Raw genomic sequence first — 144,179 nt, 5'->3', positions numbered from 1 at the left:
CTATCATCGTTAGACGAAAATACCGTTGCGTGCAAGGCACGTGGGGTACTTAAACGGAAACCACTAACGACTAACGATGATAGGGACTAACTGGGCAAGGAAATGATAACTTAGGCACGGCAAGAGCTAGTTTTTGAAAAGAGGGATTGGACGTGTCTTTTGAGACTTGCTCAAGGGACGATTCATGTAATTTAGTACATTAAATTTTATATATTAGACTAATTTACGTAAATGGTCAATGTCGTATAGAGAAGTAGGCAACTTTGGTACAAATTTTTTTTGTTACGGTGCTGGTCCTATAGCTTATGTTTATTATAACATTTGTTCTTATCATTAACAATTTTAGAAATTTAATGATAATTAGAAAGAGATTTGTACCCTATTTTATAATTTAGTAAATATTTATGTTATTAATTTTACTATATGATATTAATATCTAAAACCCTACCCCCATTCAACTTTTTTACTCGTTCATCCCTAACGTATTATCCTCCCACCTCAGTTATTCACTTCCTTTCTCGTATTGCCACCACTGATGACCACCATTTGAAATGGTTTCCCCACCACCCAATGTGACTCCTCGATATTTTGAGGTTTAGGGGAGAGGACTCGCATTTGGCAATAAGACTAACCAACCCCATTTTTGGATCGGGTCATGCACCCTTCTCTCGGCCGTCCTTAAATGTAGCTCTAAAGATCTGAACATGGGTTAATGGCTTACTTACCATATCTTCCAAATGACTTACCAGGCGAGATATCTAAAGATGGTTAATGATGGCCATTTGAAATTAGATAAATTGATAGAATTTCATACATGTAGAAGAAGTTGAAACTTGTAGGGTTTATCAAATGAAATCTAATTAGAACAACAAGAACACACTTTTGAAGTAAGGAAGAAGAAGCAACAAAAATGACATTGTGGGATTTTTCATGATTATTGTAACACCCTACTCCCAATGGTGTTTTTCCATTCTTTAGTGGGTTCTTCATAGTCCACAGTAAAGTAGAAGGATGGGGCGAATTAGGAAGTCATTAATCGTATTTGTTGAAAACTGAAAATCGAAGATTTTCTGTTGGGACGCGTAGCGCTCTTTAGAGAGGCACGTCGCGCTTTTGGCCCAATGGGGGATGAATGTTTTAGTTGGGTTTTGAAGGTATTTAAGGTCCATTAACCTCGATGGGATCATTCTCAACCTCTAACACCCTTAGATTATCCCTTGAGAAACCCTAGCCCCCTTTCTCTTATTCTTGGTGATTTTGGAGTTGTGATGCATTATTCTTCCAAATTTGGTGTTCTTGAGTAGTACAAACAAGAAATCTTAACCTTGGGAGCTTGGCTTTTGAAGTGTTCAACCTTCTTTCATCTTCTATACTTTGGTTAGTCATAAAGATCCTTGCTTTATGTTGTTTTCTCTTTGGATCTATGAGTTATTTGAGTAAATACTCCTTTTATCAAGTTTTGGTCCTTTAGTGACCTGTTCTTTGGAGTTTGAAGCAACTCCATAGGTGTTTCATGATGAAAGTATATGAATCTAGCATTGGGTTGGGGGTTTTGGTGCATGTTCGGGATTTTCAAGCCCCATGCAAGTTGATAAGTGCATTTAGGGACATTTTATGATTTAAGGTTTTAGATTTTAGTTGTTCGGAGACTTGAAATGGATAAAGTTGAAAACTTTATCCATTAAGAAACTTGTGGGGATCCAAATCTGAAAGTTAGAGGCTTGTACTTAATGGATTAATTTGTTTTTAAGAATATGAGTTTGGCCACGACATGATGCGCCTTTTGGGGTCGCGACATGCTTTTTCTGAAGACTGGTCCGCTTACAAAGGAAGAAAACAAATCTAGTAGCAAGAATCCTTGGTGCTGCTAGATCATCTCAACAAAAACGCCAACGTTTATTACAAGACATTCACAACTCTCCTTCTGGATTAGAAGGATTTCCATTAAAGTCAATGAAAAATGAAATATTTTAAGATGCTCAAGACCTATTTGATGATCCATATAAATATTAAAATATTTTAAATTTTATTTTGGTGTATACCTTCAATGTAGGGTATTTCGTTTTAATGTTTTTCAAGATTGTTAGTTTTCATAAGTGTAGGTAAATGTATGTGTAAACATTGGGTGCGTAAACTCTTTTATCTAAATTTATTATCAATATCAGATTGCAGGTTTGATATCATTATTAGTCACATAAAATCAAGAAAGATAGTTCAAATTTTGATATGACAAAAGTAGCCAAATTGTCAAAAGATTTTATCAAATGTGTCGGCAATAAATGAAGACTTGACAACCATTATCAAAAGAAAAGAAGAAAAGTCTGAAGACTTGACAACCTATGTGGGCCGATTACAAAGGAAGAAAACAAAAAACGATATTGAAGATATCAAGAAATTTATCCTATATAACAAGATAAAGATTTCATATTTGAACATTCAAAAATTCTTATTCTCTTAAATGTTTAGTTTATGTCTAAAAAATCTCCTAGAGTTTCTCTTTCTACCTCATGTTGTTCAAAAACTCTAGATTTCCAGATCATCCTTATTCCAAATGTATGTAATGATTGTACGTCGAGTTTAATCGAAAGTGATACTATCTAAAGTACATTTTTCCATTCTTGTTATGTCATTATTTTCTTGAATTTATTTATCCTTTAACATATTAATTGAAGTTTTTATAGTAAACTTATTGTTATAATCTTGTTGACGCATTTATGGGGTGTGTGTGTGTGTGTATATATATATATATATATATATATATATATATATATATATATATAGAGAGAGAGAGAGAGAGAGAGAGAGAGAGAGAAGAGAGTTAGGTTCAAATGTTTCTACTATTTATTATGTGTTGTATGATTGATTTTGAACCAATCATTTTAGTTATTTTAAGACAGTAATTAATGCATATTAAATTGTAAATGTTTAATTAATGTTCATTATATCTTTAACATGTAATATGCATTAATTATTTTCTTAAAATAACTAAAATGATTGGCCCAGAATCAATCCTACATGCACATAATAGATAGTTAGAACACAATAACCTAACCATATATATATATATATATATATATATATATATATATATATATATATATATATATATGGGATGGTTCAAATGAAGACAGTAAATAAAGTGAGGACGTGAAGATACTACTTTTATATTATTATTCTATAAAGAATTTTACATATATGCTCTATTGTTGTAATTTTAATGTGAATATTCGGCGTATGATTATTCATATATTTATTGGTAGTAAGTTATAATGTTAATATTAAAATATTATTGTTCATATATTCATTACCGAATAAAGACATAAGATAGTATATTCATTACTGTCCTATATGACATTCATTGTCTCTCTTTCGTCAAAAGGGGACCTATGTGGCCCTAGGACAAGCCTATAATCTTTCTTTTTGGTACCGTAAGAAAGAAATGTTTATGATAGTGCATAGTCACATGAATCTTCTCAGAAATCATTGAACTTGTTTTTGCTGATAAGATGATCTTATAATCCAATGTTCTATTTGAAGTTTAGTGGCTATATATGTATTTTGAATTTTGATTACTTTTTTGTGATAGTAAAAAATTTCTTAGTATTATGTTGTTTAAAATCCCCAACCAAATGTTATTCTTGGAGTTCAACAATTTCGTAACAAATTCAATCTTTTGAACGAATTATGTTTCTATAAAATGCAGCTTCATTACCTGTAGGTTATGGCCCAAACACATGAATCAGATCAGCTTTGGCTCAAATTAGTTTCGTCACTTCATTATTTAAGTCTATGCGTGTAATTTATGTTTAGAAAGAATGTGAAAACAATGTTTCTCATCTTTATCTTTTGTTTCGTCCTTGACTTGTTATCTTCTACTAACAATTTAGGTTCATCTTACAAAGTACAAACAAATATCTTATTTCTGGGTTCTTATACTAAAATGCTAGACATGTTTGTTTTTATGCTACTGGCTTTATCATATGTTCTTGTGTATTAGTTTGAGAGTATCCTTTTGATGAACACCTCCCCAGAATCCCATCCTTCCCTATTATGACACTCGCACCACTTTCTTCAAAAACCAATGGCTGATTTCTCAATGAAAATTCATGTCCTTTTCCAGCTAAATTCTTTACATGTACACACTTTAGGATGTGTAGAATATTAGTGCTAATGGACAGAAAACAACAAACTTACTCAATGAACTTTCATAAAGTTATCTTCTTAGTTATTTCCATGTACTATACAAACTGGAAAATAGACAGAACATTAGTGTTAGTGGACAGAAAACAATGAAGTCACTGATCCAATATCTTGAACAAAATAACAAGTTAGAAACACAGAACTCAAATCTCATGAGGAAGAAGAATCCACCAAGTATAAAAGGAAAGAAAACACTCCATACTACAGAGATAAAAGATCTCTAAAGGAAGTTGATGAGTTCCTGGAATAAAGAGGCTGCTCTATTAAATTTTATATATCTGTATCTATCTATACTACACTATAAAATAGGCAAAATTCTTGCACCTAATTACTTTGAAACTCGCCTGACTTTTCAAATAAAAAAATCATGACCTTTGAAGTTTTTATAATACATAAATTGGTTAATCAATATGAGATTTATAAAAAAAAAACTTTATGCCTAAAATTTAGCCTTTTATAATTTACAATCACTTAATCATAACAAGAGTTAAAATTAACAATAAATCAAGAATTATATTTAATGTTATTCAGGAATAAGCTGAAAGTAGATGTCATTATGTACTTTGATTTGAACATAATTTTATCATATATATTGTTCAAATTAAATAATTACAATTTGAGTATCAATATAGTGTAAAAATTATTATTTTATAGTTAATATCAATTACAATTCTTGAATGATGCACAGATTATAAGGATCTTTCCTGGTTTAAATATTTCCTATTCTATTTTAGTTATTTATTTAGATATAATTCTAGAGGATTTATAGGGATATGGTTTTATTCTACTGTAAATAGTTGTCAGTTAGCTTGTAAACTCTATAAATTATGTTGTATTCTCCATGGTTATCAATAACAATAAGAAATAAAATTGTTCTTCAAAATTTATATCGTAGCAGAGCCAATGAGAAAACTAACTCTTCTTCTACCCAAATTTCAACAACCAACTCTTCTTCTACCCAAACCTCAATCTTTTCCAGTTAACCTAAATGCCTCCATCCAAAATTCCAAATCATAATAATCAAACTGAATGGTAGGAATTTTTTGGAATGGGCTCAATCACTGAAACTAGCCATAGATAGGAGAGGGAAACTAGGCTTTCTTACTGGGGAAAAAACAAAACTTAAGGAATCTAATCCTCTTCTTCAAAAGTGGAGATCAGAAAACTCCTTGATCACTTCCAGCTGGTTCCTCAATTTAATGGAGGAATCTATTAGGAAGCCATACATTTTTATGTTTGCAGAAGAAATGTGGGTTGTAGTTCGTGGGACCTATTCGGATTTGGAGAATCATTCAAAACTTACGATCTTAAAACCAAGTTGTGGTACTCAAAGCATGGAGAAACTGATATCACCACATATTACAATAATATATTGGCCATTTCACGAGAAGTTGATCTCTGTTACAATGAAGAATGGCAAAATCCTAAAAATTTAGCACGGTTTAAGAAAAGAGAAGAAACTGATCAACTTTTTATTTTGTTATCCGGTGTGAATGTAGTTTTTGATGAAGTTAAAGGGTGTGTTTCAGGCAGATTCCCTCTCCCTTCTCTCCATAAGGAATTCTCTGAAATAAGACAAGGACGGAAATGAGTCATGACTTCGCAACCTGCACAACTTGAAGTCTCGGCTTTAGCTACCCAAGGTATCGATGTTGCCTCTGACAGGAAGAAAAAAAAACTTGGTGTGATCATTGTAAACAACATTGGTACACTAAGGAAACCTATTGGATACTTCATGAAAAGCCTTCTAATTGGCAGCCAAGCTGGAAGAAAAAGCAACCAAGATGGAAGGCTCTAAACACTGTGTCTGGGACCACTACACAACAATAATTCTACCTCTGTACAATCTAAATCTTCATTTACAAAAAGAACAAATCCAACATCTTTTTGACCTCTTTAAATCTCCACAATTTTCAAATATTTTTGTCACTCCTGCTCCGTATGTTCATCAAGGTAATCAAGCTTTGTTTGCTTTTCTATCCTCCACTATTTCTGATCCATGGGTAATAGATTCGGATGCCACAGATCATATTAAACTTTATTGTGATAATAAGGTTGCTATTAGCATTGCTACTAATCCTGTCCAACATGATCAAATGAAACATGTTGAAATTGATCAACATTTCATCAAAGAAAAGATTGAGTCTCGTGCAGTTTGTATACCGTTTGTGCCAACTTCTCAACATACTACAAATATATTTACAAAAATATATTTACAAAGGGTTTATTAAAACCAAGTTTGGACATGTGTGTTAGCAAGTTGGGTCTGAAGCACATCTTCAATCCAACTTGAGGGGGATTCTTGAATGATGCACATACCACTGTTTTGAAAATCTGACCGACCAGCCAACCGGGAACCGACCAGGTTTTGGTTCGATAGACTTTAAAAACCGTTTGGTAGTCGGGCCGTTAAAAACCACTAGTAACAGGCAATGAAAGCCCCTTTCGCGTACCGGTGCGACGGAGGGATGTAATACTCATACGTGAATATAAACCACCAACTCCGCAACTACCACTAGGCCACATATTTCTTTTTGCTGCAAAACCCTTCCGGGTATCGGCACGACGGGGGAATGAAATATTCATATGTGAATATAAAGGTAAATATATTATCACATATTTCAAATATGCCGCTTAAGCACTCCGGTGTAGTATACATTGGGATGACGGAACAAATAATATTAATATATGAATAAGTATATTCATATATGAATAGTCTGTGTCTATTCACATGTGAGAATACAGTTACATTTATTCCGATTATCAACAGGCAACCCTATCGGGTTTATTCTATAAAATGGCCTTATATTTTGCTTTATTCTGTTTTAGACCTTGTTTTTTTAAAAACAAAAGTAAACCTAATTTTTACTTATTCCTTTTTATTTCATTAATGGAGTCGGTTACCAACATGTAGCCCTATACTCGTGTTGTAACACCCATAATCCAGAAGACCCGGAAAGGAAAGAAAACCCTAAGTCAAAGGGGTCGACTCGTCGAGTCTAAGGAGGAACTCAACGAGTCAGAGTGGGTTCCGTGTCGCGGATTAAGTGACCAACTCGGCGAGTCGGCAAGTGGACTCAGCGAGTCTGGTCTGGGTTTGGTAACCCTAATTCCGGGACTTGGTGCCTGATTTAGGATGCTAGAAGTCTTTGTGATTCTTGCATGTGTAGGTATGGTAGGACCCGGACCGAGGGTTCGAGTTCGGGGTAAGATAATAGTATGCTTCCGGGCCGGGGGTCCGATGTCGGGGTATTCCCGATAAAGATTCTTATGTAGTGCGTTAGATTATACTTGTTGTCTTCGTGATACTTGTATGTGCCTGGTAAGGAGGTGAGTGTGGGCGAGGTCCCGTATCTCATCACTAGCTGAGTATGGATGAGGTTCCATATCTCGATATTAGCAGAGCAGGGGCGAGGCCCGTGATAGGAAGGATGTGAGTGTGGGCGAGGGCCCATATCTCACTACTAGTATGAGTGTGGATGAGGCTCTACTACTTCAGTAGCAGACCAGGGGCGGGGCCCAAGTTAGGCGAGGCCTTAGAGCAGGGTATGGTTAGGAAATGTTTATGTATGTATGTGTATAGCGGGCGAGGCCCGGGGTCAGGCGGGGCCTAAAGGAAATAGATCTGTATACCGGGCGGGGATCGATGCCAGGTGGGATCTGATTCCAGGCAGGGCCTGATGACGGACGAGGTCCGATGGCGGGCGAGGCCCAATGCAGTGGGCGGGGGCCCAATATGTGGTTATGTGCTCATAATTATGTATGGAATGTATGGCTCAGTAGATATGTATGGTATATGGTAGGTTGGGGAACTCATTAAGCTTCGTGCTTACGGTTTTCAATTTTGGTTTCAGGTATTTCCGATAGCGGAATGAAGAGCTCGGGATGATCGCATGGCACACACCAAGAAGTTTAGCCTGGGATGTTTACTCTGATAAAATGAATAAGTGTTTGGAAAAGATACTCTGATTTGTCATATAACCCCTTTTTGTATGTTTGAATGACTTAACGCTATGGATTAGTAATGTTTTTAAAATAATTTTTTGGTCATGATTTTTGGGATGTTACACGTGTAAATCACGTGCGTCCTAAAAGAATTGTCAATTCTAAAACCCTAGGGATAAACAACACTTACATTATCATAATAAATTAGGATAGCCATAGTAATAGGCAATGAAAGCTCAATATGGAGGTTCTGAATGCAACATGTTTTGAAAACCACATTAGCAACACCTTGGTATTCGACATCCGAAGTGTGTCAGGATAGTCAACCTACTTGATGTCAATTTATGCTAAACCACATTAGCAACACCATGGTATTCAACCTCGACGCGTATTGGGACAACGTACCCGGTCGCCATTAGTTTATGCTGTAAGACGTGTGGAATGAGTACTATAGAGTATAAGATCATAATTAAGAAGACATTGAACACAATGTAGTAAACACTTTAAAGCTACCATTTGGGATTCAAGAGGTGCATACATGTGGAACGAACTACATATGAGACATCAGATTGGGTGAATGTGAGGTATTGAAGTGCTCCGACAAAGTTGCATATGAAGTGGGTTGGAGTAAGGGTTCTCATTATTGGTATTAATTTTTCCTTTTTATCGATGAGAGTGAGAGTAGGTTTTAAGATGACATTCCAGTACTTCCATAGCATATTTCTTTTAACATAAAACGATCCACTTGTATGACAGAAAAGAGTGACATCAAGAAGATAGCTAAGAGGTCCAAGATCCTTCATGTGCAAGTGTATCCATGATTTTGGTACGAAAGGTGATTCGCCGATGCTTCAGATACACATTCAGTACGGGATATAAGGTTATCGTAACCGACTCCATTAATGAAATAATAATTAATAGGTTTAAAGTAGAGTTTATTTTGAGAAAAAATAGTTCTAAAATGGAAAAATGAAATACATAGAGCATTTTATTGAATAAACCCAATTTACCTGGCTACTGACTCCAATAATGAAATCACAACGAATATGTAAAAGTTAGATTTACTTTGATATCGAAGTTTTAGGTCTAAAATAGAAAAAAATGAAAAAAAAACACATGGTCTTCTATGGAATAAATACTCTTTTACAATTTCAATCTTAGGATTGTTTGATAGTTGTTGATTGATTTTTTTTAAACGACAAACACACACACACACACACACACTATCTACACTACTCCTAAACTACTTATTTCGTCTCCACGAGAGAAAAAGAGACTTGAACCCTCAACATTTGGTTGAGGGACACCTTTCTGCAAACACCTAATACCACTAGGCTACAAATCCTTTGGTAGTTGTTTGATTGATTCAATCTAATTGAGTTATAATGGTTAATTGAGTTAAATCAAACTTCTTACCAAACCTAATAAGAGACATATCAATTTTAATTGTAAGACCATATAAGAGGCTTTTAATTGTGATATCAAACGGTGTTGTCAATTGTGAGACCCAACCTATACCTAATAAGAGACATATCCAAGAGCCCTTGTGGACATCATTTGTAATTTTATGTTTGGGTGCAATCTTGAACGTGGATACAAACCTTGGGGTCTAACTTAAACTTTATGCAATTTATCGTCTTTGTCCTGTGGATAAATACGCGCCTTTCTTTGGTCGTCGTCGAAGAACTCAAGGGGTGTTTGGTTTGGCTTTTCACGGGGCAAAAGTCCTTTTTGGAAAAGTCACAAAAAGTCAGGTTTTCCTGACTTTTCCAAAAAGTTCATTTTTACTTGTATCCAAATCCAAAAGTAAAATGCATTTGCCAAACATCTTTTGCTCTCTATCTTTTCCTAAAAAGACTTTTGACTTCTAAAAAGCTAAGCCAAACACCCTCTCAATGTCCGCAACTGCAGCACACTCGAGTTGAAATTTTGAGGTAATTTTCATGCAATTTAGATGTTATCGGCACTGAATAGTAATACTCGGTTTTTTTTATTAATATTGTTAATACTATATTTGATAATTTAGTGATTTACATGCTTGAACAAAGTGTATTTAAATGGCTTCTTTCATTTGAGAAACTTTTGTTTTAAAGATTGAATTATATGATATGCATTGCTCTTGCTACTGAAACCTAGAGTTTGGATCTGCGACTAGAGATTGTTAGATATATTTCACAAATGTCCAATCCCATCCGCAGACCTGACACATTTATATATGGAGTTGCGGTGCACCTGGGTAGCTCTTTAAATAGTGAAGGGTAATAGCAGGGAAAATACGAGAGCAAGATGAACCAGAAATATATATATATATATATATATATATATATATATATATATATATATATATATATATATATATATATATATATATATATATATATATATATATATATATATATATATATATAAAAGCAATATTTTATCCTCACAAGGGGTAATTATACAAGTGTTGAAGTTGTACAACCATGGATTTTACAGAGTACTACACATGGGTTTTGATGGAAGAACTGTATCCGGTTTGATCATCATGGTACTTATCCCACAACATAACTCCTCCATATTTTGCAGATCCTTTGATTGCTGGAAGCACTTTGGAAGTTAGGTCACCAACAGAGATATACCCGCTTCCTGCAGCGGTAGGTGATGCAGGCAGCCCCAAGAAAATCTTGGTTGCTGGGATCTCAGAAGTCCACTGTTTCCAAGAATCTTCAAAACTGGTCATACCTCCCGAGTACTGACAAGGAGGGTTATTATAGAACTGAACCCAAACATAGTCAAAAAGACCTGTTTTAAGGGCAGTTCCAATATATGCATCTGGGAAAGGACACTGAGGAGCTGCTGTCAAATATACCTTTTTGCCTTGACTGCTGTATCCAGAAAGATACCTGGCAAGGTCATCCCAGTGTTGGGTGGTTCCTCCTTCGATATCAAAGTCGATTCCATCTAAAACAGCTTCACCAAGAGGACGTGTGGATGATTTCCCACCTAAGAAGTTATTCCAGAGGTAAGTGGCGACTTGTTTGGCATCTGCAGCAGAGGTGAGGTAGTAGCTCCCAGCTGCTCCTCCAATAGTCAGCATCACTTTGATTCCTTTCGCTTGACATGATTTGATTTCAGAGCTTAAATTGGTGCAGCCATTGCTGTATGGATCGCAGTGACCTGCAAGATTAATCATGGGGGTTTGACCGTTTCCGAAAGTTGGAAGAAACGCAAGGTTGACGAAATCATAGTTCCCTGTCGAGCACGTCTCAGCCAACGTGCCCTCACCCCCGTTTTGACCCCAGTAGATAGCAATGCCACCAGCATTGATACCCGCTGCTAGTAACAACATCATTGAAGAGAGTAATCCTAACTTGTATGTCATTTTTAGCCTTGGGTATGAATGATTGTAAGTTTAGGTAATTGTAGAAGAAGGTAATTCATGATGTTCTTGAGTGTTTGAGAAGTCTGGTTTATATAGTGAAGGGATTGGCCTATATATTGGCATAATACTAATTTTTAGGAAAGCAAGCACCTTGTAGGGCACTGCGTGGAATCCTCTTTCAGCAGACACTTGATTGGTAGAAATCGGTGGAAAATTTCTGTCTTGTAGTAAGGTTTGTCATGTGTTTTGTCTGTATCTTGTTATCTGCTTCATAAATGTTAGGTCCACAAAAAACACTTTGATGTGGTTTCTTATTCAAGTGTTTCAAACTGATTTATCTCCATGCAATTGTCATTTGCATGTGTTCATACTAAATCATTTTGTTAAATTACTTTGCTCTAGAATGCTATGCTGTCCTATATGACATTCATTGTCTCTCTTTCGTCAAAAGGGGACCTATGTGGCCCTAGGACAAGCCTATAATCTTTCTTTTTGGTACCGTAAGAAAGAAATGTTTATGATAGTGCATAGTCACATGAATCTTCTCAGAAATCATTGAACTTGTTTTTGCTGATAAGATGATCTTATAATCCAATGTTCTATTTGAAGTTTAGTGGCTATATATGTATTTTGAATTTTGATTACTTTTTTGTGATAGTAAAAAATTTCTTAGTATTATGTTGTTTAAAATCCCCAACCAAATGTTATTCTTGGAGTTCAACAATTTCGTAACAAATTCAATCTTTTGAACGAATTATGTTTCTATAAAATGCAGCTTCATTACCTGTAGGTTATGGCCCAAACACATGAATCAGATCAGCTTTGGCTCAAATTAGTTTCGTCACTTCATTATTTAAGTCTATGCGTGTAATTTATGTTTAGAAAGAATGTGAAAACAATGTTTCTCATCTTTATCTTTTGTTTCGTCCTTGACTTGTTATCTTCTACTAACAATTTAGGTTCATCTTACAAAGTACAAACAAATATCTTATTTCTGGGTTCTTATACTAAAATGCTAGACATGTTTGTTTTTATGCTACTGGCTTTATCATATGTTCTTGTGTATTAGTTTGAGAGTATCCTTTTGATGAACACCTCCCCAGAATCCCATCCTTCCCTATTATGACACTCGCACCACTTTCTTCAAAAACCAATGGCTGATTTCTCAATGAAAATTCATGTCCTTTTCCAGCTAAATTCTTTACATGTACACACTTTAGGATGTGTAGAATATTAGTGCTAATGGACAGAAAACAACAAACTTACTCAATGAACTTTCATAAAGTTATCTTCTTAGTTATTTCCATGTACTATACAAACTGGAAAATAGACAGAACATTAGTGTTAGTGGACAGAAAACAATGAAGTCACTGATCCAATATCTTGAACAAAATAACAAGTTAGAAACACAGAACTCAAATCTCATGAGGAAGAAGAATCCACCAAGTATAAAAGGAAAGAAAACACTCCATACTACAGAGATAAAAGATCTCTAAAGGAAGTTGATGAGTTCCTGGAATAAAGAGGCTGCTCTATTAAATTTTATATATCTGTATCTATCTATACTACACTATAAAATAGGCAAAATTCTTGCACCTAATTACTTTGAAACTCGCCTGACTTTTCAAATAAAAAAATCATGACCTTTGAAGTTTTTATAATACATAAATTGGTTAATCAATATGAGATTTATAAAAAAAAAACTTTATGCCTAAAATTTAGCCTTTTATAATTTACAATCACTTAATCATAACAAGAGTTAAAATTAACAATAAATCAAGAATTATATTTAATGTTATTCAGGAATAAGCTGAAAGTAGATGTCATTATGTACTTTGATTTGAACATAATTTTATCATATATATTGTTCAAATTAAATAATTACAATTTGAGTATCAATATAGTGTAAAAATTATTATTTTATAGTTAATATCAATTACAATTCTTGAATGATGCACAGATTATAAGGATCTTTCCTGGTTTAAATATTTCCTATTCTATTTTAGTTATTTATTTAGATATAATTCTAGAGGATTTATAGGGATATGGTTTTATTCTACTGTAAATAGTTGTCAGTTAGCTTGTAAACTCTATAAATTATGTTGTATTCTCCATGGTTATCAATAACAATAAGAAATAAAATTGTTCTTCAAAATTTATATCGTAGCAGAGCCAATGAGAAAACTAACTCTTCTTCTACCCAAATTTCAACAACCAACTCTTCTTCTACCCAAACCTCAATCTTTTCCAGTTAACCTAAATGCCTCCATCCAAAATTCCAAATCATAATAATCAAACTGAATGGTAGGAATTTTTTGGAATGGGCTCAATCACTGAAACTAGCCATAGATAGGAGAGGGAAACTAGGCTTTCTTACTGGGGAAAAAACAAAACTTAAGGAATCTAATCCTCTTCTTCAAAAGTGGAGATCAGAAAACTCCTTGATCACTTCCAGCTGGTTCCTCAATTTAATGGAGGAATCTATTAGGAAGCCATACATTTTTATGTTTGCAGAAGAAATGTGGGTTGTAGTTCGTGGGACCTATTCGGATTTGGAGAATCATTCAAAACTTACGATCTTAAAACCAAGTTGTGGTACTCAAAGCATGGAGAAACTGATATCACCACATATTACAATAATATATTGGCCATTTCACGAGAAGTTGATCTCTGTTACAATGAAGAATGGCAAAATCCTAAAAATTTAGCACGGTTTAAGAAAAGAGAAGAAACTGATCAACTTTTTATTTTGTTATCCGGTGTGAATGTAGTTTTTGATGAAGTTAAAGGGTGTGTTTCAGGCAGATTCCCTCTCCCTTCTCTCCATAAGGAATTCTCTGAAATAAGACAAGGACGGAAATGAGTCATGACTTCGCAACCTGCACAACTTGAAGTCTCGGCTTTAGCTACCCAAGGTATCGATGTTGCCTCTGACAGGAAGAAAAAAAAACTTGGTGTGATCATTGTAAACAACATTGGTACACTAAGGAAACCTATTGGATACTTCATGAAAAGCCTTCTAATTGGCAGCCAAGCTGGAAGAAAAAGCAACCAAGATGGAAGGCTCTAAACACTGTGTCTGGGACCACTACACAACAATAATTCTACCTCTGTACAATCTAAATCTTCATTTACAAAAAGAACAAATCCAACATCTTTTTGACCTCTTTAAATCTCCACAATTTTCAAATATTTTTGTCACTCCTGCTCCGTATGTTCATCAAGGTAATCAAGCTTTGTTTGCTTTTCTATCCTCCACTATTTCTGATCCATGGGTAATAGATTCGGATGCCACAGATCATATTAAACTTTATTGTGATAATAAGGTTGCTATTAGCATTGCTACTAATCCTGTCCAACATGATCAAATGAAACATGTTGAAATTGATCAACATTTCATCAAAGAAAAGATTGAGTCTCGTGCAGTTTGTATACCGTTTGTGCCAACTTCTCAACATACTACAAATATATTTACAAAAATATATTTACAAAGGGTTTATTAAAACCAAGTTTGGACATGTGTGTTAGCAAGTTGGGTCTGAAGCACATCTTCAATCCAACTTGAGGGGGATTCTTGAATGATGCACATACCACTGTTTTGAAAATCTGACCGACCAGCCAACCGGGAACCGACCAGGTTTTGGTTCGATAGACTTTAAAAACCGTTTGGTAGTCGGGCCGTTAAAAACCACTAGTAACAGGCAATGAAAGCCCCTTTCGCGTACCGGTGCGACGGAGGGATGTAATACTCATACGTGAATATAAACCACCAACTCCGCAACTACCACTAGGCCACATATTTCTTTTTGCTGCAAAACCCTTCCGGGTATCGGCACGACGGGGGAATGAAATATTCATATGTGAATATAAAGGTAAATATATTATCACATATTTCAAATATGCCGCTTAAGCACTCCGGTGTAGTATACATTGGGATGACGGAACAAATAATATTAATATATGAATAAGTATATTCATATATGAATAGTCTGTGTCTATTCACATGTGAGAATACAGTTACATTTATTCCGATTATCAACAGGCAACCCTATCGGGTTTATTCTATAAAATGGCCTTATATTTTGCTTTATTCTGTTTTAGACCTTGTTTTTTTAAAAACAAAAGTAAACCTAATTTTTACTTATTCCTTTTTATTTCATTAATGGAGTCGGTTACCAACATGTAGCCCTATACTCGTGTTGTAACACCCATAATCCAGAAGACCCGGAAAGGAAAGAAAACCCTAAGTCAAAGGGGTCGACTCGTCGAGTCTAAGGAGGAACTCAACGAGTCAGAGTGGGTTCCGTGTCGCGGATTAAGTGACCAACTCGGCGAGTCGGCAAGTGGACTCGGCGAGTCTGGTCTGGGTTTGGTAACCCTAATTCCGGGACTTGGTGCCTGATTTAGGATGCTAGAAGTCTTTGTGATTCTTGCATGTGTAGGTATGGTAGGACCCGGACCGAGGGTTCGAGTTCGGGGTAAGATAATAGTATGCTTCCGGGCCGGGGGTCCGATGTCGGGGTATTCCCGATAAAGATTCTTATGTAGTGCGTTAGATTATACTTGTTGTCTTCGTGATACTTGTATGTGCCTGGTAAGGAGGTGAGTGTGGGCGAGGTCCCGTATCTCATCACTAGCTGAGTATGGATGAGGTTCCATATCTCGATATTAGCAGAGCAGGGGCGAGGCCCGTGATAGGAAGGATGTGAGTGTGGGCGAGGGCCCATATCTCACTACTAGTATGAGTGTGGATGAGGCTCTACTACTTCAGTAGCAGACCAGGGGCGGGGCCCAAGTTAGGCGAGGCCTTAGAGCAGGGTATGGTTAGGAAATGTTTATGTATGTATGTGTATAGCGGGCGAGGCCCGGGGTCAGGCGGGGCCTAAAGGAAATAGATCTGTATACCGGGCGGGGATCGATGCCAGGTGGGATCTGATTCCAGGCAGGGCCTGATGACGGACGAGGTCCGATGGCGGGCGAGGCCCAATGCAGTGGGCGGGGGCCCAATATGTGGTTATGTGCTCATAATTATGTATGGAATGTATGGCTCAGTAGATATGTATGGTATATGGTAGGTTGGGGAACTCATTAAGCTTCGTGCTTACGGTTTTCAATTTTGGTTTCAGGTATTTCCGATAGCGGAATGAAGAGCTCGGGATGATCGCATGGCACACACCAAGAAGTTTAGCCTGGGATGTTTACTCTGATAAAATGAATAAGTGTTTGGAAAAGATACTCTGATTTGTCATATAACCCCTTTTTGTATGTTTGAATGACTTAACGCTATGGATTAGTAATGTTTTTAAAATAATTTTTTGGTCATGATTTTTGGGATGTTACACGTGTAAATCACGTGCGTCCTAAAAGAATTGTCAATTCTAAAACCCTAGGGATAAACAACACTTACATTATCATAATAAATTAGGATAGCCATAGTAATAGGCAATGAAAGCTCAATATGGAGGTTCTGAATGCAACATGTTTTGAAAACCACATTAGCAACACCTTGGTATTCGACATCCGAAGTGTGTCAGGATAGTCAACCTACTTGATGTCAATTTATGCTAAACCACATTAGCAACACCATGGTATTCAACCTCGACGCGTATTGGGACAACGTACCCGGTCACCATTAGTTTATGCTGTAAGACGTGTGGAATGAGTACTATAGAGTATAAGATCATAATTAAGAAGACATTGAACACAATGTAGTAAACACTTTAAAGCTACCATTTGGGATTCAAGAGGTGCATACATGTGGAACGAACTACATATGAGACATCAGATTGGGTGAATGTGAGGTATTGAAGTGCTCCGACAAAGTTGCATATGAAGTGGGTTGGAGTAAGGGTTCTCATTATTGGTATTAATTTTTCCTTTTTATCGATGAGAGTGAGAGTAGGTTTTAAGATGACATTCCAGTACTTCCATAGCATATTTCTTTTAACATAAAACGATCCACTTGTATGACAGAAAAGAGTGACATCAAGAAGATAGCTAAGAGGTCCAAGATCCTTCATGTGCAAGTGTATCCATGATTTTGGTACGAAAGGTGATTCGCCGATGCTTCAGATACACATTCAGTACGGGATATAAGGTTATCGTAACCGACTCCATTAATGAAATAATAATTAATAGGTTTAAAGTAGAGTTTATTTTGAGAAAAAATAGTTCTAAAATGGAAAAATGAAATACATAGAGCATTTTATTGAATAAACCCAATTTACCTGGCTACTGACTCCAATAATGAAATCACAACGAATATGTAAAAGTTAGATTTACTTTGATATCGAAGTTTTAGGTCTAAAATAGAAAAAAATGAAAAAAAAACACATGGTCTTCTATGGAATAAATACTCTTTTACAATTTCAATCTTAGGATTGTTTGATAGTTGTTGATTGATTTTTTTTAAACGACAAACACACACACACACACACACACTATCTACACTACTCCTAAACTACTTATTTCGTCTCCACGAGAGAAAAAGAGACTTGAACCCTCAACATTTGGTTGAGGGACACCTTTCTGCAAACACCTAATACCACTAGGCTACAAATCCTTTGGTAGTTGTTTGATTGATTCAATCTAATTGAGTTATAATGGTTAATTGAGTTAAATCAAACTTCTTACCAAACCTAATAAGAGACATATCAATTTTAATTGTAAGACCATATAAGAGGCTTTTAATTGTGATATCAAACGGTGTTGTCAATTGTGAGACCCAACCTATACCTAATAAGAGACATATCCAAGAGCCCTTGTGGACATCATTTGTAATTTTATGTTTGGGTGCAATCTTGAACGTGGATACAAACCTTGGGGTCTAACTTAAACTTTATGCAATTTATCGTCTTTGTCCTGTGGATAAATACGCGCCTTTCTTTGGTCGTCGTCGAAGAACTCAAGGGGTGTTTGGTTTGGCTTTTCACGGGGCAAAAGTCCTTTTTGGAAAAGTCACAAAAAGTCAGGTTTTCCTGACTTTTCCAAAAAGTTCATTTTTACTTGTATCCAAATCCAAAAGTAAAATGCATTTGCCAAACATCTTTTGCTCTCTATCTTTTCCTAAAAAGACTTTTGACTTCTAAAAAGCTAAGCCAAACACCCTCTCAATGTCCGCAACTGCAGCACACTCGAGTTGAAATTTTGAGGTAATTTTCATGCAATTTAGATGTTATCGGCACTGAATAGTAATACTCGGTTTTTTTTATTAATATTGTTAATACTATATTTGATAATTTAGTGATTTACATGCTTGAACAAAGTGTATTTAAATGGCTTCTTTCATTTGAGAAACTTTTGTTTTAAAGATTGAATTATATGATATGCATTGCTCTTGCTACTGAAACCTAGAGTTTGGATCTGCGACTAGAGATTGTTAGATATATTTCACAAATGTCCAATCCCATCCGCAGACCTGACACATTTATATATGGAGTTGCGGTGCACCTGGGTAGCTCTTTAAATAGTGAAGGGTAATAGCAGGGAAAATACGAGAGCAAGATGAACCAGAAATATATATATATATATATATATATATATATATATATATATATATATATATATATATATATATATATATATATATATATATATATAAAAGCAATATTTTATCCTCACAAGGGGTAATTATACAAGTGTTGAAGTTGTACAACCATGGATTTTACAGAGTACTACACATGGGTTTTGATGGAAGAACTGTATCCGGTTTGATCATCATGGTACTTATCCCACAACATAACTCCTCCATATTTTGCAGATCCTTTGATTGCTGGAAGCACTTTGGAAGTTAGGTCACCAACAGAGATATACCCGCTTCCTGCAGCGGTAGGTGATGCAGGCAGCCCCAAGAAAATCTTGGTTGCTGGGATCTCAGAAGTCCACTGTTTCCAAGAATCTTCAAAACTGGTCATACCTCCCGAGTACTGACAAGGAGGGTTGTTATAGAACTGAACCCAAACATAGTCAAAAAGACCTGTTTTAAGGGCAGTTCCAATATATGCATCTGGGAAAGGACACTGAGGAGCTGCTGTCAAATATACCTTTTTGCCTTGACTGCTGTATCCAGAAAGATACCTGGCAAGGTCATCCCAGTGTTGGGTGGTTCCTCCTTCGATATCAAAGTCGATTCCATCTAAAACAGCTTCACCAAGAGGACGTGTGGATGATTTCCCACCTAAGAAGTTATTCCAGAGGTAAGTGGCGACTTGTTTGGCATCTGCAGCAGAGGTGAGGTAGTAGCTCCCAGCTGCTCCTCCAATAGTCAGCATCACTTTGATTCCTTTCGCTTGACATGATTTGATTTCAGAGCTTAAATTGGTGCAGCCATTGCTGTATGGATCGCAGTGACCTGCAAGATTAATCATGGGGGTTTGACCGTTTCCGAAAGTTGGAAGAAACGCAAGGTTGACGAAATCATAGTTCCCTGTCGAGCACGTCTCAGCCAACGTGCCCTCACCCCCGTTTTGACCCCAGTAGATAGCAATGCCACCAGCATTGATACCCGCTGCTAGTAACAACATCATTGAAGAGAGTAATCCTAACTTGTATGTCATTTTTAGCCTTGGGTATGAATGATTGTAAGTTTAGGTAATTGTAGAAGAAGGTAATTCATGATGTTCTTGAGTGTTTGAGAAGTCTGGTTTATATAGTGAAGGGATTGGCCTATATATTGGCATAATACTAATTTTTAGGAAAGCAAGCACCTTGTAGGGCACTGCGTGGAATCCTCTTTCAGCAGACACTTGATTGGTAGAAATCGGTGGAAAATTTCTGTCTTGTAGTAAGGTTTGTCATGTGTTTTGTCTGTATCTTGTTATCTGCTTCATAAATGTTAGGTCCACAAAAAACACTTTGATGTGGTTTCTTATTCAAGTGTTTCAAACTGATTTATCTCCATGCAATTGTCATTTGCATGTGTTCATACTAAATCATTTTGTTAAATTACTTTGCTCTAGAATGCTATGCTGTCCTATATGACATTCATTGTCTCTCTTTCGTCAAAAGGGGACCTATGTGGCCCTAGGACAAGCCTATAATCTTTCTTTTTGGTACCGTAAGAAAGAAATGTTTATGATAGTGCATAGTCACATGAATCTTCTCAGAAATCATTGAACTTGTTTTTGCTGATAAGATGATCTTATAATCCAATGTTCTATTTGAAGTTTAGTGGCTATATATGTATTTTGAATTTTGATTACTTTTTTGTGATAGTAAAAAATTTCTTAGTATTATGTTGTTTAAAATCCCCAACCAAATGTTATTCTTGGAGTTCAACAATTTCGTAACAAATTCAATCTTTTGAACGAATTATGTTTCTATAAAATGCAGCTTCATTACCTGTAGGTTATGGCCCAAACACATGAATCAGATCAGCTTTGGCTCAAATTAGTTTCGTCACTTCATTATTTAAGTCTATGCGTGTAATTTATGTTTAGAAAGAATGTGAAAACAATGTTTCTCATCTTTATCTTTTGTTTCGTCCTTGACTTGTTATCTTCTACTAACAATTTAGGTTCATCTTACAAAGTACAAACAAATATCTTATTTCTGGGTTCTTATACTAAAATGCTAGACATGTTTGTTTTTATGCTACTGGCTTTATCATATGTTCTTGTGTATTAGTTTGAGAGTATCCTTTTGATGAACACCTCCCCAGAATCCCATCCTTCCCTATTATGACACTCGCACCACTTTCTTCAAAAACCAATGGCTGATTTCTCAATGAAAATTCATGTCCTTTTCCAGCTAAATTCTTTACATGTACACACTTTAGGATGTGTAGAATATTAGTGCTAATGGACAGAAAACAACAAACTTACTCAATGAACTTTCATAAAGTTATCTTCTTAGTTATTTCCATGTACTATACAAACTGGAAAATAGACAGAACATTAGTGTTAGTGGACAGAAAACAATGAAGTCACTGATCCAATATCTTGAACAAAATAACAAGTTAGAAACACAGAACTCAAATCTCATGAGGAAGAAGAATCCACCAAGTATAAAAGGAAAGAAAACACTCCATACTACAGAGATAAAAGATCTCTAAAGGAAGTTGATGAGTTCCTGGAATAAAGAGGCTGCTCTATTAAATTTTATATATCTGTATCTATCTATACTACACTATAAAATAGGCAAAATTCTTGCACCTAATTACTTTGAAACTCGCCTGACTTTTCAAATAAAAAAATCATGACCTTTGAAGTTTTTATAATACATAAATTGGTTAATCAATATGAGATTTATAAAAAAAAAACTTTATGCCTAAAATTTAGCCTTTTATAATTTACAATCACTTAATCATAACAAGAGTTAAAATTAACAATAAATCAAGAATTATATTTAATGTTATTCAGGAATAAGCTGAAAGTAGATGTCATTATGTACTTTGATTTGAACATAATTTTATCATATATATTGTTCAAATTAAATAATTACAATTTGAGTATCAATATAGTGTAAAAATTATTATTTTATAGTTAATATCAATTACAATTCTTGAATGATGCACAGATTATAAGGATCTTTCCTGGTTTAAATATTTCCTATTCTATTTTAGTTATTTATTTAGATATAATTCTAGAGGATTTATAGGGATATGGTTTTATTCTACTGTAAATAGTTGTCAGTTAGCTTGTAAACTCTATAAATTATGTTGTATTCTCCATGGTTATCAATAACAATAAGAAATAAAATTGTTCTTCAAAATTTATATCGTAGCAGAGCCAATGAGAAAACTAACTCTTCTTCTACCCAAATTTCAACAACCAACTCTTCTTCTACCCAAACCTCAATCTTTTCCAGTTAACCTAAATGCCTCCATCCAAAATTCCAAATCATAATAATCAAACTGAATGGTAGGAATTTTTTGGAATGGGCTCAATCACTGAAACTAGCCATAGATAGGAGAGGGAAACTAGGCTTTCTTACTGGGGAAAAAACAAAACTTAAGGAATCTAATCCTCTTCTTCAAAAGTGGAGATCAGAAAACTCCTTGATCACTTCCAGCTGGTTCCTCAATTTAATGGAGGAATCTATTAGGAAGCCATACATTTTTATGTTTGCAGAAGAAATGTGGGTTGTAGTTCGTGGGACCTATTCGGATTTGGAGAATCATTCAAAACTTACGATCTTAAAACCAAGTTGTGGTACTCAAAGCATGGAGAAACTGATATCACCACATATTACAATAATATATTGGCCATTTCACGAGAAGTTGATCTCTGTTACAATGAAGAATGGCAAAATCCTAAAAATTTAGCACGGTTTAAGAAAAGAGAAGAAACTGATCAACTTTTTATTTTGTTATCCGGTGTGAATGTAGTTTTTGATGAAGTTAAAGGGTGTGTTTCAGGCAGATTCCCTCTCCCTTCTCTCCATAAGGAATTCTCTGAAATAAGACAAGGACGGAAATGAGTCATGACTTCGCAACCTGCACAACTTGAAGTCTCGGCTTTAGCTACCCAAGGTATCGATGTTGCCTCTGACAGGAAGAAAAAAAAACTTGGTGTGATCATTGTAAACAACATTGGTACACTAAGGAAACCTATTGGATACTTCATGAAAAGCCTTCTAATTGGCAGCCAAGCTGGAAGAAAAAGCAACCAAGATGGAAGGCTCTAAACACTGTGTCTGGGACCACTACACAACAATAATTCTACCTCTGTACAATCTAAATCTTCATTTACAAAAAGAACAAATCCAACATCTTTTTGACCTCTTTAAATCTCCACAATTTTCAAATATTTTTGTCACTCCTGCTCCGTATGTTCATCAAGGTAATCAAGCTTTGTTTGCTTTTCTATCCTCCACTATTTCTGATCCATGGGTAATAGATTCGGATGCCACAGATCATATTAAACTTTATTGTGATAATAAGGTTGCTATTAGCATTGCTACTAATCCTGTCCAACATGATCAAATGAAACATGTTGAAATTGATCAACATTTCATCAAAGAAAAGATTGAGTCTCGTGCAGTTTGTATACCGTTTGTGCCAACTTCTCAACATACTACAAATATATTTACAAAAATATATTTACAAAGGGTTTATTAAAACCAAGTTTGGACATGTGTGTTAGCAAGTTGGGTCTGAAGCACATCTTCAATCCAACTTGAGGGGGATTCTTGAATGATGCACATACCACTGTTTTGAAAATCTGACCGACCAGCCAACCGGGAACCGACCAGGTTTTGGTTCGATAGACTTTAAAAACCGTTTGGTAGTCGGGCCGTTAAAAACCACTAGTTTTTTGTGAACCGTGGTTGAACCGCACTAGTTGAACCAGCTAAAACCGGTTAGATAACCCCCCCCCCCCCCCCCCCCCCAAAAAAAAAAAAAAAAAAAGAGGTAAATGAACTTTCTGCTTTGCTAGAATCTTGACTTTCTGACCAACTACAACGGGGCCAATTGTTACTCCATAGTTTCCATCAAAAGAATTGACTTTGGTAAAAAACATGTATTGTATTGATTGTGGCTAAAAGATACAGGGGAAATATAAATAGAGTACACAATTACAATTAACCTCCTTTAACTATCAAGAAATCTAATACTTTGACTAATATTCCCCCTCAATCTAATGTTGGGTATCGACTTGTAGCTTGGACCTAAGACTCACAAACTGTTGAGTAGGTAGCGGTTTAGTGAAGACATCCGCTATCTGATCTTCTGTAGAGATATGTTGAATGGATAGCTTCTTGTTAGCAATCTTTTCTCGAACGAAGTGAAAATCAACTTCATCATGTTTGGTTTCTGCGTGGAAGACTGGATTGTCGGATAGGTAGGTGGCTCCAAGATTATCGCACCACAAAACTGGAGTTGTCGCAGTGGGAGCACGAAGTTCACGCAGGAGAGATTCTAACCAAGTAACTTCACCGACAGTATCAGCTAAGGCTTTGTATTCAGATTCTGTGGAGGAGCAGAGACAGTCTTCTGCTTTTTGGCTGCCACGAGACAAGATCAGGACCAAGATATATAGCATATCCACCGGTGGATCGGCAATCATCTGAGTATGCATGCATAAAAGGGGAGTGAGCGTCAGTGTATGTGTGCAGTGTGGAATCAGGGTTGCGCTGAAAGCAAAGGCCATGATTTACTGTGCCTTGTAAGTAACGAAGGATGCGATTGACTGCCGACCAATGGTTCTTTGTTGGGGAATACATGAATTGACAGACTTTTGCTGATAGCGTAACTGATGTCTGGCCAAATATAAAGTGGCATACTGTAGAGCACCAACGGCCCGACGATATCATATAGGGTTCTCAAACAACGGACTATTCACAAGAGCTAAATTGGCAGTTGTGATAATAGGGGTGTCAACGGGTTTAGCATAGGATTAGCCAGCTTTTTGAAGGATTTCCAAGATGTACTTTCTTTGGGACAGAATAAGATCAGATCCTCGTTTAGTAACCTCAATCCCAAGAAAATAGGAGAGAGGACCCATGTCCTGAACTGCAAATGTTTTGCTTAATTGCTTGACAATGTCGTCAATTGCGGTAGGATTATTACCCGTAAGGATAATATCATCCACATACACATGCATGTAAAGAAGGGTGCTGCCAGAGGAGTATATGCACAAGGAGGGATCAGTTTTGGATCCTCGAAAACCAAGTGAGACTAATGCTTGTGAGAGACGATGAAACCAGGCCCATGGTGCTTGTTTGATCCCGTAGAGGGATTTGTGAAGATGACATACATGGTTTGGATGTTGTGGATCCGTAAAATACGGTGGTTGTCGAAGATAAATCGTCTCTGTTAAATCACCATGAAGAAAGGCATTTTAAACATCCAACTGACGAAGGGGCCAAAGTTTTGAGACAGTAAGAGAAAGAACAACTCTAACGGTTGTAAATTTGATGACTGGGCTAAACTTGTCATGGTAATCAATATCAGGTTGTTGATAAAAATCTTTGGCGATAAGTCTGGCTTTGTAACGCTTGATAACGCTTGATAGCACCTGACTGACCTCTTTTAATTTTGTAGTCCCACAATCACAATATTGGCATACTTAACCAGAAGGAGTAAGGACCAAGTGCCATTTCTCATAAGCGTGTCATATTCTTCAGCCATGGCTTTCCGCCATTAAGGAGACTGATTTGCAATTGAAAACGACGAAGGCTAAATTTCGTCAGGTGCGGAAGTGTGATACATTGTGGGATCATAAAGAACCCGTTGTTTTGGATTAGGTCGCATATTCGCTGGACGAGCTCGATTTGGCGTGGCTGTTGTGGTCTATTCAGTAGTGACAGGTTCAACGGTGACTGGTTCGGCAGTGGCCGGTTCAGCGATGACCGGTTCGGTGATGGGTTCTATGACAAAACCGGGTGGTAGTTGGGATGGTAGTTTTCCGTCGTTAGCGAATGTAGCTACGAAGTGGTACGATTGTTGATGGTGTATCGATGGGTGCTTGATCAGTTGGGTAGCTAGATAAAATCATTGGTGGTGATGGTTTAGGAGGTTGACGACCACATGCATTGGATTGAAAGGGAAAGTGTTGTTCGTTGAAACGAACATGTCGGGCAATGTAAATCCGTGTGGTGGTGGTATCTAGACACTAATAGCCATGATGTGAGGGACTATCCGAGGAAAACACATGATATGGACTGAAAATCCATCTTGTGCTTGTTGTAAGGTTGAATGTGAGGAAAGCATTGTGCGCCAAAGACCCGTAAAAATGAGTAGTCAGGTTTTCGTGTAAAGAGATTCGAAAGGTGATTTTTTGGCAAGGTTCCGTGAGGGAATATGGTTAATGAGATAAACAACGGTGTCATAAGCAAAGTGCCAATACTTTCACGGAACACAAGATTAGGAACGGAGAGTGAGGCTGGTTTCAACATGTCGGTGACGACATTCAACAAGACCATTTTATTCACTTGTATGAGGGCATGAGAGTTGATGAAGAATCCCAAAAGAAGTGATAAATTGTGATAGATTTCATAATTCCCCACCCCAGTCGGTTTGGACAGATTTAATTTTAGTATTAAATTGATGTTCGATCATGATAATAAACTATTTAAAGACACCTAACACATTCGACTTGTGTTTTAACGGAAAGAGCCGCATATATCTAGAGTAATCATCAACACATAATAAAAAATAATGATGATCATCAAAAGAATGGATAGCAGCGGGGACCCATACATCACAAACAAGTAAATCCAAAAGTGATTATTCTTAAAATTTGAGGAAGACAAGTGTAGTTTGGACGACTTGCCAATATGACATGAATTACAAAAAGAAACAGAATTTTTATTGAAAATTGGAAGACTAAATCTAGATAGCATATTATTTAAAAGTTGGGAGTGCGGATGTCCAAGTCTTTGGTGCCAAATGTTCGGAGAAGCACGAACAATTGTAAAAGCAACTTTCGAAAGACGGCAAAATTACAGGGGTCGCATGGAATAGAGTCCGTTGTCACCTGGACCCGTGAGGAGGGTTGTGCGTGTAAGCTTGTCCTTGACAGCAAAAAAGGAAGAGTGAAATTCAAAGAAAACATGATTATCTTGACAAAAACGTTGAACTGAAATAAGATTTTTTTTTTATTTCTGGAACATGAAGAATATTTGTGAGAGAAAAGGTTTTAGAGGGTGAATGAAAACAAGTGGAACCAACATGAAAATCGTCACCATAGTAAGGTTCATGGTGTTCGAAGGTTGATGTGTCGTGTGTGATATGGTTGTGTTGACCCGATGTCAGGAACCCATGTATGCATTTGTTGGGATATGCAGTCTGCGAAATTGGCAGATGGTCACTGAGGTGGTCTCTTGATGGTAGCAGGATCACATTTAGGGCATTGAGAGGGTACATGACCAATGCCACATCTATTGCAGGTTTTGTAAACAGTATTCTGATTTGTTGCCCAGTTGAACTTTTGGTTTTTGTTTTCCCCGGTTTGCTGATTGTTTGAGCCTCGTCCACGACCACGACCACGTCCGTGGAAATTTTGGGAGCGAGATGAGTAAAATGCTTGAGTGGGTTAGTTGGCCGGTTGTAGTTGTAAGCCAAGTTGAGACACCGGGTGTTGTGTGTCTTGGATTGTATCAGATTGAGGGGCAGATGTCGTGGAGGAAAGTCAATTGGTTGTATCAGTAAAGGGTTGAAGCTCTCGCAAAGGCGATGAGATGCTCTCAAGCGATAGGATTAGACTTCAGACCATTGTATTAATCACGAAGACCGGAAACAACAAACATAACAAGATCCTTATCTTTGATTGGTTCTCCAATGTTTGCGAGAGCTTCAGCATATTCATATTCTTTTGCTTTGGAATGATATGTAGAGAGAGATTCCTCAGGTTGCATCTCTATTTTGAGTAATTGTGCCTTGAGGGTGTATTCCGTGGAGATAGATTGAGGAGCATACGCATGAGCAAGGGAAAGCCATATGTCTTTAGGAACATGTGGGAAGGAGGCTTCAGTGATTGTTGAATTGTTCAAGATTGTTATGATCCCACATCGGCTGAAAGTACTATATGTTGGTAGCTTATAAGTCTAAGTGTCCCCTCCTCCTACAAGCTAGCTTTCCGGAGTGAGTTCTACACTTGGGCTTATGGAATGATACGAGCCTAGTATGGGATGGGTCCGTATCAATTCGTATCAGAGCCCTCGATTCTGGGTGCCAACACTTGGAGTGGTGGCCTACGGAGTGGTGGCTTGGACCTAAAAAGAGGGGTGCCAACCGTGACCAACGTAGCCGTGACCAACAATGACTCGGAGTGGTGGCTTGGACCAAAAGGGGGTGCCAACCGTGACCAACAAGGATGTTGGCTCTTCAAAGCGTGGGGTATTGTTATGATCCCACATCGGCTGAAAGTACTATATGTTGGTGGCTTATAAGTCTAAGTGTCCCCTCCTCCTACAAGCTGGCTTTTCGGAGTGAGTTCTACACTTGGGCTTATGGCATGATACGGGCCTAGTATGGGATGGGTCCGTATCAAAGATCCAGGTAGCATAGTCTGGATTCGGTTGAGTTTTGGGTTGTGCATTTGTGGACATGCCAGATAGGGTTTGGGATGGACACATGAGAGAGCCATCAACATATTGGAAAAGGTTGTTTGTGATACGAAACGGTTGGATCATTGTTTTCCAGAAATCGTAATTTTTGGAGAAAGGGTGTAGGCAAATTTGTGTGAGTTGTGGGAGTGTTTTTCTGCTGTTGTAAAGGATTGAATTGCCTGTCGGAATCAGGCCCTATATACACACTTCTTTGTAGCAACAAACACAACACTGAATATGTGATTTTCAGGAAGAGAAATAAAGAGGAGAAGAAATAATCGTGATGCAGGAAAACGGCTGCATTCTATTCATAAAACAAGATGACATTTATAGCCTAAAAACCTAATGACCCTAAACACAACTAAGCCCACGTTTCATGTTTTCCAGCACTATTACTTGGTCCACATGACCCATTCAATTAATAAAACCAAACTATTTATTTTGCTGAATAACAAAACTAAAATACTAATTAAATAAACTACCGTGTCAAGATTAAAAATCCCACATTCACCCCCTTAATCTTGATACGTTTCTTCATCAAAGCAATGGCGGTTCTTCATCTTGGATCAAGTTTGCTTCTTTGTCATTGTCTTTATCATTCCACTTTGTGCACTCATAGCTAAAATGCCCAAAGTCTCCACAGTTAAAGCACCGGAAGCTATTTTTGTCACCTCGACCTCTTCCACCTCTTTCATAGTTCCTTCCACGCCCTCTTCCATGTCCACTGTTATCATCATGCCTTGGTTCACTTGCCATCATGAGTTGGCCTTGCTCTTCTTCCTTTTCTTCATGACTTTGAAGCCTTTCTTCATAGGCTTTGACCCTTCCAACCGTTTCTTCAAATGTCATAGTTTCAAGATCAGAATATTGTTCAATTGGAGCTACAATTGGCAAGTACTTCTTTGGAACCGAATTGAGAAACTTCCTTACAACCACCTCCTCTTCAAGAGTTGAACGAAGACTTTTGAACTTGGCAACAATATCACTTATTTTGCCCGAAAAGTCATTGATTGACTCATTGTCCTTCATCTTAATCATCTCCAATTCATTTCTTAAGGTTTGCAGCCTTGCTTTTTGCACCCGTTCGGCTCCAATATACCTAACCTTGATTGATTCCCAAACATCTTTTGCATTCTTGTGTTTAGCAACCTGTAAAAGAACATTCTCTGGGAGGGTTTGAAAAATTATGTCTTTAGTGGTATAATTCTTCTTCTCATCAACTACATCCTTGGTTATTGCATCCCAATGTCCAAATGCCCTCAAAACAGTTTCAATCATAATAGACCAAGTATTATAATTAGTTTCAGTCAATTTAGGACATTGAAATGGTACAACAGTACCTTGAGCCACAACTTCTTTTGACCCCCCTTGGTTTGATCCTCCTGCCATTCTTTCTCTTTTCTCAGGTAAAAGCCTCTTCTTTCTGACTTTCTTTCTTTCTCTTTCTTTCTTCTTTCTTTCCTTCTTACTTTCTTTCTCTTGCTTTCTTCTTTCTTTCCTGCTTTCTTGCTTTCACTCTTTCTTTCTTTCTTTCTTTCTTTCTGTTTTCTGTCTTTCCGTCTTTCTTCTTTCTTTTTCTTCTTTCTGTCGGTCTTTACTTCTGCAGCATGGTGATCTTCAATTCTCCATGAAATCACCTCAGCCTTCTTCTAATTGAGCCTAGGCTCTGATACCAAATGTTGGAATCAGGCCCTGTATACACACTTCTTTGTAGCAACAAACACAACACTCAATATGTGATTTTCAGGAAGAGAAATAAAGAGGAGAAGAAATAATCGTGATGCAGGAAAACGGCTGCATTCTATTCATAAAACAAGATGACATTTATAGCCTAAAAAAACCTAACGACCCTAAACACAACTAAGCCCACGTTTCCTATTTTCCAGCACTATTACTTGGTCCACATGACCCATTCAATTAATAAAACAAAACTGTTTATTTTGCTGAATAACAAAACTAAAATACTAATTAAATAAACTACCGTGTCAAGATTAAAAATCCCACATTGCCATGGTAAGTTGATGAGCCAGACACGAGAAGAAGGGAAGAAGATGGTCTGTGGCAGAGGGTAGGGTCGGCTGGCTCTGATACCAAATTGACTTTGGTGAAAAACATGTATTGTATTGATTGTGGCTAAAAGATACAGAGGAAATATAAATAGAGTACACAGTTACAGTTAACCTCCTTTAACTATCAAGAAATCTAATATAGTGTACTAAATACTTTGACTAATAAAAAGAAACATATCAAACATCACCATCTCTTGCACCGGAATCACATTCTTTAGTTATTTCTATCTATCTCCTTATGAGTATGAAGAAGAAAGATGTATATGAAGGACACGAAGAAGAAGAAAAGTTGCAGAGAAATAAAATAGACCTGTGGTGAGGAGAGAGTGATAGTGATTTTTTTTAATAAACTCTAATCATGGTTTTCATTATATATGATCATATATACATAAATGGCCCCCCAACTTTAGTCATTGTTCTTATTTATCACAGATTTGTTATCTTTTACTACATAAACTTATTTTTTTTTGTATTTTATATAATTAAAATTAATAATGATTCGATTAAGACATTATCCGGTTTTTTAGACCGGTCCGGTCGGACCAGTTGCACCATCGAACCAGTTGGATGGCCGGTTCGGTTTTCATAACCTTGGCACAAATTATAAGGTTCTTTCCCGGTTTAAATATTGTGTATTCTATTTTAGTTATTTATTTAGATACAATTCTAGAGGATTTATGGGTATATGATTTTATCCCGCTTAAAGTTGTCAATTAGCTTGTAAACTCTATAAACTTTGTTGTATTCTTCATGGTTATCAATATCAATTAAGCTGTGAGTAGATTCTATTAAGTGATTTGATTCGGATAGATGATTATTTTATCATATCGCTCAAGTTAAATAATTACAATTTTACATATCAATATCGTGTAAAAATTATTATTTCATAATTAATGTCAATGACATAATCATTTTCAACAACATAAATTTGTCAAACTTTAACTATATAATTTTAATTTGTGCAAAGCGCGACATCCGTTTTCTAAAATCTCAGCCAATAAAATGAGAGCAAATATGGATCAGATACAAAACAATATGATAGGGACCGTTTTCTTTTGTTGACAAGGTGATCCTGTCTCCCTTTTGTATCTTTGTGGCAAAGAATGAGCCAAGAATTAAGGCAAATCATGTCATGAATGGCTGAGTTGCTTGCACCTAATATCCATCTCAATTAATCACCAAAAGTGCTTGACTAGCCCAACATATATATGTGCTGATTGTGTACTTATGAAGAGTAAGTTATAGATAGGTAGGAAAACTCTCTCTCTCTCTCTCTCTCTCATAATTAAGTTCATATATATACAAGTGAAGAAAGTGAATTGAAGTAGACAAATATATAAGAAAATTTTATATTTGAATAGGGTAATTATACAAGTGAAGTTGTACAACCATGGATTTTACAAAGGTACTACACATGGGTTTTGATGGAAGAACTATATCCGGTTTGATCATCATGGTACTTATCCCACAACATAACTCCTCCATATTTTGCAGAAACTTTGATTGCTGGAAGCACTTTGGAAGTTAGGTCACCAACAGAGATATACCCGCTTCCTGCAGCCGTAGGTGATGCAGGCAGCCCCAAGAAAATCTTGGTTGCTGGGATCTCAGAAGTCCACTGTTTCCAAGAATCTTCAAAACTGGTCATACCTCCCGAGTACTGACAAGGAGGGTTGTTATAGAACTGAACCCAAACATAGTCAAAAAGACCTGTTTTAAGGGCAGTTCCAATATATGCATCTGGGAAAGGACACTGAGGAGCTGCTGTCAAATATACCTTTTTGCCTTGACTGCTGTATCCAGAAAGATACCTGGCAAGGTCATCCCAGTGTTGGGTGGTTCCTCCTTCGATATCAAAGTCGATTCCATCCAAAACAGCTCCACCAAGAGGACGCGTGGATGATTTCCCACCTAAGAAGTTATTCCAGAGGTAAGTGGCGACTTGTTTGGCATCTGCAGCAGAGGTGAGGTAGTAGCTCCCAGCTGCTCCTCCAATAGTCAGCATCACTTTGATTCCTTTCGCTTGACATGATTTGATTTCAGAGCTTAAATTGGTGCAGCCATTGCTGTATGGATCGCAGTGACCTGCAAGATTAATCATGGGGGTTTGACCGTTTCCGAAAGTTGGAAGAAACGCAAGGTTGACGAAATCATAGTTCCCTGTCGAGCACGTTTCAGCCAACGTGCCCTCACCCCCGTTTTGACCCCAGTAGATAGCAATGCCACCAGCATTGATACCCGCTGCTAGTAACAACATCATTGAAGAGAGTAATCCTAACTTGTATGACATTTTAAGCCTTGAGTATGAATGATTGTAAGTTTAGGTAATTGTAGAAGAAGGTAATTAATGATGTTCTTGAGTGTTTGAGAAGTCTGGTTTATATAGTGAAGGGATTGGCCTATATATTGGCATAATACTAATTTTTAGGAAAGCAAGCACCTTGTAGGGCACTGCGTGGAATCCTCTTTCAGCAGACACTTGATTGGTAGAAATCGGTGGAGAACTTCTGTCTTGTAGTCAGGTTTGTCATGTGTTTTGTCTGTATCTTGTTATCTGCTTCATAAATGTTAGGTCCATAAAAGACACTTTGATGTGGTTTCTTATTCAAGTGTTTCAAACTGATTTATCTCCATGCTATTGTCATTTGCATGTGTTCATACTAAATCATTTTGTTAAATTACTTTGCTTGAGAATGCTATGCTGTCCTATATGACATTCATTATCTCTCTTTCGTCAAAAGGGGACCTATGTGGCCCTAGGACAAGCCTATAATCTTTCTTTTTGGTACCGTAAGAAAGAAATGTTTATGATAGTGCATGAATCTTTTCAGAAATAATTGAACTTGTTTTTGCTGATAAGATGATCTTATAATCCAATGCTCTATTTGAAGTTAAGTGGCTATATATGTATTTTGAATTTTGATTACTTTTTTGTGATAGTAAAAAATTTCTTAGTATTATGTTGTTTAAAATCCCCAACCAAATTACTTTGAAACTCGCCTGACTATAAAATAGGCAAAATTCTTGCACCTAATTACTTTGAAACTCGCCTGACTTTTCAAATAAAAAAATCATGACCTTTGAAGTTTTTATAATACATAAATTGGTTAATCAATATGAGATTTAAAAAAAAAAAAACTTTAGCCTTTTATAATTTACAATCACTTAATCAGAACAAGAGTTAAAATTAACAATAAATGAAGAATTATATTTAATGTTATTCAGGAATAAGCTGAAAGTAGATGTCATTATGTACTTTGATTTGAACATAATTTTATCATATATATTGTTCAAATTAAATAATTACAATTTGAGTATCAATATAGTGTAAAAATTATTATTTTATAGTTAATATCAATTACAATTCTTGAATGATGCACAGATTATAAGGATCTTTCCTGGTTTAAATATTTCCTATTCTATTTTAGTTATTTATTTAGATATAATTCTAGAGGATTTATAGGGATATGGTTTTATTCTACTGTAAATAGTTGTCAGTTAGCTTGTAAACTCTATAAATTATGTTGTATTCTCCATGGTTATCAATAACAATAAGAAATAAAATTGTTCTTCAAAATTTATATCGTAGAGCCAATGAGAAAACTAACTCTTCTTCTACCCAAACTTCAACAACGAACTCTTCTTCAACCCAAACCTCAACCTTTCCTCAAACTTTTCCAGTTGATATGAACCTAAATGCCTCCATCCAAATCATAACAATCAAATTGAATGGTAGGAATTTTTTTGGAATGGGCTCAATCACTGAAACTAGCCATAGATAGGAGAGGGAAACTTGGCTTTCTTACTGGTGAAAAAACAAAACCTAAGGAATCTAATCCTCAAAGCATGGAGAAACTGATATCACCACATATTACAATAATATATTGGCCATTTCATGAGAAGTTGATCTCTGTTACAATGAAGAATGGCGAAATCCTAAAAATTTAGCACGGTTTAAGAAAAGAGAAGAAACTGATCAACTTTTTATTTTGTTATCCGGTGTGAATGTAGTTTTTGATGAAGTTAAAGGGTGTGTTTCAGGCAGATTCCCTCTCCCTTCTCTCCATAAGGAATTCTCTGAAATAAGACAAGGACGGAAATGAGTCATGACTTCGCAACCTGCACAACTTGAAGTCTCGGCTTTAGCTACCCAAGGTATCGATGTTGCCTCTGACAGGAAGAAAAAAAAACTTGGTGTGATCATTGTAAACAACATTGGTACACTAAGGAAACCTATTGGATACTTCATGAAAAGCCTTCTAATTGGCAGCCAAGCTGGAAGAAAAAGCAACCAAGATGGAAGGCTCTAAACACTGTGTCTGGGACCACTACACAACAATAATTCTACCTCTGTACAATCTAAATCTTCATTTACAAAAAGAACAAATCCAACATCTTTTTGACCTCTTTAAATCTCCACAATTTTCAAATATTTTTGTCACTCCTGCTCCGTATGTTCATCAAGGTAATCAAGCTTTGTTTGCTTTTCTATCCTCCACTATTTCTGATCCATGGGTAATAGATTCGGATGCCACAGATCATATGAAACTTTATTGTGATAATAAGGCTGCTATTAGCATTGTTAATAATCCTGTCCAACATGATCGAATGAAGCATGTTGAAATTGATCAACATTTCATCAAAGAAAAGATTGAATCTGGTGCAGTTTGTATACCGTTTGTGCCAACTTCTCAACATACTACAAATATATTTACGAAGGGTTTATTAAAACCAAGTTTTGACATGTGTGTTAGCAAGTTGGGTCTGAAGGACATCTTCAATCCAACTTGAGGGGGAGTCTTGAATGATGCACATATCACTGTTTTGAAAATCTGACCGGACCGGCCAACCGGGAACCGACCAGGTTTCGGTTCGATAGACTCTAAAAACCGTTTGGTAGTCGGGCCGTTAAAAACCACTAGTTTTTCGTGAACCGTGGTTGAACCACACTAGTTGAACTAGCTAAAACCGGTTAGATAACCCCCCCCCCCCCCCCCCCCCCCAAAAAAAAAAAAAGAAAAAAAAGAGCTAAATGAACTTTCTTCTTTGCTGGAATCTTGACTTTCCGACGAACTACAACGGGACCAATTGTTGCTCCATAGTTTCCATCAAAAGAATTGACTTTTGTAAAAAAACATGTATTGTATTGATTGTGGCTAAAAGATACAGGGGAAATATAAATAGAGTACACAATTATAAGTAACCTCCTTTAACTATCAAGAAATCTAATATAGTCTAAATACTTTGACTAATATTCCCCCTCAATCTAACGTCAGGTATCGACTTGTAGCTTGGACCTAAAACTCACAAACCGTTGAGTAAGTAGCGGTTTAGTGAAGACATCCGCTATCTGATCTTCTGTAGAGATATGTTGAATGGATAGCTTCTTGTTAGCAATCTTTTCTCGAACGAAGTGAAAATCAACTTCCTCATGTTTGGTTCGTGCGTGGAAGACTGGATTGGCGGATAGGTAGGTGGCTCCAAGATTATCGCACCACAAAAATGGAGTTGTCGCAGTGGGAGCACGAAGTTCATGCAGGAGAGATTCTAACCAAGTAACTTCAACGACAGTATCAGCTAAGGCTTTGTATCCAGATTCTATGGAGGAGCAGAGACATTCTTCTGCTTTTTGGCTGACCACGAGACAAGATCAGGACCAAGATATATAGCAAATCCAGTGGTGGATCGGCGATCATCTAGACAACCAGCCCAGTCTACATCTTAGTACGCATGCATAAAAGGGGAGTGAGCTTCAGTGTATGCGTGCAGTGTGGAATCAGGGTTGCACTGAAAGCAAAGGCCGCGATTTAGTGCCTTGTAAGTAACGAAGGATGCGCTTGACTGCCGACTAATGGTTCTCTGTTGGAGAATGCATGAATTAACAGACTTTGTTGATAGTGTAACTGATGTCCGAACTAGATAAAGTGGCATACTGTAGAGCACCAACGACCTGGCGATATCATATAGTAGGGTTCTTAAACAACGGACTATCCCCAATAGCTAAATTGGCAGTTGTGATAATAGGGGTGTCAACGGGTTTAGCATAGGAGAAGCTAGCTTTTTGAAGGATTTCCAAGATGTACTTTCTTTGGGATAGAATAAGATCAGATCCTCGTTTGGTAATCTCAATCCCAAGAAAATAGGAGAGAGGACCCATGTCCTGAACTGCAAATGTTTTGCTTAATTGATTGACAATGTTGTCAATAGCAGTAGGTTATTAACCGTAAGGATGATATCGTCGACATACACAAGCATGTAAAGAAGGGTGCTGCCAGAGGAGTATATGAACAAGGAGGGATCAGTTTTGGATCCTCGAAAACCAAGTGAGACTAATGCTCGTGAGAGACGATGAAACCAGGCCCATGGTGCTTGTTTGAGCCCGTAGAGGGATTTGTGAAGATGACATACATTGTTTGGATGTTGTGGATCCGTAAAATCTAGTGGTTGTCGAAGATAAACGGTCTCTATTAAATTACCATGAAGAAAGACATTTTGAACATCCAACTGACGAAGGGGCCAAAGTTGTGAGACAGTAAGAGAAAGAACAACTCTAACAGTTGTAAATTTGATGACTAGGCTAAACGGTTCATGGTAATCAATATCAAGTTGTTGATGAAAATCTTTGGCAATAAGTCTGGCTTTGTAACGCTTGATAGCACCTGACTGACCTCTCTTAATTTTTTAGACCCACAATCACAATAGTGACATACTTAACCTGAAGGATTAAGGACCAAGTGCCATTTCGCATAAGCGCGCCATATTCTTCAGCAATGGTTGTCTGCCATTGAGGAGATTGATTTGCAATTGAAAACAACAAAGGCTCAATTTCGTCAGGTGCGGAAGTGTGATACGCTGTCGGATCATAAAGAACCCGTGGTTTTAGATTAGGTCGCAAATTCGCTGGACGAGCCCGATTTGACGTAGCTGTTGTGGTTGATTAAATAGTGACCAGTTCAATGGTGACCGGTTCGGCAGTGGCTGGTTCAACGATGAATGGTTCGGTAGTGGGAGCAGCAGGTTCGGTGATGGGTTCTGTGACAAAACCGGGTGGTAGTTGGGATGGTGGTTTTCCGTCGTTGGCGAACATAGGTACGAAGTGGTACGGTTGTTGATGGTGTATCGATGGGTGCTTGATCAATTAGGTAGCTAGATACGTATGGATCTGGTGGTGATGGTTTAAGAGGTTGATGACCACATGCATTGGACTGAAAGGGAAAGTGTTGTTCGTTGAAACGAACATGTCGGGCAATGTAAATCCATTTGGTGGTGGTATCTAGACACCGATAACCATGATGTGAGGGACTATCCGAGGAAAACACATGATATGGACTGAAAATCCATCTTGTGCTTGTTGTAAGGTCGAATGTTAGGAAAACTGTAACGCCCCGTTTCTATTACGTATTTGATCTTTGTTTATGTCATTTGTATTATTGACTCAACGAGTGGCAGCCCTGACTCGTCCAGTAGATGCTAGGTTAGGACGCGAGTTTAAGTAATCTACTCGCCGAGTCCGCTCTTGGACCCGACGAGTAGGACAATCTGGATGAAACCCTAATTAAAGGGTTTGCACCCTATTTAAACAACATTATGAGCTCCAGGTCCAACCTCCATCACCTCCAGAGCATTACTTTCGAAACCCTATATCCCTTTTAGCAAACTTGAGCTTTCTTAGTGACTTGGAGGGTTTTTGGTGCATTTGTGTATCTAGTAAAAGAGTTGGAAGGAAGAAGGACCAAGGGAGAAGGACTAGATCTAGAAACAACATCAATTTCCTTTCACTTTCAGGTAATCAAGCTCAAAACTTGACTTGTGGTTTTATAGATTTTCTCCTTTGCCCCTTTTTGGAGTTTTGGGGTCAATAAGCTTGATCCTTAAGACTTGGACGTCCCAGGTCGATTCACCTTCAGATCTAGACTCTAGAACCGAGTTCATGGCATAAAGATGCAAGCCTTATGACCATATTAGCCCATGCACCTCTTTGGACCTGTTTTTGGGTCCTTAAAGCTTATACTTCCATGCATGCACATAAAGTTCATAACTTTACGTGTTAGATCGACTATAAGCCCAGATCTACCTTTTGGGCGAGAGTTGTACAACAAAAATCGAGTTTTAGACTTGGACAATGGCCGACTCGACAAGTTATTCTTGCAACTCGGTGAGTCCGGGGCTTGAGTCCCCAATCTATTGTGGTTCAAAGGAGCCCAGTTGAGTGTTAGCAGAGGTTTAGAAAGGTCCCAAGGAGTGTTTCGACGTATTAAGACATAGCCATAATCTGGAAATCATGGGACTCGACGAGTGAAAGAACACACTCGGCGAGTCCAAGGCAATCTTCTTACCCACAAGATCAGACTCGACGAGTTGTTCATACAACTCGACGAGTCGTAGACTGTACGTGTTCATATGAGGAAGAAGGACTCGACGAGTTGTTCATACAACTCGGTGAGTCAGATGAAGGTTGACTCGATGTATTATGGAAGGAGAACTCGTCGATTCTTTGCTAAACTCGACGAGTAGAGTCGGGTTGGGGAATAAAAGAAAGGATAGGGACTCGGCGAGTTGGCGGCCCAACTTGGCGAGTCAGGTCAACTGGCAGTTGACTTTGACCAGTATAAGGACTTTGGCCAGGGGTAAAATAGTCACTTTACCCTAAGATTAGTATCAGTGTTTGACTAAGTGTCTTTATGGGAATTGTAGCCGGGGAGTTACCGGAGCAGCAGTCAGACATTTTCCGCTAAACTTTCCAGCAGTCAGCCTTACGAGGTGAGTTTTCTTCCGGTAGGAATGGGTCTACGACCACAATGTCGGCCCGCTTAGATAGCAGTAGTTTTCGGATTGCAGTCCGATGCCGGGGTGGTCCCGAGAAGTAGTTCAGTATGCTTGATGTCTTTGTGATTCAGGCATGTCTATGTGTTATGTGTTTTGGACTTTGGTGCAATGCAGTATGCAATATGTGTTATTGTTATATGCCATTATTATGTTATGCTATCTTCAATCAGTTCTGGACTTCGGTCTGATGCAGTGGGCAAGGCCCTAGTTAGTTCTGGACTTCGGTCCGATGCAGAGGGTAAGGCCCCAGTCAGTTCCGGACTTCGGTCCGATGCAGGGGGCAAGGCCCCAGTCAGTTCCGGACTTCGGTCCGATGCAGAGGGCGAGGCCCTAGTTAGTTCCAGACTTCGGTCCAATGCAGTGGGCAAGGCCCAGTATGTGCTTTATATGTTATTGTATGGTATGTGGTAGTTTGGGGGAGCTCACTAAGCTTCGTGCTTACAGTTTCAGGTACTTCAGCTAGCAAGGGGAAGGGCTAGAGATGATGGCATGGAACCCACCACAGTTTTAGCCTGAGAGTTAGACTCTGATATTTTTGACATGATTTGACATCTGTTGTGATATGAGACATATTTTATGATATTTTGAGACATGACTTATGGTTTTATTATATGCTATTTAGATATTATGGTTTTAGTAATGTTTTCAAACAAAAGTTTTGGCTTATATGATATTTAGATATTATGGTTTTAGTAATGTTTTCAAACGAAATTTTTGACTTGTATTTTTGGGATGTTTCAAAAGCATTGTGCGCCAAAGGCCCGTAAAAATGAGTTGTCAGGTTTTCGTGTAAAGAGATATTCGAATGGTGATTTGTTGGTAAGGTTCCGTGAGGGCATATGGTTAATGAGATAAACAATGGTGTCATAAGCAAAGTGCCAATACTTTCGTGGAACACAACATTGGGAAAGGAGAGTGAGGCCAATTTCAACAACATGTCGGTGACAACATTCAACAAGACCATTCTATTCACTTGTATGAGGGCATGAGAGTTGATGAAGAATCCCAAAAGAAGTGATAAATTGTGATAGATTTTGGAATTCCCCACCCCAATCGGTTTGGACAGATTTAATTTTGGTATTAAACTGACGTTTGATCATGATAATAAACTGTTTAAAGACACCTAACACATCTGGATTGTGTTTTAACGGAAAGAGCCACATATATCTAGAGTAATCATCAACACATAATAAAAAATAATGATGATCATCAACATAATAGATAGGAGCGGGGGCCCATACATCACAAACAAGTAAATCCAAAAAGTGATTATTCTTAAAATTTGAGGAAGACAAGTATAGTTTGGACGACTTGCCAATATGACATGAGTTACAAAAAGAAACAGAATTTTTATTGCAAACTGGAAGACTAAATCTAGATAGCATAGTATTTAAAAGTTGGGAGTGCGGATGTCCAAGTTTTTGGTGCCAAATGTTCGGAGAAGCACAAACAATTGTATAAGCGACTTTCGAAAGACGGCAAAATTACAGGAGTCACATGGAATAGAGTCCATTGTCACCTGGACCCGTGAGGAGGGTTGTGCGTGTAAGCTTGTCCTTGACAACAAAAAAGGAAGAGTGAAATTCAAAGAAAACATGATTATCTTGACAAAATCGTTGAACTGAAATAAGAATTTTTTTTATTTCTGAAACATGAAGAATATTTGTGAGAGAAAAGGTTTTAGAGGGTGAATGAAAACTAGTGGAACCAACATGAAGGATAGGTAAGCCCTTACCATTTCAACGTGGAGAAAATCATCACCATAGTAAGCTTCATGGTGTTCGAAGGTTGATGTGTCTTGTGTGACATGGTTGTTTGACCCGTGTCAGGAACCCATGTATGCATTTGTTGGGATATGAAGTCTGCGAAATTGGTAGATGGTCGTTGAGGTGGTCTCTTTATGGTAGCAGAATCACGGTTAGGGTATTGAGAGGTTACATGACCAATGCAACATCTATTGCAGGTTCTGTAAACAGTATTCTGATTTGTTGCCCAGTTGAACTATTGGTTTTTGTTTCCCCTGGTTTGCTGATTGTTTGAGCCTCATCCAAGACCGCGACCACGTCCGTGGAAATTTTGGGAGCGAGGTGAGTAAAATGCTTGAGTGGGTTGGTTGGCCGGTTGTAGTTGTAAGCCAAAGTTGAGACAACAGGTGTTGTATGGCTTGGATTGTATCAGATTGAGGGGCAGATGTGGTGGAGGAAAGTCGATTGCTTGTAGCAGTAATGGCTTGAAGCTCTCGCAAAGGCAATGGGATGTTCTTAAGCGATAAGGTTAGACTTCAGACCATTGTATTCATCACGAAGACCGGAAACAACAAATATAACAAGATCCTTCTCTTTGATTGGTTCTCCAATGTTTGCGAGAGCTTCAGCATATTCATATTCTTTTGCTCTGGAAAGATATGTAGAGATAGATTCCTCAGGTTGCATCTCTATTTTGAGTAATTGTGCCTTGAGGGTGTATTCCGTGGAGATAGATTGAGGAGCATACGCATGAGCAAGGGAAAACCATATGTCTTTAGGAACATGTGGGAAGGAGGCTTCAGTGATTGTTGAATCATTCAAGATCCAGGTAGCATAGTCTGGATTCGGTTGAATTTTGGGTTGTGCATCAGTGGACATGCCAGGTAGGGTTTGGGATGGACACATGAGAGAGCCATCAACATATTGGAAAAGGTTGTTTGTGATAAGAAACGACTGGATCATTGTTTTCCAGAAATCGTAATTTTTGGAGAAAGGGTGAAGGCAAATTTGTGTGAGTTGTGGGAGTGTTTTTCTGCTGTTGTAAAGGATTGAATTGCCTGTTGGAATCAGGCCCTGTATATATACAAGTGAAGAAAGTGAACCGAAGTAGACAAATATATAAGAAAATTTTATATTTGAATAGGGTATTATACAAGTGAAGTTGTACAACCATGGATTTTACAGAGTACTACACATGGGTTTTGATGGAAGAACTGTATCCGGTTTGATCATCATGGTACTTATCCCACAACATAACTCCTCCATATTTTGCAGAACCTTTGATTGCTGGAAGCACTTTGGAAGTTAGGTCACCAACAGAGATATACCCGCTTCCTGCAGCGGTAGGTGATGCAGGCAGCCCCAAGAAAATCTTGGTTGCTGGGATCTCAGAAGTCCACTGTTTCCAAGAATCTTCAAAACTGGTCATACCTCCCGAGTACTGACAAGGAGGGTTGTTATAGAACTGAACCCAAACAAAGTCAAAAAGACCTGTTTTAAGTGCAGCTCCAATATATGCATCTGGGAAAGGACACTGAGGAGCTGCTGTCAAATATACCTTTTTGCCTTGACTGCTGTATCCAGAAAGATACCTGGCAAGGTCATCCCAGTGTTGGGTGGTTCCTCCTTCGATATCAAAGTCGATTCCATCTAAAACAGCTTCACCAAGAGGACGTGTGGATGATTTCCCACCTAAGAAGTTATTCCAGAGGTAAGTGGCGACTTGTTTGGCATCTGCAGCAGAGGTGAGGTAGTAGCTCCCAGCTGCTCCTCCAATAGTCAGCATCACTTTGATTCCTTTCGCTTGACATGATTTGATTTCAGAGCTTAAATTGGTGCAGCCATTGCTGTATGGATCGCAGTGACCTGCAAGATTAATCATGGGGGTTTGACCGTTTCCGAAAGTTGGAAGAAACGCAAGGTTGACGAAATCATAGTTCCCTGTTGAGCACGTCTCAGCCAACGTGCCCTCACCCCCGTTTTGACCCCAGTAAATAGCAATGCCACCAGCATTGATACCCGCTGATAGTAACAACATCATTGAAGAGAGTAATCCTAACTTGTATGTCATTTTTAGCCTTGGGTATGAATGATTGTAAGTTTAGGTAATTGTAGAAGAAGGTAATTCATGATGTTCTTGAGTGTTTGAGAAGTCTGGTTTATATAGTGAAGGGATTGGCCTATATATTGGCATAATACTAATTTTTAGGAAAGCAAGCACCTTGGAGGGCACTGCGTGGAATCCTCTTTCAGCAGACACTTGATTGGTAGAAATCGGTGGAAAATTTCTGTCTTGTAGTAAGGTTTGTCATGTGTTTTGTCTGTATCTTGTTATCTGCTTCATAAATGTTAGGTCCACAAAAAACACTTTGATGTGGTTTCTTATTCAAGTGTTTCAAACTGATTTATCTCCATGCTATTGTCATTTGCATGTGTTCATACTAAATCATTTTGTTAAATTACTTTGCTCTAGAATGCTATGCTGTCCTATATGACATTCATTGTCTCTCTTTCGTCAAAAGGGGACCTATGTGGCCCTAGGACAAGCCTATAATCTTTCTTTTTGGTACCGTAAGAAAGAAATGTTTATGATAGTGCATAGTCACATGAATCTTTTCAGAAATAATTGAACTTGTTTTTGCTGATAAGATGATCTTATAATCCAATGCTCTATTTGAAGTTAAGTGGCTATATATGTATTTTGAATTTTGATTACGTTTTTGTGATAGTAAAAAATTTCTTAGTATTATGTTGTTTAAAATCCCCAACCAAATGTTATTCTTGGAGTTCAACAATTTCGTAACAAATTCAATCTTTTGAACGAATTATGTTTCTATAAAATGCAGCTTCATTACCTGTAGGTTATGGCCCAGACACGTGAATCAGATCAGCTGTGGCTCAAATTAGTTTCGTCACTTCATTATTTAAGTCTATGCGTGTAATTTATGTTTAGAAAGAATGTGAAAACAATGTTACTCATCTTTATCTTTTGTTTTGTCCTTGACTTGTTATCTTCTACTAACAGTTTAGGTTCATCTTACAAAGTACAAACAACTATCTTATTTCTGGGTTCTTATACTAAAATGCTAGACATGTTTGTTTTTATGCTACTGGCTTTATCATATGTTCTTGTGTATTAGTTTGAGAGCATCCTTTTGATGAACACCTCCCCAGAATCCCATCCTTCCCTATTATGACACTCTTCACCACTTTCTTCAAAAACCAATGACTGATTTCTCAATGAAAATTCATGTCCTTTTCTAGCTAAATTCTTTACATGTACACACTGTAGGATGTGTAGAATATTAGTCCTAGTGGACAGAAAACAACAAACTTACTCCATGAACATTCATAAAGTTATTTTCTTAGTTATTTCCATGTACTATACAAACTGGAAAATAGACAGAACATTCGTGTTAGTGGACAGAAAACAATGAAGTCACTGATCCAATATCTTGAACAAAATAATAAGTTAGAAATGCAGAACTCGAATCTCATGAGGAAGAAGAATCCACCAAGTATAAAAGGAAAGAAAACACTCCATACTACCGGGATAAAAGATCTCTAAAGGAAGATGATGAGTTCCTGGAATACAGAGGCTGCTCTATTAAATTTTATATATCTATATCTATCTATACTACACTATAAAATAGGCAAAATTCTTGCACCTAATTACTTTGAAACTCGCCTGACTTTTCAAATAAAAAAATCATGACCTTTGAAATTTTTATAATACATAAATTGGTTAATCAATATACGATTTAAAAAAAAAAAAAAAAAACTTTATGCCTAAAATTTAGCCTTTTATAATTCTTGGTAATAATAAGTGGTTATAAAATGAATTGATGATAATAACTTACAATAAAATAAAATATAGATTACATTACATTGCCTTATAAACATTGATACTTTAAAAATGAGCAGAAATTTTAAAAATAGTCAAATAAGTAATTTAAAATCACTTAATCATAACAAGAGTTAAAACTAACAATAAATCAAGAATTATATTTAATGTTATTCAGGAATAAGCTGAGAGTAGATGTCATTATGTACTTTGATTCGAACATAATTTTATCATATATATTGTTCAAATTAAATAATTACAATTTGAGTATCAATATATTGTAAAAATTATTATTTTATAGTTAGTATCAATTACAATTCTTGAATGATGCACAGATCATAAGGATCTTTCCTGGTTTAAATATTTCCTATTCTATTTTAGTTATTTATTTAGATATAATTCTAGAGGGTTTACAGGGATATGGTTATATCCTACTGTAAATAGTTGTCAGTTAGCTTGTAAACTCCATATATTATGTTGTATTCTCCATGGTTATCAATAACAATAAGAAATAAAATTGTTCTTCAAAATTTATATCGTAGCAGAGCCAATGAGAAAACTAACTCTTCTTCTACCCAAACTTCAACAACGAACTCTTCTTCAACCCAAACCTCAACCTTTCCTCAAACTTTTCCAGTTGATATGAACCTAAATGCCTCCATCCAAATCATAACAATCAAATTGAATGGTAGGAATTTTTTTGGAATGGGCTCAATCACTGAAACTAGCCATAGATAGGAGAGGGAAACTTGGCTTTCTTACTGGTGAAAAAACAAAACCTAAGGAATCTAATCCTCTTTTTCGAAAGTGGAGATCAGAAAACTCCTTGATCACTTCCATCTGGTTCCTATAACTTAATGGAGGAATCTATTAGGAAGCCATACATTTTTATGTTTGCAGAAGAAATGTGGGTTGTAGTTCGTGGGACCTATTCAGATTTGGAGAATCATTCAAAACTTACGATCTTCAAACCAAGTTGTGGTACTCAAAGCATGGAGAAACTGATATCACCACATATCACAATAATATATTGGCCATTTCACGAGAAGGTTATCTCTGTTACAATGAAGAATGGCAAAATAATAAAAATTTAGCACGGTTTAAGAAAAGAGAAGAAACTGATCTACTTTTTATTTTGTTATCCGGTGTGAATGTAGTTTTTGATGAAGTTAAAGGGTGTCTTTCAGGCAGATTCACTACAAGAAATACGGGTATTAGCGGCGACAGCCGTCGCCGCAAAAGAGTAAGAGTGTCGCCGCTAAAAGTATTAGCGGCGACGCGTCGCTGCAAATACGTCGCCGCTAATGCTTCGTCGCTAATGCCCTTCTTGTCGCCGCTAATACTTACTTGTCGCTGCTAAAAACCTGTCGCTGCTAATACTTACCTGTCGCTGCTAAAAAGGCATCACTGCTAATACTTATATGTCGCTGCTAAAAGCGTCGCTGCAAAAGACTCTTTTCATTTTTTTTTTGTTACAATTTTATGGAATATAAATCTACAATTTTATAAAATCAGCTATATTTAACCCATACACAACCAAAAACAATATAACAATTATAAAATATTAATCCACAATAAAAAAAATATTAGTCCATACAATCTAATTAAAGTATTCTTCTAAACAAACATTTCATAAAATCCTAAAATTCCTACTCCTCGCCGTCACTCTCATCATTTTCTTCATTATTTGGTGATGACAATGAACGAAACCACTCTTCTAATGCCGCAGAACATGCCGGATCCTTCAGTATCTTTTGCAACATTTCCATCTACAAAGAAATCAAAATATATTACCAATATATCATAATAGTATTATATTTTTCAAAAACTACCAACATATCATTATAGCATTATAGCATTATACTTTTCAACTTAAACAAACAATTACCTGTGATTGTGGTGGTTCTTGTGTTATCGGTTGTTCTTGATCATACATAGACACAATGGTAGGGGGTTTACGCCCGATGCCTCTAATATGTCCGCGTCGAACACCCAATATTTTTTCAAAACATTTTCTTGTATCACTTGGCGTTAGACCGCTTGCAGAAGAAGAAGCTTGGGTTTTTTGATTGATCTCCTGAAGTAAAGCATTCTGTATTTTCAAAAAATGATAAACATCATAAAAATATATTACTAAATACCCATGACGATATAAACACGTATATGAAAATACAAATTAACCACTTACGTATTGTTGCTCGACTGCAGGACTATAAAACACCCCTTGACGATTGTAATTAGCCTTACGGAATGCTTTGATTCGAGTGATATCCTATTTAACTAAAAAAAATAGATTTATTATACTTTAAATAAACATTTAAATATATCATAAATTACTTCTTTGAAGCATGCATTACTGTACGAGCTCGACCCCCCTCTGTTTACAACTAGTTGTTTTGCATGGACTTCTTCGTTTGACGCCGAACGACTTAAAAATTCGGGCGATTGAAAATGTTCGACTGCCTTCGCCCAATTTTCTGGTGACATACCATTGGGGGGGTTGTTTAGTGCCATTGGGATATCTGCAGGCCCCCCCGATATCCTTAAAATAAGAATGGGCTTTACTTTTTCGGCCTCTGTAAACTTTTGCAAGACTCGAATCAATGCTCCGCAACAATTGTGCATGTTCCGGATCCAAGTTAACCTTATCCAAATCAAACTTATTCTACAAATACAAAAAAGTTAGTTAATTAAATAACAATCACAACGAAACTTAAAATATTATTCAAATAAAATATTATTCAAGTTACCTTTAGATGCATAATTGTTGCATTCCTTAACGCGGGGGAAACATTGTCCCAACCAGATACTTTTAAAGGGACGTTGTTCCACAAATACCTCCCAATTTCATGTGTGAACCAATTAGCAGGCTTCCCGACAGGGGAATATGTGATCTCCCTGTCAGAATTCAAATCCACAGTCTTTCCCTTGTTTGCCCTTATCCACTTTCCTAGCTCTATATTCTTTGACAAGCCCCTTCTTTTCTTTGGAAGCTCGACTGAAAAAATACAATTAAAAATATTAGTCACGATAACTTATAATAAATTAATTAAAATAGCTAATAAATATATCATAATAAAACTTACCATCCTGTTCATCTTGCCCGTGACCAAAGCCTCCTGGAGATGGTGGATCCCCAGCTCCATCACCACCGTGACCAAGGCCCATAATATCGGCCATCACCTCCGTTACAAAACAATTTATGATTATAAATAACTATATTTCTTATAACTATATTTAATATCTAAATTAATAATAGAAAATTTAATTTAATAGTTTTACAAAGCAATTTATGATTATGAATAATTTTAAAACTAAAATACCACATAAATATTAAATTTGATTGGAAAATTACTCTTTTGTAATATACACACTTTGTTTTTCACACATTACATACATAGATACACACACTATACATACAAATACATATAAACATTTTCTTACACATATTCATTATAGCATCATACTTCTTTTTCTATTATAGCAACCTATTTCCAAATAATAATCATACAAAAAACACACAAAAACATAAAAATACCACATAAATATTAAATTTGATTTGAAAATTACTCTTTGTAATATACACACTTTGTTTTTCACACATTACATACATAGATACACACACTATACATACAAATACATATAAACATTTTCCTACACATATTCATTATAACATTATACTTATTTTTCTATTATAGCAACCTAATTCCAAATAATAACTATACAAAAAACACACAAAAACATACAAATAACACACAAACAGAATTCCGCGACAATTCATTCCAAATTCCAAATAATAACAATACAAATAACATACAAAAACATACAAATCAAATATATAATTTCAAAATTCATGAAAAGGAACCTATGGTAGTGTAATTTAGCGATTTTCCGGTAAGAAATCCAGTTTTCCGGCAACAATTCCGGAAATAGATGCGACATAATTAGATTTTCCGACAAGGGTTCAAAAAACATTAAATTAAACACTTAAACTAGTAAAGAAAACTTCAAAACAGAAGTTGAATAGAAAATAGGGAAGAAATCGGACCTTAAATCGAACTTTTGTCGCCGGAAATGAGTGTGGTTGCCGGAAATGAGTGTGGTCGCCGGTAATAATGGAGCTCCACTAGTGGCCGGCGGTAATGGCTGCCGGAGACGAGTCCTGTGGCGCAAACGAGGTCGTCGTCGGAGGTACAGTCGCCGGTTACCTTTGGAGGAGAGAAAGGAAGCAGAACGAACAGGAAAGTGACGCAGTGGGGGGGTTAGCGGCGACGCGTATTAGCGGCGACGCTAGGGTTTTAGCGGCGACACCAGGGTATTAGCGGCGACACCCCTGGAGGGAAAACACAGCGCCATTTTTCCTCATTTCCCACCGTTGGATGAAAAACAGATCGAACGGACAGGGTTGATTTGACGCGGATCGACACTCTCCGTGAGGAATTCTCTAAACTAAGACAAGGACGGAAATGAGTCATGACTTTGCAACTCGCACAACTTGAAGTCTCGGCTTTAGCCACCCAAGGTATCGATGTTGCCTCTGACAGGAAGAAAAAAAAACTTGGTGTAATCATTGTAAACAACATTAGTAAACTAAGGAAACCTATTGGATATTTCATCAAAAGCCTTCTAATTGGCAGCCAAGCTGGAAGAAAAAGCAACCAATATGGAAGGCTCTAAACACTGTGTCTGGGACAACTACACAACGATAATTCTACCTCTGTACAACCTAAATCTTCATTTACAAAAGAACAAATCCAACATTTTTTTGAACTCTTTAAATCTCCACAATTTTCAAATATTTCTGTCACTCCTGCTCGGTATGTTCATCAAGGTAATCAAGCTCCATTTGCTTTTCTATCCTCCACTATTTCTGATCCATGGGTGATAGATTCGGGTGCCACAGATCATATGAAACTTTATTGTGATAATAAGGCTGCTATTAGCATTGCTAATAATCCTGTCGAACATGATCGAACGAAACATGTTGAAATTGATCAACATTTCATCAAAGAAAAGATTGAATCTGGTGCAGTTTGTGTACCGTTTGTGCCAACTTCTCAACATACTACAAATATATTTACAAAGGGTTTATTAAAACCAAGTTTTGACATGTGTGTTAGCAAGTTGGGTCTAAAGGACATCTTCAATCCAACTTGAGGGGGAGTCTTGAATGATACACATATCACTCTTTTGAAAATCTGACCGGACCGGCCAACCGGGAACTGACCAGGTTTCGAAAGACTCTAAAAACCGTTTGGTAGTCGGGCCGTTAAAAACCACTGGTTTTTCGTGAACCATGGTTGAACCGCACTAGTTGAATCAGCTAAAACCGATTATATAACCCCCCCCCCCCTTAAAAACAAGAAAAAAAAGAGCTAAATGAACTTTCTTCTTTGCTGGAATCTTGACTTTCCGACCAACTACAACGAGACCAATTGTTACTCCATAGTTTCCATCAAAAGAATTGACTATGGTAAAAAACATGTATTGTAATGATTGTGGCTAAAAGATACAGGGGAAATATAAATAGAGTACACAATTACAATTAACCTCCTTTAACTATCAATAAATCTAATATAGTCTAAATAATTTGACTAATAATCCCCCTCAATCTAATGTCGGGTAACGACTTGTAGCTTGGACCTAAGACTCACAAACCGTTGATTAGGTAGCGGTTTAGTGAAGACATCCGCTATCTGATCTTCTGTAGAGATATGTTAAATGGATAGCTTCTTGTCATCAACCTTTTCTCGAACGAAGTGAAAATCAACTTCATCATGTTTGGTTCGTGCATGGAAGACTTGATTGGCGGATAGGTAGGTGGCTCCAAGATTATCGCACCACAAAACTGGAGTTGTCGCAGTCGGAGCATGAAGTTTATGCATGAGAGATTCTAACCAAGTAACTACAGCGACAATATCGGCTAAGGCTTTGTATTCAGTTTCTGTGGAGGAGCAGAGACAGTCTTCTGCTTTTTGGCTGACCACGAGATAAGATCAGGACCATGATATATAGCAAATCCACCGGTGGATCGACGATCATCTGGACAACCAGCCCTGTTTGCATCTGAGTACGCATGCATAAAAGGGGAGTGAGCGTCTGTGTATGCGTGTAGTGTGGAATCAGGGTTGCACTGAAAGCAAAGGTCGTGATATACTTTGCCTTGTAAGTAACGAAGGATGTGCTTCACTGCCGACTAATGGTTCTCTGTTGGGGAATGCATGAATTAACAAACTTTGTTGATAGTGTAACTGATGTCCGGCCTAGATAAAGTGGCATACTGTAGAGCACCAACGACCTGGCGATATCGTATAGGGTTCTCAAACAACGGACTATCCCCGAGAGCTAAATTTGCAGTTGTGGTAATAGAGGTGTCAACGGGTTTAGCATAGGATAAGCCAACTTTTTGAAGGATTTCCAAGATGTACTTTCTTTGGGATAGAATAAGATCAAATCCTTTGTTTAGTAACCTCAATCCCAAGAAAATAGGAGAGAGGACCCATCTCTTGAACTGCAAATGTTTTGCTTATTTGCTTGACAGTGTTTTCAATAGCGGTAGGATTATTACCCGTAAGGATGATATCATACACATACAAAAGCATGTAAAGAAGGGTGCCGCCAGAGGAGTATATGAATAAGGAGGGATCAGTTTTGGATCCTCGAAAACCAAGTGAGACTAGTGCTCGTGAGAGACGATAAACCAGGCCCGTGGTTCTTGTTTGAGCCCGTAGAGGGATTTGTGAAGATGACATATGATTTGGACGCTGTGGATCCGTAAATTCCGATGGTTGTCGAAGATAAACGGTCTTTGTTATATCACCATGAAGAAAGGCATTTTAAACATCCAACTGACGAAGGGGCCAAAGTTGTGAGACATTAAGAGAAAGAACAACTCTAACTGTTGTAAATTTGATGACTGGGCTAAGCGTGTCATGGTAATCAATATCCGGTTGTTGATGAAAATCTTTGGCGACGAGTCTGGTTTTATAACACTTGATAGCACCTGATTGACCTCTCTTAATTTTGTAGACCTACAATCAACAATATTGGCATACTTAACCAGAGGGATTAAGGACCAAGTGCCATTTCGCATAAGCGCGTCATATTCTTCAGCCATGGCTTTCCACCATTGAGGAGACTGATTTGCAATTGAAAACGACGATGGCTCAATTTCGTAAAGTGCGGAAGTGTAATATGCTGTCGGATCATAAAGAACCCGTGGTTTTGGATTAGGTCGCATATTCGTTGTACGAGCCCGATTAGACATGGTTGTTGTGGTCGATTCAGTTGTGACTGGTTCAGCAGTGGTCGGTTCAGCGGTGACTGGTTCGGTAGTGTCAAGAGCATGTTCGGTGATGGGTTCTGTGACAAAACCGGGTAGTAGTTGGATGGTGGTTTTCCGTCATTGGCGAACGTAGGTACGAAGTGGTACGGTTGTTGATGGTGTATCGATGGGTGCTTGATCAGTTGGGTAGCTAGATATGTATGGATCTGGTGGTGATGGTTTAGGAAGCTGATGACCACATGCATTGGACCGAAAGGGAAAGTGTTGTTCATTGAAATAAACATTGTAGTGGTGTTGATTATGATGGCATGTGCGGAATTAGAAAGATCTAGTGATTCATCATACAAATTCAAGAACACAAGGAGTAAATAAATCTTTGTAAGCTCTTATTAGATCTAGAAAGATTATACAAATGGGTTTGTATACAATTTCTCTCTCTAGTCTAACACTCCAAATGGACTCTTACATAATGGGAGTCACTCACTTCCTATTTATAGGAAAGACTCAACCCATTTACACATACAAAGAGGAAAGCCTAAAACATTACATCCAAGCATGACTTTGCACCCTTACATTCTCCCCCTCAAAGTTAGGATTGGATGTCCGGCTTTAATCTCCAACGAGCTAGCGCGATCAAGACCAAACTCCCCCTCGAAGTAACACCGGTCTTCAAATCCGCATATGAATATTCGACAAACCCGAGAAGCTTCGAATACCCATCATTCTCCCCCTTTTTATAATCAAAAAATGATTATAAAACCCAGTAAGGATGAGAAGCGCCCGAGGAATAGTCTTCACGATACTCCCCCTTGATGTGTACCAAAAATGAATCACCAAAAATCTTGCATGGAAAAACAATCACGAAAAAGCCACAAAAAAATTCCAATTTATGAAAATTTTTGACTTTTTGGGTGAAAGTTGCAAGATTTTTCAAAATCCGGGTAGATATTATCACTTTCTGAAACTTACAGGGACCCGTTGCGCCAAAAACAGTCAAATATGCGAAACTCTAGCCCATTTGCGAAACCGGGCATAAAGCGATAATTCACACAAACTGTAGGGATCAGAACTGTAAAATTCTACAATTTCTCATCTTTTTACTGCAAATTCGAAGTTGGGTATTTTCTGCCAACTTTTCGAAACTGTAGGGACTCACTTCGAAAATTCTATATTCTCATCAAGTTTTGTTCCAAATTCGAATCTGGACCAATTTTGCCATGTTTTCGAAATTGCAGGGTCCAATTTTGAAACATTTTTGTTTCTTCCCCAATTACACGGAAACGAAGACTTGAACACGTACGCAGACTTTTTATGACTTGAACCATTAACTTACGAAGACTTTTTTTCTCAATCCTTCGTACGAAGACTCTATCTTTCTCCCCTTCGAGAAAAAAAAAAAACCAGTAACTCTTCGTTCAAATCCAAAACAACTTTGTACCCTTCCAATCTGGACTCCAAACTCTTCGTTTTTCAATTCATCCATATACCCTTCGAATTTTAATCCAAAACTTCCCAGTCTTCGTAAATCAACATCACTGAAAATCGATTCCCAAATCTTCGTTTTTCAAAGCAAACCCAGTTTCAAAACATTCGACTGTCGACAATTGAATTCCGATGCAAACAACATCAAAATCAAATTATCCAACTGTTCGATTTTTCAAAATCAAAACACAAGACCCTCGTACATTACCCAGTTCTTACAGTTCTTCCCAAAATCAAAAGCTTTCGTTCTTTAACCACATACCCTTCGTGCATCAACAATTTCTTAATACATCACACTGATTTCAAACACCCTTCAACCATTATCAGTTTCTTTCCTTCGAATCTCAATCACCAGCAAACTTCATTAACCAACATCGATTCCCAAATCTTCATTAATTCAAGTTCTTCGTTTTTCCCAAATCAAACCCAAGAACAAACGAACAGTGACCCTTCGTTCTTGACCTCAAGATCTCCAAAATCAAAATTTTCTTTCTTATTGTCTTCGTTTTTCGTTCGTTCCTTACAGTTCTCAGAAATCATCAATTCCGTTTCTTGTTCAAGAACCCAAAATCATTCTTCGTATGAAATCCAAATCACAGTAACTCGATCCTTTGATTCACAAATATAGATCCCAAATCATCGATTCCAGTTCTTTATCATACCAAAAATCAAAATCGAAGGCTTCATAACGTCACAGTGCTTCGTTAACAGCGAATATAACAAGCATATTAAAATCAAAATCGACTTCATTCAACCCTTTCCACCCCTTCGTTTTCCAGTTTATCATAATCAAACCAAAGTTGTCCATTGGAATCAAAATCAATCAGGCTTTAATCAGAACTAGCAACTCACGAAGTCATCGACTATCCAGACAACAAGTACAAACTCCAAATTAATTCCAAATTTCGAAAACACTCAGTCGTTCAACCACCGATTCCAAAACGTCAACAATCATCAATCAAATTAATTGAAATTGGATTTGATTGGAAGACACGATTTTGACTCAACTCAAACACATTTGACCCAAAATCAAGACATGTTCAATTTAACATGAACACAAATGTTGACTTTGAGATTGACTTTACAATTGAATCGATTATCAATAGCTTGATCATAATCGATCTTTGAGATTAAACTCAATGTAATGAATCGATTCATAAGTATATCTTCTACAATCAAAGTAATCAATCGATACGAGTGTTGATATAAGAACGAGACTCCAGAATGAGAATAAACGATAAGTTGAATGCGACTTCAGAGTTCAGAACATATGACAAGAAACAAATACACATAGATTGATTTTTATGAATTAACGGGCTCAATTATCTGAACAGTACCAGATCCATTCTTTTGGATCATAATCGAACAATGTATTGGGCTTGAATCGATGAATAGTAACCGAAAATCAATTTTGAGCTTGAATATTGATTCAATGAACAGTGACATTCAGAAATATGATGAAATATGATTTTGATTTTTAAATTTGATCTAAAAAAAATAATTGGATCATCAAAGAATTTGAAACGGATTTGATCCAATGAAGCAAATCGATCAAAAATGAAAAACGCTCAATACGAATAGAAATCATGGATGTTTTGGAATCCATTTGAGAATTTGTGATACCTTTTTGACGAATCGAGATCCATTTGCAACAAACGAATCAAATTTGGAAGATCTTGGTTCTTTTGTCGGAATGAGAAAATCTCTAAATTGAACATTGTACCACCCACCATGCGAGATGTACAACTCGTTCTTCGTGTTCTTCAACGATCCAAGAACATCGTCAAAAGAACCACCAACACATTTGGGTTTTGACTTCAAATTCAATGCAACCTTTGGAGATTGTTGCTTTGGAACCCAAATTTGCTTCACGGATTTTGGCTTCACAACATATGACGATTTTTGTGAGTAAACCCGCTTATTCTTCCGATTCATCTTCTCTGTCTTTTTCTTTCTCATCTTTTTGCATCTTGAAGACTTGACTTCATGAACAAACCCACTTTCAACAACATGAACATTTTGAGTTTGAATCAAATCTTTTGGAGTTTGATATTTGTGATTTTCTTGGATCACCGGCTTCCGATAAGGAATCATTCCTTCAAACGAATCACAAGAACACAAAATATCATCAGTTTGAACTCCAATTGAGCAAAAAACTTTTTCATCTTCAAAATCAACTTGAACTCCTTTTTCTTGAACATCATCATCATCAAGAACACCATCCCGAGCTTCACGACAATCTGCATAATATTCAAGTTTATTGCTTCCATATTTGCATTCAGCACGAGAAATTCCTTTTATGACTTCTCCATCTCTTCTATTTCTTCGTCTCTTTTGATATGTTGTAATCAAACGATCAAACAAATGTTTGGTTCGAAAAATTGGACAACTAATTAATTCTCCAACTTCATTCTTTTCTCCATTTACAACAATATCACATTCACTTATCAATCCAACAGTTAAGCTATAAAGAAGATATTCAAACGAGCATTCACTTTGAACATCTTTACTATGTATCATCCATTTCTCCATAATTGCTTCTTTTCTTTCGAATCAAATGATATGAACTTGGGTTTTCTAGAGAGAGAAAGTAAAAATCACTTAAATTCTAGTGAAGAAAATCGAATTATGAATAGAATCAAAGATGAATTCGATTTCTAGAATCCAAGAACTCTCTAAAACACGAAGATCAATGAACAATAAGAATCACCAAATCAAAATAGCCATCAAGGATCAATTCTTGATGAAAATCAAGAACACCCGCTCTGATACCAAATGTAGTGGTGTTGATTATGATGGCATGTGCGGAATTAGAAAGATCTAGTGATTCATCATACAAATTCAAGAACACAAGGAGTAAATAAATCTTTGTAAGCTCTTATTAGATCTAGAAAGATTATACAAATGGGTTTGTATACAATTTCTCTCTCTAGTCTAACACTCCAAATGGACTCTTACATAATGGGAGTCACTCACTTCCTATTTATAGGAAAGACTCAACCCATTTACACATACAAAGAGGAAAGCCTAAAACATTACATCTAAGCATGACTTTGCACCCTAACAAACATATCGGGCAATGTAAATCCGTCTAGTGGTGGCATCTAGACATTGATGCCATGATGTGAGGGACTATCTGAGGTAAACACATGATATAGACTAAAAATCAATCTTGTGCTTGTTGTAAGGTCGAATGTGAGGAAAGCACTATGTGCCAAAGGCCCGTAAAAATGAGTAGTCAGGTTTTCGTGTAAAGAGATGTTCGAAAGGTGATTTGTTGGTAAGGTTCCATGAGGGCATACGGTTAATGAGATAAACAGCGGTGTCATAAACAAAGTGCCAATACTTTAGCGGAACACAAGATTGGGAAAAGAGAGTGAGGCCGGTTTCAACAACATGTCGGTGACGGCGTTCAACAAGACCATTCTATTCACTTGTATGAGGGCATGAGAGTTGATGAAGAATCCCAAAAGAAGTGATAAATTGTGATAGATTTCGGAATTCCCCACCCCAATTGGTTTGGACAGATTTAATTTTGGTATTAAATTGACGTTCGATCATGATAATTAATTGTTTAAAGACAACTAACACATCCGACTTGTGTTCTAACGGAAAGAGCCCCATATATCTAGAGTAATCATCAACACATAATAAAAAATAATGATGAGCATCAACATAATGGATAGGAGCGGGGCCCATACATCACAAACAAGTAAATCCAAAAAGTGATTATTCTTAAAATTTGAGGAAGACAAGTGTAGTTTGGACGACTTGCCAATATGACATGAATTACAAAAAGAAACAAAAATTTTATTGCAAACTCGAAGACTAAATCTAGATAGCATATTATTTAAATGTTGGGAGTGCGGATGTCCAAGTCTTTGGTGCCAAATGTTCGGAGAAGCACGAATAATTGTAAAAGCGACTTTCGAAAGACAGCAAAATTACAGGAGTTGCATGGAATAGGGTCCGTTGTCACCTGTCACCTGGACCTGTGAGAAGGGTTGTGCGTGTAAGCTTATCCTTGACAGAAAAAAAAAAAGAAAAGTGAAATTCAAAGAAAACATGATTACCTTGACAAAAACGTTGAACTGAAATAAGAATTTTTTTATTTCTGGAACATGAAGAATATTTGTGAGAGAAAAGGTTTTAGAGGGTGAATGAAAACAAGTGGAACCAACATGAAGGATAGGTAAGCCCTTAACATTGCCAACATGGAGAAAATCATCATCATAGTAAGGTTCATGGTGTTCGAAGGTTGATGTGTCTTGTGTGACATCGTTGTTTGACCCAGTGTCAGGAACCCATGTATGCATTTGTTGGGATATGAAGTCTGCAAAATTGGCAGATGGTCGCTGAGGTGGCCTCTTTATGGTAGCACGATCACAGTTAGGGCATTGAGAGGGTACATGACCAATGCCACATCTATTGCAGGTTCTGTAAATAGTATTCTGATTTGTTGCCTAGTTGAACTGTTGGTTTTTTGTTTCCCCCGGTTTGCTGATTGTTTGAGCCTCGTCAACGACCGCGACCACGTCCGTGGAAATTTTGGGAGCGAGATGAGTAAAATGCTTGAGTGGGTTGGTTGGCCGGTTGTAGTTGTAAGCCAAAGTTGAAACACCAAGTGTTGTATGGCTTGGATTGTATCAGATTGAGGGGCAGATGTAGTGGAGGAAAGTCGATTGGTTGTAGCAGTAAAGGCTTGAACAGGAGAGATGCCAGGAGTAGAATTCCTAATCATATAGTCATGATCGGATAAGAGACCTTGAAGCTCAACGCAGGCGATGGGATGTTCTCAAGCGATTAGGTTAGACTTCAGGCATTTGTATTCATCACGAAGACCGGAAACAACAAACATAAAAAAAATCCTTCTCTTTGATTGGTTCTCCGATGTTTGCAAGAGCTTCAACATATTCATATTCTTTTGCTCTGGAAAGATATGTAGAGATAGATTCTTCAGGTTGCATCTCTATTTTGAGTAATTGTGCCTTGAGGGTGTATTCCCTGGAGATAGATTGAGGAGCATACGCACGAGCAACGGGAAGCCATATGTCTCTACAAGTGTCACCTTAAATATGTGGGAATGAGGCTTCAGTGATTGTTGAGATAATCAGCATTCGAACGTGTGCATCGTTCAAGATCCAGGTAGCATAGTATGGATTCGGTTGAGTTTTGGGTTGTGCATCAGTGGACGCGCCAGGTAGGGTTTGGGATGGACACATGAGAAAGCCATTAACATATTGGAAAAGGTTGTTTGTGATAAGAAACGGCTGGATCATTGTTTTTCAGAAACCGTAATTTGTTGGTGAAAAGGTGAAGGCAAATATGTGTGAGTTGTGGGAGTGTTTTTCTGCTGATGTAAAGGATTGAATTGCCATGGTAAGTTGATGAGAAAGACACGAGAAGCGAGAAGAAGGGAAGAAGATGGTATTTGGCAGAGGGTAGGGCCGGCTGGCTCTGATACCAAATTGACTTTAGTGAAAAACATGTATTATATTGATTGTGTCTAAAAGATACAGGGGAAATATAAATAGAGTACACAATTACAGTTAACCTCCTTTAACTATCAAGGAATATAATATAGTCTAAATACTTTGACTAATAAAAAGAAACATATCAAACATCACCATCTCTTGCACCAGAATCACCTTCTTTAGTTATTTCTATCTATCTCCTTATGAGTATGAAGAAGAAAGATGTATATGTAGGACACGAAGAAGAAGAAAAGTTGCAGAGAAATAAAATAGACATGTGGTGAGGAGAGAGTGATATTGATTTTTTTTAATAAACTCTAAACATGGTTTTCATTATATATGACCATATATACATAAATGGCCCCCCAACTTTACTCATTGTTCTTATTTATCACAGATTTGTTATCTTTTGACAAAACTGCATATTTGGTCCTTGTGGTTTGTAAAAAACTTTGGATAGGGTCCAAAAAGTTTCCGACTTGCATGGAAGGTCCAAAATCGAATACTTTCCGTGGTTTTAATCCTAAAATTAAGAAATTTCTGTGTTTTTGGTCCTAGGGAAACTTGAAAGGACGATTTTACCCTTCCAATTTCTCTTTTTGTATTTTTTGTATTTTTATTTTAATCTTTTATCAATTAAAAATAGAAAAGAAAAGAATGGCCCACTTCTTTCTTTCTTTTTCTTTGTCTCTCTCTCTCTCTCTAATGACCAAGAGGACCACAACTCACTCTTCTTCTCCCTTCATATACTCCTCCCTAAACCCAATGACACCACCATGATCCTCTAAACCCAAGGTCATCGACACCATTGTCGGCCATCACTGTAGCCACATTTGGATCGCAGTTTATCCCTATTAGCCCTCGAATGCCATAACTCCCTAAAATTGATTCAATCCACGATTGTGGGTGTCTGTGTTATTCCATTTTCCGATTTGAATGTGGCGGCGATTTTGAACCCAGATAAACCTATTCATCTCATGTTCAAATCGATTCAATCTATGAATGCAGTATGGATATACCATATTCTGAATTTTTTTCATCTGATTAATCCAGATGGGTGTCTTGGTCAAGAAGAAGATAGGAGAGACATGGAAGCCTTATCAATTGATTTGAATCAATTCAACATGGGTCTTGTAAATTCAAGGCTTGACTTCCATGGATATTGCAAATATAGGGCTTGTAAAGTTAAGATTCAAACCTGCAAATTGATTGTAGAGTGTTTGTGTGTGTGTATCTATGGATATTGAAAATCTTGGTTTCTAACCAAGCACACACACATACAAATTTTTTGTTCTGGATTTTTTTCTTGAGTTGTAGGTTTTGTATGAGAGAGAGAAAGAGAGGGACAACGAGAAAGTCAACTTAACTCTCTTCCAGAATTGGTATTCCACTAACCCTCTTGGTGATTCCTTACGAAGGGTATCATATTGTTTTGTAATAGGGCTAAAATCAAGACTCACCCATCTTCACTGATAAGAATACTAGCATCAACAAAACTCATATGGAGGGGATTCATGTCTGAACATCGGTGTGGATGAATAGAGGTTAGCAAGAAATCAACCAACACCGTTTTCGATACCCCAAATTAGAACCAATAGCATCACTGCTTCTTCTTGCTCCATTTAATCAATCTAAATTCTGTAAAATCTCGTATTCTCCAATAGACATACCTGTAGCCATGTTTGTTCTTGATTGTGCATAAAACCCCCAAATTAGATGTTGGAATTGCTAGGGTGGACGGTGATAAGAAAGTCGTTGAACCTGTTCTACTTAGAGATGCATCTCTAATAAGGAGGTCATCGGATTTACAAATAGAGGAAGAAGAAGATGCAGATAGAAGAAGAAGATGAACTTAGAGAGAGAGAGAGAGAGAGAGAGAGTAGTTGATTTTATCTTTTATTTTTTCATAATTATTAAAGAAGGTGATAATTTTTTTTATGATTATTTAAATACTAAAACAAATTATAAAAATATAAAACATAAATAATAAAGGCATAATAGTCATTTTAACCTTTTTAGGACTAAAATCACAGAAAGTTTCTGATTTTGGACCATCCATGCAAGTCGAAAAGATTTTGGACCCCATCCAAAGTTTTTTACAGACCACAAGGACCAAATTTGCAGTTTTGTCTTATCTTTTACTAACATAAATTCATTTTTTTTTTGTATTTTATATAGACAAAATTGCAAAAATGGTCCCTGTGGTATGTATTTTTTTGGGGTTCTAGTCCAAACAGTGACTTTTTTGGATTGATGGTCCTTTTGAGGTAGTTTGTATGTGAAAATAGTCCCTCCGGAAATTGAAATAACTATAATACCCTTGGGGTATTTATTTTTCATTTTTCTTTCATTTTTTTTAAATTAAATATTTATTTATTTATTTTAACAATTAAAAAATAATGGAGGACCCACCTCTCTCTCTCTCTCTCTCAAGCAAACACACACTCCAGATCATCGACATTCATCATCTTCCTCTTGTCGGTAGATGGACTCAGATCGACTTCCACCTTTACCCACAAACTTGGATAACAAATGAGAAAACTTCTTGCTCTGTTCGATGTAGGTCACAAAGACCTGCATTCGCTGTCGTATTGAACTCAAATCCAAGAGAGAAAAGCTCATCTTCTAGTGCCTTCTGCTCCTATTTTAACCCCACAATCTCCATATCTTCTTCTTCCTCTTCATCATCTCTTCGCATATTCCCTGGATATTTCCCCCATACTACTATTCATTTGCCTCATAAACATCGATCACAAACCACTCATTCGCAAACTCCCATCAATCCGGATCCACTTTTCTGAATCCCTACATAAACATCAACCACCGGATTAGATCATCTAAGGAAGAATCATTGAAGTCGATACCTTTCAGATGAACGAGAGATAGAGAAGATGAAGAATGTGGATTTCGTTTTTGGTGGGGATTTAGCGATGGCTAATCGGAAGAAAAAGAGGCACGAAATCGATAGCAGACAAGCAACCCTTTTCAATGATTGATTGGTTTGAGGAAGGAGATGAGCGATGCGGAAAGGCTGCTCGCGCAGTTCCTAATCCATTGCTTCTTCTTCCTCGGAAGTGATATGCGGGGGTGAAGGGTTAGACGGGGGCTGTAGCCGATCTCGGTGGTGTTTACTCAATCGAAAGAAGAAGAAAATGGGTCTTCGATTCCTTGACTGACCAAGGGGAAGAAGATGAGCAGAAGCAACCATTTCAAAAGATGGATCAATGAGTAGAGGTAGAGAGGTATAGCTGATCTCTGGGGAGTCCTCGTGATTTCCTTTCTCGTCTTCAGCAGTAGAAGTGTAGAACACAAAGAAAGAGCCGGTGTTCGTCAGGAAGAAGGGGAAAAACGAGAGAGAGAGAGAGAGAGAGAGAGAGAGAGAGAGAGAGGTGGGTCCCATTCTTGATTTGATTTAACATTTATAATTAAATAAAAGAAAAAAAATATTTAAGTAAATGGAAAAAAAATTAAAAGGGCAATATAGTCTTTTCAAGATTATCAGGGACCAATTCTACAATGAAAATAGTCCAAAAGGACTACGAAACCAAAAAAGTCACTGTTTGGACTAAAACCCCAAAAAATTGCATACCACAGGGACCATTTTTGCAATTTTGTCTTTTATATAATTAAAATTAATAATAATTCGATTAAGACATTCCGGTTTTTTAGACCAGTTCAGTCGGACCAGTTGCACCATCGAGTTGGATGGCCGGTTCGGTTTTCAAAACCTTGGCACGGATTATAAGGTTCTTTCCCGGTTTAAATATTTTGTATTCTATTTTAGTTATTTATTTAGATACAATTCTATTGAATTTATGGGTATATGATTTTATCCTGCTTAAAGTTGTCAATTAGCTTCTAAACTCTATAAACTTTGTTGTATTCTTCATGGTTATCAATATCAATTAAGCTGTGAGTAGATGCTATTAAGTGATTTGATTCGGATAGATGCTTATTTTATCATAATGGGCTGATCCGTACACAACAATTTTTCTCCATACACAACAATTGGTGCTTTAAAATGTTGTATTGTACAACTATATAATACATGAATTGTTGTGTATGGCAAAAAACTGTTGTGTACGAATCACTTCCCTTTATCATATCGTTCGAGTTAAATAATTACAATTTTACATATCAACATAGTGTAAAAATTATTATTTCATAATTAATGTCAATGACATAATCTTTTTCAACAACATAAATTTGTCAAACTTTAACTATATAATTTTAATTTGTGCAAAGCGCAGACATCCGTCTAGACTCTAGATAGTCATACAATAGTTACAAAGGCACTAGTCTCTATTTATAAAAAGGTTTTGTAGACAGTCTTTATTTAGAAATAAAACAAAAGTTGGGATTATATAGAGACAAAAATGAGCACTAAAATCTCAGCCAATAAAATGAGAGCAAATATGGATCAGATACAAAACAATATGATAGGGACAGTTTTCTTTTGTTGACAAGGTGATCCTGTCTCCCTTTTGTATCTTTGTGGCAAAGAATGAGCCAAGAATTAAGGCAAATCATGTCATGAATGGATGAGTTGCTTGCACCTAATATCCATCTCAATTAATCACCAAAAGTGCTTGACTAGCACAACACATATATGTGCTGATTGTGTACTTATGAAGAGTAAGTTATAGATAGGTAGGAAAACTCTCTCTCTCTCTCTCTCTCTCTCTCTCTCTCTCTCTCTGTGATAAGAATGGAGAAGAGAAAAAAATGAATCAAAGGAAAACTCAATTCATTTCATCAGAGAAGCTCAAAATGAGTCTTCCGGCCCAAGCAATTAAGCTGATTACACAAAATATCTAAAATCTCCTGATGACTCCACACCTCCCCACCCTACTGACATATATAGATTTATTCTAACAGACTCCCATGACTAACAGAATTATTCCCTTCCACGTGGCCTGATTTTCCTTTGATACACTAGAAAAGGTTTGGACCTATTGGGCTGCTCCACCATATTGGACTCGTCCATTTGTTCCTTATCAGTGTGTGTGTGTGTGTGTGTGTGTGAACTTCTTATAATTAAGTTGATATATACATACAAGTGAAGAAAGTGAACCGAAGTAGACAAATATATAAGAAAATTTTATATTTGAATAGGGTATTATACAAGTGAAGTTGTACAACCATGGATTTTACAGAGTACTACACATGGGTTTTGATGGAAGAACTATATCCGGTTTGATCATCATGGTACTTATCCCACAACATAACTCCTCCATATTTTGCAGAAACTTTGATTGCTGGAAGCACTTTGGAAGTTAGGTCACCAACAGAGATATACCCGCTTCCTGCAGCCGTAGGTGATGCAGGCAGCCCCAAGAAAATCTTGGTTGCTGGGATCTCAGAAGTCCACTGTTTCCAAGAATCTTCAAAACTGGTCATACCTCCCGAGTACTGACAAGGAGGGTTGTTATAGAACTGAACCCAAACATAGTCAAAAAGACCTGTTTTAAGGGCAGTTCCAATATATGCATCTGGGAAAGGACACTGAGGAGCTGCTGTCAAATATACCTTTTTGCCTTGACTGCTGTATCCAGAAAGATACCTGGCAAGGTCATCCCAGTGTTGGGTGGTTCCTCCTTCGATATCAAAGTCGATTCCATCCAAAACAGCTCCACCAAGAGGACGCGTGGATGATTTCCCACCTAAGAAGTTATTCCAGAGGTAAGTGGCGACTTGTTTGGCATCTGCAGCAGAGGTGAGGTAGTAGCTCCCAGCTGCTCCTCCAATAGTCAGCATCACTTTGATTCCTTTCGCTTGACATGATTTGATTTCAGAGCTTAAATTGGTGCAGCCATTGCTGTATGGATCGCAGTGACCTGCAAGATTAATCATGGGGGTTTGACCGTTTCCGAAAGTTGGAAGAAACGCAAGGTTGACGAAATCATAGTTCCCTGTCGAGCACGTTTCAGCCAACGTGCCCTCACCCCCGTTTTGACCCCAGTAGATAGCAATGCCACCAGCATTGATACCCGCTGCTAGTAACAACATCATTGAAGAGAGTAATCCTAACTTGTATGACATTTTAAGCCTTGAGTATGAATGATTGTAAGTTTAGGTAATTGTAGAAGAAGGTAATTAATGATGTTCTTGAGTGTTTGAGAAGTCTGGTTTATATAGTGAAGGGATTGGCCTATATATTGGCATAATACTAATTTTTAGGAAAGCAAGCACCTTGTAGGGCACTGCGTGGAATCCTCTTTCAGCAGACACTTGATTGGTAGAAATCGGTGGAGAACTTCTGTCTTGTAGTCAGGTTTGTCATGTGTTTTGTCTGTATCTTGTTATCTGCTTCATAAATGTTAGGTCCATAAAAGACACTTTGATGTGGTTTCTTATTCAAGTGTTTCAAACTGATTTATCTCCATGCTATTGTCATTTGCATGTGTTCATACTAAATCATTTTGTTAAATTACTTTGCTTGAGAATGCTATGCTGTCCTATATGACATTCATTATCTCTCTTTCGTCAAAAGGGGACCTATGTGGCCCTAGGACAAGCCTATAATCTTTCTTTTTGGTACCGTAAGAAAGAAATGTTTATGATAGTGCATGAATCTTTTCAGAAATAATTGAACTTGTTTTTGCTGATAAGATGATCTTATAATCCAATGCTCTATTTGAAGTTAAGTGGCTATATATGTATTTTGAATTTTGATTACTTTTTTGTGATAGTAAAAAATTTCTTAGTATTATGTTGTTTAAAATCCCCAACCAAATTACTTTGAAACTCGCCTGACTATAAAATAGGCAAAATTCTTGCACCTAATTACTTTGAAACTCGCCTGACTTTTCAAATAAAAAATCATGACCTTTGAAGTTTTTATAATACATAAATTGGTTAATCAATATGAGATTTAAAAAAAAAAAAACTTTAGCCTTTTATAATTTACAATCACTTAATCAGAACAAGAGTTAAAATTAACAATAAATGAAGAATTATATTTAATGTTATTCAGGAATAAGCTGAAAGTAGATGTCATTATGTACTTTGATTTGAACATAATTTTATCATATATATTGTTCAAATTAAATAATTACAATTTGAGTATCAATATAGTGTAAAAATTATTATTTTATAGTTAATATCAATTACAATTCTTGAATGATGCACAGATTATAAGGATCTTTCCTGGTTTAAATATTTCCTATTCTATTTTAGTTATTTATTTAGATATAATTCTAGAGGATTTATAGGGATATGGTTTTATTCTACTGTAAATAGTTGTCAGTTAGCTTGTAAACTCTATAAATTATGTTGTATTCTCCATGGTTATCAATAACAATAAGAAATAAAATTGTTCTTCAAAATTTATATCGTAGAGCCAATGAGAAAACTAACTCTTCTTCTACCCAAACTTCAACAACGAACTCTTCTTCAACCCAAACCTCAACCTTTCCTCAAACTTTTCCAGTTGATATGAACCTAAATGCCTCCATCCAAATCATAACAATCAAATTGAATGGTAGGAATTTTTTTGGAATGGGCTCAATCACTGAAACTAGCCATAGATAGGAGAGGGAAACTTGGCTTTCTTACTGGTGAAAAAACAAAACCTAAGGAATCTAATCCTCAAAGCATGGAGAAACTGATATCACCACATATTACAATAATATATTGGCCATTTCACGAGAAGTTGATCTCTGTTACAATGAAGAATGGCGAAATCCTAAAAATTTAGCACGGTTTAAGAAAAGAGAAGAAACTGATCAACTTTTTATTTTGTTATCCGGTGTGAATGTAGTTTTTGATGAAGTTAAAGGGTGTGTTTCAGGCAGATTCCCTCTCCCTTCTCTCCATAAGGAATTCTCTGAAATAAGACAAGGACGGAAATGAGTCATGACTTCGCAACCTGCACAACTTGAAGTCTCGGCTTTAGCTACCCAAGGTATCGATGTTGCCTCTGACAGGAAGAAAAAAAAACTTGGTGTGATCATTGTAAACAACATTGGTACACTAAGGAAACCTATTGGATACTTCATGAAAAGCCTTCTAATTGGCAGCCAAGCTGGAAGAAAAAGCAACCAAGATGGAAGGCTCTAAACACTGTGTCTGGGACCACTACACAACAATAATTCTACCTCTGTACAATCTAAATCTTCATTTACAAAAAGAACAAATCCAACATCTTTTTGACCTCTTTAAATCTCCACAATTTTCAAATATTTTTGTCACTCCTGCTCCGTATGTTCATCAAGGTAATCAAGCTTTGTTTGCTTTTCTATCCTCCACTATTTCTGATCCATGGGTAATAGATTCGGATGCCACAGATCATATGAAAATTTATTGTGATAATAAGGCTGCTATTAGCATTGTTAATAATCCTGTCCAACATGATCGAATGAAGCATGTTGAAATTGATCAACATTTCATCAAAGAAAAGATTGAATCTGGTGCAGTTTGTATACCGTTTGTGCCAACTTCTCAACATACTACAAATATATTTACAAAGGGTTTATTAAAACCAAGTTTTGACATGTGTGTTAGCAAGTTGGGTCTGAAGGACATCTTCAATCCAACTTGAGGGGGAGTCTTGAATGATGCACATATCACTGTTTTGAAAATCTGACCGGACCGGCCAACCGGGAACCGACCAGGTTTCGGTTCGATAGACTCTAAAAACCGTTTGGTAGTCGGGCCGTTAAAAACCACTAGTTTTTCGTGAACCGTGGTTGAACCACACTAGTTGAACTAGCTAAAACCGGTTAGATAACCCCCCCCCCCCCCCCCCCCCCCCCCACAAAAAAAAAAGAAAAAAAAAGAGCTAAATGAACTTTCTTCTTTGCTGGAATCTTGACTTTCCGACCAACTACAACGGGACCAATTGTTGCTCCATAGTTTCCATCAAAAGAATTGACTTTTGTAAAAAAACATGTATTGTATTGATTGTGGCTAAAAGATACAGGGGAAATATAAATAGAGTACACAATTATAATTAACCTCCTTTAACTATCAAGAAATCTAATATAGTCTAAATACTTTGACTAATATTCCCCCTCAATCTAACGTCAGGTATCGACTTGTAGCTTGGACCTAAAACTCACAAACCGTTGAGTAAGTAGCGGTTTAGTGAAGACATCCGCTATCTGATCTTCTGTAGAGATATGTTGAATGGATAGCTTCTTGTTAGCAATCTTTTCTCGAACGAAGTGAAAATCAACTTCCTCATGTTTGGTTCGTGCGTGGAAGACTGGATTGGCGGATAGGTAGGTGGCTCCAAGATTATCGCACCACAAAACTGGAGTTGTCGCAGTGGGAGCACGAAGTTCATGCAGGAGAGATTCTAACCAAGTAACTTCAACGACAGTATCAGCTAAGGCTTTGTATTCAGATTCTATGGAGGAGCAGAGACATTCTTCTGCTTTTTGGCTGACCACGAGACAAGATCAGGACCAAGATATATAGCAAATCCAGTGGTGGATCGGCGATCATCTAGACAACCAGCCCGGTCTACATCTTAGTACGCATGCATAAAAGGGGAGTGAGCTTCAGTGTATGCGTGCAGTGTGGAATCAGGGTTGCACTGAAAGCAAAGGCCGCGATTTAGTGCCTTGTAAGTAACGAAGGATGCGCTTGACTGCCGACTAATGGTTCTCTGTTGGAGAATGCATGAATTAACAGACTTTGTTGATAGTGTAACTGATGTCCGAACTAGATAAAGTGGCATACTGTAGAGCACCAACGACCTGGCGATATCATATAGTAGGGTTCTTAAACAACGGACTATCCCCAATAGCTAAACTGGCAGTTGTGATAATAGGGGTGTCAACGGGTTTAGCATAGGAGAAGCTAGCTTTTTGAAGGATTTCCAAGATGTACTTTCTTTGGGATAGAATAAGATCAGATCCTCGTTTGGTAATCTCAATCCCAAGAAAATAGGAGAGAGGACCCATGTCCTGAACTGCAAATGTTTTGCTTAATTGATTGACAATGTTGTCAATAGCAGTAGGTTATTAACCGTAAGGATGATATCGTCGACATACACAAGCATGTAAAGAAGGGTGCTGCCAGAGGAGTATATGAACAAGGAGGGATCAGTTTTGGATCCTCGAAAACCAAGTGAGACTAATGCTCGTGAGAGACGATGAAACCAGGCCCATGGTGCTTGTTTGAGCCCGTAGAGGGATTTGTGAAGATGACATACATTGTTTGGATGTTGTGGATCCGTAAAATCTAGTGGTTGTCGAAGATAAACGGTCTCTATTAAATTACCATGAAGAAAGACATTTTGAACATCCAACTGACGAAGGGGCCAAAGTTGTGAGACAGTAAGAGAAAGAACAACTCTAACAGTTGTAAATTTGATGACTAGGCTAAACGGTTCATGGTAATCAATATCAAGTTGTTGATGAAAATCTTTGGCAATAAGTCTGGCTTTGTAACGCTTGATAGCACCTGACTGACCTCTCTTAATTTTTTAGACCCACAATCACAATAGTGACATACTTAACCTGAAGGATTAAGGACCAAGTGCCATTTCGCATAAGCGCGCCATATTCTTCAGCAATGGTTGTCTGCCATTGAGGAGATTGATTTGCAATTGAAAACAACAAAGGCTCAATTTCGTCAGGTGCGGAAGTGTGATACGCTGTCGGATCATAAAGAACCCGTGGTTTTAGATTAGGTCGCAAATTCGCTGGACGAGCCCGATTTGACGTAGCTGTTGTGGTTGATTAAATAGTGACCAGTTCAATGGTGACCGGTTCGGCAGTGGCTGGTTCAACGATGAATGGTTCGGTAGTGGGAGCAGCAGGTTCGGTGATGGGTTCTGTGACAAAACCGGGTGGTAGTTGGGATGGTGGTTTTCCGTCGTTGGCGAACATAGGTACGAAGTGGTACGGTTGTTGATGGTGTATCGATGGGTGCTTGATCAATTAGGTAGCTAGATACGTATGGATCTGGTGGTGATGGTTTAAGAGGTTGATGACCACATGCATTGGACTGAAAGGGAAAGTGTTGTTCGTTGAAACGAACATGTCGGGCAATGTAAATCCATTTGGTGGTGGTATCTAGACACCGATAACCATGATGTGAGGGACTATCCGAGGAAAACACATGATATGGACTGAAAATCCATCTTGTGCTTGTTGTAAGGTCGAATGTTAGGAAAACTGTAACGCCCCGTTTCTATTACGTATTTGATCTTTGTTTATGTCATTTGTATTATTGACTCAACGAGTGGCAGCCCTGACTCGTCCAATAGATGCTAGGTTAGGACGCGAGTTTAAGTAATCTACTCGCCGAGTCCGCTCTTGGACCCGACGAGTAGGACAATCTGGATGAAACCCTAATTAAAGGGTTTGCACCCTATTTAAACAACATTATGAGCTCCAGGTCCAGCCTCCATCACCTCTAGAGCATTACTTTCGAAACCCTATATCCCTTTTAGCAAACTTGAGCTTTCTTAGTGACTTGGAGGGTTTTTGGTGCATTTGTGTATCTAGTAAAAGAGTTGGAAGGAAGAAGGACCAAGGGAGAAGGACTAGATCTAGAAACAACATCAATTTCCTTTCACTTTCAGGTAATCAAGCTCAAAACTTGACTTGTGGTTTTATAGATTTTCTCCTTTGCCCCTTTTTGGAGTTTTGGGGTCAATAAGCTTGATCCTTAAGACTTGGACGTCCCAGGTCGATTCACCTTCAGATCTAGACTCTAGAACCGAGTTCATGGCATAAAGATGCAAGCCTTATGACCATATTAGCCCATGCACCTCTTTGGACCTGTTTTTGGGTCCTTAAAGCTTATACTTCCATGCATGCACATAAAGTTCATAACTTTACGTGTTAGATCGACTATAAGCCCAGATCTACCTTTTGGGCGAGAGTTGTACAACAAAAATCGAGTTTTAGACTTGGACAATGGCCGACTCGACAAGTTATTCTTGCAACTCGGTGAGTCCGGGGCTTGAGTCCCCAATCTATTGTGGTTCAAAGGAGCCCAGTTGAGTGTTAGTAGAGGTTTAGAAAGGTCCCAAGGAGTGTTTCGACGTATTAAGACATAGCCATAATCTGGAAATCATGGGACTCGACGAGTGAAAGAACACACTCGGCGAGTCCAAGGCAATCTTCTTACCCACAAGATCAGACTCGACGAGTTGTTCATACAACTCGACGAGTCGTAGACTGTACGTGTTCATATGAGGAAGAAGAACTCGACGAGTTGTTCATACAACTCGGTGAGTCAGATGAAGGTTGACTCGATGTATTATGGAAGGAGAACTCGTCGATTCTTTGCTAAACTCGACGAGTAGAGTCGGGTTGGGGAATAAAAGAAAGGATAGGGACTCGGCGAGTTGGCGGCCCAACTTGGCGAGTCAGGTCAACTGGGAGTTGACTTTGACCAGTATAAGGACTTTGGCCAGGGGTAAAATAGTCACTTTACCCTAAGATTAGTATCAGTGTTTGACTAAGTGTCTTTATGGGAATTGTAGTCGGGGAGTTACCGGAGCAGCAGTCAGACATTTTCCGCTAAACTTTCCAGCAGTCAGCCTTACGAGGTGAGTTTTCTTCCGGTAGGAATGGGTCTACGACCACAATGTCGGCCCGCTTAGATAGCAGTAGTTTTCGGATTGCAGTTCGATGCCGGGGTGGTCCCGAGAAGTAGTTCAGTATGCTTGATGTCTTTGTGATTCAGGCATGTCTATGTGTTATGTGTTTTGGACTTCGGTGCAATGCAGTATGCAATATGTGTTATTGTTATATGCCATTATTATGTTATGCTATCTTCAATCAGTTCTGGACTTCGGTCTGATGCAGTGGGGAAGGCCCTAGTTAGTTCTGGACTTCGGTCCGATGCAGAGGGTAAGGCCCCAGTCAGTTCCGGACTTCGGTCCGATGCAGGGGGCAAGGCCCCAGTCAGTTCCGGACTTCGGTCCGATGCAGAGGGCGAGGCCCTAGTTAGTTCCAGACTTCGGTCCAATGCAGTGGGCAAGGCCCAGTATGTGCTTTATATGTTATTGTATGGTATGTGGTAGTTTGGGGGAGCTCACTAAGCTTCGTGCTTACAGTTTCAGGTACTTCAGCTAGCAAGGGGAAGGGCTAGAGATGATGGCATGGAACCCACCACAGTTTTAGCCTGAGAGTTAGACTCTGATATTTTTGACATGATTTGACATCAGTTGTGATATGAGACATATTTTATGATATTTTGAGACATGACTTATGGTTTTATTATATGCTATTTAGATATTATGGTTTTAGTAATGTTTTCAAACAAAAGTTTTGGCTTATATGATATTTAGATATTATGGTTTTAGTAATGTTTTCAAACGAAATTTTTGACTTGTATTTTTGGGATGTTTCAAAAGCATTGTGCGCCAAAGGCCCGTAAAAATGAGTTGTCAGGTTTTCGTGTAAAGAGATATTCGAATGGTGATTTGTTGGTAAGGTTCCGTGAGGGCATATGGTTAATGAGATAAACAATGGTGTCATAAGCAAAGTGCCAATACTTTCGTGGAACACAACATTGGGAAAGGAGAGTGAGGCCAATTTCAACAACATGTCGGTGACAGCATTCAACAAGACCATTCTATTCACTTGTATGAGGGCATGAGAGTTGATGAAGAATCCCAAAAGAAGTGATAAATTGTGATAGATTTTGGAATTCCCCACCCCAATCGGTTTGGACAGATTTAATTTTGGTATTAAACTGACGTTTGATCATGATAATAAACTGTTTAAAGACACCTAACACATCTGGATTGTGTTTTAACGGAAAGAGCCACATATATCTAGAGTAATCATCAACACATAATAAAAAATAATGATGATCATCAACATAATAGATAGGAGCGGGGGCCCATACATCACAAACAAGTAAATCCAAAAAGTGATTATTCTTAAAATTTGAGGAAGACAAGTATAGTTTGGACGACTTGCCAATATGACATGAGTTACAAAAAGAAACAGAATTTTTATTGCAAACTGGAAGACTAAATCTAGATAGCATAGTATTTAAAAGTTGGGAGTGCGGATGTCCAAGTTTTTGGTGCCAAATGTTCGGAGAAGCACAAACAATTGTATAAGCGACTTTCGAAAGACGGCAAAATTACAGGAGTCACATGGAATAGAGTCCATTGTCACCTGGACCCGTGAGGAGGGTTGTGCGTGTAAGCTTGTCCTTGACAACAAAAAAGGAAGAGTGAAATTCAAAGAAAACATGATTATCTTGACAAAATCGTTGAACTGAAATAAGAATTTTTTTTATTTCTGAAACATGAAGAATATTTGTGAGAGAAAAGGTTTTAGAGGGTGAATGAAAACTAGTGGAACCAACATGAAGGATAGGTAAGCCCTTACCATTTCAACGTGGAGAAAATCATCACCATAGTAAGCTTCATGGTGTTCGAAGGTTGATGTGTCTTGTGTGACATGGTTGTTTGACCCGTGTCAGGAACCCATGTATGCATTTGTTGGGATATGAAGTCTGCGAAATTGGTAGATGGTCGTTGAGGTGGTCTCTTTATGGTAGCAGAATCACGGTTAGGGTATTGAGAGGTTACATGACCAATGCAACATCTATTGCAGGTTCTGTAAACAGTATTCTGATTTGTTGCCCAGTTGAACTATTGGTTTTTGTTTCCCCTGGTTTGCTGATTGTTTGAGCCTCATCCAAGACCGCGACCACGTCCGTGGAAATTTTGGGAGCGAGGTGAGTAAAATGCTTGAGTGGGTTGGTTGGCCGGTTGTAGTTGTAAGCCAAAGTTGAGACAACAGGTGTTGTATGGCTTGGATTGTATCAGATTGAGGGGCAGATGTGGTGGAGGAAAGTCGATTGCTTGTAGCAGTAATGGCTTGAAGCTCTCGCAAAGGCAATGGGATGTTCTTAAGCGATAAGGTTAGACTTCAGACCATTGTATTCATCACGAAGACCGGAAACAACAAATATAACAAGATCCTTCTCTTTGATTGGTTCTCCAATGTTTGCGAGAGCTTCAGCATATTCATATTCTTTTGCTCTGGAAAGATATGTAGAGATAGATTCCTCAGGTTGCATCTCTATTTTGAGTAATTGTGCCTTGAGGGTGTATTCCGTGGAGATAGATTGAGGAGCATACGCATGAGCAAGGGAAAACCATATGTCTTTAGGAACATGTGGGAAGGAGGCTTCAGTGATTGTTGAATCATTCAAGATCCAGGTAGCATAGTCTGGATTCGGTTGAATTTTGGGTTGTGCATCAGTGGACATGCCAGGTAGGGTTTGGGATGGACACATGAGAGAGCCATCAACATATTGGAAAAGGTTGTTTGTGATAAGAAACGACTGGATCATTGTTTTCCAGAAATCGTAATTTTTGGAGAAAGGGTGAAGGCAAATTTGTGTGAGTTGTGGGAGTGTTTTTCTGCTGTTGTAAAGGATTGAATTGCCTGTTGGAATCAGGCCCTGTATATATACAAGTGAAGAAAGTGAACCGAAGTAGACAAATATATAAGAAAATTTTATATTTGAATAGGGTATTATACAAGTGAAGTTGTACAACCATGGATTTTACAGAGTACTACACATGGGTTTTGATGGAAGAACTATATCCGGTTTGATCATCATGGTACTTATCCCACAACATAACTCCTCCATATTTTGCAGAAACTTTGATTGCTGGAAGCACTTTGGAAGTTAGGTCACCAACAGAGATATACCCGCTTCCTGCAGCCGTAGGTGATGCAGGCAGCCCCAAGAAAATCTTGGTTGCTGGGATCTCAGAAGTCCACTGTTTCCAAGAATCTTCAAAACTGGTCATACCTCCCGAGTACTGACAAGGAGGGTTGTTATAGAACTGAACCCAAACATAGTCAAAAAGACCTGTTTTAAGGGCAGTTCCAATATATGCATCTGGGAAAGGACACTGAGGAGCTGCTGTCAAATATACCTTTTTGCCTTGACTGCTGTATCCAGAAAGATACCTGGCAAGGTCATCCCAGTGTTGGGTGGTTCCTCCTTCGATATCAAAGTCGATTCCATCCAAAACAGCTCCACCAAGAGGACGCGTGGATGATTTCCCACCTAAGAAGTTATTCCAGAGGTAAGTGGCGACTTGTTTGGCATCTGCAGCAGAGGTGAGGTAGTAGCTCCCAGCTGCTCCTCCAATAGTCAGCATCACTTTGATTCCTTTCGCTTGACATGATTTGATTTCAGAGCTTAAATTGGTGCAGCCATTGCTGTATGGATCGCAGTGACCTGCAAGATTAATCATGGGGGTTCGACCGTTTCCGAAAGTTGGAAGAAACGCAAGGTTGACGAAATCATAGTTCCCTGTTGAGCACGTCTCAGCCAACGTGCCCTCACCCCCGTTTTGACCCCAGTAAATAGCAATGCCACCAGCATTGATACCCGCTGATAGTAACAACATCATTGAAGAGAGTAATCCTAACTTGTATGTCATTTTTAGCCTTGGGTATGAATGATTGTAAGTTTAGGTAATTGTAGAAGAAGGTAATTCATGATGTTCTTGAGTGTTTGAGAAGTCTGGTTTATATAGTGAAGGGATTGGCCTATATATTGGCATAATACTAATTTTTAGGAAAGCAAGCACCTTGGAGGGCACTGCGTGGAATCCTCTTTCAGCAGACACTTGATTGGTAGAAATCGGTGGAAAATTTCTGTCTTGTAGTAAGGTTTGTCATGTGTTTTGTCTGTATCTTGTTATCTGCTTCATAAATGTTAGGTCCACAAAAAACACTTTGATGTGGTTTCTTATTCAAGTGTTTCAAACTGATTTATCTCCATGCTATTGTCATTTGCATGTGTTCATACTAAATCATTTTGTTAAATTACTTTGCTCTAGAATGCTATGCTGTCCTATATGACATTCATTGTCTCTCTTTCGTCAAAAGGGGACCTATGTGGCCCTAGGACAAGCCTATAATCTTTCTTTTTGGTACCGTAAGAAAGAAATGTTTATGATAGTGCATAGTCACATGAATCTTTTCAGAAATAATTGAACTTGTTTTTGCTGATAAGATGATCTTATAATCCAATGCTCTATTTGAAGTTAAGTGGCTATATATGTATTTTGAATTTTGATTACGTTTTTGTGATAGTAAAAAATTTCTTAGTATTATGTTGTTTAAAATCCCCAACCAAATGTTATTCTTGGAGTTCAACAATTTCGTAACAAATTCAATCTTTTGAACGAATTATGTTTCTATAAAATGCAGCTTCATTACCTGTAGGTTATGGCCCAGACACGTGAATCAGATCAGCTGTGGCTCAAATTAGTTTCGTCACTTCATTATTTAAGTCTATGCGTGTAATTTATGTTTAGAAAGAATGTGAAAACAATGTTACTCATCTTTATCTTTTGTTTTGTCCTTGACTTGTTATCTTCTACTAACAGTTTAGGTTCATCTTACAAAGTACAAACAACTATCTTATTTCTGGGTTCTTATACTAAAATGCTAGACATGTTTGTTTTTATGCTACTGGCTTTATCATATGTTCTTGTGTATTAGTTTGAGAGCATCCTTTTGATGAACACCTCCCCAGAATCCCATCCTTCCCTATTATGACACTCTTCACCACTTTCTTCAAAAACCAATGACTGATTTCTCAATGAAAATTCATGTCCTTTTCTAGCTAAATTCTTTACATGTACACACTGTAGGATGTGTAGAATATTAGTCCTAGTGGACAGAAAACAACAAACTTACTCCATGAACATTCATAAAGTTATTTTCTTAGTTATTTCCATGTACTATACAAACTGGAAAATAGACAGAACATTCGTGTTAGTGGACAGAAAACAATGAAGTCACTGATCCAATATCTTGAACAAAATAATAAGTTAGAAATGCAGAACTCGAATCTCATGAGGAAGAAGAATCCACCAAGTATAAAAGGAAAGAAAACACTCCATACTACCGGGATAAAAGATCTCTAAAGGAAGATGATGAGTTCCTGGAATACAGAGGCTGCTCTATTAAATTTTATATATCTATATCTATCTATACTACACTATAAAATAGGCAAAATTCTTGCACCTAATTACTTTGAAACTCGCCTGACTTTTCAAATAAAAAAATCATGACCTTTGAAGTTTTTATAATACATAAATTGGTTAATCAATATACGATTTAAAAAAAAAAAAAAAAACTTTATGCCTAAAATTTAGCCTTTTATAATTCTTGGTAATAATAAGTGGTTATAAAATGAATTGATGATAATAACTTACAATAAAATAAAATATAGATTACATTACATTGCCTTATAAACATTGATACTTTAAAAATGAGCAGAAATTTTAAAAATAGTCAAATAAGTAATTTAAAATCACTTAATCATAACAAGAGTTAAAACTAACAATAAATCAAGAATTATATTTAATGTTATTCAGGAATAAGCTGAGAGTAGATGTCATTATGTACTTTGATTCGAACATAATTTTATCATATATATTGTTCAAATTAAATAATTACAATTTGAGTATCAATATATTGTAAAAATTATTATTTTATAGTTAGTATCAATTACAATTCTTGAATGATGCACAGATCATAAGGATCTTTCCTGGTTTAAATATTTCCTATTCTATTTTAGTTATTTATTTAGATATAATTCTAGAGGGTTTACAGGGATATGGTTATATCCTACTGTAAATAGTTGTCAGTTAGCTTGTAAACTCCATATATTATGTTGTATTCTCCATGGTTATCAATAACAATAAGAAATAAAATTGTTCTTCAAAATTTATATCGTAGCAGAGCCAATGAGAAAACTAACTCTTCTTCTACCCAAACTTCAACAACGAACTCTTCTTCAACCCAAACCTCAACCTTTCCTCAAACTTTTCCAGTTGATATGAACCTAAATGCCTCCATCCAAATCATAACAATCAAATTGAATGGTAGGAATTTTTTTGGAATGGGCTCAATCACTGAAACTAGCCATAGATAGGAGAGGGAAACTTGGCTTTCTTACTGGTGAAAAAACAAAACCTAAGGAATCTAATCCTCTTTTTCGAAAGTGGAGATCAGAAAACTCCTTGATCACTTCCATCTGGTTCCTGAACTTAATGGAGGAATCTATTAGGAAGCCATACATTTTTATGTTTGCAGAAGAAATGTGGGTTGTAGTTCGTGGGACCTATTCAGATTTGGAGAATCATTCAAAACTTACGATCTTCAAACCAAGTTGTGGTACTCAAAGCATGGAGAAACTGATATCACCACATATCACAATAATATATTGGCCATTTCACGAGAAGGTTATCTCTGTTACAATGAAGAATGGCAAAATAATAAAAATTTAGCACGGTTTAAGAAAAGAGAAGAAACTGATCTACTTTTTATTTTGTTATCCGGTGTGAATGTAGTTTTTGATGAAGTTAAAGGGTGTCTTTCAGGCAGATTCACTACAAGAAATACGGGTATTAGCGGCGACAGCCGTCGCCGCAAAAGAGTAAGAGTGTCGCCGCTAAAAGTATTAGCGGCGACGCGTCGCTGCAAATACGTCGCCGCTAATGCTTCGTCGCTAATGCCCTTCTTGTCGCCGCTAATACTTACTTGTCGCTGCTAAAAACCTGTCGCTGCTAATACTTACCTGTCGCTGCTAAAAAGGCATCACTGCTAATACTTATATGTCGCTGCTAAAAGCGTCGCTGCAAAAGACTCTTTTCATTTTTTTTTGTTACAATTTTATGGAATATAAATCTACAATTTTATAAAATCAGCTATATTTAACCCATACACAACCAAAAACAATATAACAATTATAAAATATTAATCCACAATAAAAAAAATATTAGTCCATACAATCTAATTAAAGTATTCTTCTAAACAAACATTTCATAAAATCCTAAAATTCCTACTCCTCGCCGTCACTCTCATCATTTTCTTCATTATTTGGTGATGACAATGAACGAAACCACTCTTCTAATGCCGCAGAACATGCCGGATCCTTCAGTATCTTTTGCAACATTTCCATCTACAAAGAAATCAAAATATATTACCAATATATCATAATAGTATTATATTTTTCAAAAACTACCAACATATCATTATAGCATTATAGCATTATACTTTTCAACTTAAACAAACAATTACCTGTGATTGTGGTGGTTCTTGTGTTATCGGTTGTTCTTGATCATACATAGACACAATGGTAGGGGGTTTACGCCCGATGCCTCTAATATGTCCGCGTCGAACACCCAATATTTTTTCAAAACATTTTCTTGTATCACTTGGCGTTAGACCGCTTGCAGAAGAAGAAGCTTGGGTTTTTTGATTGATCTCCTGAAGTAAAGCATTCTGTATTTTCAAAAAATGATAAACATCATAAAAATATATTACTAAATACCCATGACGATATAAACACGTATATGAAAATACAAATTAACCACTTACGTATTGTTGCTCGACTGCAGGACTATAAAACACCCCTTGACGATTGTAATTAGCCTTACGGAATGCTTTGATTCGAGTGATATCCTATTTAACTAAAAAAAATAGATTTATTATACTTTAAATAAACATTTAAATATATCATAAATTACTTCTTTGAAGCATGCATTACTGTACGAGCTCGACCCCCCTCTGTTTACAACTAGTTGTTTTGCATGGACTTCTTCGTTTGACGCCGAACGACTTAAAAATTCGGGCGATTGAAAATGTTCGACTGCCTTCGCCCAATTTTCTGGTGACATACCATTGGGGGGGTTGTTTAGTGCCATTGGGATATCTGCAGGCCCCCCCGATATCCTTAAAATAAGAATGGGCTTTACTTTTTCGGCCTCTGTAAACTTTTGCAAGACTCGAATCAATGCTCCGCAACAATTGTGCATGTTCCGGATCCAAGTTAACCTTATCCAAATCAAACTTATTCTACAAATACAAAAAAGTTAGTTAATTAAATAACAATCACAACGAAACTTAAAATATTATTCAAATAAAATATTATTCAAGTTACCTTTAGATGCATAATTGTTGCATTCCTTAACGCGGGGGAAACATTGTCCCAACCAGATACTTTTAAAGGGACGTTGTTCCACAAATACCTCCCAATTTCATGTGTGAACCAATTAGCAGGCTTCCCGACAGGGGAATATGTGATCTCCCTGTCAGAATTCAAATCCACAGTCTTTCCCTTGTTTGCCCTTATCCACTTTCCTAGCTCTATATTCTTTGACAAGCCCCTTCTTTTCTTTGGAAGCTCGACTGAAAAAATACAATTAAAAATATTAGTCACGATAACTTATAATAAATTAATTAAAATAGCTAATAAATATATCATAATAAAACTTACCATCCTGTTCATCTTGCCCGTGACCAAAGCCTCCTGGAGATGGTGGATCCCCAGCTCCATCACCACCGTGACCAAGGCCCATAATATCGGCCATCACCTCCGTTACAAAACAATTTATGATTATAAATAACTATATTTCTTATAACTATATTTAATATCTAAATTAATAATAGAAAATTTAATTTAATAGTTTTACAAAGCAATTTATGATTATGAATAATTTTAAAACTAAAATACCACATAAATATTAAATTTGATTGGAAAATTACTCTTTTGTAATATACACACTTTGTTTTTCACACATTACATACATAGATACACACACTATACATACAAATACATATAAACATTTTCTTACACATATTCATTATAGCATCATACTTCTTTTTCTATTATAGCAACCTATTTCCAAATAATAATCATACAAAAAACACACAAAAACATAAAAATACCACATAAATATTAAATTTGATTTGAAAATTACTCTTTGTAATATACACACTTTGTTTTTCACACATTACATACATAGATACACACACTATACATACAAATACATATAAACATTTTCCTACACATATTCATTATAACATTATACTTATTTTTCTATTATAGCAACCTAATTCCAAATAATAACTATACAAAAAACACACAAAAACATACAAATAACACACAAACAGAATTCCGCGACAATTCATTCCAAATTCCAAATAATAACAATACAAATAACATACAAAAACATACAAATCAAATATATAATTTCAAAATTCATGAAAAGGAACCTATGGTAGTGTAATTTAGCGATTTTCCGGTAAGAAATCCAGTTTTCCGGCAACAATTCCGGAAATAGATGCGACATAATTAGATTTTCCGACAAGGGTTCAAAAAACATTAAATTAAACACTTAAACTAGTAAAGAAAACTTCAAAACAGAAGTTGAATAGAAAATAGGGAAGAAATCGGACCTTAAATCGAACTTTTGTCGCTGGAAATGAGTGTGGTTGCCGGAAATGAGTGTGGTCGCCGGTAATAATGGAGCTCCACTAGTGGCCGGCGGTAATGGCTGCCGGAGACGAGTCCTGTGGCGCAAACGAGGTCGTCGTCGGAGGTACAGTCGCCGGTTACCTTTGGAGGAGAGAAAGGAAGCAGAACGAACAGGAAAGTGACGCAGTGGGGGGGTTAGCGGCGACGCGTATTAGCGGCGACGCTAGGGTTTTAGCGGCGACACCAGGGTATTAGCGGCGACACCCCTGGAGGGAAAACACAGCGCCATTTTTCCTCATTTCCCACCGTTGGATGAAAAACAGATCGAACGGACAGGGTTGATTTGACGCGGATCGACACTCTCCGTGAGGAATTCTCTAAACTAAGACAAGGACGGAAATGAGTCATGACTTTGCAACTCGCACAACTTGAAGTCTCGGCTTTAGCCACCCAAGGTATCGATGTTGCCTCTGACAGGAAGAAAAAAAAACTTGGTGTAATCATTGTAAACAACATTAGTAAACTAAGGAAACCTATTGGATATTTCATCAAAAGCCTTCTAATTGGCAGCCAAGCTGGAAGAAAAAGCAACCAATATGGAAGGCTCTAAACACTGTGTCTGGGACAACTACACAACGATAATTCTACCTCTGTACAACCTAAATCTTCATTTACAAAAGAACAAATCCAACATTTTTTTGAACTCTTTAAATCTCCACAATTTTCAAATATTTCTGTCACTCCTGCTCGGTATGTTCATCAAGGTAATCAAGCTCCATTTGCTTTTCTATCCTCCACTATTTCTGATCCATGGGTGATAGATTCGGGTGCCACAGATCATATGAAACTTTATTGTGATAATAAGGCTGCTATTAGCATTGCTAATAATCCTGTCGAACATGATCGAACGAAACATGTTGAAATTGATCAACATTTCATCAAAGAAAAGATTGAATCTGGTGCAGTTTGTGTACCGTTTGTGCCAACTTCTCAACATACTACAAATATATTTACAAAGGGTTTATTAAAACCAAGTTTTGACATGTGTGTTAGCAAGTTGGGTCTAAAGGACATCTTCAATCCAACTTGAGGGGGAGTCTTGAATGATACACATATCACTCTTTTGAAAATCTGACCGGACCGGCCAACCGGGAACTGACCAGGTTTCGAAAGACTCTAAAAACCGTTTGGTAGTCGGGCCGTTAAAAACCACTGGTTTTTCGTGAACCATGGTTGAACCGCACTAGTTGAATCAGCTAAAACCGATTATATAACCCCCCCCCCTTAAAAACAAGAAAAAAAAGAGCTAAATGAACTTTCTTCTTTGCTGGAATCTTGACTTTCCGACCAACTACAACGAGACCAATTGTTACTCCATAGTTTCCATCAAAAGAATTGACTATGGTAAAAAACATGTATTGTAATGATTGTGGCTAAAAGATACAGGGGAAATATAAATAGAGTACACAATTACAATTAACCTCCTTTAACTATCAATAAATCTAATATAGTCTAAATAATTTGACTAATAATCCCCCTCAATCTAATGTCGGGTAACGACTTGTAGCTTGGACCTAAGACTCACAAACCGTTGATTAGGTAGCGGTTTAGTGAAGACATCCGCTATCTGATCTTCTGTAGAGATATGTTAAATGGATAGCTTCTTGTCATCAACCTTTTCTCGAACGAAGTGAAAATCAACTTCATCATGTTTGGTTCGTGCATGGAAGACTTGATTGGCGGATAGGTAGGTGGCTCCAAGATTATCGCACCACAAAACTGGAGTTGTCGCAGTCGGAGCATGAAGTTTATGCATGAGAGATTCTAACCAAGTAACTACAGCGACAATATCGGCTAAGGCTTTGTATTCAGTGTCTGTGTATGCGTGTAGTGTGGAATCAGGGTTGCACTGAAAGCAAAGGTCGTGATATACTTTGCCTTGTAAGTAACGAAGGATGTGCTTCACTGCCGACTAATGGTTCTCTGTTGGGGAATGCATGAATTAACAAACTTTGTTGATAGTGTAACTGATGTCCGGCCTAGATAAAGTGGCATACTGTAGAGCACCAACGACCTGGCGATATCGTATAGGGTTCTCAAACAACGGACTATCCCCGAGAGCTAAATTTGCAGTTGTGGTAATAGAGGTGTCAACGGGTTTAGCATAGGATAAGCCAACTTTTTGAAGGATTTCCAAGATGTACTTTCTTTGGGATAGAATAAGATCAAATCCTTTGTTTAGTAACCTCAATCCCAAGAAAATAGGAGAGAGGACCCATCTCTTGAACTGCAAATGTTTTGCTTATTTGCTTGACAATGTTTTCAATAGCGGTAGGATTATTACCCGTAAGGATGATATCATACACATACAAAAGCATGTAAAGAAGGGTGCCGCCAGAGGAGTATATGAATAAGGAGGGATCCGTTTTGGATCCTCGAAAACCAAGTGAGACTAGTGCTCGTGAGAGACGATAAAACCAGGCCCGTGGTTCTTGTTTGAGCCCGTAGAGGGATTTGTGAAGATGACATATGATTTGGACGCTGTGGATCCGTAAATTCCGATGGTTGTCGAAGATAAACGGTCTTTCTTATATCACCATGAAGAAAGGCATTTTAAACATCCAACTGACGAAGGGGCCAAAGTTGTGAGACATTAAGAGAAAGAACAACTCTAACTGTTGTAAATTTGATGACTGGGCTAAGCGTGTCATGGTAATCAATATCCGGTTGTTGATGAAAATCTTTGGCGACGAGTCTGGTTTTATAACACTTGATAGCACCTGATTGACCTCTCTTAATTTTGTAGACCTACAATCAACAATATTGGCATACTTAACCAGAGGGATTAAGGACCAAGTGCCATTTCGCATAAGCGCGTCATATTCTTCAGCCATGGCTTTCCACCATTGAGGAGACTGATTTGCAATTGAAAACGACGATGGCTCAATTTCGTAAAGTGCGGAAGTGTAATATGCTGTCGGATCATAAAGAACCCGTGGTTTTGGATTAGGTCGCATATTCGTTGGACGAGCCCGATTAGACATGGTTGTTGTGGTCGATTCAGTTGTGACTGGTTCAGCAGTGGTCGGTTCAGCGGTGACTGGTTCGGTAGTGTCAAGAGCATGTTCGGTGATGGGTTCTGTGACAAAACCGGGTAGTAGTTGGATGGTGGTTTTCCGTCATTGGCGAACGTAGGGACGAAGTGGTACGGTTGTTGATGGTGTATCGATGGGTGCTTGATCAGTTGGGTAGCTAGATATGTATGGATCTGGTGGTGATGGTTTAGGAAGCTGATGACCACATGCATTGGACCGAAAGGGAAAGTGTTGTTCATTGAAATGAACATTGTAGTGGTGTTGATTATGATGGCATGTGCGGAATTAGAAAGATCTAGTGATTCATCATACAAATTCAAGAACACAAGGAGTAAATAAATCTTTGTAAGCTCTTATTAGATCTAGAAAGATTATACAAATGGGTTTGTATACAATTTCTCTCTCTAGTCTAACACTCCAAATGGACTCTTACATAATGGGAGTCACTCACTTCCTATTTATAGGAAAGACTCAACCCATTTACACATACAAAGAGGAAAGCCTAAAACATTACATCCAAGCATGACTTTGCACCCTTACATTCTCCCCCTCAAAGTTAGGATTGGATGTCCGGCTTTAATCTCCAACGAGCTAGCGCGATCAAGACCAAACTCCCCCTCGAAGTAACACCGGTCTTCAAATCCGCATATGAATATTCGACAAACCCGAGAAGCTTCGAATACCCATCATTCTCCCCCTTTTTATAATCAAAAAATGATTATAAAACCCAGTAAGGATGAGAAGCGCCCGAGGAATAGTCTTCACGATACTCCCCCTTGATGTGTACCAAAAATGAATCACCAAAAATCTTGCATGGAAAAACAATCACGAAAAAGCCACAAAAAAAATTCCAATTTATGAAAATTTTTGACTTTTTGGGTGAAAGTTGCAAGATTTTTCAAAATCCGGGTAGATATTATCACTTTCTGAAACTTGCAGGGACCCGTTGCGCCAAAAACAGTCAAATATGTGAAACTCTAGCCCATTTGCGAAACCGGGCATAAAGCGATAATTCGCACAAACTGTAGGGATCAGAACTGTAAAATTCTACAATTTCTCATCTTTTTACTGCAAATTCGAAGTTGGGTATTTTCTGCCAACTTTTCGAAAATGTAGGGACTCACTTCGAAAATTCTATATTCTCATCAAGTTTTGTTCCGAATTCGAATCTGGACCAATTTTGCCATGTTTTCGAAATTGCAGGGTCCAATTTTGAAACATTTTTGTTTCTTCCCCAATTACACGGAAACGAAGACTTGAACACGTACGCAGACTTTTTATGACTTGAACCATTAACTTACGAAGACTTTTTTTCTCAATCCTTCGTACGAAGACTCTATCTTTCTCCCCTTCGAGAAAAAAAAAAACCAGTAACTCTTCGTTCAAATCCAAAACAACTTTGTACCCTTCCAATCTGGACTCCAAACTCTTCGTTTTTCAATTCATCCATATACCCTTCGAATTTTAATCCAAAACTTCCCAGTCTTCGTAAATCAACATCACTGAAAATCGATTCCCAAATCTTCGTTTTTCAAAGCAAACCCAGTTTCAAAACATTCGACTGTCGACAATTGAATTCCGATGCAAACAACATCAAAATCAAATTATCCAACTGTTCGATTTTTCAAAATCAAAACACAAGACCCTCGTACATTACCCAGTTCTTACAGTTCTTCCCAAAATCAAAAGCTTTCGTTCTTTAACCACATACCCTTCGTGCATCAACAATTTCTTAATACATCACACTGATTTCAAACACCCTTCAACCATTATCAGTTTCTTTCCTTCGAATCTCAATCACCAGCAAACTTCATTAACCAACATCGATTCCCAAATCTTCATTAATTCAAGTTCTTCGTTTTTCCCAAATCAAACCCAAGAACAAACGAACAGTGACCCTTCGTTCTTGACCTCAAGATCTCCAAAATCAAAATTTTCTTTCTTATTGTCTTCGTTTTTCGTTCGTTCCTTACAGTTCTCAGAAATCATCAATTCCGTTTCTTGTTCAAGAACCCAAAATCATTCTTCGTATGAAATCCAAATCACAGTAACTCGATCCTTTGATTCACAAATATAGATCCCAAATCATCGATTCCAGTTCTTTATCATACCAAAAATCAAAATCGAAGGCTTCATAACGTCACAGTGCTTCGTTAACAGCGAATATAACAAGCATATTAAAATCAAAATCGACTTCATTCAACCCTTTCCACCCCTTCGTTTTCCAGTTTATCATAATCAAACCAAAGTTGTCCATTGGAATCAAAATCAATCAGGCTTTAATCAGAACTAGCAACTCACGAAGTCATCGACTATCCAGACAACAAGTACAAACTCCAAATTAATTCCAAATTTCGAAAACACTCAGTCGTTCAACCACCGATTCCAAAACGTCAACAATCATCAATCAAATTAATTGAAATTGGATTTGATTGGAAGACACGATTTTGACTCAACTCAAACACATTTGACCCAAAATCAAGACATGTTCAATTTAACATGAACACAAATGTTGACTTTGAGATTGACTTTACAATTGAATCGATTATCAATAGCTTGATCATAATCGATCTTTGAGATTAAACTCAATGTAATGAATCGATTCATAAGTATATCTTCTACAATCAAAGTAATCAATCGATACGAGTGTTGATATAAGAACGAGACTCCAGAATGAGAATAAACGATAAGTTGAATGCGACTTCAGAGTTCAGAACATATGACAAGAAACAAATACACATAGATTGATTTTTATGAATTAACGGGCTCAATTATCTGAACAGTACCAGATCCATTCTTTTGGATCATAATCGAACAATGTATTGGGCTTGAATCGATGAATAGTAACCGAAAATCAATTTTGAGCTTGAATATTGATTCAATGAACAGTGACATTCAGAAATATGATGAAATATGATTTTGATTTTTAAATTTGATCTAAAAAAAATAATTGGATCATCAAAGAATTTGAAACGGATTTGATCCAATGAAGCAAATCGATCAAAAATGAAAAACGCTCAATACGAATAGAAATCATGGATGTTTTGGAATCCATTTGAGAATTTGTGATACCTTTTTGACGAATCGAGATCCATTTGCAACAAACGAATCAAATTTGGAAGATCTTGGTTCTTTTGTCGGAATGAGAAAATCTCTAAATTGAACATTGTACCACCCACCATGCGAGATGTACAACTCGTTCTTCGTGTTCTTCAACGATCCAAGAACATCGTCAAAAGAACCACCAACACATTTGGGTTTTGACTTCAAATTCAATGCAACCTTTGGAGATTGTTGCTTTGGAACCCAAATTTGCTTCACGGATTTTGGCTTCACAACATATGACGATTTTTGTGAGTAAACCCGCTTATTCTTCCGATTCATCTTCTCCGTCTTTTTCTTTCTCATCTTTTTGCATCTTGAAGACTTGACTTCATGAACAAACCCACTTTCAACAACATGAACATTTTGAGTTTGAATCAAATCTTTTGGAGTTTGATATTTGTGATTTTCTTGGATCACCGGCTTCCGATAAGGAATCATTCCTTCAAACGAATCACAAGAACACAAAATATCATCAGTTTGAACTCCAATTGAGCAAAAAACTTTTTCATCTTCAAAATCAACTTGAACTCCTTTTTCTTGAACATCATCATCATCAAGAACACCATCCCGAGCTTCACGACAATCTGCATAATATTCAAGTTTATTGCTTCCATATTTGCATTCAGCACGAGAAATTCCTTTTATGACTTCTCCATCTCTTCTATTTCTTCGTCTCTTTTGATATGTTGTAATCAAACGATCAAACAAATGTTTGGTTCGAAAAATTGGACAACTAATTAATTCTCCAACTTCATTCTTTTCTCCATTTACAACAATATCACATTCACTTATCAATCCAACAGTTAAGCTATAAAGAAGATATTCAAACGAGCATTCACTTTGAACATCTTTACTATGTATCATCCATTTCTCCATAATTGCTTCTTTTCTTTCGAATCAAATGATATGAACTTGGGTTTTCTAGAGAGAGAAAGTAAAAATCACTTGAATTCTAGTGAAGAAAATCGAATTATGAATAGAATCAAAGATGAATTCGATTTCTAGAATCCAAGAACTCTCTAAAACACGAAGATCAATGAACAATAAGAATCACCAAATCAAAATAGCCATCAAGGATCAATTCTTGATGAAAATCAAGAACACCCGCTCTGATACCAAATGTAGTGGTGTTGATTATGATGGCATGTGCGGAATTAGAAAGATCTAGTGATTCATCATACAAATTCAAGAACACAAGGAGTAAATAAATCTTTGTAAGCTCTTATTAGATCTAGAAAGATTATACAAATGGGTTTGTATACAATTTCTCTCTCTAGTCTAACACTCCAAATGGACTCTTACATAATGGGAGTCACTCACTTCCTATTTATAGGAAAGACTCAACCCATTTACACATACAAAGAGGAAAGCCTAAAACATTACATCTAAGCATGACTTTGCACCCTAACAAACATGTTGGGCAATGTAAATCCGTCTAGTGGTGGCATCTAGACATTGATGCCATGATGTGAGGGACTATCTGAGGTAAACACATGATATGGACTAAAAATCAATCTTGTGCTTGTTGTAAGGTCGAATGTGAGGAAAGCACTATGTGCCAAAGGCCCGTAAAAATGAGTAGTCAGGTTTTCGTGTAAAGAGATGTTCGAAAGGTGATTTGTTGGTAAGGTTCCATGAGGGCATACGGTTAATGAGATAAACAGCGGTGTCATAAACAAAGTGCCAATACTTTAGCGGAACACAAGATTGGGAAAAGAGAGTGAGGCCGGTTTCAACAACATGTCGGTGACGGCGTTCAACAAGACTATTCTATTCACTTGTATGAGGGCATGAGAGTTGATGAAGAATCCCAAAAGAAGTGATAAATTGTGATAGATTTCGGAATTCCCCACCCCAATTGGTTTGGACAGATTTAATTTTGGTATTAAATTGACGTTCGATCATGATAATTAATTGTTTAAAGACAACTAACACATCCGACTTGTGTTCTAACGGAAAGAGCCCCATATATCTAGAGTAATCATCAACACATAATAAAAAATAATGATGAGCATCAACAGAATGGATAGGAGCGGGGCCCATACATCACAAACAAGTAAATCCAAAAAGTGATTATTCTTAAAATTTGAGGAAGACAAGTGTAGTTTGGACGACTTGCCAATATGACATGAATTACAAAAAGAAACAAAATTTTTATTGCAAACTCGAAGACTAAATCTAGATAGCATATTATTTAAATGTTGGGAGTGCGGATGTCCAAGTCTTTGGTGCCAAATGTTCGGAGAAGCACGAATAATTGTAAAAGCGACTTTCGAAAGACAGCAAAATTACAGGAGTTGCATGGAATAGGGTCCGTTGTCACCTGTCAACTGGACCTGTGAGAAGGGTTGTGCGTGTAAGCTTATCCTTGACAGAAAAAAAAAAGAAAAGTGAAATTCAAAGAAAACATGATTACCTTGACAAAAACGTTGAACTGAAATAAGAATTTTTTTATTTCTGGAACATGAAGAATATTTGTGAGAGAAAAGGTTTTAGAGGGTGAATGAAAACAAGTGGAACCAACATGAAGGATAGGTAAGCCCTTAACATTGCCAACATGGAGAAAATCATCATCATAGTAAGGTTCATGGTGTTCGAAGGTTGATGTGTCTTGTGTGACATCGTTGTTTGACCCAGTGTCAGGAACCCATGTATGCATTTGTTGGGATATGAAGTCTGCAAAATTGGCAGATGGTCGCTGAGGTGGCCTCTTTATGGTAGCACGATCACAGTTAGGGCATTGAGAGGGTACATGACCAATGCCACATCTATTGCAGGTTCTGTAAATAGTATTCTGATTTGTTGCCTAGTTGAACTGTTGGTTTTTTGTTTCCCCCGGTTTGCTGATTGTTTGAGCCTCGTCAACGACCGCGACCACGTCCGTGGAAATTTTGGGAGCGAGATGAGTAAAATGCTTGAGTGGGTTGGTTGGCCGGTTGTAGTTGTAAGCCAAAGTTGAAACACCAAGTGTTGTATGGCTTGGATTGTATCAGATTGAGGGGCAGATGTAGTGGAGGAAAGTCGATTGGTTGTAGCAGTAAAGGCTTGAACAGGAGAGATGCCAGGAGTAGAATTCCTAATCATATAGTCATGATCGGATAAGAGACCTTGAAGCTCAACGCAGGCGATGGGATGTTCTCAAGCGATTAGGTTAGACTTCAGGCATTTGTATTCATCACGAAGACCGGAAACAACAAACATAAAAAAAATCCTTCTCTTTGATTGGTTCTCCGATGTTTGCAAGAGCTTCAACATATTCATATTCTTTTGCTCTGGAAAGATATGTAGAGATAGATTCTTCAGGTTGCATCTCTATTTTGAGTAATTGTGCCTTGAGGGTGTATTCCCTGGAGATAGATTGAGGAGCATACGCACGAGCAACGGGAAGCCATATGTCTCTACAAGTGTCACCTTAAATATGTGGGAATGAGGCTTCAGTGATTGTTGAGATAATCAGCATTCGAACGTGTGCATCGTTCAAGATCCAGGTAGCATAGTATGGATTCGGTTGAGTTTTGGGTTGTGCATCAGTGGACGCGCCAGGTAGGGTTTGGGATGGACACATGAGAAAGCCATTAACATATTGGAAAAGGTTGTTTGTGATAAGAAACGGCTGGATCATTGTTTTTCAGAAACCGTAATTTGTTGGTGAAAAGGTGAAGGCAAATATGTGTGAGTTGTGGGAGTGTTTTTCTGCTGATGTAAAGGATTGAATTGCCATGGTAAGTTGATGAGAAAGACACGAGAAGCGAGAAGAAGGGAAGAAGATGGTATTTGGCAGAGGGTAGGGCCGGCTGGCTCTGATACCAAATTGACTTTAGTGAAAAACATGTATTATATTGATTGTGTCTAAAAGATACAGGGGAAATATAAATAGAGTACACAATTACAGTTAACCTCCTTTAACTATCAAGGAATATAATATAGTCTAAATACTTTGACTAATAAAAAGAAACATATCAAACATCACCATCTCTTGCACCAGAATCACCTTCTTTAGTTATTTCTATCTATCTCCTTATGAGTATGAAGAAGAAAGATGTATATGTAGGACACGAAGAAGAAGAAAAGTTGCAGAGAAATAAAATAGACATGTGGTGAGGAGAGAGTGATATTGATTTTTTTTAATAAACTCTAAACATGGTTTTCATTATATATGACCATATATACATAAATGGCCCCCCAACTTTACTCATTGTTCTTATTTATCACAGATTTGTTATCTTTTGACAAAACTGCATATTTGGTCCTTGTGGTTTGTAAAAAACTTTGGATAGGGTCCAAAAAGTTTCCGACTTGCATGGAAGGTCCAAAATCGAATACTTTCCGTGGTTTTAATCCTAAAATTAAGAAATTTCTGTGTTTTTGGTCCTAGGGAAACTTGAAAGGACGATTTTACCCTTCCAATTTCTCTTTTTGTATTTTTTGTATTTTTATTTTAATCTTTTATCAATTAAAAATAGAAAAGAAAAGAATGGCCCACTTCTTTCTTTCTTTTTCTTTGTCTCTCTCTCTCTCTCTAATGACCAAGAGGACCACAACTCACTCTTCTTCTCCCTTCATATACTCCTCCCTAAACCCAATGACACCACCATGATCCTCTAAACCCAAGGTCATCGACACCATTGTCGGCCATCACTGTAGCCACATTTGGATCGCAGTTTATCCCTATTAGCCCTCGAATGCCATAACTCCCTAAAATTGATTCAATCCACGATTGTGGGTGTCTGTGTTATTCCATTTTCCGATTTGAATGTGGCGGCGATTTTGAACCCAGATAAACCTATTCATCTCATGTTCAAATCGATTCAATCTATGAATGCAGTATGGATATACCATATTCTGAATTTTTTTCATCTGATTAATCCAGATGGGTGTCTTGGTCAAGAAGAAGATAGGAGAGACATGGAAGCCTTATCAATTGATTTGAATCAATTCAACATGGGTCTTGTAAATTCAAGGCTTGACTTCCATGGATATTGCAAATATAGGGCTTGTAAAGTTAAGATTCAAACCTGCAAATTGATTGTAGAGTGTTTGTGTGTGTGTATCTATGGATATTGAAAATCTTGGTTTCTAACCAAGCACACACACATACAAATTTTTTGTTCTGGATTTTTTTCTTGAGTTGTAGGTTTTGTATGAGAGAGAGAAAGAGAGGGACAACGAGAAAGTCAACTTAACTCTCTTCCAGAATTGGTATTCCACTAACCCTCTTGGTGATTCCTTACAAAGGGTATCATATTGTTTTGTAATAGGGCTAAAATCAAGACTCACCCATCTTCACTGATAAGAATACTAGCATCAACAAAACTCATATGGAGGGGATTCATGTCTGAACATCGGTGTGGATGAATAGAGGTTAGCAAGAAATCAACCAACACCGTTTTCGATACCCCAAATTAGAACCAATAGCATCACTGCTTCTTCTTGCTCCATTTAATCAATCTAAATTCTGTAAAATCTCGTATTCTCCAATAGACATACCTGTAGCCATGTTTGTTCTTGATTGTGCATAAAACCCCCAAATTAGATGTTGGAATTGCTAGGGTGGACGGTGATAAGAAAGTCGTTGAACCTGTTCTACTTAGAGATGCATCTCTAATAAGGAGGTCATCGGATTTACAAATAGAGGAAGAAGAAGATGCAGATAGAGGAAGAAGATGAACTTAGAGAGAGAGAGAGAGAGAGAGAGAGTAGTTGATTTTATCTTTTATTTTTTCATAATTATTAAAGAAGGTGATAATTTTTTTTATGATTATTTAAATACTAAAACAAATTATAAAAATATAAAACATAAATAATAAAGGCATAATAGTCATTTTAACCTTTTTAGGACTAAAATCACAGAAAGTTTCTGATTTTGGACCATCCATGCAAGTCGAAAAGATTTTGGACCCCATCCAAAGTTTTTTACAGACCACAAGGACCAAATTTGCAGTTTTGTCTTATCTTTTACTAACATAAATTCATTTTTTTTTTTGTATTTTATATAGACAAAATTGCAAAAATGGTCCCTGTGGTATGTATTTTTTTGGGGTTCTAGTCCAAACAGTGACTTTTTTGGATTGATGGTCCTTTTGAGGTAGTTTGTATGTGAAAATAGTCCCTCCGGAAATTGAAATAACTATAATACCCTTGGGGTATTTATTTTTCATTTTTCTTTCATTTTTTTTAAATTAAATATTTATTTATTTATTTTAACAATTAAAAAATAATGGAGGACCCACCTCTCTCTCTCTCTCTCTCTCTCTCTCTCTCTCTCTCTCTCTCTCTCTCTCTCTCTCTCTCTCTCTCTCAAGCAAACACACACTCCAGATCATCGACATTCATCATCTTCCTCTTGTCGGTAGATGGACTCAGATCGACTTCCACCTTTACCCACAAACTTGGATAACAGATGAGAAAACTTCTTGCTCTGTTCGATGTAGGTCACAAAGACCTGCATTTGCTGTCGTATTGAACTCAAATCCAAGAGAGAAAAGCTCATCTTCTAGTGCCTTCTGCTCCTATTTTAACCCCACAATCTCCATATCTTCTTCTTCCTCTTCATCATCTCTTCGCATATTCCCTGGATATTTCCCCCATACTACTATTCATTTGCCTCATAAACATCGATCACAAACCACTCATTCGCAAACTCCCATCAATCCGGATCCACTTTTCTGAATCCCTACATAAACATCAACCACCGGATTAGATCATCTAAGGAAGAATCATTGAAGTCGATACCTTTCAGATGAACGAGAGATAGAGAAGATGAAGAATGTGGATTTCGTTTTTGGTGGGGATTTAGCGATGGCTAATCGGAAGAAAAAGAGGCACGAAATCGATAGCAGACAAGCAACCCTTTTCAATGATTGATTGGTTTGAGGAAGGAGATGAGCGATGCGGAAAGGCTGCTCGCGCAGTTCCTAATCCATTGCTTCTTCTGCCTCGGAAGTGATATGCGGGGGTGAAGGGTTAGACGGGGGCTGCAGCCGATCTCGGTGGTGTTTACTCAATCGAAAGAAGAAGAAAATGGGTCTTCGATTCCTTGACTGACCAAAGGGAAGAAGATGAGCAGAAGCAACCATTTCAAAAGATGGATCAATGAGTAGAGGTAGACAGGTATAGCTGATCTCTGGGGAGTCCTCGTGATTTCCTTTCTCGTCTTCAGCAGTAGAAGTGTAGAACACAAAGAAAGAGCCGGTGTTCGTCAGGAAGAAGGGGAAAAACGAGAGAGAGAGAGAGAGAGAGAGAGAGAGGTGGGTCCCATTCTTGATTTGATTTAACATTTATAATTAAATAAAAGAAAAAAAATATTTAAGTAAATGGAAAAAAAATTAAAAGGGCAATATAGTCTTTTCAAGATTATCAGGGACCAATTCTACAATGAAAATAGTCCAAAAGGACTACGAAACCAAAAAAGTCACTGTTTGGACTAAAACCCCAAAAAATTGCATACCACAGGGACCATTTTTGCAATTTTGTCTTTTATATAATTAAAATTAATAATAATTCGATTAAGACATTCCGGTTTTTTAGACCAGTTCAGTCGGACCAGTTGCACCATCGAGTTGGATGGCCGTTTCGGTTTTCAAAACCTTGGCACGGATTATAAGGTTCTTTCCCGGTTTAAATATTTTGTATTCTATTTTAGTTATTTATTTAGATACAATTCTATTGAATTTATGGGTATATGATTTTATCCTGCTTAAAGTTGTCAATTAGCTTCTAAACTCTATAAACTTTGTTGTATTCTTCATGGTTATCAATATCAATTAAGCTGTGAGTAGATGCTATTAAGTGATTTGATTCGGATAGATGCTTATTTTATCATAATGGGCTGATCCGTACACAACAATTTTTCTCCATACACAACAATTGGTGCTTTAAAATGTTGTATTGTACAACTATATAATACATGAATTGTTGTGTATGGCAAAAAACTGTTGTGTACGAATCACTTCCCTTTATCATATCGTTCGAGTTAAATAATTACAATTTTACATATCAACATAGTGTAAAAATTATTATTTCATAATTAATGTCAATGACATAATCTTTTTCAACAACATAAATTTGTCAAACTTTAACTATATAATTTTAATTTGTGCAAAGCGCAGACATCCGTCTAGACTCTAGATAGTCATACAATAGTTACAAAGGCACTAGTCTCTATTTATAAAAAGGTTTTGTAGACAGTCTTTATTTAGAAATAAAAAGTTGGGATTATATAGAGACAAAAATGAGCACTAAAATCTCAGCCAATAAAATGAGAGCAAATATGGATCAGATACAAAACAATATGATAGGGACAGTTTTCTTTTGTTGACAAGGTGATCCTGTCTCCCTTTTGTATCTTTGTGGCAAAGAATGAGCCAAGAATTAAGGCAAATCATGTCATGAATGGCTGAGTTGCTTGCACCTAATATCCATCTCAATTAATCACCAAAAGTGCTTGACTAGCACAACACATATATGTGCTGATTGTGTACTTATGAAGAGTAAGTTATAGATAGGTAGGAAAACTCTCTCTCTCTCTCTCTCTCTCTCTCTCTCTCTCTCTCTCTGTGATAAGAATGGAGAAGAGAAAAAAATGAATCAAAGGAAAACTCAATTCATTTCATCAGAGAAGCTCAAAATGAGTCTTCCGGCCCAAGCAATTAAGCTGATTACACAAAATATCTAAAATCTCCTGATGACTCCACACCTCCCCACCCTACTGACATATATAGATTTATTCTAACAGACTCCCATGACTAACAGAATTATTCCCTTCCACGTGGCCTGATTTTCCTTTGATACACTAGAAAAGGTTTGGACCTATTGGGCTGCTCCACCATATTGGACTCGTCCATTTGTTCCTTATCAGTGTGTGTGTGTGTGTGTGAACTTCTTATAATTAAGTTGATATATACATACAAGTGAAGAAAGTGAACCGAAGTAGACAAATATATAAGAAAATTTTATATTTGAATAGGGTATTATACAAGTGAAGTTGTACAACCATGGATTTTACAGAGTACTACACATGGGTTTTGATGGAAGAACTATATCCGGTTTGATCATCATGGTACTTATCCCACAACATAACTCCTCCATATTTTGCAGAAACTTTGATTGCTGGAAGCACTTTGGAAGTTAGGTCACCAACAGAGATATACCCGCTTCCTGCAGCCGTAGGTGATGCAGGCAGCCCCAAGAAAATCTTGGTTGCTGGGATCTCAGAAGTCCACTGTTTCCAAGAATCTTCAAAACTGGTCATACCTCCCGAGTACTGACAAGGAGGGTTGTTATAGAACTGAACCCAAACATAGTCAAAAAGACCTGTTTTAAGGGCAGTTCCAATATATGCATCTGGGAAAGGACACTGAGGAGCTGCTGTCAAATATACCTTTTTGCCTTGACTGCTGTATCCAGAAAGATACCTGGCAAGGTCATCCCAGTGTTGGGTGGTTCCTCCTTCGATATCAAAGTCGATTCCATCTAAAACAGCTTCACCAAGAGGACGTGTGGATGATTTCCCACCTAAGAAGTTATTCCAGAGGTAAGTGGCGACTTGTTTGGCATCTGCAGCAGAGGTGAGGTAGTAGCTCCCAGCTGCTCCTCCAATAGTCAGCATCACTTTGATTCCTTTCGCTTGACATGATTTGATTTCAGAGCTTAAATTGGTGCAGCCATTGCTGTATGGATCGCAGTGACCTGCAAGATTAATCATGGGGGTTTGACCGTTTCCGAAAGTTGGAAGAAACGCAAGGTTGACGAAATCATAGTTCCCTGTCGAGCACGTCTCAGCCAACGTGCCCTCACCCCCGTTTTGACCCCAGTAGATAGCAATGCCACCAGCATTGATACCCGCTGCTAGTAACAACATCATTGAAGAGAGTAATCCTAACTTGTATGTCATTTTAAGCCTTGGGTGGGTATTTAACTCGAGTTAACTGTAAAAAGTAATGGTGTGTTCAAGTGTTTGAGAATTCTGGTTTATATAGTGAAGGGATTGCCCTATTGGCATGCATAATACTAATTTTTGAATATTTTTAGGAAAGCAAGCACCTTGGAGGACACTGCGTGGAATCCACTTTCAGCAGACACTTGATTGGTAGAAATCGGTGGAAAACTTCTGTCTAGTAGTCAGGTTTGTCGTGTGTTTTGTCTGTGTCTTGTTATCTGTTTCATAAATGTTAGGTCCATAAAAAACACTTTGATGTGGTTTCTTATTCAAGTGTCTCAAACCGATTTATCTCCATGCTATTGTCATTTGCATGTGTTCATACTAACTCGTTTTGTTAAATTACTTTGCTTGAGAATGCTATGCTGTCCTATATGACATTCATCATCTCTCTTTCATCAAAAGGGGACCTATGTGGCCCTCCGACAAGCCTATACTCTTTTTTTTTTTTTTTTTTGGTACGGTAAGAAAGAAATGTTAGTGATAGTGCAAACCCACATGAATCTTTTCAGAAATAATTGAACTTGTTTTTGCTGCTAAGATGATATTTTAATCCGATTCTCTATTTGAAGTTAAGTGGTCATATATATATATATATATATATATATATATATATATATATATATATATATATATATATATATATATATATATATATATATATATATATATATATATATATATATATATATATATATGTATTTTGATTAGCTTTTTTCTGATAGTAAAATTTTCTTAGTTAGTATTATGCTGTCTAAAATCCCCAACCAAATGTTATTCTTGGAGTTTAACAATTTCGTAACAAATTCAATCTTTTGAACAAATTATTTTTCTATAAAATGCAGCTTCATTACCTGTAGGTTATGGCCCAAACACATGAATCAGATCAGCCGTGGCTCAAATTAGTTTTGTCACTTCATTATTTAAGTCTATGCGCGGAATTTATATTTAGAAAGAATGTGAAAACAATGTAACTCATCTTTATCTTTTGTTTTGTCCTTGACTTGTTATCTTCTACTAACAATTTAGGTTCATCTTAAAAAGTACAAACAAATATCTTATTTCTGGGTTCTTATACTAAAATGATAGACATGTTTGTTTTTATGCTACTGGCTTTATCATATGTTCCTGTGTATTAGTTTGAGAGTATCCTTTTGATGAACACCTCTCCAGAATCCCATCCTTCCCTATTATGACACTCTTCACCACTTTCTTCAAAAACCGATGACTGATTTCTCAATGAAAATTCATGTCCTTTTACAGCTAAATTCTTTACATGTACACACTTTAGGATGTGTAGAATATTAGTGCTAGTGGACAGAAAACAACAAACTTACTCAATGAACTTTCATAAAGTTATTTTCTTAGTTATTTCCATGTACTATACAAACTGGAAAATAGACAGAACATTAGTGTTAGTGGACAGAAAACAATAAAGTTACTGATCCAATATCTTGAACAAAATAATAAGTTAGAAACGCAGAACTCGAATCTCATGAGGAAGAAGAATCCACCAAGTATAAAAGGAAAGAAAACACTCCATACTACCGAGATAAAAAATCTCTAAAGGAAGATGATGAGTTCCTGGAATAAAGAGGCTGCTCTATTAAATTTTATATATCTATATCTATCTATGCTACACTATAAAATAGGCAAAATTCTTGCACCTAATTACTTTGAAACTCGCCTGACTTTTCAAATAAAAAAATCATGACCTTTGAAGTTTTTATAATACATAAATTGGTTAATCAATATGAGATTTAAAAGAAAAAAAAAACTTTATACCTAAATTTAGCCTTTTATAATTTTTAGTAATAATAGGTGGTTTTAAAATGAATTGATGATAATAACTTACAATAAAATAAAATATAGATTACATTACATTGCCTTATAAACATTGATATTTTAAAAATGAGCGCAAATTTTAAAAATAGTCAAATAAGTAATTTTAAATCACTTAATCATAACAAGAGTTAAAACTAACAATAAATCAAGAATTATATTTAATGTTATCCAGGAATAAGCTGAGAGTAGATGTCATTATGTACTTTGATTTTAACATAATTTTATCATATTGTTCAAATTAAATAATTATAATTTGAGTATCAATATAGTGTAAAAATTATTATTTTATAGTTAATATCAATTACAACTCTTGAATGATGCACAAATTATTAGGATCTTTCCTGGTTTAAACATTTCCTATTCTATTTGAGTTATTTATTTAGATATAATTCTAGAGGATTTATAGGGATATGATTTTATCCTACTGTAGATAGTTGTCAGTTAGCTTGTAAACTCTATAAATTATGTTGTATTCTCCATGGTTATCAATAACAATAAGAAATAAAATTGTTCTTCAAAATTGTATCGTAGCAGAGCCAATGAGAAAACTAACTCTTCTTCTACCCAAACTTCAACAACCAACTCTACTTCTACCCAAACCTCAACCTTTCCTCAATCTTTTCTAGTTGATATGAACCTAAATGCCTCCATCCAAATCATAACAATCAGATTGAATGGTAGGAATTTTTTGGAATGGGCTCAATCACTGAAACTAGCCATAGATAGGAGAGGGAAACTTGGCTTTCTTACTGGTGAAAAAACAAAACCTAAGGAATCTAATCCTCTTTTTCGAAAGTGGAGATCAGAAAACTCCTTGATCACTTCCAGCTGGTTCCTCAATTTAATGGAGGAATCTATTAGGAAGCCATACATTTTTATGTATGCAAAAGAAATGTGGGTTGTAGTTCGTGGGACCTATTCGGATTTGGAGAATCATTCAAAACTTACGACCTTAAAACCAAGTTGTGGTACTCAAAGCATGGAGAAACTGACATCACCACATATTACAATAATATATTGGCCATTTCGCGAGAAGTTGATCTCTGTTGCAATGAAGAATGGGAAAATCCTAAAAATTTAGCACGGTTTAAGAAAAGAGAAAAAACTGATCGAGTTTTTATTTTGTTATCCGGCGTGAATGTAGTTTTTGATGAAGTTAAAGGGTGTGTTTCAGGCAGATTCCCTCTCCCTTCTCTCCGTGAGGAATTCTCTGAACTAAGACAAGGACGGAAATGAATCATGACTTCGCAACCAGCACAACTTGAAGTCTCAGCTTTAGCTACCCAAGGTATTGATGTTGCCTCTGACAGCAAGAAAAAAAAAACTTGATGTGATCATGGTAAACAACATTGGTACACTAAGGAAACCTATTGGATACTTCATGAAAAGCTTTCTAATTGGCAGCCAAGCTGGAAGAAAAAGCAACCAAGATGGAAGGCTCTAAACACCGTGTCTGGGACCACTACACAACGTAATTCTACCTCTGTACACCTCAATCTTCATTTACAAAAGAACAAATCCAACATCTTTTTGAACTCTTTAAATCTCCACAATTTTCAAATATTTCTGTCACTCCTGCTCCGTATGTTCATCAAGGTAATCAAGCTTCGTTTGCTTTTCTATTCTCCACTATTTCTGATCCATGGGTAATAGATTCGGGTGCCACAGATCATATGAAACTTTATTGTGATAATAAGGCTGCTATTAGCATTGCTAATAATCCTGTCCAACATGATCGAATGAAGCATGTTGAAATTGATCAACATTTCATCACAGAAAAGATTGAATCTGGTGCAGTTTGTATGCCGTTTGTGCCAACCTCTCAACATACTACAAATATATTTACAAAAATATATTTACAAAGGGTTTATTAAAAACAAGTTTTGACATGTGTGTTAGCAAGTTGGGTCTAAAGGACATCTTCAATCCAACTTGAGGGGGAGTCTTGAATGATGCACATACCACTGTTTTGAAAATCTAAACGGACCAGCCAACCGGGATCCGACCAGGTTTCGGTTCGATAGACTCTAAAAACCGTTTGGTAGTCGGGCCATTAAAAACCATTAGTTTTTTGTGAACCGCACTAGTTGAACCAGCTAAAACCGGTTAGATACCCTCCCCCCCCCCCCCCCCCCCCAAAAAAAAAAAAAAAAAAAAAGAGCTAAATGAACTTTCTTCTCTGCCGGAATCTTGATTTCCGACCAACTACAACGGGACCAATTGTTACTCCATAGTTTCCATAAAAAGAATTGACTTTGGTAAAAAAACATGTATTGTATTGATTGTGGCTTAAAGATATAGGGGAAATATAAATAGAGTACACAATTACAATTAATCTCCTTTAACTATCAAGAAATCTAATATAGTCTAAATACTTTGACTAATATTCCCCCTCAATCTAATGTCGGGTATCGACTTGTAGCTTGGACCTAAGACTCACAAACCGTTGAGTAGGTAGCGGTTTAGTGAAGACATCCGCTATCTGATCTTTTGTAGAGATATGTTGAATGGATGGCTTCTTGTCAGCAATCTTTTCTCGAACGAAGTGAAAATCAACTTCATCATGTTTGGTTTCTGCGTGGCAGACAAGATTGGCAGATAGGTAGGTGGCTCCAAGATTATCGCACTACAAAACTGGAGTTGTTGCAGTGGGAGCACGAAGTTCATGCAGGAGAGATTCTAACCAAGTAACTTCAGCGACAGTATCACTGTCGCTAAGGCTTTGTATTTAGATTTTGTGGAGGAGCAAAGATAGTCTTTTACTTTTTGGCTGACCACGAGACAAGATCAGGACCAAGATATATAGCAAATCCACCAGTGGATCGGCGATCATCTGGACAACCAGCCTAGTCTGCATCTGAGTACGCATGCATAAAAGGGGAGTGAGCGTCAGTGTAGGCATGCAGTGTGAATCAGGGTTGCGCCGAAAGCAAAGGCCGTGATTTACTGTGCCTTGTAAGTAACGGAGGATGCACTTGTCTGCCGACCAATGGTCCTCGTTTAGTAACCTCAATCCCAAGAAAAAAGGACAGAGGACCCATGTCCTGAACTGCAAATGTTTTGCTTAATTTCTTGACAATGTTATCAATAGCGGTAGGATTATTACCCGTAAGGATAATATCATCCACATACACAGGCATGTAAAGAAGGGTGCCGCCAGAGGAGTATATGAACAAAGAGGGATCAGTTTTGGATCCTCAAAAACCAAGTGAGACTAATGCTCGTGAGAGACGATGAAACCAGGCCCGTGGTGCTTGTTTGATCCCGTAGAGGGATTTGTGAAGATGACATACATGGTTTGGACAACGTGGCTCCGTAAAATCTGGTGGTTGTCGAAGATAAATTGTCTCTATTAAATCACCATGAAGAAAGGCATTTTGAACATCCAACTGACGAAGGGGCCAAAGTTGTGAGACAGTAAGAGAAAGAACAACTCAAATGGTTGTAAATTTGATAACTGGGCTAAATGTGTCTTGGTAATCATTATCAGGTTGTTGATGAAAATCTTTGGCGATAAGTCTGGCTTTGTTATGCTTGATAGCACCTGACTGACCTCTTTTAATTTTGTAGACCCACAATCACAATATTGGCATACTTAACCGGAAGGATTAAGGACCAAGTGTCATTTTGTATAAGTGTGCCATATTTGTAACACCCCGAGTTCATAAGTGCAAGTTCAGGGTTCTTAGTGTAAATAAGGAAGATCGAGTCGGCGAGTCGATGGGTAGACTCGGCGAGTCGAGTCGCGGTTCTGGTCACGTGTTAAGTGACCAACTCGGCAAGTCGGCGGCTGGACTCGGCGAGTTGGTGCTGAAGGGAGAAAACCCTAATCCGGGGTATGTGCCTTATATAAAGCACATTATAACCTACCTTCAGGCCTCTTTGCTACCCATTTGAGATCTAGAAACCCTCATCTCGTGTGTGTGACTCCATTGATGAAGAATTAGAGCTTGGAAGAGAAATTTGGTGTAAGAAGCTTGGGGATTTGGAGGCCATCATTAAGGGGCTTGGGTAGATCTGGAATCTACTTCTGTTTGGGTACATTTCAAAGGTAAGGAACCTCCTCCTTAAGCTATTTCATTATTGATTCATGAATGGTGGTTGTTTTGGGATTCTTTAGCATGATTGAGATATATTTTGGGTATAGAGACTAGATCTGAGGTTGCAACTTCAGATCTAGCTTGTATTGGAGCCATGAGGGCAGAAAGCATCATCCATGGGGCTTGATTGAGAATGCCTTTGTCCCAAAACATTCTTGTAGCTTAGTTGGAGCTTGTTGAGCCTTGCATGCACGTAAAGTTGAAAACTTTATGTGTGAATCTAGCCCTAGGAGTCCAGATCTATGTATTGGAAGCAATGAAATGGCCTGAAATCGTCTGAATGAAGATGTCACATTTGGACTCAATGAGTTGGAAGAACAACTGGGCGAGTCTGTTGAAGATTGCCTTGGACTCGGAGAGTATGTTTGTAGAACCCTAACTTTTTCTGGTTAAGCCTAGAATCGGTGAGTCGAGGGACGACTCGGTGAGTTAAGCAGGATGGGACTCTGAGATTGTTGGACTCGACGAGTCTTGGGGCGACTCGGCGAGTTGAGTCGTATTATGGAAGTTTCTGAGCATAGGAACTCGACGAGTCAATGGGTTGACTCGGCGAGTAGGGTAAACTAGGAAGGTTGACTTTGACTGAGGACATTGACTTTGACCAAGGGTTGACCAGTTTGACCTCCAAGGGTATTTTGGTAATTATTGGTATTTATTGGATTTGGTTAATTGGTAGTGTTCAGTGGTGGAGTTTGTAACATCCCCAATTTCACGGCCAGAAAAGATCGATTTGTTTATGCTTTGTTTTAAAATTGGAGTTATCTTTTAAAGAAAACAGTTGCGGAATTTGTCCCAAAAACAAAATATGATAACCATTTATCAAAAATATTTCTCAAAAAGAATGTATTTTTATTAAATAATAAAACCTCGGGATGTCATGTTTCGATACAGACCAAAAGCATAAACAATATAAAATAGACCTTACAATAGTTATTTACAACTACTGATCTATAATCCAAAATCTCTCGTCAAGTCCACCAACTTATACCCTTGTGCCATTACATGTAATGAAAAGAAAACTGAGTGGGTCAGGCTTGGGAGCCTGGTGAGCATATAGGGTTTTCAACCCACAATAATATAATTATTATATTTAATCAGCAAACAATCAACCCAATTACCCATCCCCATTATCTTCTTAAGGTTTTACCTTAAGAACCAACTATCCTTCATTCATTTATTCCTAAGGATTTACCTAAGGAATTGGCACGAAGTCCATTGCTGCCAAAGTTTATTTATCAGGTACTAAATCCATAGCTATCAGGTGCTAACTCCATAGTCACCAAGGTTCACTTAACAAGCGTTAACTCCATAGTCGTCATGGTTTACTTGACAAGCGCTAACTCCATAGTTGCCAAGGTTTACTCAACGTGCGCTAATTCCATAATCGCCAAGGTTTATACAATAGGCGCTAACGCCATAGTCACCAAGGTTTACTCAACGTGCGCTAACTCCATAGTCGCCAAGGTTTATACAATAGGCACTAGCTCCATAGTCACCAAGGTTTATACAATAGGCGCTAACTCCATAGTCACCAAGGTTTATACAATTCGCTAACTCCATAGTCACCAAGGTTTATACAATAGGCGCTAACTCCATAGTCACCAACTATTCCATCTACCCAACATTTTTGTAGATATAAATACAAACATAATTTAAATCATTTAACACCTGTATAAAAACATCAAATCCAAGTCCATCTCAAATAGACAATTAATATATAACACATAGCACGTATTTCATAGCTAATACTTTATATTTATGTGTTAGAAAAAGTAACTATGCACTCATGCATATAAACAACAATATATATATATATATATATATATATATATATATATATATATATACACACACACACATAACACGTATTTTATAAAATACTTCATATCTATGTGTAAGATGAAAGTGACTATACACTCACTTGATTAGAAGTTGATCGGATAGCACTATGACTTGTAGAAGTAGTATTCTTGGGTAGATCTGGAAGATCTTCACAAAAACCGGGCTCCTCGCGGGCAGGGCTTCGGCTCGGGAATCTCACTTCTCCGGATCCTCGGGACTTCGGAACTTGCTTCGGGGCTCGGGAATGATATCGGGGCTTCGGGATAGAATTGGCACGCAAAACGATACAAAACTTAGAGAGAAAGGAAGAAAATTAGCAAGGGAAATGGCTGATCTCGGGTTCTATTTATAGGCTGTTGGGTCTGGGATTACGCTGGGCGTAATTTTGGAGTACACTGGGCGTACATAGAGTACGCTAGGCGTAATCTTCGGATAAGCTTTGGTATGCGTGCCACGATCTTCAAAAAAATCATAACTTTCGCATACGAGCTCCGTTTTCGACGTTCTTTATATCCACGCGTAGGTGAGATTATGCTCTACAACTTTCATTTAGACTCCGTTGGCTAATTTTGACTTTATTTTTATTATATTATTTTTAGTAGGCCGGGACAGGAAAACTCCATTATAAATTCATAACTTCTTCATCTGACGTCCGTTTTTGTCTGTCTTTTTACCGTTGCACTACTAATGACGAGATCTTCGATTCTTGTTTAGATTGTTTCGGCTAAAAACCGCTCGATCTCAAATCAAGTATTCGGGCTGCGTACCGCTAAGTCTAAACTTAGAAAAATCATAACTTCCTCATACGAAGTCAGATTTGGACGTTCTTTTTATGCACGCTCATGGTTTAACGAACTCTACAACTTTCTTTTAGATCGCTAAGGCCACATATCGCTCTAACGTAAATTCACTATTTACGTCGCGTTGTGTCGTGCCGGTTCTGTCGTGAAACTTCGACAGGTTATAACTTCTTCGTTATAACTCGGATTTCGGCGTTCTTTATATGCACGGAAACCTTGTAACATATACTAAAACTTAGTTAAGGTTATTCATTCTAAATAGCATTCTATCAAAGAGTCGTTTTTTTTACGCTTATCGTCTCTTAATTGATTAGCCCTTATCTACGGGCGTTACAATTATCTCCCCCTTAGGATGATTACGTCCCGGAATCATCAACGAAATAGGGCTTGTATAATGATTCCATATGTCATCCTTCCATCCTAAGTAATCATCGTGATGCTCAATCTTGCACCTGCTCTTCGTACTATGTTGGACTTTCAATCGTTACCTTCGAGTTACAAAATAGGTCCTTATTAACGACTCCTTCTTCTCAGGATAAATACATTCCTTTATCTATTGTAATAGACCGATGGGTCGTGTCCCGATGACCTCTCATCGTAGTCGGACTCAATTTGATATGACCGCTAGGGTCAGAATATCAATCATCTTTTTAGTCATTACCGAAACAATGGTAACGACATACTTGAATAAAAACGAACTCAATTACAAGCTTCTTGGTAACCTTGTGACTTTCCCTGATCCAAGCGTGAGTCTTGTGCTTCCAGTAGTATAGATCTCTACTACTATTCACACCTACTCATACTCGTCCCAAGTATTGTCTCACAGTCCCCAAGTCCTAAAATCACAAAACAATTTAACACATACAAATGTGTCCAATTAATCATAAAAATTTTCCTAGACTCTAGTAGGACTTCTTCATTGCTAAATCTTCACTCATCAACTCTACTTCAACTCGATTAGTGATGGATATACCAGACGATGAGACAACTTCAAGAATTTCACCAATCGTTCCATCATCCTGCCAATCGAAGGTGTACTTTAGACGTACCGTACTCCTTTAAACGTACTGTTATTTTATAATAGTTTCTAAAGGCAACACACCACTCTTACGATATCTTCTGATAAGTGTCATCCACTATCATAAGCCTTTTTCATTTCCCCTGTTTACTCAATTTTGCTACGAGCCTTCACCATGGCGTTACATTCACGGAAGCATGTGTCCAGCGCATCAAGACGAGAATATAGATACAAAAGATTTAGAAGTGTAATACTCCTTATTACTCCGAAAATTTACATGTCAGTTCTAATATCGTAATTAAACGTTTAGAAACCTGAGCACGTAAAATTTCCAGATCCGGTCGACAACAGACCATAGATCCGAACAAATAATATCACATATGGCAATCATATAACATTTAGCACATAAAAGCATTCTAGGCATCTTTCCTAAAATATACTAGTGCTCGTGTCTAAAATAGGGTAGACACTCATCTCACGATCATCACTTAGCATTCTAAGTTGAAGTCTAGAAATTTCCTACAAAATTCCTAGTTCGCTTAAACTAATGTTCTGATACCAACTGTGACATCCCAAATTTCACGGCCAGAAAAGACCGATTTGTTTATGGTTTGTTTTAAAATCAGAGTTATCTTTTAAAGAAAACAGTTGCGGAATTTGTCACAAAAACAAAATATGATAACCATTTATCAAAAGTATTTCTCAAAAAGAATGTATTTTTATTAAATAATAAAACCTCGGGATGTCATGTTCCGATACAGACCAAAAGCATAAACAATATAAAATAGACCTTACAATAGTTATTTACAACTACTGATCTATAATCCAAAATCTCTCGTCAAGTCCACCAACTTATACCCTTGTGCCATTACATGTAATGAAAAGAAAACTGAGTGGGTCAGGCTTGGGAGCCTGGTGAGCATATAGGGTTTTCAACCCACAATAATATAATTATTATATTTAATCAGCAAACAATCAACCCAATTACCCATCCCCATTATCTTCTTAAGGTTTTACCTTAAGAACCAACTATCCTTCATTCATTTATTCCTAAGGATTTACCTAAGGAATTGGCACGAAGTCCATTGCTGCCAAAGTTTATTTATCAGGTACTAAATCCATAGCTATCAGGTGCTAACTCCATAGTCACCAAGGTTCACTTAACAAGCGTTAACTCCATAGTCGTCATGGTTTACTTGACAAGCGCTAACTCCATAGTTGCCAAGGTTTACTCAACGTGCGCTAATTCCATAATCGCCAAGGTTTATACAATAGGCGCTAACGCCATAGTCACCAAGGTTTACTCAACGTGCGCTAACTCCATAGTCGCCAAGGTTTATACAATAGGCACTAGCTCCATAGTCACCAAGGTTTATACAATAGGCGCTAACTCCATAGTCACCAAGGTTTATACAATTCGCTAACTCCATAGTCACCAAGGTTTATACAATAGGCGCTAACTCCATAGTCACCAACTATTCCATCTACCCAACATTTTTGTAGATATAAATACAAACATAATTTAAATCATTTAACACCTGTATAAAAACATCAAATCCAAGTCCATCTCAAATAGACAATTAATATATAACACATAGCACGTATTTCATAGCTAATACTTTATATTTATGTGTTAGAAAAAGTAACTATGCACTCATGCATATAAACAACAATATATATATATATATATATATATATATATATATATATATATATATATATATATATATATATATATATACATAACACGTATTTTATAAAATACTTCATATCTATGTGTAAGATGAAAGTGACTATACACTCACTTGATTAGAAGTTGATCGGACAGCACTACGACTTGTAGAAGTAGTATTCTTGGGTAGATCTGGAAGATCTTCACAAAAACCGGGCTCCTCGCGGGCAGGGCTTCGGCTCGGGAATCTCACTTCTCCGGATCCTCGGGACTTCGGAACTTGCTTCGGGGCTCGGGAATGATATCGGGGCTTCGGGATAGAATTGGCACGCAAAACGATGCAAAACTTAGAGAGAAAGGAAGAAAATTAGCAAGGGAAATGGCTGATCTCGGGTTTTATTTATAGGCTACTGGGTCTGGGATTACGCTGGGCGTAATTTTGGAGTACGCTGGGCGTAATTTTGGAGTATGCTGGGGGTAATCAGTACGCTGGGCGTACATAGAGTACGCTAGGCGTAATCTTCGGATAAGCTTTGGTATGCGTGCCACGATCTTCAAAAATTCATAACTTTCGCATACGAGCTCCGTTTTCGACGTTCTTTATATCCACGCGTAGGTGAGATTATGCTCTACAACTTTCATTTAGACTCCGTTGGCTAATTTTGACTTTATTTTTATTATATTATTTTTAGTAGGCCGGGACAGGAAAACTCCATTATAAATTCATAACTTCTTCATCTGACGTCCGTTTTTGTCTGTCTTTTTACCGTTGCACTACTAATGACGAGATCTTCGATTCTTGTTTAGATTGTTTCGGCTAAAAACCGCTCGATCTCAAATCGAGTATTCGGGCTGCGTACCGCTAAGTCTAAACTTAGAAAAATCATAACTTCCTCATGCGAAGTCAGATTTGGACGTTCTTTTTATGCACGCTCATGGTTTAACGAAATCTACAACTTTCGTTTAGATCGCTAAGGCCACATATCGCTCTAACGTAAATTCACTATTTACGTCGCGTTGTGTCGTGCCGGTTCTGTCGCGAAACTTCGACGGGTCATAACTTCTTTGTTATAACTCGGATTCCGGCGTTCTTTATATGCATGGAAACCTTGTGACATATACTAAAACTTAGTTAAGGTTATTCATTCTAAATAACATTCTATCAAAAAGTTGTTTTTTTTACGCTTATCGTCTCTTAATTGATTAGCCCTGATCTACGGGCGTTACAGAGTTCGTGTTGGTGGTCGGAGCAGCGTGATCTTATCTCTTCAATCAGCTATGGCAGGTGAGTTATCCTCACTATATCGACAGGGTCTAAGGCACAAAGGCCGGCCCTTTATCGGATGGGATTCCGGGTAGTTGTTTGTTATGTTATTTCTTTGCTATGTCTGTATCCTGGTAGTTAGGATGGTATATGTTAGAGACCTGGTTAAGTTCGGTGTCCTGGTATATAGGATGATGCTATGTTAATGACCGGTTAGGTCGGTATCCTGGTTAGGATGTTGCTATGTTATGTGATCTGCTAGATCATTGATTAGTAGTGAATTGCTATATGATTATATGTTTATGTGCACATGGTTGTTGGACTGGGGTTGGGTTGAGGCTGGTCCTGCTTTGTGTTGTAGGCCAACATACCCAGGGCGGACCGGTTAGACCGAAGGCCCGGCGAGCGGTCCGGATAGGCTGAAGGCCCCAAGAGGGCGGACCAGACGTGCCGAGGCTCGGAGAGTGGACCAGACAGACTGAAAGCCCGGTGCGGGCGGACCAGTCATACTGTAGACTTAGAGAGTGGACCAGGTGGACTAAAGGCCCGGTGCGGGCGGACCAGTCATACTGTAGACTCGGAGAGAGAGTGGACCGGGTGGACTGAAGGCTTGGTGCAGGCGGACCAGTCACACCGTAGACTCGATATGCATGATTGTTCTGGTTATGATATGATATGATATATGTATGGTATTGTGGTTGGTATTTTGGGGGTAACTCACTTAGCTTTCGGGGTTACAGTTTCAGTGTATTGTTTCAGGTACTTCAGGAGATCGTGGCAAGACGAAGGCGTGATCGTACCGCTCCTCACGTTTATGATTTATGTGATATGGTTCTGGGAAATACTCTGATGTTTAAACTATTTTGAAAACGAATGTATGAACTTAATGGTTTTTGAATGAATTAAAATAGTTTAATTTGGCTCGAATTTTATGGTCGTTACAATATTCTTTAGCCATGGCTTTCCGCCATTGAGGAGACTGATTTGCAATTGAAAACGACGAAGGCTCAATTTCATCAGGTGCGGAAGTGTGATACGCTGTCGAATCATAAAGAACCTGTGGTTTTGGATTAGTTCGCAAATTCGCTAGACGAGCCTGATTTGACGTGGCTGTTGTGGTCGATTCATTAGTGACCGGTTCAACGGTGACTGGTTCGGCAGTGGCCGCTTCAGCGGTGAATGGTTCGGTATTGGGAGCAACAGGTTCGGTGATGGTTCTGTGACAAAATCGGATGGTGGTTTTCCGTCGTTGGCGGACGTAGGTACGAAGTGGTACGGTTGTTGATGGTGTATCGATGGGTGCTTGATCAGTTGGGTAGCTAGATACGTATGGATCTCGTGGTGATGGTTTACGAGGTTGATGACCACATGCATTGGACTGAAAGGGAAAGTGTTGTTCGTTGAAACGAACATGTCCGGCAATGTAAATCCGTCTGGTGGTGGTAACTAGACACCGATAGCCATGATGTGAGGGACTATCCGAGGAAACACATGATATGGACTGAAAATCCATCGTGTGCTTGTTGTAAGGTCGAATGTGAGGAAAGCATTGTGCGCCAAAGGCCCGTAAAAATGAGTAGTCAGGTTTTCGTGTAAAGCGATATTCAAAAGGTGATTTGTTGGTAAGGTTCCGTGAGGGCATACGGTTAATGAGATAAACAGCGGTGTCATAAGCAAAGTGCCAATACTTTCACGGAACACAAGATTAGGAAAGTAGAATGAGGCCGGTTTCAACAGCATGTCGATGACGACGTTCAACAAGACCATTCTTTTCACTTGTATTTGGGTATGAGAGTTGATGAAGAATCCCAAAAGAAGTGATAAATTGTGATAGATTTCGAAATTCCCCACCTCATTCGGTTTGGACAGATTTAATTTTGGTATTAAATTGACGTTCGATCATGATAATAAACTGTTTAAAGACACCTAACACATCCGACTTGTGTTTTAACGGAAAGAGCCACATATATCTAGAGTAATCATCAACACATAATAAAAAATAATGATGATCATCAACAGAATGGATAGGAGCGGAGCCGCATACATCACATACAAGTAAATCTAAAAAGTGGTTATTCTTAAAATTTGAGGAAGATAAGTGTAGTTTGGACGACTTGCCAATATGACATGAATTACAAAAAGAAACAGAATTTTTATTGCAAACTAGAAGACTAAATCTAGATAGCATAGTATTTAAAAGTTGGGAGTGCGGATGTCCAAGTCTTTGGTGCCAAATGTTCGGAGAAGCACGAACAATTGTAAAAGCGACTTTCGAAAGACGGCAAAATTACAGGAATCACATGGAATAGATTCCGTTGTCACCTGGATCCGTGAGGAGGGTTGTACGTGTAAGCTTGTCCTTGACAGCAAAAAAGGAAGAGTGAAATTCAAAGAAAACATGATTATCTTGACAAAAACGTTGAACTGAAATAAGAATTTTTTTAGTTCTGGAAAATGAAGAATATTTGTGAGAGAAAAGGTTTTAGAGGGTGAATGAAAACAAGTGGAACCAACATGAAGGATAGGTATGCCCTTACCATTGCCAACGTGGAGAAAATCATCACCATAGTAAGGTTCATGGTGTTCAAAGATTGATGTGTCTTGTGTGACATGGTTGTTTGACCCAGTGTCAGGAACCATGTATGCATTTGTTGGGATATGAAGTCTGCGAAATTGGCAGATGGTCGCTGAGGTGGTCTCTTATGGTAGCAAGTTCACGGTTAGGGCATTGAGAGGGTATAGGACCAATGCCACATCTATTGCAGGTTCTGTAAACAGTATTCTGATTTGTTGCCTAGTTGAACTGTTGGTTTTTTGTTTCCCCCGGTTTGCTGATTGTTGAGCCTCATCCACGACCGCGACCACGTCCGTGGAAATTTTGGGAGCGAGATGAGTAAAATGCTTGAGTGGGTTGGTTGGCCAGTTGTAGTTGTAAGCCAAAGTTGAGACACCAGGTGTTATATGGCTTAGATTGTATCAGATTGAGGGGCAGATGTAGTGGAGGAAAGTCGATTGGTTGTAGCAGTAAAGGCTTGAACAGGAGAGATGCCAGGAGTAGATTTCCTAATCATATAGTCATGATCGGATAAGAGACTCTGAAGCTCGACGGAGGCGATAAGATGTTCTCAAGCGACAAGGTTAGACTTCAGACCATTGTATTCATCACGAAGGCCAGAAAAAACAAACATAACAAGATCCTTCTCTTTGATTGATTCTCCAATGTTTGCGAGAGCTTCAGCATATTCATATTCTTTTGCTCTGGAAAGATATGTAGAGATAGACTCTTCAGGTTGCATCTCTATTTTGAGTAATTGTGCCTTGAGGGTGTATTCCCTGGAGATAGATTGAGGAGCATACGCACAAGCAAGGGAAAGCCATATGTCTATACAAGTGTCACCTTGAACATGTGGGAAGGAGGCTTCAGTGATTGTTAAGATAATCAGCATTCGAACATGTGCATCGTTCAAGATCCAGGTAGCATAGTCTGGATTCGGTTGAGTTTTGGGTTGTGCATCAGTGGACACGCTAGGTAGGGTGTGGGATGGACACATGAGAGAGCCATCAACATATTGGAAAAGGTTGTTTATGATAAGAAACGGATGGATCATTGTTTTTCAGATACCGTAATTTTTGGAGAAAGGGTGAAGGAAAATTTGTGTGAGTTGTGGGAGTGTTTTTCTGCTGTTGTAAAGGATTGAATTGCCATGGTAAGTTGATGAGCCAGACACGAATAGAAGGGAAGAAGATGGTCTGTGGCATGGCAGAGGGTAGGGCCGGTTGGTTCTGATACCAAATTGACTTGAGAAATTCAATTACCTCCTACTTTTTATTTAATGTATTCCTAATATAGCTTTAATGAATTAGTTTAAAAAATATGGAGTGATGACACTTGTCATAATTTGATTGGGTAGGAACATTTGTAGGCATAAAAAGTAGGAAACAATTTAATTTCTCAATTGACTTTGGTGAAAAACATGTATTGTATTGATTGTGGCTAAAAGATACAAGGGAAATATAAATAGAGTACACAATTACAATTAACCTCCTTTAACTATCAAGAAATCTAATATAGTCTAAATACTTTAACTAATAAAAATAAACATATCAAACATCACCATCTCTTGCACCGGAATCACCTTCTTTAGTTATTTTTATCTATCTCCTTATGAGTATGAAGAAGAAAGATGTATATGAAGGACACGAAGAAGAAGAAAAGTTGCAGAGAAATAAAATATACATGTGGTGAGGAGAGAGTGATAGTGATTTTTTTTTAATAAACTCTAAACATGGTTTTCATTATATATGATCATATATACATAAATGGCCCCCCAACTTTAGTCATTGCTCTTATTTATCACAGATTTGTTATCTTTTACTAACATAAACTCATTTTTTTGTATTTTATATAATTAAAATTAATAATAACTCGATTAAGACATCATCCGGTTTTTCCGGGTTTTTAGACCGGTCCGGTCGGACCAGTTGCACCATTAAACTAGTTGGATGGCTGGTTTGGTTTTCATAACCTTGGCACGGATTATAAGGTTCTTTCCCGGTTTAAATATTTTGTATTCTATTTTTGTTATTTATTTAGATACAATTTTAGAGGATTTATGGGGATATGATTTTATCCTGATTAAAGTTGTCAATTAGCTTGTAAACTCTATAAACTTTGTTGTATTCTCCATGGTTATCAATATCAATTAAGCTGTGAGTAGATGCTATTAAGTGATTTGATTCGGAGAGATGCTTATTTTATCATATCATTCATGTTAAATAATTACAGTTTTACATATCAACATAGTGTAAAAATTATTATTTCATAATTAATGTAAATGACATAATATTTTCAACAACATAAATTTGTCAAACTTTAACTATGTAAACTCTAGATAGTCATACAATAGTTACAAAGGCACTAGTCTCTATTTATAAAAAGGTTTTGTAGACAATCTTTATTTAGAAATAAAACAAAAGTTGGGATTATATAGAGACAAAAATGAGCACTAAAATCTCAGCCAATAAAATGAGAGCAAATATAGATCAGATACAAAACAATATGCACTACAAGAATAAGGAACTATAGAGACAAGATCTATAGGGATGATTAATGTCGTCGGTATAGACACCCTAAAGAGAGATATGTCGTCTCCATAGAGTTTAGAAATTTTTTGACGTTTACTACAGCGGTCTCAACATGTAAAGCGGGTAAAAAAGGCGCGTTTTAGAGAAGGGTATAGGGACGACTTGTCGTCCCCATAGCTTTCTATTTCGTTTCATTCACACACACTCAATTATCAGTATCTCTCTCTCTCTCTCTCTCTCTCTCTCTCTCTCTCTCTCTCTCTCTCTAGATCGGAGATTCTCCCCTCCCTAATTCTGACCATTATCTTCTCCCCTGACAACTTCCTCACCTCCCACTCCCTGCGAATCTTCGTCCTCTATCCGTAGATTCTCATGCTAATTGTCGAACACCACCGTCGGGATCAATAACTACGATTAGTTTCAACTGATTCTGACTATCGGCTTCCTTTTCACATCCGGTTACGAATTCTATCGAAGACAAGCCCTAATCCGGCTACCAGGTTAGTAACTCTCTGTTTGAAACTTTAATTGAGGTGTATGTTATCAATTTTGTGTTTGAAACTGGAATTGGGATATAGGTAAACGCCGATGACAACGGAAAAACTCAAATTCAATACATTTTTGTTTTCAATATTACTCTGTACGTTTTCTTTGGCCGAAGTAAGGTTATTGTATTTTCAAATGGCTTATTTCTTAAGATTATTCGACACCATAACAAAAATCCATGTAGGTTGTAGGCGAAATATTATAGTTAAATCTCATCTTTGTTTTACAAATCTCAATGACTCTGTGATCTAAACAAATTGAGCTGAATTCATGTGCATTTATTGTATGTAGAACTTATGATAAGTTACATCTTCACTAGAAGAGAAAGTTAAGCCGGATGAATTTAGCACAAGATATTTTCAATTGAGCATTCTGTTCGTGTTTGCTTATAGAAAATTTTGGATGTTTTTTTATTTTGTCTGCAGGGAGGTAAGGCTAGGGTGTTCATGTACCAAAAGGTACATCCATAAGCATGAAAACAGATGTCCAATTACCCTGCTTTCATCTTTGTAGGAATTTAACTGGGGAAATTGCTTGCAAGAGTATGCGAAAAGAGTGGTATAATTCATCATTATCTTCATATTTTTTTTATGTTTTGATCATTAGAAAGCACTATTAAATAGCCTAAATCGAGTACCTTCTCATATGAGATAAGCATGCCACTCCAAAGTGTAATAGTTTCACTAATCTTGATTTCGACTTTTTTGTGCAATTCAAAATGAGGCATCATTAGATGATTTGATAGAATTTGTGGAACAAACTGTTGCTTTTCACATAAAGGTATGGACTTAGATTCTTTTTTTCATCTGTTCCTCTCTTTTGCAAACAACTTTTTCACATGAGGATCTTCCCTTAAAATGCAGTACCCTCCATCAGGGCCAAGTGGGAGGGGGCAACTTGGTAATCGTGTGACTTCCGGGCCACTTGCAAATGAGTCTGCTGAAACATCATCATTCTCCCCATTGATTGGAACAATTTTTATGAAGCTGTTATAACAGATTACAACCCTGTTGAGGTAATTTGATCTTGCTCGCTGCTCCACCTCCAAATTTTATGCTAAAAAAACAATCTTGATATGGCTTTCAGGGTCGACATGCACTAGTTTATGATATCAGTACAACAAATGAGACATGAGAGTGGGTTAATCTTGCAGAGATAATTGATACTTAATGCAGATATCACCAGCTAGAGGATAATGGTCCAGGTGGAGGTGGAGGGTTGCCTAAAAGTCAAGCAGCAACAGTAGCAAGAAAAGATTTTCCACCATCACAAAATGGCAATGGAAAGAAAGGCCTAGACAATATTCAGTTAACTTTACACTCATACTCTAATAAAAGAGGTAAATTGCAGATAACTCATTCTATTCTATTTACAAGAAAGGAATTTTAACATTCATGTCATGTGCGTACAACACAGCTTGAGAGGGTATTTGGGTCTACTTGTGAAGCATGTGGACAACAAACATCATAAAAGAGCATGTATGTACTTAATACAGGTTCAGCAAGGTAAACTACCAAACTAAATGAATCATGTTTCTAAACATCATGTCGCCTATTTGTTGTTTGACTTGGAGTTTCAGTTTCCTAAATCATTTTTCTATACATGTGTACTTGGTTTGCATTTCATGGTCATTGGAAAGTATAATCTGATAGAAAAGTTTATTTTGCTTTGTATGTTTCAGGTGTGAATGTGGTGATGCAATTTAGTTTTCTTGAACACACCATACCCTTTGGATACTTTAAGAGACTAGTGCACTTATCAAATTGTATGAAACTTTTAAACAATTTCAAATTATGTTGTATGTTTTGGTAAACAATTGTATAAGATATTCAAATGTTTTGATATTATTTTATGATATTTTAACGTTTGTTTAGTTAAATATACTGTTTTTGCTCTTTTGTGTTTGAGAAAACTGGAAAAATAAACAAAAAATAGCAGTTGAATGTAAATTCTGTACAATATCTATGGAGACGACATTTTGTTGCTATAGATCTAGCTATGGGGACGACATGTCGTCCCTGTAGATCCTGCAATGAAGACGACAACCAAGGACCAACAACAACGATATCTCGTCTCTAAAAGGTACCTATGGCAACGATATCTATTGCGACGCCAAGAACGATCTGTTGCGACGGGGCTATAGCGGCAAAGGCTATAGGGACGACTTTCTAACCTATAGAGACGACATTTTTCGTCCCTATAGGTCCCGTTTCTTGTAGTGATGATAGGGAGCGTTTTCTTTTGTTGACAAGGTGATCGTGTCTCCCTTTTGTATCATTGTGGCAAAGAATGAGCCAAGAATTAAGGCAAATCATGTCATCAATGGCTGAATTGCTTGCACCTAATATCCGTCTCAATTAATCACCAAAAGTGCTTGACTAGCACACACACATATATGTGCCGATTGCGCATGTGATTTACTTATGAAGAGTAAGTTAGAGATAGGTAGGAAAACTATTGTTTGGGTCGTATCCATGATAATTTCCTAGTTATCACTCGCCCCCCCCCCCCCCCCCCCCCCCCCCCCCCCGCTAAAAATAAACACTCTCTCTCTCTCTCTCTCTAAACTGGGACTTCACCTGGTTATAGGACCTCAAGTTTCCTATCTTGACGTTCACTGTGAACTTCTTATAATTAAGTTCATATATATACAAGTGAAGAAAGTGAACCGAAGTAGACAAATATATAAGAAAATTTTATATTTGAATAGGGTAATATACAAGTGAAGTTGTACAACCATGGATTTTACAGAGTACTACACATGGGTTTTGATGGAAGAACTATATCCGGTTTGATCATCATGGTACTTATCCCACAACATAACTCCTCCATATTTTGCAGAAACTTTGATTGCTGGAAGCACTTTGGAAGTTAGGTCACCAACAGAGATATACCCGCTTCCTGCAGCCGTAGGTGATGCAGGCAGCCCCAAGAAAATCTTGGTTGCTGGGATCTCAGAAGTCCACTGTTTCCAAGAATCTTCAAAACTGGTCATACCTCCCGAGTACTGACAAGGAGGGTTGTTATAGAACTGAACCCAAACAAAGTCAAAAAGACCTGTTTTAAGTGCAGCTCCAATATATGCATCTGGGAAAGGACACTGAGGAGCTGCTGTCAAATATACCTTTTTGCCTTGACTGCTGTATCCAGAAAGATACCTGGCAAGGTCATCCCAGTGTTGGGTGGTTCCTCCTTCGATATCAAAGTCGATTCCATCTAAAACAGCTTCACCAAGAGGACGTGTGGATGATTTCCCACCTAAGAAGTTATTCCAGAGGTAAGTGGCGACTTGTTTGGCATCTGCAGCAGAGGTGAGGTAGTAGCTCCCAGCTGCTCCTCCAATAGTCAGCATCACTTTGATTCCTTTCGCTTGACATGATTTGATTTCAGAGCTTAAATTGGTGCAGCCATTGCTGTATGGATCGCAGTGACCTGCAAGATTAATCATGGGGGTTTGACCGTTTCCGAAAGTTGGAAGAAACGCAAGGTTGACGAAATCATAGTTCCCTGTTGAGCACGTTTCAGCCAACGTGCCCTCACCCCCGTTTTGACCCCAGTAGATAGCGATGCCACCAGCATTGATACCCGCTGCTAGTAACAACATCATTGAAGAGAGTAATCCTAACTTGTATGACATTTTAAGCCTTGGGTATGAATGATTGTAAGTTTAGGTAATTGTAGAAGAAGGTAATTAATGATGTTCTTGAGTGTTTGAGAAGTCTGGTTTATATAGTGAAGGGATTGCCCTATTGGTATGCATAATACTAATTTTTGAATATTTTTAGGAAAGCAAGCACCTTGGAGGGCACTGCGTGGAATCCTCTTTCAGCAGACACTTAATTGGTTGAACTCGTTGGAAAGCTTCTGTCTAGTAGCCAGGTGTGTCATGTATTTTGTCTGTATCTTGTTATATGCATTATAAATTTAAAAAAGCCATTTTATGATTTCTTAATCCTATGTATCAAACAAATTTGTCTTTGTGCTATTGTCCCTGAGGTGTGGTATTACGAATATATTCAAGTATATTACTTTGATCACCTTCTCTTGAGAATGCTATATTGTACTTTATGGCATTTACATAGCTTGTAGATTGTAGGAGACAATAATCAACAAAATTATATCCATCCCGTATGTGATACCTGGTTATTTGAAATTTGTTGGCCCTCCCTCCCTCAAATCTTATCCCTAGAGTATTGTTCAATATTTACAGTTTCCACTCACTCACCATATGCATTTTATAGTATACTAATCTATCAATGTAGCCAGTAATCTATCACACGAGTTTATCTCAACCATAGTGAACTTGCATCATATAAGATACCAATGGAACACTGTCCGTATTAAAATTAGAGTAAATTACTGAAATCGTCCCTATGGTTTTGTCAAAATTGCACGTTTGGTCCTTAACTTTTTTTTTGCACTCGGATCGTCCTAGTGGTTTGATTTTGTTGCGTTTTTCGTCCCTTACATACATAAAGTTAGGGACCAAACGTGCAATTTAGACCAAACCATAGGGACGAAAAACGCAACAAAATCAAACCATAGGGACGATCCGAGTGCAAAAAAAATGTTAGGAACCAAACGTGCAATTTTGACCAAACCATAGGGACGATTTCAGTAATTTACTCTTAAAATTATTAAAAAAAATTACTTCAGCATTAGGTTTTAGAGTTTAAAGGAATTTATCAGTTTAACCGGTAATCGCACGTGATGACAATGAGAATCAAATAAGATGGTCTTGTTCTATTTTGTGGCCCCGGCCCCATATACAGGACATTACCTAAAATTATTTGCAAAAACAAAGTTTGGTTGTGGATTTCAAGCCACTTCCTAGAATCCTATGTAACAATACATATAGCTAGTGTCAATCAACAATGATCAAAGTTTATCAGAGTCAAAGATGTTATTTTGGATAACACAATATATTGAAAGGCTAGCAGGATAAAGAAGTTTAACTATTTCTCAATAAGACAAATCAAATACAAACAACATTTCATATTATTGTTGATTATTGTCTCCAACAAGGCAACAATTTACCAGTCCATGGCATACATACAGGACAACAGAGCATTATGAAGAGAATTTAGTCACAACGAATATATTTATATTAGTTCATACGATCATAGGTCAATGCCAATAACAAAGGAAAAAACTTGATTATATCAATTTACCCACTAAATTATTATTAAAAAATCATTAAAAAATTAATAATTTAGTGGCTAAAGTGATAATATGGTGAAATTGCATTGTGATTTTCTGTATTTTGCCCGCAAAATTTGGTTTTTTTTAAAACGGTAAAAAAGTATAATGGTTCAATCATTAAGAGTCTAAAAAACCGAATTTTGTCCGAGATTAAAAAACCGTAATATATTTCATTTTAGAAGACGGATCTCAATTTAATGTGGCAGACAACAAGAAACAGATAACCCCTTAAGATAATTCAACCAATCATTCATGTGTCCACTTCAAGATAATTCAACAGAGTGCCTTACAAGGTGCTTAATCCCTTAAGTAATTCAAAGACATTAGCAGAAAAATACGCCTTTCACTATTATATAAATGGAACTTGTATTTTGTATCAGAAACCACACATTTAACTCAAACTGTAGTGTTAATTCGGTAACAAAGCAACAATGACATTCTATTCAGCGTGTTCTCTGGCAATTTTGGCCTCATTTCTAGCAGCACTAGTGGTGGGCTCTAATGCTGGTGGGATTTCAATTTATTGGGGCCAAAATGGAAATGAAGGAACTTTATCCGACACTTGTAGCACAGGAAACTACGAATATGTAAATATAGCGTTTCTTTGGACATTTGGCAATGGGCGCACACCAAGGATGGACTTAGCTGGCCACTGTGATCCCTATAGCAATGGATGCACCAAATTAAGCTCTGACATCAAGTCATGTCAAGCAAAAGGTGTCAAAGTTATGCTATCTATCGGAGGTGGGATAGGCAGCTACTCCATTGCCTCCAAGGAAGATGCTCAGGAAGTTGCTACCTACCTATGGGACAACTTTTTAGGTGGAGAAACAACTAGTATTCGTCCACTTGGCAACACGTCATTGGATGGAATTGATTTTGACATAGAATCAGGCGGAAGTCAACACTGGGATGATCTTGCAAGGTATCTTTCAGCATATAGCACCAAGAGTAAGAAGGTGTACTTAACTGCAGCACCACAATGTCCTTACCCTGATGCATGGTTAGGGGGTGCCCTTCAGACTGGTCTGTTTGACTATGTTTGGGTTCAGTTTTATAACAATCCTCCTTGCCAGTATTCTGCAAATATTACTAATCTTGAAGATGGTTGGAAGCAGTGGACTTCTGACATCCCGGTGTCCAAGATTTTCTTAGGGCTACCCGCTGCTTCTGAAGCAGCTGGAAGTGGTTTTATTCCTGTCAATGATCTTACTTCCAAAGTGCTTCCAGCAATTAAAAGTTCGCCTAAATATGGAGGTGTGATGTTATGGTCTAAGTATTATGATGATCAAACTGGATATAGTGCATCCATTAAGAAATATGTATGATATTGTAAAGAACCGATGTTTATGTAATTATTGGTATATCCAACTCTTTTGTTAAGATATTCATATGCAATTTACTACGCTAGTCAAAATTTTCATGGTTATGTTCTACATCTCTGCAGATAGCAACCATATATTGTACAAAATCCACACATATGATGATTGTGTTAAATAACATGGAACATTGTTTTAGCACGATATCTTTGAAAAGGATATTGTGTATTGACCTTGAAAATTTAAATCTCGAACTAATGTGAAGAATCACGGCTGAAATGATTAGTGATAGGTAATATTGTGTATTGATTGTATAGTGTGTGTATTAATATATTATAGGTTAAAAGAGATCTCTATACATAGAGATAAATATTACACTAAAGTATCCTCTAGTCTAAATGTCTAATACAAGAGTACTGTCAAATAATAGGCATTGAAACAGTAGACTTTCTCATGTTATGCACTGTATTTTTGACATGGTTGTAGAAAGAAGGAAACTTATTCATGTGTTTGGACCATTACCTAAAGGTGATGAAACTGCATTTTATTTTCATTTACCATGAACATTAAATTTGTTCCGGGAATTTTTTTACTCCACGAATGACATTTGGTTGGGGATTTCATACAACATAAACAAATAATAGAAATGCATACACGGCCAATCAACTTCGGAAGAGCATCATATGAGTCAACGAATTTACATTGGAGTATATGATAGTGACATGTTAGCACAAAACACAAAGTTCAATTATTTCTGAAAATTAACCAGTTTTATGCCTCGGGTATGTAGTTATGCACTATCATAATTCATTTTTTTTATATTACGAAAAAAAGGAATTTGGGAATGTCAGAGGGCCATATTTACGTCCAACAGTGAAATGTACATGTAGGACGGTATTACATTCTCAAAAGAAGTTCATCAAAGTAATATACTTGAATTAATTTCGTAAGAGCACAAGTCAATGGCAATAGCATGGAGACAAATCTATTTTAATACCTTAGAAAGAAACTCACAAAATGTTTTTTTCAGCTAATTATTATATAGCAGATAACAATAAACAGACAAAACAGATTACAAACCTGAGTACCATGCAAAGCTTTCCATCAATTTCAACAAATCAAGCGTCTGCTAGAATAGGATTCAACAGAGTGCCCTCCAAGGTGCTTCATTTCCTTAAAATATTTCAATAAATGGTAACATAATCATGCCAATAGGCCAATCCCTTCACTATATATACCAGAATTCTCAAACACTTGAACACACCATTACCTTCTACAATTACCTAAACTTACAATCATTCATACCCAAGGCTAAAAATGACATACAAGTTAGGATTACTCTCTTCAATGATGTTGTTACTAGCAGCGGGTATCAATGCTGGTGGCATTGCTATCTACTGGGGTCAAAACGGGGGTGAGGGCACGTTGGCTGAGACGTGCTCGACAGGGAACTATGATTTCGTCAACCTTGCGTTTCTTCCAACTTTCGGAAACGGTCAAACCCCCATGATTAATCTTGCAGGTCACTGCGATCCATACAGCAATGGCTGCACCAATTTAAGCTCTGAAATCAAATCATGTCAAGCGAAAGGAATCAAAGTGATGCTGACTATTGGAGGAGCAGCTGGGAGCTACTACCTCACCTCTGCTGCAGATGCCAAACAAGTCGCCACTTACCTCTGGAATAACTTCTTAGGTGGGAAATCATCCACACGTCCTCTTGGTGAAGCTGTTTTAGATGGAATCGACTTTGATATCGAAGGAGGAACCACCCAACACTGGGATGACCTTGCCAGGTATCTTTCTGGATACAGCAGTCAAGGCAAAAAGGTATATTTGACAGCAGCTCCTCAGTGTCCTTTCCCAGATGCATATATTGGAACTGCCCTTAAAACAGGTCTTTTTGACTATGTTTGGGTTCAGTTCTATAACAACCCTCCTTGTCAGTACTCGGGAGGTATGACCAGTTTTGAAGATTCTTGGAAACAGTGGACTTCTGAGATCCCAGCAACCAAGATTTTCTTGGGGCTGCCTGCATCACCTACGGCTGCAGGAAGCGGGTACATCTCTGTTGGTGACCTGACTTCCAAAGTGCTTCCAGCAATCAAAGGTTCTGCAAAATATGGAGGAGTTATGTTGTGGGATAAGTACCATGATGATCAAACTGGATACAGTTCTTCCATCAAAAGTCATGTGTAGTACTCTGTAAAATCCATGGTTGTACAACTTCACTTGTATCTTTAGTAATTATTATAAACTATTAAGTAATCAAGATATTCATAAATTTTGTCTATACTGCAGATCGTTTTATCTGTTTACACTTGCAGGATATGTCCAGATCTTACAGGTAATCAGTTACTAAAAAAAAAAAAAATACTGCACGTAAGAGTATCCTGTTTTTGGTAGAAGTAACATTTTATAGCAAACATGTATATCATTTTGGAAGTTGGTTTAAATTCATTATTGCGATTTAAGGTCACAATAACCAGATTCAGGTGTTTGATTTTACTAGTTATTGTTGCCAGATTATTTATTGTTACTAGTTTAGATGAATATAAACTCACCTTGTTGCCCCTCAATTTAACAACCGACCATCCAATTTTGATTTTTTAATCACAAACAATAAATTAGTACAAAAACCCACAAATTATTTTCACACTGCTTATAACATTCGAATGATCGAATCATATTACAAAAAATGAGAAATCCACAAACTATATCCCCAAAAAATGAGAAATCCAAAAGGGAATTTCAGATTTGTGTTAAAAACAGAACACTTCGTGAAATTATGAACTTATGAATAAAATAGAATTAAAAACTTTGAAAAAGTATAAAATAGAATATTTCATGTCATATACAATTAGTATTCCAAAATAACAAACAGGTGGTCGTGCCGGAGTGGTTATCGGGCATGACTAGAAATCATGTGGGCTTTGCCCGCGCAGGTTCGAATCCTGCCGACCACGTAATTTTAGTTTTTCGGACATTTTTGAATTATCAAGCAACTACAAGCTAACCTTTTAAATACAAACTGTGACTACTTAATCTTTAATTTTTTTTTAAACTATTGAGATGGTATAATGGAAAAGTGGTTATCATACTTTTATAAATTTTCCAATAAATTGATTAAAATTGAATAAAGAGCTAACCTTTCAAATACAATCTGTAAAAGACTTATTATACTTGATTTTTTTTAATTACTATTGAGATGGTATAATGGAAAGGTGGTTATCATACTTGTATAAATTTCCAATAAACTGATTAAAATTGAAAAAAGAGCTAACCTTTGAAATACAAACTGTAAAAGACTATTATTATACTTGATTTTTAATTTTTTTTAATTACTATTGAGATGGTATAATGGAAAGGTGGTTATCATACTTTTATAAATTTTCCAATAAACTGATTAAAATTGAAAAAATATGTTACCAACCCGCATGATTGTTTTCTCAAGGCTGGTTCTTTATGTATACATATTTTATTTGTTTGTTTGACTTTGCTTTCAAACTAGAAAAGATAGCTCCGACAATAAATCAAGTTGTTTTAAACAATCAAGCTACCACAACAATAAAACATATTGATATAATATTTATAGAGTAGGAATATCTGTGACAAATTACAATGAAAACAATTTGAAACCATAATAACAAGTGGAAAGAAATCAAACAATATGCGCAAAGATACAATGACACTCCTGTAAAAATCACAAGAATATTAATATTTCATTCCAAATAAAAGGACCAAAAGCAAAAGGTAACTTGGTGCTCCAAATTTGTTTCCATTTGAAGCATTATTATTTGTTGATGGCGTTGATTTTGATCCAGATCCATCTCCAGATGCTACAAATTCGGATAGCTTAATTAATATAAAAAATACTAAAGAATTCAAGTTCAATATCATCATTGGCATAACACATTACCTGAAGGAACACTTGGTGTCGATGTTGCAGTGGGAGCTTCGGTTTCGGGGGTTTCTCCTGATGGCTCACTTTGTGAGCTGGTGGGAGAAACTGTTGAACTTGTAGGTCCACTAGCAGGCCCACTAGCGGGCCCATTAGCAACGGCTATTAAAACAAATTTGGAGTAATTAATAACTAAAAGATTAAATTTCAATAAAGATATTTAAAAAGGCAAACATGAATCATACCATTGCATAGGTTAAGTGGAGGAGTTTGTACTTCACATGCACCGGGAAGGCTTATTGCAAGAGTTTGATTAATAGTAACACCGATATTAGGGCCATTGCCATTAAGCAACGAGCAAAGGCAACGTGGTTGTGACTGTACCACAGTTGAGAGTTGTGAGCAACATGAAGGTGAGGGGGTAGACGAGTTGCCCGTGACATAGTTTAGGCATGAAGCTAAACCCATGAGTGTGTTGGTGCAAGTGCTTGATTGAGCCCGGGCTCCACCCCAGACCATGACCATTAGGACTAGGACTAGGCTCATGACTTCTTGACCTTTTAAAGCCATTGGTTAGGTAAGATTAACTTTGCTATCAACACAATGAGGGTATGAGTGTTTGTGATCAAGTGTGATTGATATCGCCTTATGCTTTTGTGGGATTAGTGATATGTATTTATAAAGAGATCGAAGTTATGGAAATGATTGGGGTTTGATATGATTAATTGATTATTATATATAGATTTGGTAGCCAACTTTACCGATTTATTTTGGCTTTGATTTCTAATTATTTAAGTTCCATGATTTTTCCCACTGATTTTGACATAAGAAAGAATTATTTTTTTTTATATATCTGCACACACACTAATACACCCATACACACACGTATATACAACATACACTATACATACATTAACATAAAAACATATACAAATACACACATGTAAAGTCAACTTTTCAAAAGGTTTACCTATTGAGTGTGTTTGTGCGTATGTTTTTTTTTTTTCCTTTTGTAAATCAATTTTGTAAACTGTGCAAAACAATCAAAACCGAGTTTACAGTTTATATCAGTTTACAATACAAAAAGTTTAGATAGGATTTGTTTCTATAAAATAAAAACTGGTTTTCTCATATCTAGGAATGTAAATACAAACAAAAAAAAAGGAAGCCAACCCAATAGTAACTCTGTCACCATAGCACCATAGGTAGGGGTGTAATCAGGTCAAATAGTGCTAAGCTCGAACCTTGACTCGACCAAAAAACTCGAGCTCGAAACTCGATACAAACTCAGTCGAGCTTACATTTCCAAGCTCGAGTTCGAGCTTGTGAAATACTCAACACTATCAAGCTCGGCTTGGTCCAATTCGTTTAAATTATAAAAAAAATACAAAAAAAATCATTAGATTATCTTAAATTCAAGATCAACTTACATTTAAAATTGCAAATATAATACTATTACATAGCATTTGTAATTTTGTAACAATGGAAATCAATACCAACTAAAATTTCAAAAAATTCCACATGTATTGTCTAAATAAGAATAAACAGCAACCATTCAATCATCAAGAAAGTTTTTAACAATAAAATGAACAACTATTTGCCTGGGATACACTAACATAAATGCATAAACATGAATATATATATATATATATATATATATATATATATATATATATATATATATAGAGAGAGAGAGAGGAGTAGAATCAAATGAGAACACTAAAAAGGTTAAGAACGCGAGAACAAAATATATTCATTTGTGATTCCATATATTCAGTTGTGAGGAAATGATAAATTTTCACGCCTTTAATTTCAATTGAAGAGAAAAAGCATATTCATTTTGATTGTGCGTTAAAAATTATTATTTCTCCACAAATGAATAATGAAATCACAAATGAATATATTTGTTCTCGCGTTCTCAACATTTTAGACGTTCTCATTTGATCATTTTCCTATATATATATATATATATATATATATATATATATATATATATATATATATATATATATATATATATATAATTAAAAAAAAGTACATAAAAATAATGAGAAATGAACAAGTAATCCTTGTTCTTTCTTTTCAATACATGGAGACTTGGACATCAATCTCCTCCAAAAAGTAAAACTTTTATTGGTTCAAGATTTAATTATGCTCCATATGATGGGCATTATGCAAAACATATAGAACATATGTTTGCATGGAACCTTAAAAATTGATCTATTTTTAACTTTGAACAACAAAATAGAAAACTTTGGAATACTAGTGTATAATCGAAAAATACAAATAGGGTTATAAGAATCATACATTGATTGTTATATAGTAATAACAATGCAAATCGTTGCGTTGTTGAAACCTTGAGAGCAAGCATCACAAATATCAAGCATCTAATGGTTCACACCAAAAACTAGCAAAGGAAAACAATTGAGAGAGAGGAGAGAGGCTCAAATTTTCGGCTATCTCTTCATGAGAAAGAGTTGGCTAAAAATCATAGGGTTATGTCATATTTATAGTGTAGTCACGAAACCCTAGATAAGCCTAAATCTAAGATCAACTTTAACCGCGTAATTATCCATTTTCTTGATTATCCATTGGGGATTATTCTAGAATCCCTTAACCTTTAGGAAACCGTCCAAGGCTCTATGGAGGGTTCTAGATTGCCTCTTGCTCTACTATTGAACAATTACAATACAGTCCCTACACTTTTAATTAATTATTTTAATCCCAAAATTAATTCCAATTAATTTCTGATTATATATTAATTAAATATTACTATTTCTAATTAATATATTATTCTCATAATATATTAACAAATTATTTATTTCAATTTATTATCAAATAATAATTCAACCTCTTTCTCCAAAATCCAATGTTTTAAAAACCGGTTTGAACCGGCCGGTTGGACCGGGAACCGGGGGAGGGAGCGGTTCAACTATCACCGGTTTTACATTGATTTTTGAACCGGATTGAACCGGCCGGTTTTTAGAAAAAAACGGTTGAACCGGTCAAAATAAACCGGTTGAACCGGTTAATCCGAATAAAAACACATGAAAATTAATTATTTACATAATAAACTTTGGTATTTTTTTCAAATATATTTAGTTTTCTCTAAATAAAAACATATGTTAAATTTTATAAAGTTTATTGATGTGGTTGTATTCATCTAAAACTATATTTCGTTTCGGTATTATATTTTATTTTTTTTAGCATATATGGATTGATGTAAAACACTAAAACTTATGGTTATGTATTATTTTAATGTATTTTGATTCATTTACAACTTATTTTTATGTGTATTTTTAATGTTTGAACTTGTAAGCATCAAATTCATAATTTATATATGTATGTATGTGTAGGAAAATAGAAAAAAAACATGAAAAATATAGAAACCAGTTCACTCGGCGGTCGAACCGGTTAAACCGGTTGAACCGGGAACCGGTCATCATACCGGTTCAACTAAAAAACCGGTTTTTAAAACATTGCCAAAATCATCTGTCTAGTTGCTAGTTTTGATGGCAACCCAAAAGGATTGTGCTACTATCAATTTAAGTATATGTCAATTATAGTTATGGGCTTAGACATCTAATCCAACAGTCTCCCACTTGGATAATTCTAATAGATATAATTGTCAGTATACTATTCTAAAACCGATCAGCAAATTATAGCTCTCAAAGCCGTTGTCGAACTCTGACCTAGTCAGTCATGTGTCCTAAGATAAGTGATCAAATATTCCTCTATTCTACAAGATATCGTTTTAATTATTCAAATTTTACAAATTTTAAAATAATAATTAAGGATAGTAGATAAACCCTATCTAACCCTAGCAATTTTCAAAATCTAAGTGTGGAAGTTAGGGTTTCAAGAACCGTAGCAAATTTTGAAAATTCCTCCCTTGGGGTTTAATTTCTAAAAACCCTAATTTTGATTTATTCAACATTGTGCAAGATCAATTGAAAATTATGGCTCTGATACCACTGATAGGTTTTATAGGTTTGGAAAAAAAATTATGTGGCGTAAAAAACTTAACCCTAAGTTCACATGCAACCTATTCGATCTAAGTTTTCTATATTGATAGCAACAAACAATTGAACATCAAAGAACCCTAAGAATACCCTATGATTTTCGAAATCCATAAAGGGTTTAGGGTTTATATACCTTTTTGGTTAGTGTAGTAAATAATCAAGTGTAACATTCATAAAAATTCTCAAAAATTTAAACTTTTAAAGTTTTACTCAAAACCATCATTGTTTACAAATTGTTTCCAAAATGAGTTCAACATCAAAGAAATCCTGAAATCGTGAAATAAAACATGAGGTGGTGCACGATCACGCCTTCGCCTTCCCGCAATCCTCTAAAGTACCTAAAACATAATCCAAAAATGTAAGCCCAAAGCTTAGTGAGTTTCCCCAAAATACCAATACACAGCAAACAACACAAAATATAATAACAACATACTATGGGCCCAATCAACCATCGGGTTGGAATGCCCCGGCCTGTTGGCTTACGCACAAAGCAATGAAGCCTCATCCACCAACCAATCATGTGCACATAATACAGATAAACATATTACTAACCAGTCAACAAACAAACAGAAAGATCTTACAGATCACTAAGCATAGCAACATCCTAAATACCAAGATATAGTTCTAACAGATCACTACAACACTATAGCATACATAGCATGATATCAAATCCAAAGGGTTGGCCTTGGTGCCTTCGACACGCAAGTACAATAAGGAAGACTCACCTCACAAGTAGTGTAGAACTGATAAGGTTTGACTTCGAATCTCAGCTCCCGACTCAAATGCCTACAACCACCATGTGACCAATTCCATCAAAATCCCAAAATACCAAAATGCCCTCAAAAGAACAATCAACAGGCCATGCTGACCCAACTCGTCGAGTGCACCAATAAACTCGTTGAGCTCCTACAGTAATCAGAAGATCGGGAAAATCCTAGCCAACACACCGAGTTGGCTTGCAAACTTGTCGAGTTTACCCGAGCTTAATACATTCAGCTGATCTTAGGATTTCAAGGACTCCAAGACTCAGATCTAACCTCAAATGCTATCAAAAAGGATAAAGTTTCTAACTTTACCCTTTAGGGCTACTCCATGAGCTTAAAAACCCATCCACAAGGATTGAGGATTCAAGTGCTTAACCAATAAACCCAAAATCCTTGAGATCTGGAACCCAACCTTTCCAGAAGAGATTTTAGCCTCAAAATCGACCTAAAGGTTGGTGCTTTATAGGCATGCATGTCCAATGCATGTCTTGAATCCAAAATGGGTCAAAAAGAGGGAATATGACTTAAACTCTGTGGCATCCCCAAATTCACGATCATTTTAAAAATTGTATTTATGCTTATTCAAAAATCAGAGTATTCATTTTAAAGAATAATATTGCGGAATTTGTTCCCAAAAAAACATGATAATAATATTATCAAATCATTTCCGAAGAAATGTATTTTGTTTATATTAAAACTTTGGGATGTCATCGTCAATACAGAAACATAAGCATAAACAAACCTTACATTCATTTACACTGGTGATTTACATCTCCTTTAATTTCTCAGTGTAATGTAGCTTTGTATCGACACCTTTGATACAAATAAACTGAGTGGGTCAGGTTGGGAAACCTGGTGAGTACATAGGGATTTCAATCACACAGTGTGAGATCATTTATATATTTTAGAACTCAAAAAATATACAATTTCACCATATATAAGCAACTCCTACCTCACCCCGTCGATTCTCTCAGCGACACGGTCCATACTCTAGGATCTAAAATTTAGCTCTTTACTTAATCCATACTCCTAGATCAAGTATGTATAATACATGCTCTTGGATCAATAATTGTGCCCACCCCATACTCTTGGACTAGGGACAATTAACTATGTCTTAATCCATACTCCCTGATTAATGACAAATAATTATGTCATACCCGTACTCTCGGACTAAGGACAACTGACTAAGTCTGATCCATACTCTCGGATCAAAGACAAGTTTTAAAGTTATTCCCTTTGTGTATATCTCATTCGTACTCATAGAGAGATACTACCCAATGTTCATCTTAATTAATTTAGGTTTACTCTGTTTCCTAAATCATCATATATTATCAGGTATGCTCTTTAAGACGTATTTCAGGAAATATTAGATATTTCACACATAAACATAAAATTTAATACTTGTATTAAAATCATTTTCATGAAAGGGACTATGCACTCACTTGTTAAAGTGATGATTCCAAACATGGACAATGTTTCGCTTCTTGACAATATAATTTCCTTTGACGAAACCTAGTATTATTACCACTAGATTTTAGTCAAATTATTTATCGTGGCTGATTACGAACGATATCATTTTATAAGTGTTAAACAATACTTTTCAACCACTATGTATAGACAAGAGCCAGACATGAAACACTGGATGATAGGACCATTTTGGCATTATAGCACTTCTAAAATCCAACAACCCTATGCGACCCTTCAAACCAGATTCCCCGTACCGCGAGTAGATAAAAGATATTATAATAACACTTTATATATTATATTTTATAATATGTAAGTTTATAATAACGATAATAAATTCAAAACTAAGCTATACTTAAAGTAGGGTAAGCATTACTCACTTACCGGGAGGTTTGCTAAAAACTGGGCTCTGTTGGAGCAGAACTCCCGATCCAAAAAGCTCTTTTTCTCAGAGCCTTCGGGCGCTCCGGGGCCTTCTCTAGCACCTTGAGGTTACTAGGGATTTGGGAGGCTTAGAGAGACAGAGAGAGAGAGAGAGAGAGAGAGAGAGAAGTGGATTTTGGTGTGAAAATTATGGCTTCCTCGCACCTATATTTATAGGTCTGAAGTTGCAGTTATGCTAGGCGTACCCTCGGTGGTACACTGCGCGTAAGGGGGCACATGTCATCTTTTGGACGTGGCGCCGTGGCTGCTTCAGAACCGCGCATTGGGAGACCGTTGGGCGTACCTTCGGTATATGTTGTGTAACGCCCGTAGATCTAGGCTAGTCAATTTAGAGATAATAGGGGTCGAAAACGACTTTTCGACAAAAGATTATTTAGAATAAATAATCTTAACCAAGTTGTAGAATATGTCTCAAGGGTTCTGTACATATAAAAAGCACCGAAATCCGAGTTATAACGAAGAAGTTATGGCCCGTCGAAGTTTTTCGGCAAAACCGACACGGCACCGGGAGACGTAGAATAATTAATTTACGATAGAAGACTTTTTGGCCTTATTAATATAAACCAAAGTTTTAGTATACGTTAAACCGAGAACATCCATAAAAAGAACGCCCAAATCTGACTTCGTATGAGGAAGTTATGATTTTTCTAAGATTCGGCTTAGCAGTGCACGGCCCAAACCTCGAATTTTAGTTCGAGCGGTTTTTGGATTATGAGACCTAAATGAGAGTTGAATATCTCATTAATAGGAACTCAACGGTAAAAAGACAGACAAAAACGGAGTTTGTATGAAGGAGTTACGAGTTCTTCGCGGTCATTTAACAGTCTAATCACTTCCTACTATTAAATTTAAGATCGGACGAGAATTAGCCAACATAGTCTAAATGAAAGTTGTAGATATTGTTTTTACCTAGGATTGGATATAAAGAACGTCGAAAACGGAGCTCGTATGCGAAAGTTATGAATTTTTGAAAATCGGCTGATTTTCACCCTATGTGCGATGCCAAGTGTCAACACCAGGCTGTGACTTGGAGCCCAAGCTCACTCACGACGTGAACATCAAGAGATTCACGACGTGAACCTTCCTCCAAACCCTATAAATAAGTGGTGAGGCCTCCATTCATTCTCACACCTTCCTACTTCTTCCTCTCTCTCTCTAGAACCTCTCTCTAGCCCTCGAAACCCCCCGAAAAGCCTAGGGAACCTCCCTAGGAAGAGGCGGAAGTGTTGGATTAGTGTCTAAGTCCATAACTATTTTGGTATGTACTTGATCCGATGGTGCATGGTCCTTTTGGGTTGCCTTCACCAAAGCAACTTGATTGGAGAAATAAATAAAGAGAGAGGTTATTATGATTTATTAATATGTTATAAGAATAATATATTAAAGGAGAAATCATATTTGTTTAATTAATATTGGTCAATAATTAATTAAGAATTAATTTTGTGATCAAGTGTAATTAATTAAACTAGAGGGGCTGAATTGTAATTATGTGATAGTTACAAAATAAGGTAAGGATTATCTTATTAATAGGTTGGAAGAATTTAAGGTGATAAGGGCTTAGAATTCGACTAGGATAAGGGTTTTCAAGGCTTATCTTATGGTTACTTGGTGGGCAAGCAACTAGATAAGGATAAGGACTAAAACCCTAATATCTACACCTATATAAAGACCCCCAAGGCTCATGAATTCGTCCATGCTTTCCCAAGAGGTCCTAGAGACGAATTCTTATACCTCCCCTCTCTCTTTATACCTCCATTTGCTCTTGGTGCTTGTAAGCCATTAGAGGAGTGACACTTGTGACTCTAAGCTTCCAAAGTCAATTCAAGGAGGAATTTGGATTGTTATTGCTACATAACAATCAAGGTAATATCTTAAACCTAATTATATGTTAATATCGATTTCCATATGCTAGAATTAGGGTTTATAGTCTTGGATTCAAATCATGTACAATAGAGAAACCTAGATCCAAGCATTAGGGTTTGTATGAGCACATAGGATGTCTTATGACCAAAACTCATCAGTGGTATCAGAGCCTAGACTGGTTTCTATTGTATTGATGCTTGATATGTATGAAAAATTCAATTGTATGAACTTGACATATTAAGGTTTATTGCCAATAAACCCTAGGAGGCTAAGTTTTTTTTCGAGATTAGGGTTTGCAAACCCTAATTTGCAAAAGTTTGAATAAGATCTTCAAATCCTTTCCTTAAACCCTTAAATTTCGAAATCTAGGGTTTGTTTTAATCCCTTGATTTTCGAAATTAGCCTCCTCCCTAAGATAAGATCCTAAATTTTAGGGATTTGGATTATCCCATATCTTGTAATTATCCTCTAATTGTTAAATATGGTAATTATAGATTTTGCATTATCCTATCCTTATTTTCGAAATCTATAGAGATATTTAAGGGATTAGGATATCTTAAATGTATAAATGGTAATTATCCTCATGATTTAAATAATCCCTTATGATTTAATAATTAAATTAATAGTCTAATTCAAGATAATTATTAAATCAAGAGTTTTAATATTTAATTTTTTTAATTTAAATGTCATAAATTCGAAATTTTTTAAGAAAGATTAAAACTAAATTGTTTTGAAAAGTTTCAAAACTTGCCCTCAAGTTTTGGAATTTAAAAGTTGATTAAAAGTTTAATTAGGAATGTTAAATTCTAAAACCTTATTATAGTTTTGAAAAAGTTCAAATCACACCCTTATGGTTTTATTAATTAATTAAGGTGTATAATTAAAAGAGGTTTAATAAACCCATAAAGTTTTTGGTTTAAAATTTAATTGAATTAAAAGTATAATTGTTAAATTTGACCACCTAATATTTTAAAAGTGTAAAATACACCCTATACTATATATAACATTAAAAGTCTAACACTATATATATGTATGAGTAAAAGTCAGTCTTACCGTTAGTAGGCCTCATTCACGAAGCTAGTCTATAAGGGGTGTTTAAGGAAATTGCCTATAAAATGGCGATTGAATGGGTATCCACTCTTACCCACCGCACTCTTGACTAGTGGAGGGTCGTTAGCCGAACGGGTAGGATAGGACAAAAACCTTCCATTATAAGTATAATGAAGTATAAAAGTAACTAAATGTTTTCATAAAATTCCCAATCTTAGTTACTTAGGCAAAAGTGAATTGATGCAATTCCATGAAATTACAGTTTGTGCCCTTGCGAAGACGTTAGTGGAGCGTGTGTGGTTTACCGGCACACTAAATGGTTCTAAGCAAAGGTAGCAAAGGGTGACTCAATGTTTGTCATAGTTCGGTGGAGCATGTGTGGTTTACCGGCACATTGAATAGGTGACTGTAACATGTGAGGGCACCATGTAAGTTTGCATGGTTATTCACACCCGCTTTGTGATCCTCGGCATCCCAGTCACAAACAAGAGGGGCATATCGAGATTTAAACATGCCATTGAAAGTTCAATGAATCTCAAAGGATCTAGGAGTTTTCATAGATTTAAAACTTAAATTCCTTTTCGTTTTTTCGTGGTGGAAATTAGTGAATCGTCATTCACTTACCTTCAAATATTCTGCAATTAGGGTTACGGCATCCCTCTCCCGAGTTGTAGAATCTTGTGTTGGGTCCTAGCCTTAGTATCTCATTTGGGTGATATGCTAAGGACTCATTCAATCAACTAACTTGAATTCGTTTTCTCCCGTATTATAAATGTCAAAGTTCGACAACTATGGTTTTCCCAAATTTCGTGGAACAAGCATTCCACATGAAGATGATATTCCACGATTCAATCGAGGAACAAGAGATCATACTTCACTTCCTCCTCCTCCTCAAATTATTCTCCCTAACCCACAATTTCAAAGGCTTGAAAAGTTCAAGATCACTCAAGCCCTTTTGGCAAGTAAACATAAAGAAGGAAAGTCGGTGTGTGCACACGTCCTAGGGATGAAGTCACACATTGATAGGTTAAGAATGTTGGGATCCGTTGTCTGTGAAAAAATGGCTGTTGATTGGGTTCTTCAGTCACTTCCTAACTCATATAGTGAGTTCGTAAGAGAGTAATATATGATGAACCGCGACGTGACCCTTATAGATCTCACCTATATGCTTATTGCTGCTGAATCAGCAATGGTTTGGCGCAATGGGAAAGAAAAGTTGATTGGTGAATCTGCCTTCAAGACCTCTATGGATATAAACAATGACAACGACAAACATGCTATGATCGAAAAGTTTAATCATAAGAGAAAGGCAATGTCTGAAGTAGTTCCATGTCATGTTCCAAAAGAGTCAATTTGCTTTTATTGCCAAGAGAAAGGGCATTGGAGACGAAACTGCCCCATTTACCTAAGAGATATAAGAGATGGGAGAGTCGAAACGTATGGCTCTAATATAGGTAAAATCCATTAACTAACTCTTTTAAGCTTCTATTCTAGATTCTTAATACATAATGTGATAAGATTGCAATTGATGTTTTGTAAGAAAAGAAAGGAAGCTTAAGGGAAGAAGTGAGCAAAATCTAACCGTGAAGGAATGGATTTCGATCGCATTTCTCGAAGATTAGATTCTTGAGCTACTACTTAGAGTTAGAATTAGATTGCTAAGAAAGATGTATTAGCATAGTTTTTCAATGAATTGCATTGTAAGGACAAAAATTTTCCGCAATAAAATAAATTTTGATTTTATATTATTTATTTATCCTTGCAATGGCGTATATGAAAAATTGATGTTTGGATGTTTCTATTATTAGCAATAATGGATTTGGTTCTTATTATGTTATTTATGGAAAGTCGGGAATTTACCAAATAAGGGAGAGTTTCTCATCTCCCAAGTTTCAATTGGACAGAAACTTGGAATCATGCAACTTGGTTGCACGATGAATAAGAAATTTCATATTTGGAAATTAGACAAATTCATTGACAATGTATCAAGTGAAGGACTTGGAGATCGAATACACGAAGTTGCGTGTTGATCAAGTCCACCATAAGAGTAACAAAGATATTCGTCAAGATTTACTAAAGGTTTAGTAAATATGATTATACTTACAAGATTAAGTGTAATTCTGAATTGATTAAAGGGTTTAGATCAATAGCAGAACGAATAAGAAGAATCAAGTAGGCAGAAAGATAAAAGTTTCTCCATTCTAAGAAGATGTGAGAGTGCCTTTTATGCTTTATGATAGGTCTTAATGATTAAGAACCATATCTCAATTGATCCTCTAAATGAGTCTTAGTACAATTGTATGTCTAAGAAGAGGAATCAAGAATTGAAGAGATGGTTAAATCAATAAGTCAATCATACTTCGTTCCAATAACAAGTCTTAAAGTTAAGATTGTGACATCAAGTGAAAAAGTAAGGTTTATAACATTCATCAAATGTTGAAAGTTGTGATGTCTTGGATAAGACAAAGACCAACTAGGACCAATTTATGAAGTATTTTTTAATATGAGCTACACTAACTCTTGGATATTTGTTTGTCAAGAAATGTTTATTGACAAGAGAATCTTATATGTCAAGGAGTAAGTGGGAGTCTTAATGGTCTTGAAAGGTTTCAAGAACAAATCAAATAAACCTTAACGATCATCACTAGCACATGAGTTGAGGTTTACAGCCTATCGTGTTGACATTATTTTGTTTCTGTGCCAATCCAATCGAGTTAATTATGCATGTGAGTTCTATGAGTTCTCATTTTGAACGCATAAAAGGCAAAGCACCTTAATCAATGAAAGGTACATTAATAGGAAAGGGTGAGCTGCTTAACTACTTGGAAGACATGGTGGGCAGCTGTGTTACCATAAGGCAAGAAATCAAGATTAAGAAAGTTCGATCCATATGAGTTTGAATTTGTCGTAAACTTTGGTTTTAACAAATTCACATGGATAGGAACACATACATCGTTTAAAATATAAGTGTCATAAGATTTCCTCCTTCATGAAAATGATTGTGGGGAAATGCTTTCACTAAGAAAGATTTTAAGAAGATAGTAATTGTAAAATTGCATTCTCGAATTCAATCATGGTTACGGTATCCCTTTCCATAATTTGAATTGTGAGGTTTGGCAATTGTTTACATACACATATGAACTATCTAAGGCAAAGGTGTATAAGTTCAAGAAGTCTTGATAAAAGATTATCAAAGCACTAAGTATTAGAAACATGGAATTAAGAAATTCAATAGGTATTGTTTTTCTGAAAGTTAAGATGTTTATGAATACATGTCGAAGCTAGTGGGAGCATAAGTGTTATGTTTTATAATAATCATCATGATAGTGGGAGCATAAATGTTATGATTGTATGATTATTAAGGAAAGTATTGCAAGTTGGCAATATTAATTATAGAAAACAAGAGTCATTCTTTGCAAAAGTTGTAAGGATGGAATAGTTGTTTTGCTATAATTAAGGGAGAGAATATTACCCTTCATTTCAAATCTAAAGGTTTAGGTTGAGAAATGTTAATAAATTTAGTCAAGGGTACATAGTGTTCTCTTAAAATTTCGATTATGATTACGGCATTCCTCTTCACAATTCGAATTTTGAGAACATAGCAAATAAAACATTATGCGTCGTGTCCCATACGCTTCGGGTATAGGATCAATTGCAAATGCTTTAATGTTTAACCATTATAAAATTTTCCAATTGTCGAGCGCATTTAGAGGGAAAAGGGACTAGAATCGGTTTTGACTAAAATAATTAAACAACTATCAAAGGACAATCCAAAGTTCGACGAAGATTGGTCGCTTGTGAGTAGTTGGAAGCATGGTATTGGATGGACCATATAGACATTATTATGAATAGAAAAGATTCTATTAAGGATGAGTTGTCATATGGAAAATATGGAAACGTGTCCATATTGAGAATTTGATATTGAAAATCTATGACTAGATTAGAAACTTTTTTGCAAAGGATGTTCAAAGGAATGTACTTTGAGTGAGAGACATCATATCTAAGGAATTGTCTTGTAACAATATCCGATAGAGGACTTTGTAATATAATTGGCAATAGTCTTTGTGACTTTGGTGCAGTGATATCACAAAAGGATCATTGCATAAAATGTTAGAATCTAGCATATTCTATGAGTGGCAAGAATTTGATATTCTTTCACTTATGAAAAAGGATTTGGAGTTGTGAAATGAGTATGATTGGAAATGTGTTCAATGTGATCTATTTCACAAGTAAGAACCATAAGTAAACATTGTGTGCATGCTAGGAGCATGGGACAAGTGTAATAATTCAAGTAAGAAGCTGATTACCCAAACCGACAAATAATGAGTAATCAATATGGTGATAAATAAAAGGAGTTTTATTTATACTCAAAGGTTTGAGGCCATATGGGATTAGTATTATTCTTGTGTTTCACATTTGCATGTTTTGACTTCCAGAATAATTGAATTTATTAAGAATAATCAAATTATTCGAACGGACCATAGTCGTTCATATGTTGGAAGTAGATATGAATGAAGACTGTCGTGAATTGGTGTGTGGATTGTCTAAAAGAGTATTAGACATAAGCAAATGCTTGCTGCAACGTTCATGAGTGCTTATGAATATGATTTGAGCATTGGATTAAACCCACGCTCACTTGGATCACTCCATGAATTGTATCACGAGTGATTGGTGAGACGATAACATCTTATATTCTTGAAACCGAGATGTGTGAGTTGTATCTTGCAAATCGGTTGCACATTGATAATATGTAAACACACTAGTAACTTGGTGTTATAAAACATATTGTTGTGTGTGATTTGGTGCGTGAGTGCAAGCAAGCATTGTATCAAAGTTTATCCATTCCTTTTATCCAAAGTAGGATAAAAGCGATATCTTTGGGCCCCTCGATGATTTAGTGATGACAAACGTAAATGCTCGGCCGGGCTGGGGCTAATTTGATTTGTTCAATTAGTCAGTTGTCATAAATCGGAATCTAGATATAGTACAAAGAGAATGATTTGAAGTCATATCTCATATGATATCTAAATAGAGGAATATATGATCCCTTATCTAAGGACACGCGTATCTGATAGGATCAGAGTTGACAGCGGCTTTAGAAAGCTACAATTGCATATCAGGATCTGAAGTCATACGCAAAATAGTTGTTAGACTTATCCAAGTGGGAGACTGTTGGATTAGTGTCTAAGTCCATAACTATTTTGGTATGTACTTGATCCGATGGTGCATGGTCCTTTTGGGTTTCCTTCAGCAAAGCAACTTGATTGGAGAAATAAATAAAGAGAGAGGTTATTATGATTTATTAATATGTTATAAGAATAATATATTAAAGGAGAAATCATATTTGTTTAATTAATATTGGTCAATAATTAATTAAGAATTAATTTTGTGATCAAGTGTAATTAATTAAACTAGAGGGGCTGAATTGTAATTATGTGATAGTTACAAAATAAGGTAAGGATTATCTTATTAATAGGTTGGACGAATTTAAGGTGATAAGGCCTTAGAATTCGACTAGGATAAGGGTTTTCAAGGCTTATCTTATGGTTATTTGGTGGGCAAGCAACTAGATAAGGATAAGGACTAAAACCCTAGTCTCTACACCTATATAAAGACCCCCAAGGCTCATGAATTCGTCCATGCCTTCACAAGAGGTCCTAGAGATGAATTCTTATACCTCTCCTCTCTCTTTATACCTTCTCCATTTGCTCTTGGTGTTTGTAAGCCATTAGAGGAGTGACACTTGTGACTCTAAGCTTCCAAAGTCAATTCAAGGAGGAATTTGGATTGTTATTGCTACATAACAATCAAGGTAATATCTTAAACCTAATTATATGTTAATATCGATTTCCATATGCTATAATTAGGGTTTATAGTCTTGGATTCAAAGCATGTACAATAGAGAAACCTAGATCCAAGCATTAGGGTTTGTATGAGCACATAGGATGTCTTATGACCAAAACCCATCAGGAAGCCCCGGAGCGCCCGACGGCTCCGAGAAGAAGAGCCTTTCGGCTTGGGAACGCTGCTCCAGCGGAGCCCGGTTTTGAGAAAAACTCGTTGTAAGTGAGCTACGCCCAACCTATCTTTAGTATAACTTATGTTTTAATATAGTAATGTTATTAGGACCTTAAAATAATTATTTGTGCTATTATTATGAGTTATATAGTGTGTTGTTTAATGCTTATATTATAATAATAATAATAATAATAATAATAATAATAATAATAATAATAATAATAATAATAATAATAATAATAATAAAAGCTAGACTATTAATTAGTCGCGATTAACGTTAGATTAAACCCTAGTGGTATTGATATTAGGTTTTGTCGAGGGAAATTGTTTTGAGATAACGAAGTGTTGTCCGAGTGTCAAGTCACCACCTTATCAAGTTAGTGCATAGTTACTTTCATCTTACACATAGATATGACGTATTTTATATAAACTACGTGCTATGTGTGCATATTATCTGAATACTTGTTGTCTATGTTGGATAAACGTTTTTATACATGTTTAAAATGATTTAAACTGTATATGTATTTTACATCTACAATAATGTTGGGGTAAAACATGGGTAGATATAATAGATGGAATATGAGTTGGATGATGAGTTGAGAGGTGTTATATACCACGAGGTAAGGGTGAGAGGTGGACGATGTGAGAAGCTTTTTCCCCAAATGATGGCCCCGTCATTAAGCAGAGTATGGATGACAACCACGGACTATTCTGGACAGTCCAGTGGAACACTAGCAGGCTCGCAACCTATAGGTGTTGTGAACAATGTGTTCACTTGGTGTACTCTAAACCTTGGTGATCATGCAGACTTGATGCCTAAACTCTGGCGATCATGCAGACTTGATGCCTAAACCCTGGTGATCATGCAGACTTGATGCCTAATCCCTGGTGATCATGCAGACTTGATGCCTAAACCCTGGTGACTATGCAGACTTAGTGCCCATTGTGTAAACCATGGCAATGATGGACTTCATGCCAATTCCTTAGGATGATCCTTAGGAATGAGTGAACGAGAAATAGTTGATTCTTAGGGCAGATCCTTAAGAATAAAGAAGATAATGGGGATGGGTAATTGGGTTGATTGCTTGATTGTTTAAACATAATAATTATATTATTGTGGGTTGATAACCCTATGTACTCACCAGGTTTCCCAACCTGACCCACTAAGTTTATTTATATCACAGGTGTTGTTATGATGTCACATTACACTGAGAGATTAAGGAGATGTAAATCACTAATGATAATGAATGTAAGTTCTGTTTATGCTTATGTTTCTGTATTGACGATGACATCCCAAATGTTTTAAAATAAATAAAAATACTTTTCTTCAGAAAAGCTTTGATAACGTATTTATCATATTTTACTGGGAACAAATTCCGCAACCTATTTATTAAAAAGGATACTCTGATTTTTATAAAGCATAAACAAAATCGGTCTTTTTTGGCCGTGAAAATAGGGATGTCACAGTTGGTATCAGAGCATTAGTTTAAGCGAACTAGGAATTTGTAGGAAATTTCTAGACTTAAACTTAGAATGCTAAGCAATGATTGTGAGGAGTGTGTCTAATAAATTTAGGTAATACACCTGAATAGACACAAGCACTAGCTTATTTAGGAAAAATGCCTAAAATGTTTTATGTGCTAAATGATTTATGTTATAGCTATAAAGATGCCTTATATGTTGTTATTTGAACGGATCTATGGTCTGTTGCCGACCGGATCTGGAAATTTTATGTGTTCAGATTTCTAAACGTTTGGATACGGTATTAGAACTGGCATGTAACTTTTCAGAGTAATAGGTAGATTTGTACGTCTATCGTAAATAAGATGTTTCCTATCTTAAATTCTCGTCTCGGTACACCGAACATCTGCTTGGGTGTACAAAACAAGAGGAAGATGACAACCTGAGCCTAAGAATGTGATGGGTCATGCATCGGTCGTTGCGCCTGCACCCGAACCTATCACAATGGCAGAAGTTCAGGAAGTGATGCGAACCATGATAAACTGAGAAATAGAGGAAATGAGATGGCTTACGATATTGAATGATACCTATCAGAAGATATCATAAGAGAGGTATCTTGCCTTTAGAATATGTCTGATAAAAGAGCAGTACATCTATAGAAGTAGGGTACATTTGAATGTACACATTTGATTGGCGGGATGATAGAACGATTGGTGTAATTCCTAAAGTTTTCCTATCATCTGGAATATCCATCACCAACCGAGTTGAAGCAGAATTGATGATTGAAGATATGCATGGAAGAAGTCCTAGTAGATTCTAGGGAAATTTTTATGATTATTTGGACACACTCGTATGTGTTAAATTGTTTTGTGATTTTAGGACATGGGGACTGCGAGACAATAC

The 144,179-nt window shown here is 36.9% G+C and overlaps 12 protein-coding genes, 1 long non-coding RNA gene and 1 other non-coding gene across 15 annotated transcripts; 4 read left to right on the top strand and 10 right to left on the bottom strand.

The window, feature by feature from the left end:
- Nucleotides 1-10,627: 10,627 nt before the first annotated feature.
- LOC145068441 (hevamine-A-like) lies at nt 10,628-11,554 on the bottom strand. The gene has a single exon (XM_079015405.1). The coding sequence runs from the start codon at nt 11,507-11,509 to the stop codon at nt 10,628-10,630; it is 882 nt and encodes a 293-aa protein (XP_078871531.1). The 5' UTR covers nt 11,510-11,554.
- A 7,628-nt stretch (nt 11,555-19,182) lies between these two features.
- Nucleotides 19,183-20,109, bottom strand: LOC145068369 (hevamine-A-like). The gene has a single exon (XM_079015326.1). The coding sequence runs from the start codon at nt 20,062-20,064 to the stop codon at nt 19,183-19,185; it is 882 nt and encodes a 293-aa protein (XP_078871452.1). The 5' UTR covers nt 20,065-20,109.
- An 8,929-nt stretch (nt 20,110-29,038) lies between these two features.
- LOC145067114 (uncharacterized) lies at nt 29,039-29,890 on the bottom strand. Its single transcript, XM_079014323.1, has one exon. The coding sequence runs from the start codon at nt 29,888-29,890 to the stop codon at nt 29,039-29,041; it is 852 nt and encodes a 283-aa protein (XP_078870449.1).
- A 2,088-nt stretch (nt 29,891-31,978) lies between these two features.
- On the bottom strand, nt 31,979-32,895 carry LOC145068353 (hevamine-A-like). Its single transcript, XM_079015310.1, has one exon. The coding sequence runs from the start codon at nt 32,858-32,860 to the stop codon at nt 31,979-31,981; it is 882 nt and encodes a 293-aa protein (XP_078871436.1). The 5' UTR covers nt 32,861-32,895.
- Nucleotides 32,896-42,330: 9,435 nt separating this feature from the next.
- LOC145068516 (hevamine-A-like) lies at nt 42,331-43,212 on the bottom strand. Its single transcript, XM_079015488.1, has one exon. It carries the CDS (start codon nt 43,210-43,212, stop codon nt 42,331-42,333), a length of 882 nt encoding a protein of 293 aa, XP_078871614.1.
- A 21,134-nt stretch (nt 43,213-64,346) lies between these two features.
- Nucleotides 64,347-65,303, bottom strand: LOC145068317 (hevamine-A-like). Its single transcript, XM_079015268.1, has one exon. It carries the CDS (start codon nt 65,266-65,268, stop codon nt 64,387-64,389), a length of 882 nt encoding a protein of 293 aa, XP_078871394.1. The 5' UTR covers nt 65,269-65,303; the 3' UTR covers nt 64,347-64,386.
- Nucleotides 65,304-74,700: 9,397 nt separating this feature from the next.
- On the bottom strand, nt 74,701-75,622 carry LOC145068402 (hevamine-A-like). The gene has a single exon (XM_079015368.1). The coding sequence runs from the start codon at nt 75,620-75,622 to the stop codon at nt 74,741-74,743; it is 882 nt and encodes a 293-aa protein (XP_078871494.1). The 3' UTR covers nt 74,701-74,740.
- A 21,007-nt stretch (nt 75,623-96,629) lies between these two features.
- Nucleotides 96,630-97,793, bottom strand: LOC145068092 (hevamine-A-like). Its single transcript, XM_079015080.1, has one exon. It carries the CDS (start codon nt 97,549-97,551, stop codon nt 96,670-96,672), a length of 882 nt encoding a protein of 293 aa, XP_078871206.1. The 5' UTR covers nt 97,552-97,793; the 3' UTR covers nt 96,630-96,669.
- Nucleotides 97,794-115,443: 17,650 nt separating this feature from the next.
- LOC145069638 (uncharacterized) lies at nt 115,444-117,606 on the top strand. 2 transcript variants are annotated; one of them, XR_013689587.1, is made up of 7 exons: nt 115,444-115,722; nt 116,194-116,326; nt 116,502-116,548; nt 116,632-116,783; nt 116,855-117,107; nt 117,185-117,273; nt 117,450-117,605. It is a non-coding gene; the product is annotated as an uncharacterized LOC145069638 (long non-coding RNA). The 2 variants fall into 2 exon arrangements; XR_013689586.1 differs by having other exon boundaries at nt 116,194-116,548; nt 117,450-117,606.
- Nucleotides 117,607-118,444: 838 nt separating this feature from the next.
- On the bottom strand, nt 118,445-119,435 carry LOC145068306 (hevamine-A-like). The gene has a single exon (XM_079015254.1). The coding sequence runs from the start codon at nt 119,403-119,405 to the stop codon at nt 118,524-118,526; it is 882 nt and encodes a 293-aa protein (XP_078871380.1). The 5' UTR covers nt 119,406-119,435; the 3' UTR covers nt 118,445-118,523.
- Nucleotides 119,436-121,130: 1,695 nt separating this feature from the next.
- On the top strand, nt 121,131-122,310 carry LOC145068489 (hevamine-A-like). The gene has a single exon (XM_079015461.1). It carries the CDS (start codon nt 121,402-121,404, stop codon nt 122,296-122,298), a length of 897 nt encoding a protein of 298 aa, XP_078871587.1. The 5' UTR covers nt 121,131-121,401; the 3' UTR covers nt 122,299-122,310.
- Nucleotides 122,311-123,492: 1,182 nt separating this feature from the next.
- LOC145068263 (hevamine-A-like) lies at nt 123,493-124,507 on the top strand. The gene has a single exon (XM_079015219.1). It carries the CDS (start codon nt 123,607-123,609, stop codon nt 124,486-124,488), a length of 882 nt encoding a protein of 293 aa, XP_078871345.1. The 5' UTR covers nt 123,493-123,606; the 3' UTR covers nt 124,489-124,507.
- A 666-nt stretch (nt 124,508-125,173) lies between these two features.
- On the top strand, nt 125,174-125,255 carry TRNAS-AGA (transfer RNA serine (anticodon AGA)). Its single transcript has one exon. It is a non-coding gene; the product is annotated as a tRNA-Ser (tRNA).
- A 591-nt stretch (nt 125,256-125,846) lies between these two features.
- Nucleotides 125,847-126,853, bottom strand: LOC145068585 (non-specific lipid transfer protein GPI-anchored 15-like). Its single transcript, XM_079015570.1, has 3 exons — nt 126,436-126,853; nt 126,209-126,352; nt 125,847-126,128 (listed from the first exon to the last, which is right to left on the bottom strand). The coding sequence occupies exons 1-3, from the start codon at nt 126,758-126,760 to the stop codon at nt 126,004-126,006; spliced, it is 594 nt and encodes a 197-aa protein (XP_078871696.1). The 5' UTR covers nt 126,761-126,853; the 3' UTR covers nt 125,847-126,003.
- Nucleotides 126,854-144,179: the final 17,326 nt, after the last annotated feature.

This window comes from Lactuca serriola, chromosome 8 (assembly GCF_051521515.1).
Source record: "Lactuca serriola cultivar US96UC23 chromosome 8, Lser_US96UC23_V15, whole genome shotgun sequence".
In the NCBI taxonomy this organism is placed as follows: Eukaryota; Viridiplantae; Streptophyta; class Magnoliopsida; order Asterales; family Asteraceae; genus Lactuca; species Lactuca serriola.
Note: the sequence above shows the minus strand (reverse complement) of the source record. Positions and strands in the feature narration are given on the sequence as shown.

Excerpts from the sequence above, each read along its gene's own strand:
- LOC145067114 (XM_079014323.1), bottom strand. The coding sequence starts at position 29,890 with ATGGCAGGAGGATCAAACCAAGGGGGGTCAAAAGAAGTTGTGGCTCAA.
- LOC145068516 (XM_079015488.1), bottom strand. The coding sequence starts at position 43,212 with ATGACATACAAGTTAGGATTACTCTCTTCAATGATGTTGTTACTATCA.
- LOC145068306 (XM_079015254.1), bottom strand. The coding sequence starts at position 119,405 with ATGTCATACAAGTTAGGATTACTCTCTTCAATGATGTTGTTACTAGCA.
- LOC145068441 (XM_079015405.1), bottom strand. The coding sequence starts at position 11,509 with ATGACATACAAGTTAGGATTACTCTCTTCAATGATGTTGTTACTAGCA.
- LOC145068353 (XM_079015310.1), bottom strand. The coding sequence starts at position 32,860 with ATGTCATACAAGTTAGGATTACTCTCTTCAATGATGTTGTTACTAGCA.
- LOC145068317 (XM_079015268.1), bottom strand. The coding sequence starts at position 65,268 with ATGTCATACAAGTTAGGATTACTCTCTTCAATGATGTTGTTACTAGCA.
- LOC145068092 (XM_079015080.1), bottom strand. The coding sequence starts at position 97,551 with ATGACATACAAGTTAGGATTACTCTCTTCAATGATGTTGTTACTAGCA.
- LOC145068263 (XM_079015219.1), top strand. The coding sequence starts at position 123,607 with ATGACATACAAGTTAGGATTACTCTCTTCAATGATGTTGTTACTAGCA.
- LOC145068402 (XM_079015368.1), bottom strand. The coding sequence starts at position 75,622 with ATGACATACAAGTTAGGATTACTCTCTTCAATGATGTTGTTACTATCA.
- LOC145068489 (XM_079015461.1), top strand. The coding sequence starts at position 121,402 with ATGACATTCTATTCAGCGTGTTCTCTGGCAATTTTGGCCTCATTTCTA.
- LOC145068585 (XM_079015570.1), bottom strand. The coding sequence starts at position 126,760 with ATGGCTTTAAAAGGTCAAGAAGTCATGAGCCTAGTCCTAGTCCTAATG. Across the intron at positions 126,353-126,435 it reads TCCACTTAACCTATGCAATG|CCGTTGCTAATGGGCCCGCT; the intron begins GTATGATTCATG and ends TTGTTTTAATAG. Across the intron at positions 126,129-126,208 it reads GACACCAAGTGTTCCTTCAG|CATCTGGAGATGGATCTGGA; the intron begins GTAATGTGTTAT and ends CCGAATTTGTAG.
- LOC145068369 (XM_079015326.1), bottom strand. The coding sequence starts at position 20,064 with ATGACATACAAGTTAGGATTACTCTCTTCAATGATGTTGTTACTAGCA.